The sequence below is a fragment of the Microcaecilia unicolor genome, chromosome 14, assembly GCF_901765095.1.
Source record: "Microcaecilia unicolor chromosome 14, aMicUni1.1, whole genome shotgun sequence".
Taxonomy (NCBI): domain Eukaryota; kingdom Metazoa; phylum Chordata; class Amphibia; order Gymnophiona; family Siphonopidae; genus Microcaecilia; species Microcaecilia unicolor.
Window position 1 is genome coordinate 14,688,178 of NC_044044.1, and position 144,179 is coordinate 14,832,356.

The window sequence follows — 144,179 nt, forward strand, 5'->3', positions numbered from 1 at the left end:
TAAAAACAATGCACAACCTAGCAATCTTCCGAAAACTACTGAAAACCAACCTGTTCAAAAAGGCATACCATAGCGATCCATCCTAAATACTAGACAACTAGACTTTACATGAACTAGACAAAACAGAACTCCTTACACTGATAACCTTCACTGCTACTAATGAAAGTTACGCAATACGCACTACCACTTTATTTCACACACCGGAAATGAACTTTCTATATTTGACTGTCCAACTTATTCTATAATTCACTTTATCATTTAGGAATGTCAATGTAATACCACTGTGAGGGGCATAAACGAACGAAAACGTCTATCTCCATGGGCGTTTGTCTCCGAGAACGGGTCCGTGAAGGGGCGGACCGAACCGTATTTTCGGAAAAAAATAGACGTCCATGTTTTATTCGACAATTTGTGAGCTGGGCGTTTTTGTTTTTCAGTGATAATGGAAAATGAAAGCGCCCAGCTCAAAAACGAATAAATCCAAGGCATTTGTTCGTGGGAGGGGCCAGGATTCGTAGTGCACTGGTCCCCCTCACATGCCAGGACACCAACCGGGCACCCTAGGGGGCACTTTTACAAAAACAAAAAAAAAGGTAAAAGAGCTCCCAGGTGCATAGCACCCTTCCCTTGTGTGTTGAGCCCCCCAAATCCCCCTCAAAACCCACTGCCCACAAGTCTACACCATTACTATAGCCCTAAGGGGTGAAGGGGGGCACCTACATGTGGGTACAGTGGGTTTGGGGGGGTTGGACGACTAATAAGCATTAAGCAGCACAATTGTAACAGGTAGGGGGGGATGGGCCTGGGTCCACCTGCCTGAAGTCCACTGCACCCCCTAACAACTGCTCCAGGGACCTGCATACTGCTGCCAGGGAGGTGGGTATGACATTTGAGGGTGACAATAAAAAGTTGTGAAACATCATTTTTTGTGGTGGGAGGGGGTTAGTGACCACTGGGGGAGTCAGGGGAGGTCATCCCCGATTCCCTCCGATGGTCATCTGGTCATTTAGAGCACTTTTTTGGGACCTGTTCGTGTGAAAAAAGGGTCCAACAAAAGTGTCCTAAATGTTCGCTAAAAACGCCTTTATTTTTTCGATTATCGCCCTAACGCGTACATCTCTCCTCGGCCGATAACCACGCCCCAGTTCCACCTTCGCCACACCTCTGACACGCCCCCGTCAACTTTGTCCACATCTGCGACGGAGTGCAGTTGAAAACGTCCAAAATCGGCTTTCCATTATACCGATTTATTCGTTTTTGTGAGATAAACGTCTATCTCCTGATTTGGGTCGAAATCTAGGCGTTTTTCTCTTTCGATTATAAAGTGGTGTGTATTCTACTTTACCATTTATACACCTTAATGTGATATCGCTTGTATTTCTCTATCCGGAAATGGCGATCGCCATCACGGCATAATGTAAGCCACATTGAGCCTGCAAATTGGTGGGAAAATGTGGGATACAAATGCAACAAACAAACAAATAAATTATCCAGGTGCAGCGGTTGCAGCCATATGATGCCACTGAAGTGGGAATTCCCTGTTTCCTGCACCCCCTAAAAATTAGCAGGCTCCACTGCAGTCTTCATCTATATGGGATGACCAGGGCTGCCACCATAGGAGCTAACTTTTCAAAATTATTGATAACCCTTCCCTGGACACATACAAGGAATTTTCTCAATATTAGGGGTGCTCAAGCACCCACAGAGTCGGCTCCTGGCCGCCACCACCCCTGCACCTTTACCTTCCGGCACCTTCTCTTCTTCTCCCTCTGTCACTCTCGCCGCTCCTGTGTGCAGGGCCCAGGTTATCACACTAACGCAATCACCCGGGTTCAAGCAGGAGAGAGACAGACCCCGGCGTCGATCTCCCCCGGGAGACTGGGCCTAGGGAATCTTGCCCCCCCCCTCTAGGCGGCCCTGGGGATGACCAGTACAGCTCTAACCTACCAGGAGCCACATGGGTGAGGACTGCAGAGGAGCTGCTTTTGTTTTTCGGCAGTGGGTCCCATACACGGCTTGTCTTGACTAGGTGGGAACAGTTCCCTCCTGATATGCCCAAGCTGCTGAAATCAGGCAGGCTGCCAAGTGTATTTTCAGGTAGTCTTGTCCAGATATACAGTATATGAAAGAAGAATCACATTACAATACAGAGTAAGAGGACAATCACCTTTAGTTTGGACCCAAATGGCTTTTGAAGTCTCAATCTGAGGCGGCCTGTTTTTGGTCCTCAAGCTCAAAAGGGCAAAAATAAGGGGGGGGGGGGGGGGGGGGAATGTGCTGTTCTCAGATCACATTTTCCCAGTGCAATATTCAACAGTTGGCTAGACCAGTTCAATATCCAAATGCTAAGTAGAAGTAGTAGTAGTAGCAGTAGAAGGGGAGAGACAGGATTTTTAAGCTGCAGGGAGAAGCAGTATATTTTGTTTTGTAATGATGCAGGGGAAAGCAGAGAGTCACGTGTTTGTATCTCACTTTTCTTTTTAAACATGCTGGCTTGGATTTTTATGGTGCAGGGGGCCTTAACGACAGGTCTGAGCACACGTAAAATTTCTGACGGTAAATGATTCGTTGCAATCATTGGTATGGTTAGTGCATTCCGAATTGTCCACATTTCAATGGTAGTTTCTCCTTTGCATTCCGTTTTCGTTAGCTGCTTGCTTCGTAGGAAAAAGGCCTTTAATGCATGCAAGGGTTAGGAATTTCCTTCCTTAAAGGGTTGTTAGAGGGTCGTTAAGGTTTAGTGCATCTAGCCCTCAGTCTCTTAATTTCCAGTTGTGTAATACAATCACTTTGAGGGGTTTTGATACATCTGTATTTTTCCTCTATCGGGAGATTTGAGGTTCCGTTTTGTTTGCGGGTGTCTCTCGTGATAACAAATATTTAAACAAAACGGAACCTCAAATCTCCCGATAGAGGAAAAATACAGATGTATCAAAACCCTTCAAAGTGATTGAGGGGTTTTGATACATCTGTATTTTTCCTGTATCGGGAGATTTGAGGTTCTGTTTTGTTTAAATATTTGTTATTTATTTATTTGCTACATTTGTACCCCACATTTTCCTACCTATTTGCAGGCTCAATGTGGCTTACATTATATTGCAAAAGATATAGTTATGAACAGAGTAAGAGGTTTGTTCTACATTAACATATAACTATATAAGAATTAAGGAAGATATGTCTGTGGAATAATTTACATAACACATAATGAAAAAGAAAAAACATATGATAATATGGCTAATATAATCAGTTTAGAGGGATTAGTAGGTGGTTGGTTTAGATATAGAATAATCAAGTTCTAAGGAGGATTCTTATTTGTAAGTTATTTCAAACAAGTGTGCTTTCAGTCATTTCCTGAAGTTTGTTGTTACGTGTTATTTTTATAGTGTTTGGTAGCTTGTTATTTATTCAAACTTTCCAAGTTAATGGAATTGTTATTCAATTAAAGTTTGAAATTTCCCTCGTGTGTTATAGAGATTACTGGTATCTCTCCTACATCTTCCTTGGTGATGACTGAAGCAAGGAATTCATTTAATCTCTACGCTATGCTCTTGTCTTCCTCAAGGACCCCTTTTAACCTTCAATCATCTAGCGGTCTAACTGATTCTTTTACTGGCATCTTTCTTCCAATATACCTAAAAAAAGATTTTACTATGTGTTTTTGCCTCCAATGCAATCTTCTTTCCCAAGTTTCCTTTTGCCTTCCTTATCAGCGCTTTCCATTTGATTTATCTTTCCTTATTCTGTTTCTTACTTTTTTTAGTCAGATCCTTCTTCCTTTTCCTAAATGATTTTTTTTTTTTCTTTTAGTTCTAACAGCTTCCTTCACCTCATTTTTCAACCATGCTGGCTGTTGTTTGCCCTTCCTTCCTCCTTTTTTAATACATGGAATATAACTAGTCTGGGCTTTCAGGACGGTATTTTTGAATAGCACCCATGCCTGATGGAAATTTTTGACCTTTGCAGCTGCTCCTCTAATTTCTTTTGTGGGTGTGTATGGGAGGGATTCATAAGGGGTATAAATTCTTTAAAAATGTCTATACTGTTTCTCATCTTTTCCCCCCAAACCCACCTCCCCACTCCCCCCATTTTCTATTTCTGTTGATGGCTCTCTCATTCTCCCTGTCTCCTCAGCTCGAAACCTTGGGGTCATCTTTGACTCTTCTCTCTCCTTCTCTGCTCATATCCAGCAGATCGCCAAGACCTGTCGTTTCTTTCTTTACAACATCCGTAAAATCTGCCCCTTTCTTTCTGAGCACTCTACCAAAACCCTCATCCACACCCTTGTCACCTCTCATTTAGACTACTGCAATCTGCTTCTTGCTGGCCTCCCACTTAGTCACCTCTCCCCTCTCCAATTGGTTCAAAACTCTGCTGCCCGTCTCGTCTTCTGCCAGGGTCACTTTACTCATACTACCCTCTCCTCAAGTCGCTTCACTGGCTCCCTATCCGTTTTCGCATCCTGTTCAAACTTCTTCTACTAACCTATAAATGTACTCACTCTGCTGCTCCCCAGTATCTCTCCACACTCGTCCTTCCCTACACCCCTTCCCGTGCACTCCGCTCCATAGATAAATCCTTGTTATCTGTTCCCTTCTCCACTACTGCCAACTCCAGACTTCGCGCCTTCTGTCTCGCTGCACCCTACGCCTGGAATAAACTTCCTGAGCCCCTACGTCTTGTCCCATCCTTGGCCACCTTTAAATCTAGACTGAAAGCCCACCTCTTTAACATTGCTTCTGACTCGTAACCACTTGTAACCACTCGCCTCCACCTACCCTCCTCTCCTCCTTCCTGTACACATTAATTGATTTGATTTGCTTACTTTATTTTTTGTCTATTAGATTGTAAGCTCTTTGAGCAGGGACTGTCTTTCTTCTATGTTTGTGCAGCGCTGCGTACGCCTTGTAGCGCTATAGAAATGCTAAATAGTAGTAGTAGTTATACTGGATTGCCTTATGATATTGTACTTCGAGGGTTTCATGGTATGTCATTTTGTGGCATAGATACTGTTTTCTGTTTTGTTTTTTTTGTTATGGTTTGGGGATTTTTTCCTTGGGGAGAAATTCAGACAGTATATTTCTAGACATTTAAACTAGAGGTTGGGGGTGACAAAAGGAAACAAGGGAATTCAGAAAGTTGCTCTCAGAAAAAACATGATGGCAGAGGGAAAGGTCATGTAAATACGATAATCGTTCTAACTCAATTAACACATGGAAAGCAATGAGCACAAATGCATGTAGCCTAAGTAGAAAGGTTATAGATCTGCAAGCCCTGATGTTTGAGGAAAACTTGGCTATTGCTGCTATTACTGAGACATGGTTCAATGATTCCCATGAATGGGATGTGACCATACTAGGTTGTATTCTTTTTAGAAAGGATAGGGAGGGCCGAATCTGTGGGGGAGTTGTGTTGTATGTGACAAATATCAGCAGGGCTGAAATGTGGGGTACCTGGGAAAAAGAAGAAGTAATATGGATCGTCCTGGACAGTGCGTTTTTTTTCTAGCAAAAAAGGTGCCAGTACGCAAATGTTAGGCCATCTTTTCAGGGGTGAGGTGATCACTGAGAGACCCACCCCACAATAGCCAGGCCCTCTGCAACTAGTCACACAGAATCTATGACAAGGCAGAAGTGGTGTATAGAGCCTGAGTTCTTTCATTAAAACTTGGGGTCCATGGGTCAATTTTAGCAGACAATGGAAAAGGTGCACGTACTCAGTACCCCCAAGTACCCCCTCAAAAAAAGCTCTGGTCCTGGAAAAAGAAGATGGAACCTGTATCCACACAGGTGTTACCTACAGACCTCCAACACAAATGGAGAAGCTAGACAAGGACCTGATAGAAGATAAAATGTGGGATACAACTGCAACAAATAAATAAATAAATATTCATAATCTTCGTATGAAAGGGGAGGTGCTATTGGGAGATTTCAACTTGCCTGATGTGGATTGGAGCGTCCCATCTGCAGAATCGGAAAGAAGTCGAGAGATCGTAGATGCTTGTCAAAAGTGCCTCGCTCAGGCAACTGGTGACAGAATCCACAAGAGAAGAGTTGACGTTAGATCTAGTGCTCATAAATGGAGGAAGTGTTTCCCATGTCCGTGTGGGTAGCCACCTAGGTAATAGTGATCATCACATGATATGGTTTGATGTAAGAGCAAAAGCGGACGCACAAAACTCTAAGTACTGGATTTCAAATGTACTGATTTTGGTAAAATAGGGGAATACTTGAAGAAGGAGCAGGTGGCAGGGGGTAGGAATTGGAGAAGTGGAAGTGCAGTGGTCCAAACTGAAAACCGCTATAAATATGGCAACCGATCTTTATGCAAGGAAAGTAAATAAAAACAAGAGAAACAGGAAGCCTATATGGTTCTCCAAATAAGTGGCTCAAAAAAAATAAGGCTTTGTTCAAAAAATACAGAATAACGCAATGAGAGGATCATGGAAAAGATTACTGAATTAAGCTCAAAGAAGTGAAGAGGGAAATATGGCTAGCGAAAGCCCGGGCAGAAGACAAAATGGCTAAGGATGTAAAGAGAGGTGACAAGACCTTTTTTAGGTATATTGGGGAAAGGAGAAAAAATAGGAATGGAATTGCGAGACTGAAAGATACTAAGAATAGCTATGTGGAGCGTGATGAGGATAAAGTGAACGTGCTAAATAAATACTTCTCTTTGGTGTTCACAGTAGAAAAACCTAGGGAAGGACCACGGTCGGTTACCAAGGAAATATCTAGGAATGGAGTGGATATTGTGCCGTTCACAGAAGAAAGCGTTTATAAACAGCTTGAAAATCTGAAAGTGGACAAAACTATGGGGCCAGATGGGATACATTCTAGGATACTGAGAGAGCGCAGAGAAGTCCTGGCGGGACTTCTTAAGGATTTATTTAATAGTTCTTTAGAGATGGGAGAGGTTCCGAGGGATTGTGGTCTCTCTTCACAAAAGTGTAGCCCAAGAAGAAGTGGGAAACTGCAGGCCGGTAAGCAAGCCTCACATCGGTGGTAGGAAAAATAATGGAATCACAGCTGAAGGAAAGGATAGTTGACTTTCTAGAAGCAAACGGGTTACAAGATCCAAGGCAACATGGGTTTACCAAAGGAAAATCCTGCCAAACGAATCTGATTGACTTTTTTTGACTGGGTGACTAAAAGAACTGGATGAAGGATGTGTGCTAGATGTAATCCTTTGATATGGTCCCTCACAGAATACTCGTGAATAAGCAGAAAGGGCAGAACTTAGGACCCAAAGTGGAGAACTGGATTGGAAACTGGTTGACCAACAGGTGACAGAGGTTGGTGGTAAATGGAATCGACTCTGAGGAAGGTGAGGAGTGCCTTAGGGGTTGGTGCTGGGGCTGATTCTGTTTAATATATTTGTGTGAGACATTGCTGAAGGGTTAGAAGGAAAGTTTGCCTTTTTGCAGATGACACGAAGATAGTCAATAGAGTGGATACCCTGGAGGGAATAGAAACCATAAAAAGGGATCTCCAAATGCTAGAAAAATGGTCAAAGGATCTGGCAGTCAAAATTAAATCCAATCATATCTATACTGGAAGAAATATCTATTGTATACTACTAAGTCTAAATTGCACATATCACCAATATACACTTAGTACTGAATACTTAAAAGTTTTTAAAGTTAATTGTTTTAATATGCTCAGTTCAGCCTTCTTACCATATTTTCCCCTAGTGGATAACTGGTAGAATCAATGGAACCATCACTTCACATTAGGTGTTCCTAATTTATTAATGTAGTATGTACATACTTGTATAGTGGATTCAGCCTCTAAAGATAACACTATATAAACATAGTAACATAGTAGATGACGGCAGAAAAAGACCTGCACGGTCCATCAAGTCTGCCCAACAAGATAACTCATATTTGCTGCTTTTTGTGTATACCCTACTTTGATTTGATTTGTACCTGTGCTCCTCAGGGCACAGACCGTATAAGTCTGCCCCGCACTATCCCCGCCTCCCAACCACCAGCCCCACCTCCCAACCACCGGCTCTGGCACAGGCACAGACCGTATAAGTCTGCCCAGCACTATCCTCACCTCCCCAGCCCTGCCTCCCAACCCCGCCTCCCAACCACCAGTCCCGCTTCCCACCACCGGCTCTGGCACAGACCGTATAAGTCTGCCCAGCCCTATCCCCACCTCCCAACCACCAGCCCCGCCTCCCGATCTTGACTAAGCTCCTGAGGATCCATTCCTTCGGCACAGGATTCCTTTATGCTTATCCCACGCATGTTTGAATTCCGTTACCGTTTTCATTTCCACCACCTCCCGCGGGAGGGCATTCCATAACCCTCACACAAACATGTTTTTAGACAACAGTATATACATACATAAAACTAATAATATATCAACTAATGTTAACCGCCCCCATGTAGCAGTAATGATGTATTGTTGATACTACATATCTTCTATGAAGGTTGAATATACCACCTTTCAATCATCATAATATCTCTTAATAACATTTATTAATTCCCACTTGCCTCTTAGGGGTCACCCATGATATGGTGATATAGTGAACAAATATCCAGATTCCCCTTTTGAAAAAGCAACAGCTAAACTCGGCCAGAGTTAGGGGGATAGTAAGAGATGAGCAGAGCGAGGTTTGTTCACAGGGAAGTTTAAGTATATTTCTACCTTTTGTAACTCCCTTATTTGTCCTGTTTGTCTGTCCTAGTTAGATTGTAAGCTCTTTCAAGCAGGGACTGTCTATGTCCAGTGTGCAGTGCTGTGTACATCTAGTAGCGCTATAGAAATGATTAGTAGTAGTAGTATCTACGTTTTAATATTTGTTCATTATACCACGGGTGGAGGAATCGGAGCGAAAGAATTGTCCCTATTGGGCCTTAGGCTCCATTTCTGGTTTGCTGCCAGTGTAAGCACTACACCTAGTCGGCCACTTTTCCTTTCTCTCTTATGGTTTCCCCTCAAAAGTCCCAAAAGGAGCAGCCAAAGGGACCAACTAGTAGCAACTATAACATTTTTTACATGAAGCAATCTTTGGTGGCAAGGTGTGATATATTTACAAATGTTTCTGCAGCTGTTTTAAAGCAACTCCTTGAGAAGCCCAGTGTAGGTAATCTTTACACATTGAGTATCTTCTTTCACGGTGTGTTTGTTCTTATTATAAAGACTGAATGTAGCCCTGATGCAGGCAGTCCTGCTGCCAAAACATGTTGGGCAATGATTGAAACAGCTCTGTGCTAGGACAGTATATAATCACACCTTGCCAAAGATTGAGGATAAACCAAACATGGCCGCCGACTACTACTACTACTACTAACATTTCTAAAGCACTACTAGGGTTACGCAGCGCTGTACAATTTAAACATAGAAGGACAGTCCCTGCTCAAAGAGCTTACAATCTAAAAGACAAGAGAACAATCTAAAGACAAGTGTACAATCTAGAGGACAAGTGAACAGTTAATCTGATAGGGTGGATAGATTGGGGCATTCTATATTTCTCAAGCGGTTAGGCGCCGAAGGCAGCATTGAAGAGGTGAGTTTTAAGCAGAGATTTGAAGATGGGTAGGGAGGGGGACAGGTTAGCTCCGTGGACCTGAAGACCCTGTGGGCAACCAACAGGGAATTGGCCCATTCGACCAAGCCGTCTGAACCAGGAGAGGACAAGGAGGCTGCACGGACCGTCCGGACGGGCAGTCTAGTCAAAAGGGTGAAGCAGAGAGCACTGGACCATCTCCTGATCATCCTGCCCAGGCAGGGATGGGAGTCAAAAGCGGCCTTCTCCCCCCGAATAGCGGCGCTATCCCGGCGTCGGGACCGTCTGTCGTCAGATCCACGTGAGAGGGGAGAGGTCCAGCAGGACAGTCTTGTCTGGGGGATGAAGTGGGAGGCACTGAAATAGGCCATTTGGTGCCGATACCCAGGCCTTCCTCTTGGACATCTCGTCCGGGCTGGGCCTGAAGTCGACGGCGGCCCCCCCGTCCCCGAGCCTGCGACGCTGCCCCGGTCCGATCCCTGGTGCCAGCCTACAATCCTGGCCTTCTTGTGAGCAAGGAGGTTCACCCGCTAGTGCCAGCAAGGAGGACCACCTGCTAGCGCCCATCCGAGGCTCCGACACTGCCAGCCAGCCAGCGACGCCCCCGGGCCTGCCGCAGGTCGGGAGGAGTGTCGAGCAGCTAGCCGCTGACCCGGGTCTGCAAGGGAGGAGCCGCACGCCACACTCAGGACTACCGGGTCGACAGAGGGCGGACTGGGAAGTGGTCCCCGCAGAGGCCATGGAGAGCCGGCATAGGGAATCTGCAAAATGCATGGTCAGCTGACCGCTCTGGACCCCGCGCACCGATAACCGCGGCGGAGGCAGCCTGCCAACATCCTCCTTGGTGGGCAGCCAGGAGGGCTGAGTGATCATGTCATCGACCGTCAAGTCGGGTCGACGAGGGCCACCGAGGGCCGGCCATGTCTTCCTCCTTGTTGCAGGAGCACAGCGCCACCCTGCCGGGCCTCAACACTCTCCAATCTCCCAGCCTGAGCGTTGACTAACTGTTCGACCATCCCCTCACCTCTACAACATAACAGCCTCTCCTCAGATTCCTACCTTCAACCACCAACACAGCTCTTAGAACTAAGGAGTCTCTACATCCTGAAGCAACACATTTGAATATTTAATGGTCTTCCCCAGACTCCTACCTTCAACCACCAACACAACTCTAAGAACCACCGAGTCTCTGCACCTTGGGGCAACACATCTGAATATCTAGCCGTGAGTAAATTATCTACACTTTATCAATAAATGAAATATCAGTTTAAAAAAGAGACCACTACATAGGTCCCTGAGCCACCATAGAAATCAACAACTCAAAGGCAAGCCGAAAACACATATAACACACAAGACCAGAACACAAGACTCCATCCCAAAGAACAAAATCCTACTACGCACCCTATCAAACACAGCCTACTAGCAGCCCAAGTGAATTGATACCATAATGAACACCGTCAAACTACTCCTTATCCCTGATCCAACTAACACTAACCACCCCACTCACAAAATTCAACATCATACCCATACTACACAATCACCAAAGACTGACCAGATACATCACACCTCATCAAACTGACAACAACCAAAACAAAGGAAGAACACCAACATGTGTACAACCTCAACAACAGGGAAAGAAAGGTCGTAAAAAACCCACACAAACTAAGAAACGACCACTGACAAAAGTCCACATAACACCAGACACAGAAGACCCATACCAAAAAGTTCAAGTAGGTTACGTTAATGCCAGATCCGTAGTAAACAAAACAACAATAATAATAGACTGGATCATGTCAGCAAAACTTGATCTACTCTTCATCACCGAAACCTGGATCCATGATCAGAAGGACCCTATCATCTCAAACCTATGCCCTCCAGGATATAAAATCACTCACTGGACCAGAAAGGAAAAGAGAGGAGGAGGAGGCATAGCGCTTATATACCGATCTCATCTCACCATCGAAACCACTGCCAAATCCATAACAACCCATCTCGAAATAGCCTCAATCATAATCCACCACAAAATCCTGCTGTACCACCTAAACTGTGTCCTGCTTTACAGACCACCATGCAACTGGAACGAAAGCCAGTCAAATTTCATGGACTTCATTTCAAATACTTGTGTATCCAACTCCAATATACTAGGTATTAGGAGACATTAACCTTCACCTAGAAGACCCAAACTCTACCAATGCACGAGAATGCAAGGACTTCCTTCATTTATGTGATCTTATATGGCCATACATGCAAACAACCCATGCAAAAGGGCACACACTCTACCTCATCTCACACAAAATGCCCACTGACCATAACCTAATAATAACAGAAACTAATTGGACAGAAACGCCATGGACCGACCATTACAAACTAAACCTATCCCTAAAATGGCGGAAAAGGAGTTCTCTCCATATACGAGAACATACAACCTACAACACGAGAGGCCAAATAGACTCGGATACATTCTGACAACAGATATACAATAACAATTGGACAGCACAACGGACTCCATATACTACCTCTCAGAATGGGACAAAAGATGTAGGCACATATTAGACGAAATAGCATCCTTACAAACAAGAACGTCACGCAGACACAACTCAATACTGTGGTTCAATGAAGAACTGAAAAAATTAAAAACACAATCCAGGAAACTGGAACGCGCATTGAAAAAAAAAGACGAACACACACTCAACGCATGGAAACAAATACAATGGAAATACAAATACGCGATAAGACAGACCAAAAGGTCATACTACAAAACTAAAATAAGGACGGATTACAAAAACACGAAGAAACTATACCATATCGTGAATAAACTACTAGACACAATGCCGGTCACCACAACCAACACTGACATCCTATCTGCAGAGAACCTTGCTAAATACTTCAACGAAAAAATTGCAAACCTATGCAAAACTGTACCTCAGGACAACACGGACATCGAAAACTTCATCAATGGACTAGACCCAACCCCTGGTGAATACCCGGCAGACCGAATCTGGTCAAATTTCACTCTCCTCACCGCCGATACAGTTACCCAGGCGATTAATAGGTACTCCAACAGTCACTGTCAATTGGATACCTGCCCCAGCCACCTAATAAACTGCGCCCCCCACCGCTTCATAACAGACCTCACATCCCACTTAAACTTCATGCTTCAACAAGGTATCTTCCCTAAAGAAAAAGGCAACATCCTACTCACCCCAATACCAAAAGACACGAAGAAAAAAAACAAATGACATCACCAACTACCGCCCAGTAGCATCTATCCCATTGGTAGTCAAACTACTGGAAGGCTTGGTAACCAAACAACTTAATGATTACATAAACAAGTTCACAATACTACACGATTCACAATCAGGATTTCGCCCCCTACACAGCACCGAGACAGTACTACTTACTCTCCTAACTAAATTCAAGCAGGAAATAGCAATAAGTAAAAGCATTCTTCTCCTCCAATTTGACATGTCCAGTGCGTTCGACATGGTCAACCATAATATACTACTAAGACTCCTAGATTACTTCGGAATCAGTGGAAACACTCTCAAATGGAACAAAGGTTTCCTAACCACAAGAACATATCAAGTGAAATCAAGTACAAACATATCATCACCTTGGAAACCAGACTGCGGAGTACCGCAAGGATCACCATTATCACCGATCCTTTTCAACCTCATGATGACCCCACTAGCCAAGGCCCTATCCATCCAAGGCCTTAACCCATTCATCTACGCTGATGACGTTACAATATACATCCTCTACAAACACGATCTGGCAGAAATCACCAATGAAATCAAGTTCAGCTTAAACATCATGAACTCATGGGCAAATGCATTCCAACTAAAACTCAACACAGAGAAAACACATTGTCTCATCATCTCATCCCAATACAATACATACAAACAAACCCACAAACATTACCACCCCAGGTTACACCCTCCCCATCTCAGACAGCCTGAAAATTCTCAGAGTAACAATCGACCATAACCTCTCACTAGAGAACCAAACAAAATCCACCATAAATAAAATGTTTTTCTCAATGTGGAAACTAACCATTCTTCCTGAGGGAAATATTTCGCAACCTGACACAATCAATGGTATTAAGCCACGCAGACTACTGCAATGGAATCTATGCAGGATGCAAAGAAGAAATCATAAAAAAACTTCAGACTGCCCAAAACACAGCAACCAGGCTTATATTTGGAAAAACGCGTTTTGAAAGCGTCAAACCCCTCCAAGAAAAACTGCACTTGCTCCCAATCAAAGAACATACTGCTTTCAAAATCTGCACAATAGTTCATAGAATTATTTACTGCGAAGCCCTGAGATACATGACAGACCTCATAGACCTGCCAACCAGAAACACTACAAGATCAGCACGATCATACCTAAATCTCCACTACCCAACTTGCAAAGGACTCAAATACAAATCAACTTAAGCATTCCAGCTTTTCCTATCTAAGCACACAACTATGGAACACACTGCCGAAAGCAGTACAAACTACGCTCGACCACCTAAATTTCCGAAAACAAATCTGTTCAAAAAGGCATAACCCACCGACCCAACATAAAAACCTGGACAGCTGTGACACAACGAAACCAAAGACCGAAATGGACATTTCTAACTCTTCTTCTTCCTTCTCTAAGTTCCCCCATTGTACTTACCATACATGAACCTTATTCTACCATAATACCACCTTGTATTTGTTCATACCAGAACTGGCAAACGCCGTTACGGTACTATGTAAGCCACATTGAGCCTGCAAACAGGTGGGAAAATGTGGGCTACAAATGTAACAAATAAATAAATGTTATATTTATTTGCCACTGGTTGGTTTCATTGGCTGCTTCTTTTGTGACATTCGGACCTTTGCTGCAGCTTTTTTGTGCCTCTTCTTTTTTCTGGATTCCCAGCTTTCCTACCCTGGGCTTGGTCAGTGTCATCCCCTACCCTGTGAGCACTTAAGATCAGTGGCGTAGCCACAGGTGGGCCTGGGTGGGCCGGGGCCCATCCACTTAGGGCTCAGGCCCACCCAACAGCTGCTTATATTTAGTGCTAGCTAGTGGGGATCCCAAGCTTCGCCAGCTGAAGACCTCCCCCTGATGGTGCTGAAAACACTGCTTTCCACTTCAGCAGGCTAAGCTTCCTAAGCTGCTGATACTGGCCTCATCGCTTTGGGGGGGGGGAGGACAACACTTGGTGCCCACCCACTTCTTGACTAGGCCCACCCAAAATCTGCTGTCTGGCTACGCCCCTGCTTAAGATCCTGTTTATTCAGGGAGAACAATAGGTGCTTAGAAAAGAAAAGAACAAGACCATTTCTGGCTTTGTAAAACCCCTTCCTCCCAGTCTGAACCTTCTCCAGCCCTGGACACTTCTTGTTCAGCTTGCTCTCCCTATTTGTACAGGCACCGATTTGCGAAGGGATCGTGCTTATCAACTTCACAATCATGCTACCCTCTTCAGTTTTAACTAGATGAAAAGAGGCCAAATGATTTTGTAGAAACATGAGGAATGGAACCTAGCTGTGCATATTTGACCGAGCTCCCATCTTGTGAATCAACACCAAGGAAAAGGAAGAGCGGGTTAAAATTAGACATCTATTTGCAAGATAGTAAATTCTTTTATCAAATAGTTTACTTCATTTCCCACAGTGATCACCGTTCCCATGGCCTTGTGCTGTCAAACCCAGTCATGCTCCCCATATGTCAGAGATACCACAGCTAACACCAATACAGAGAGTTCATATAGTGTTATTTTAGCGAGCAGAAAACTAAGTGGAAGTCCCAAAATACGCAATCCTATTCCAGGGCCAGATGAGTTATTACTGGAAGTGCAAAACCTTTGAGACAAATTACGTAAGTATAGTACTGAATCTTACCCCAAGACATGCACAATTTCAAGTACGCACAAAATGCACTTATTGCAAATCCGTATACAATGAATGTGATTTCAGATCCAAATACCAGAGAACCAGGCACCTAATACTGTCTGTATGGATCTCTAGCATACTAATGTTCACGCAACTGAAAAGGTGGTACTAAGAAAATCAGTTGGGGAATTTGTATGGGTGGGGTGGTGGGTTCTTTGGTTCCGAGACCCAGCATCAACAGGCCCAAACAACCTCAAATGATGCAAGTCAAAGAAAAACTTAACTAAACCATGTATCTGATATTCAGATATTAAGTTATTAGGAATAATATTAGATTCTTCAAATTTGAGAATAGCTCCTGAAGGCAAAGCTATATCTACTGTTGAAAACAGGATGGAATAAAAGTATGGGGCCCAATATTCAAAAGGGTTTAACCAGGCAGGAGAGACTTCTTCCTGGTTAAACCACACTGAGTGAGCAGACAGAGGATATTTAGTGGGTAGTGCCTGCTGAATCTCTCCTCTAACCCAGTGGCGTAGCCACAGGTGGGCCGGGGTGGGCCAGGGCCCACCCACTTAGGGCTCAGGCCCACCCAACAGTAGTGTTAGCGGTAGCTGGTGGAGATCCCAAGCTCTGCCAGCTGAAGACTTTCCCCTGATCGTAACAAAATTCTGCTCTCCACAATAACGGCACCTGCGCATGCTCAGTTTTCAGTGCATGCCTGCTGCAGACTGCCAAGGAGGAAAGAAGCATTTTCCTGCCAGCGGAGATATTTTTTTGGTGGTGGTGGTGGGGGAAGAACATTTGGTGCCCACCCAAAATCTGTTGTCTGGCTACGCCCCTGCTCTAACCACTTGTGGCATTATCTGGTTGATCCAGGGGCAGAGCCAGGATTCACTCTGTTAGTGGCTGTATTCGGTCCACTAACCAGGAAAGTAAGAGGATAATGTTAAGACAGCAAAAAGGCTGTTCTAACGTTATCCATTGAGCTACCAGGGGCACCGGTCTCAATGTCATTTGGTGCCTGGTTAACTTCCAGGAAGCCATACTGACCCGGACAGTTCAAGCTTCTCCTACTTACCTACAAATGCACTCGATCTGCAGCCCCTCATTACCTCTCTACCCTCATCTCCCCTTACGCTCCTACCTGTAACCTCCGCTCACAGGACAAATCCCTCCTCTCAGTACCCTTCTCCACCACTGCCAACTCCAGACTCCGCCCTTTCTGCCTCGCCTCACCCTATACGTGGAATAAACTCCCTGAGCCCATACGCCAAGTCCCCTCGCTGCACATCTTCAAATCCTTACTCAAAGCCCACCTCTTCAATGTCGCCTTTGGCACATAACCATTATACCTCCATTCAGGATATCTAGACTGCCCCAACTTTACATTTTGTCCTTTAGATTGTAAGCTTCTTTGAGCAGGGACTGTCCTTCTTTGTTAAACTGTACAGCGCTGCGTAACCCTAGTAGCGCTTTAGAAATGTTAAGTAGTAGTAGTAGTAGTTAGACACTGTCCTACTCTGAATAGCCAGGCTTAATTTATCTCAGGCCTGTCAGCAGCTTAAAAGCTGCTGACCATCATGGGCTGAATATTAGATCCATGGAGTATTTCTACTCAAAATATAACTTGACATGCACACATGAAGAGAATAGAGAGGGGTTACCTGCATGAAGCAGCAAAGGGAGAGGGTAACCTGTTTTCAGCCTGGCCACCTTGCTGGACAGACTAGATGGTAGTAAGGCTAAGAACATGGCAAGCACAAAGACCGTGACAGACACAGGACACCAGAGAAAGCTCTCGGCTTGCTACAGTTGCTAACTCGCCAACTCCTGCCCTTAACAAGTTGATGCCAGCAGAATGATCCAATCAGCAGGGAAAGGTGAGGAAATCATTTGTCCACTTTCTGCTGTGATAAGTAGAGGAGTGTGGTAGCCGTGTTAGTCCACTCTTTAGGTTATCAATAGAAATCAAACAAAATAAAACATGGAAAAGAAAATAATGATACCTTTTTTATTGGACATAACTTAATACAGTGGTGGAAATAAGTATTTGATCCCTTGCTGATTTTGTAAGTTTGCCCACTGACAAAGACATGAGCAGCCCATAATTGAAGGGTAGGTTATTGGTAACAGTGAGAGATAGCACATCACAAATTAAATCCGGAAAATCACATTGTGGAAAGTATATGAATTTATTTGCATTCTGCAGAGGGAAATAAGTATTTAATCCCTCTGGCAAACAAGACCTAATACTTGGTGGCAAAACCCTTGTTGGCAAGCACAGCGGTCAGACGTCTTCTGTAGTTGATGATGAGGTTTGCACACATGTCAGGAGGAATTTTGGTCCACTCCTCTTTGCAGATCATCTCTAAATCATTAAGAGTTCTGGGCTGTCGCTTGGCAACTCGCAGCTTCAGCTCCCTCCATAAGTTTTCAATGGGATTAAGGTCTGGTGACTGGCTAGGCCACTCCATGACCCTAATGTGCTTCTTCCTGAGCCACTCCTTTGTTGCCTTGGCTGTATGTTTTGGGTCATTGTCGTGCTGGAAGACCCAGCCACGACCCATTTTTAAGGCCCTGGCGGAGGGAAGGAGGTTGTCACTCAGAATTGTACGGTACATGGCCCCATCCATTCTCCCATTGATGCGGTGAAGTAGTCCTGTGCCCTTAGCAGAGAAACACCCCCAAAACATAACATTTCCACCTCCATGCTTGACAGTGGGGACGGTGTTCTTTGGGTCATAGGCAGCATTTCTCTTCCTCCAAACACGGCGAGTTGAGTTCATGCCAAAGAGCTCAATTTTTGTCTCATCTGACCACAGCACCTTCTCCCAATCACTCTCGGCATCATCCAGGTGTTCACTGGCAAACTTCAGACGGGCCGTCACATGTGCCTTCCGGAGCAGGGGGACCTTGCGGGCACTGCAGGATTGCAATCCGTTATGTCGTAATGTGTTACCAATGGTTTTCGTGGTGACAGTGGTCACAGCTGCCTTGAGATCATTGACAAGTTCCCCCCTTGTAGTTGTAGGCTGATTTCTAACCTTCCTCATGATCAAGGATACCCCACGAGGTGAGATTTTGCGTGGAGCCCCAGATCTTTGTCGATTGACAGTCATTTTGTACTTCTTCCATTTTCTTACTATGGCACCAACAGTTGTCTCCTTCTCGCCCAGCATCTTACTGATGGTTTTGTAGCCCATTCCAGCCTTGTGCAGGTGTATGATCTTGTCCCTGACATCCTTAGACAGCTCCTTGCTCTTGGCCATTTTGTAGAGGTTAGAGTCTGACTGATTCACTGAGTCTGTGGACAGGTGTCTTTCATACAGGTGACCATTGCCGACAGCTGTCTGTCATGCAGGTAACGAGTTGATTTGGAGCATCTACCTGGTCTGTAGGGGCCAGATCTCTTACTGGTTGGTGGGGGATCAAATACTTATTTCCCTCTGCAGAATGCAAATAAATTCATATACTTTCCACAATGTGATTTTCCGGATTTAATTTGTGATGTGCTATCTCTCACTGTTACCAATAACCTACCCTTCAATTAGGGGCTGCTCATGTCTTTGTCAGTGGGCAAACTTACAAAATCAGCAAGGGATCAAATACTTATTTCCACCACTGTACATTTCTTGATTAGCTTTCGAAGGTTGCCCTTCTTCGTCAGATCGGAAATAAGCAAATGTGCTAGCTGACAGTGTATATAAGTGAAAACATTCAAGCATTACTATGACAGTCTGACAGGGTGGGAGGATGGGGGTGGGTTGGAGGTATGCATGGGGACATCAAAGCTTATCATTGATATTCTAACAGGATGGGTGTGGATAGGTGAGGGGAGGGTGATCAACAGAGACATACAGCTTTATGGTTTATAATGGGCTAGGAACCCCCAGATCCTTGTTAAGTTCTTTCTGTTGGGTGTTAAAATATTCATACATAAGTACATAAGTAGTGCCATACTGGGAAAGACCAAAGGTCCATCTAGCCCAGCATCCTGTCACCGACAGTGGCCAATCCAGGTCAAGGGCACCTGGCACGCTCCCCAAACGTAAAAACATTCCAGACAAGTTATACCTAAAAATGCGGAATTTTTCCAAGTCCATTTAATAGCGGTCTATGGACTTGTCCTTTAGGAATCTATCTAACCCCTTTTTAAACTCCGTCAAGCTAACCGCCCGTACCACGTTCTCCGGCAACGAATTCCAGAGTCTAATTACACGTTGGGTGAAGAAAAATTTTCTCCGATTCGTTTTAAATTTACCACACTGTAGCTTCAACTCATGCCCTCTAGTCCTAGTATTTTTGGATAGCGTGAACAGTCGCTTCACATCCACCTGATCCATTCCACTCATTATTTTATACACTTCTATCATATCTCCCCTCAGCTGTCTCTTCTCCAAGCTGAAAAGCCCTAGTCTCTCTTCATAGGAAAGTCGTCCCATCCCCACTATCATTTTCGTCGCCCTTCGCTGTACCTTTTCCAATTCTACTATATCTTTTTTGAGATACGGAGACCAGTACTGAACACAATACTCCAGGTGCGGTCGCACCATGGAGCGATACAACGGCATTATAACATCCGCACACCTGGACTCCATACCCTTCCTAATAACACCCAACATTCTATTCGCTTTCCTAGCCGCAGCAGCACACTGAGCAGAAGGTTTCAGCGTATCATCGACGACGACACCCAGATCCCTTTCTTGATCCGTAACTCCTAACGCGGAACCTTGCAAGACGTAGCTATAATTCGGGTTCCTCTTACCCACATGCATCACTTTGCACTTGTCAACATTGAACTTCATCTGCCACTTGCACGCCCATTCTCCCAGTCTCGCAAGGTCCTCCTGTAATTGTTCACATTCCTCCTCATTCTGACTTCAAAGGTCTTACGTTCTTGTATGGTTTTAAAGTTACCTTTGAGGATTCTCACTGTGAAGTCACTGGTACAGTGTCCTGGTCCTGTAAAATGTTGACCAACAGGGGTGGGAGCCCTACTGGCACCAGTATTGTTCATGTGATGTCTATGTAAATTGAATCTTGTCTTAAGCATCTGGCCTGTGCTGTGATAAGGAGAGGCACAGAGAGGAGACTGCAAGAGACTAGGTGAGGAAGGGGCAGTAAGAAGAAAGAGCAACTGAATGGAGGCACAATCAGCTTTAAAACAGTGTGTGCCATGAACCGTAAGTCCAGGGCAGTCTTGTAGGAAACTGTGAAGATGTCTGAACTACAGCTGAGCAGGTTTGAGGAAGAGATCAGGCTTGTGAGTTTTTTTCCTTTGCTGCTTTTCCTCAGTCACAGCAGCAGAGGCTCAGAACTGAGGCCTCCCTCCCTCTCACTTGCAACCTGCGAGATAGTTCCTGAGCATTAGGTGTAGGTGTGTGGGGGGTTTTGGGGGGAGGGGGAGGGGGAAGGGGGCTGTCTCTGGAAATACCTAGGAAATCTAGTGCTCGTCTCTCCCTTTTCATTCCCTATAGTTGCCCAAAGGGCAGACACTAGAACGAGAAGACTGTTCTCTGCTAAGTGAATTAACTACCAAGGGAGACAATCTCAGGGTCAGTGGAGGAGTGGCCTAGTGGTTAGAGCACCAGTCTTGCAATCCAGAGGTGGCTGGTTCAAATCCCGCGGCTGCGCCGTGTGATCTTGGGCAAGTCACTTAACCCTCCATTGCCTCAGGTACAAACTTAGATTGTGAGCCCTCCTGGTACATAAGTATTGCCATACTGGGACAGACCAAAGGTCCATCAAGCCCAGCATCCTGTTTCCAACAGTGGCCAATCCAGGTCACAAATACCTGGCAAGATCCCAAGGTGGGAGTGGAAACAGAGAAAGAAATGTGTGCATTACCCCTCCACACCAAGTATCAGTGTCACCATGACTGAAAATTTCCAGTGATGTTCTTGGGGCCCACCCGTTGAAATTCCTGTCACATGAATACTACTGCTGTTTGTTTGGGCCCACCTAAGCAATCAAAGGAGGGACCAAGGGTGTGCCTGGCTGATCTGAGAACCACTTCTAATAAGAGAACTTGGGACTACTGAGTATTAAAGATGTGTTAGTTAGGGCTGGGGCTGGAGCTGGAGCTGAAGGGGACCATGCATAATTGTTCTATCGCACCATGGAAACATGAATTTTGCTACCTATTTAGACTTCATGGGAACTTAGTACCAACTCTGTCATCTTGCAGATATAATGAAGATGATCTTTGAAGGCCCTTTTTCTGCACTGTCTACCAGCTTCCCAAGACATTTGTAAAATTATTATAGTGTAGCTTAGATTTATTTTTATTAACCAAAAAACTCAATTTAAATTATGTTCATTGATGGTCTCAACATATTTAAAATAATGGATTTGCTATTTGTAGTACATTATCTTTTAATAGAGAAAGTAATTTTATACCTTGTTGGTACACTACAGATGTCTTGACCCCTTGTATGAATTCAATGTAGGTTTCTCAGTGTATTGCGATAAGTATGCTTTTGGAAATTAGGGCTATGTTTTATAAAGTACTTCAGTTTATTTATAAAAATGACCTCATGTAGTCATGAGGAACACACGATATCCAATTAATATTTTGTGTTCTAATACTATACTTGTGACCTGGATTGGCCACTGCCAGAAGCAGGATACTGGTCTAGATGGACCATTGATCTGGCCTAGTATGGCTGGTCTTATGTGAACTCTGGCCCATAGTGTAACATCCAGCGTAGTAGCCATTAAGCCTAAAACTTGCAGATAATCCCAAGCCTAAGAACAGGGTGAACCCAGGAACAAATCTGAGACTGAAGCTTCAGCACTTTGGATGGTCAGCAGAAAGACCCTTCCAACAAACATGTCAAAGCAGACTCCGAGATACTCCAGCATCCGATATGGAATCAGATAGCTCTTGGATCGGTTGATGATCCATCTCAAGGATTCCAGACACTGCATCACCTGAACTGTCACTATCTCGCGCTCTTGTGCTGGTGTTGCCTGAATCAACCAGTCATCCAAATACAGGTGCACTAAAATCCCCTCCTCATGTAAGGCTGCAGCCTCAGCCACGAACACCTCACTTTGGGAAAAAGTAAAGGGCGCTGTTGCCAGACCAAAGGGAAAAGCACAAAATTGATAGTGCTGACCCAAAAATCATGAAGCATATGAATCTCTGATGGCTCTGACAAATGGGAATATGAAGATAAGCCTCTGTCAAATCCAGGGAGGTGAGGAACTCTCTGGGTTGCACCACCACGATGACTGAGCATAGAGTCTTCATCTGAAAACTGAGAGGCTTGAGCACCCAATTCACACCCTTGAGATCTAAAATAGGGCAAAAGTCCCCTCCTTCTTTGGGACTACAAAATAGGTGGAGTACCAACCTGGAACTGAACAGGCAGCTTTAAGGTCCAATAACCTTTGCAGCATCTCCTGAGACCAACAGGGGGATTCCACAAAGGCATCCTACAATGGAAACAAAACTCCAAGGCATAACCATTGCAGATGACCTCAAGCACCCTCTGGTCTGAAGTAATCTTGGCCAACCTCAAGAACCCACTGGTCTGAAGTAATCTTGGCCAACCTCCAGTAAAATGCCCGCAACCAAGCTCCAACCAACACCAGGGGCTTGGCCTGGTGCAGGTCTTGACCTACATTGGAAGAGGCCGGACTGGAATTCCTACTTCTACATCGGTCCCCACGAAAGGACTAGGGCCTCAGGAAAAAAAAAAGCCCCATGAATGCTGGCCACCACCAATTCTTCCCTGACAATAACAGGCATCCCTAAAACATACCCTTGTTCCACATCTACATCTGAGAACCTACAGGCGATCATCCGGTAAGCAGGATACCTTGGATTCACCCACACCTCACACTAGCTTGTCCAATTCATCCTCTAAAAAAAGGATCTTACCATGAAAAGAAACCTGTTGAGCTTCTCTTTGGAGGCTGCATCCGCCACCCGATCACGAAGCCACAAGGCTCTTCTAGTGGCCACCCCCAATGTCATAGACTTTTCTGAGGCATGAAGCAAATCATACATGGCATCAATGAGAAAGCAGGCACCCATCTCAACCTTAGCTACTTCCTGATCCAAAAGTGAGAAGCGAAAACATGCTTGAGCCACCAAACCTCCATAGATTGCCGCCTGTACTGCAAGGGTAAAAAAAAAAAAAAAAAAAAAAATCAAACTTCTGCTTAAGAAGAGACTCAATTGTACAGTCCTGCTGATCGTTCAAGATCGTATTGCCATCCACAGGCACTGTAATTCCTCTTTGTAATCGCCAAAACAGCGGTATCCATTGCAGGGAGATGCAGAGTCCCAGTCCTTCTCAGGTATCAGGTAAAAGTACACCATGGACTGAGCTGATCGGAAAGGGGAGTCCGAAGTGTTTCACTGCATCTGAATGACATCACAGATGTCCCGATGCATCCAGAAGGGCCTGATGAGGTGCTGAGAGAGGACTTGCTGAGGGGAGGAAAACTTCACTGGTGTATCTTACCTGCTGGAAATTGCATTCAAACTTGGGAAAAGGTAAACTTGGGGTTGAATAGGTAGTTTCATTGACTTTTTTTTTTTTTTGTTAAATTACTCTACCTATTTAACAAAGTCAGTTTAGACAATAGTGTAGCCTTTTAAAGTCTCTGCTAGGGTTTTATATAGTGTTTTAGAATCTAGTTTAATATTTTAGTTTGCAGTTTAGAGCTTGGCATAATTTTTAGAGCACAGATACCAGTTTTTTTTTAAATCTTAGTAGAGAAGACAGTTAAAATTTCTCTTCAAGGAACTTCATTGCTTGCTTGCTCCAGGATTTCTTTACCTCCATTTTAACAGAAGTGACTTAAATAATCTCTTTTGAAGTCCCTGCACTTCCGAGGGTTAAACCTTACACAAAAGAAAACAGCTGCTACTTTTAGCCTACAGGACAGGTAAGAAAAAGTTAGGGGCTGTGTTAAGGCTTTTGATTTTTTTCTTTCTACAGGTGTAAATACTTCTGCAACTGCAGTATGGCTGGGAAACGATGCGTCACCAAAGTTGTTGCCCCAGTTACAGCTTTTTGTCTCTGCACAGACAGAAAATGTGATCCCAGGAGAAGGGCTGGCTCCAAGTGCAAGACGTCTCCAGCTTGAATCCCTCATGAAACAAGTGAAAGAGCTGAGAGAGGAGCTTGCAAGGTTGAGAAGCATCCAAAAAAAAAAAAGAACTACATTGATGAAATGCTTCATGAAAAATCAAAATTTTCCAACAGTGGGGAAGAAACAGCTGTGCTGAAAGGTGACAGCTGGACTCAGATCATGAGAATACTCACAGTGAACTAGATAGGCTCACTTCCACTCCAGTCTATCAAACCTATTAAGCCTACTTTAAGGCTCATCAAGAAAGAGGAAAATAGAGAACCGCAGCGCTGAATTATGACTATTGATCGCTACATACTGCAAACAGAGCTGGCCGTCAAAATAAAGAACCGCACGCTCTGTCATTGGGCTTTAGCACCTCGAGAACGCTAAATCCCGCTAAGTCACACCCTGTGACATAACATTACTGTCGCACGACGGAGGCCTCGCAACTTTTAAAAAGGACAAGACTGCTATGCAAATACGAGGGTCTGGGAGAATAATCTTCAACGTTGAACACAACAACAGCCTTCTGTTATAAATAATTGAATTGATACCATAATGAACACTGCAAAACTGCTCCTATCAATCTACTCCTTATCCCTGATCCACCTAACAATGACCACCCCGCTTGCAGAAATCAATATACTCATACTACTCCACAACCGAATACTGACCAGACACACCACATCACACCAAACCGACATTAACCAAAACAAAGGAGGAGGACCAACAGTCGTACAACCTCAACAAAATGATAAGGTCATAAAAAACCCACACAAACCAAGAATCGACAACTAACAAAAGTCCACATAACACCAAATGCAGAAGACCCACACCAAAAAATTCAAATAGGCTACGTCAACGCCAGATCCATAGTAAACAAAAACAACAATAATAACAGACTGGATCACATCAGCGAAACTTGATCTACTCTTCATCACTGAAACCTGGATCCATGATCAGAAGGACCCTATCATCTTAAACCTATGTCTTCCAGGATATAAAATCACCCACTGGACCAGAAAAGAGATGAGGGGGCATAGCGCTTATATATCAATCTCATCTCATGATCGAAATGACAGCGGAATCTATAACAACCCACCTCGAAATAGACTCGATCAGAATCCACCATAAAACCCTGCTTGACCACCTAAATTGCGTCCTATTCTACAGACCACCATGCAACTGGAACGAAAGCCAGACGGACTCCATGGACTTCGTTTCAAACATATGTGTATCCAACTCCAATACACTAGTATTAGGAGACATTAACCTTCACCTAGAAGACCCAAACTCTACCAACACACGTGATTGTAAGGACTTCCTTCATCTATGTGATCTTACATGGCCACACATACAAATAACCCACGCGAAAAGTCATACACTCGACCTCATCGCATACAAACGGTCCACTGATCAGAACCTAAACATAACACAAACTAGATGGACAGAAACACCATGGACCAACCATTACAAACTTAACCTATCCCTAAAATGGCAAAAAAGGGGTTCTCTTCACACACAAGAACACACAACTCACACCACGAGAGGCCAAATAGACCTGGACACTTTCTGGCAACAGATATACAATAACGATTGGTCAGCACAAACGGAATCCATATATTACCTCTCAGAATGGGACAAAAGATGCAGACACATACTAGATGAAATAGCACCCTTACAAACAAGAACTTCACATAGACACAACTTGATACCATGGTTCAACGAAGAATTGAAAAAATTAAAAACACAGTCCAGGAAACTAGAACGCGTATGGAAAAAAATAAAAGATGAACACACACTCAAAGCATGGAAACAACTACAAAGGAAATATAAATATGCAATAAGACAGACCAAAAGGTAGTACTACAAAACTAAAATTGGGCCGGATTATAAAAATACGAAGAAACTATACCATCTTGTGAACAAACTACTAGACACAACACCGGTCATCACAACCAACACTGACACCCCATCTGCAAACAACCTGGCTAAATATTTCAACGAAAAAATCACAAACTTACATAAAACCCTACCTCAGAACAATATGGACATAGAAAACTTCATTAATGGTCTAGATCCAACCCCTGGTGAATACCCTGCTGACCGAATATGGTCAAATTTCGCTCTCCTCAGCGCCCACACAGTTACCCAGGCAATTAAAAAATACTCCAACAGCCACTGTCAACTGGACACTTGCCCCCCAACGCTTCATAAAAGTTCTTACATCCCACCTAAACTTCAAGCTTCAACAGGGTATCTTCCCTGGAGAGAAAATCCAAGATGGTGTTTTGAAGTATACGCTTTAAAGCGGTTCTCTCCACCCGATTTGCCTTAAACAACGTTGATACCTGATTAAATGCCGAAGCAGAGAGGAAAGCAGCGAGTGATCTCCTCCACAGCTGCAAAGCCTTCGAGTCCGATGGACCGCTTTAAGGAGCCCAGAGGAAACTCAGGATGAATCCCTCGCTGCTGGAAGGGGCGATAGGAGGACCCTCGCCTCTCTAGCCAGAGGCTGATACCACCCTTAGCCCCGAGGAACGGAGACCTCTGTCGATGCCGGCGTGGGGGCGGCAGCAGGGGCGGGAAACGCTCAGCGTCTTAGACCCGAGAGTGAATCCCACAGAGGAGACGTCTGCCACCCAGATATCGCCGAGTTTTGCCGCCAGAGGAGAGATTGCAGAAGGAACAAAAGTGTTTGGAAGAAATATTTGCATCCCAGGAAGAGAAAGATCTTGAGAGAGTTCTGCCTGGACAATTACCAACTAGTAAGTCATCTTTACCTCTTAAACCAGCAATAATAACGCTGGACTCGATTTGGGAGGCCCTAGTAGGACTTGAAAACTCTTTCACACAGAGACTGTTAATGGTGTCCCCAAGCTAACAAATTACCACTGGAAAAGATTACTAATTTGGAAACAAGGATGATTAATAATGAGAAAACTTTAACATCAAATATTGAAACTTTAAAAACAGGTCAACAGTTACAAACTAATTTGATAAAGGAAATTACTTTACTACACCAAAAAGTTGAGAATTTAGAAAACCAATTAAGAATTGGCTCCACTAATAACATTTAAGAAATATCTTTCAGAAATTTTAAAAATTCCTGAACAAGCATATCCACCTGTTTCAAAAATGTATTACTTACCTCCATTTAAAAAAAGAAGAAAAAAAAGCAGGAATGGATCAGAATGAATGTGGAACAGAAACTTCCTTTGATGTTTTGAATTTGACACAAATGATTCAAGAAGAAGAGAAGGGGACACCAGCTACCTTGATAGTCTCTTGTGTTTTAGAACCTGATCGAGATTGGGTACTTAAGCAATTTTTTCGTCATAGAGATGAACTCTTTATGAAAAATAAAATCAGGATTTTTCCTGATATTGCGAGAATAACACAAAAGAGACGACAAGCTTTTTTAAAGCTTCGTGCTAGAGTTCTACAGTTGGGAGGACTATATTGGTTAAATTTTCCTTGTAAATGTGTCTTAAAAATTAACTCAGTCAAATATATCTATTTTATGATCCTTCCCACCTGAGTGCATTTCTAGATTCCAAGGTGTGTGTCACTTCTAAGCAACAACTAGTAGCTCCACCTACATCCACTCCGTAATAAGGAATTAGGCCCATTAGCGTATCTTCGTTTTCCAGATATGTTGGTAATATTTTCTTTAAAAAGTGTGTTTTAATTTATTGCCTGGATAATAATGTATAATTTGATTCTATGAAATTGTACCTTGTTTTTTTCTCCTTAATTGTGGACTGGAAATGGATATGATCAGAAACGTATTTTTTTCCTATTTTTTGATACGAGTTATAATATGTATAATCTGTTCCATTTTTTCATCACAAGAGATTTCTTGTAATTATTGTTAATACTTATAAATAAAGAAAAAGGCAACATCCTGCTCACCCCAATGCCAAAAGACACCAAGAAAAGAAACAAACGACATTACCAACTACCGCCCAGTAGCATCTATCCCATTAGTAGTCAAACTAATGGAAGGACTGGTGACCAAACAACTTAATGACTACATAAACAAAGTCACTATACTACATGAGTCACAATCAGGATTTTGACCCCTACACAGCACCAAAACAGTACTACTTACTCTCCTAACCAAATTCAAGCAGGAAATAGCAATTGGCAAGAGCATTATCCTCCTCCAATTTGACATGTCAAGTGCGTTCGACATGGTTAACCATAACCTAAGACTACTAGAATACTTCGGAATCGATGGTGGCACTCTCAATGGATTAAGGGTTTTCTAACCACAAGAACATATCAAGTGACATCAAAAACAAACATCGACACCGTGGAAACCAGACTGCGGAGTACCGCAAGGATCATCACTATCACCGATCCTTTTCAACCTCATGATGACTCCACTAGCCAAGACCTTCTCCACCCAAGGCCTAAACCCATTTATCTACGCTGATGACGTTACATTATACATCCCCTACAAACATGATTTGGCAGAAATCACCAACGAAATCAAGCTCAGCTTAAATATCATAAACTCATGGGCAAACACATTCCAACTAAAACTCAATACAGAAAAAACACACTGTCTCATCATCTTATCCCAATACAATACATACAAACCCACAAACATTAACACCCCAGGATAAAACCTCCCTATCTCAGACAGCCTGAAAATTCTCGGAGTAACAATCGACTGTAACCTCTCACTATAGACCCAAACAAATTCCATCATAAAGAAAATGTTTTTCTCAATGTGGAAACTCAAACGCGTGAAACCATTCTTCCTGAGGGAAATATTTCGCATCCTGATACAGTCAATGGTACTAAGCCACACAGACTACTGTAATGGAATTTACGCAGGATGCAAGGATCAAATCATAAAGAAACCTCAGACTGCCCAAAATACAGCAGCCAGGCTTATATTTGGAAAAACACGTTTTGACAGCGCCAAGCCACTCCGAAAAAAACTGCATTGTCTACCAATCAAAGAACATATCACTTTCAAAATCTGCACGACAGTTCATAAAATTATTTACGGCGAGGCACCGGGATACATGACAGACCTCATCGACCTGCCAACAAGGAACACCACAAAATCTGCACGATCATACCTAAACCTCTACTACCCAAACAACAAAGGACTCAAATACAAATCTACCTATGCATCCAGCTTTTCCTACTTAAGTGCACAACTTTGGAAAGCACTACCAAAAGCAGTAAAAACTAAGTTTGACCATCTAAATTTCCGGAAAGCACTAAAGACAGACCTGTTCAGAAGAGCATACCCCACTGACCCAACATAAAAATACCTGGATACCTACGACACAATTGTAACCAAAGACCATAATCGACACTACCTGACTCTTCCTCTCCAATTTCCCCACAAATTGTACCTACCTTACATGTACCTCACTCTATTACAATATCACCTTGTATTGTTCACACCTTGTTTCAGACCGGAATCGGTTAACGCCGTTAATAGTACTATGTAAGCCACATTTAGCCTGCAAAAACTTGGGAAAATGTGGGATACAAAAGCAACAAATAAAATAAAAAAGAATACGTATAAGCTAATTGCTTAACAAATATTTCTGTTCTGTGTTTACAGCTGAAGGGCCGGAAGCAGGACTGCAGAAGACAAACACAAATAGGAATGTTGGTGAAAAGCTGGCTAAACTAATATACAGCATTAACAGATTGCCTCTAGAATGCACAGCAGGGCCTAGTTCAGTCTTCATTTAAAAAAAAAAAAAGCAGCAAGCTTTATTAACTAGTTTCGATAGCGTACAACCCTTTTCCCCATAGTTTTAAAGTGAAACTTTCTTCTAGAGGCAGAAACTTAACAGCCAAGAGCGTTAAAAAGGATAGTAGCAGGGCACATAGGAGCCAACTTTTCAAAATGATTGGGGGTGCTGAAATTTTTTTTTAATTTTTTTACAGGTGGTGCATTTCCCCCTCTCCCCCCGCCATTCATATCCAGCAATTCTCCTCTCTCCCCACCCTCCCCTCTCATCCATGTCCAGCGAATTCTCCTCTCTCCCCTGCCCTCCATCCATGTCCAACAAGTCTCATCTCTCCCCTGCCCAGCAATTTCTCCTCTATCCCCTCCCCTCCATGTCCAGCGATTTCTCCTCTCCCCTCCCTCCATGTCCAGTAACTCGCCCCAAACACCACGTGCCCCTTTTCAGCCCCCCTCCTCCGAGTTCCAGTCCCAACCCCAGCAGCCTGACCTCTTCTCCCACAACAGTCCTCCGTCCTCGCCTTCCTGCCGCCCAGAATTTAAAACTTACCTCAGTCCCGGCAGCAGTGAAAGGTGAGCAGGCTCGGCTTCAGCCTTCCCTTCTCTCTCAGCTCTGGTCCCCCTGTCGCGGAAACAGGAAATGAGGACGGGACCAGAGCTGAGTGAGAAGGGAAGGCTGAAGCCAAGCCTGCTCGCCTTTCATGCTGCTGGGACCGAGGTAAGATGAATTTTAAATTCTCGGTGGCAGGAAGGCAAGGACGGAGGACTGTTGAGGGAGAAGAGGGTGGGCAGATTGGGCTGGCTGGGGTTGGAACCGGAACTTCCGACGGCGGGTTAAAATATTGGGGGTGCTCGAGCACCCACAGCGTCGGCGCCTATGGCACGGCATAAACTTTGTCTTGAAAGAAAGTTACTTTCTATTCTTGCCTGAAGTGAGGTAGCAGTGCTACTGACCTGAATTAGGTGTTAAGGTGTGAGGAAGGTAGAATAGCTGTAAAGGTTACTAGGGCAATCGGATTACTATGTTAGCTTCAAAGGGTCTATTTGAAGCAGTCCCTTTAGAATCAAAACTTGTAGAGGAAAGGTCCCAGGAAACTTTCTTTCTGAGAAGCTCTGAGAGATGAGGACGTTTCTCTGAATAAGTGAACATTTTTTGTACTCTGTGCTTTAGTGATTTAAAGGTTGGAATTTAAAAAAAGGTAAAGTGGGTTTATTGATAAAGACAGTTAGAATTTTAAAAAGCAAACTTTATTAACTGGTCTCTCTACTCTTTCCCCCATAGTTTCTAAAACTTGAACCACAGCATACAGCATTAACAGAAGGTACAGCAGGGCCTAGTTCAGCAAGTTCCAGAGCTTAACTATTCTTTGAGTGAAAAAAATATTTCCTCCTATTTGTTTTAAAAGTATTTCCATGTAATTTAATTGTCATCTGGTCTTTGTACTTTTTGAAAAAGTAAAAAAAAAAAATTGGTTCACTTCTACCCGTTCTACACCACTCAGGATTTTATAGACCTCAGTCATATCCCCCTCATCAGTCTCTTTTCCAAGATGTTTAGGGAGCAGAAGTCTGTGGCCTGGATAGAGTTTACTCTTTCCAAAAATACTAGGACTAGGGGATACACAATGAAGCTACAAAGCAGTAAATTTAAAACAAAGTGGAGAAAATATTTCTTCATTCAATGTGTAATTAAACTCTGGAATTTGTTGCCAGAAAATGTAATAAAAGCAGTTAGCTTAATGGGATTTAAAAAAAGTTTTGGCAAGCTTCCTAAAAGAAAAGTCCATAAGCCATTAATTTAGATGGACTTGGGGAAAATCCATTGCCTATTTCTAGGATAAGCAGCATAAAATGTATTGTACTGTTTGAGGATCTTGCTATATACTTGTAACCTAGATTGGCCACTGTTGGACACAGGATGCTGGGCTTGATGGACCTTCAGTCTGTCCCAGTATGGCAACATATGTTCTTATGGACATCTGCTAGATGCTCCTAGACAGCAGATTCAAGGTCGAAGACCCTGAGCCAGGAAAGACAGCACACTGCTACTCCTAAGACGGAAATGCGTGAAGAGACAAAAGCGTAAATGGCTTGCCTTGCCAGATATTTAAGACAATATAGAAGTTTCCTGTGAAGCTTATGGAACTCAGCCTTCTCAGGGGGAAGGAATTCTGCAAAGGATTGAGTACTCTGTTAGAGATTTCAAGTAAATTGTGGAATAAACCTGATACTCTAATATGCAACTGGTTAATATTGAAGCCTGGAATGTTTTTCTGCCAAAAAGAGTCCAATGTTCTAGCTTCTCTTCCTAGAGACGCATGAGATGTTATGAGATTTCACAACAAAACAATGATAGGGTAACTGCATTTTTTTTTTTCAAACCCAGTGCATTTCTGTACCCTGTACATTGTATCAATCTTCTTTGGACCAACTTGAACTGTCATTGGAATCTCCCAATTTTTGATCATTCTTCATAATTGTATGAAGTGGACCAGCGATTTCTTCTCTAGGAGAGTCATAGAACCTCAAATAGTTCTGAACAAGGTTCCTCCTGTCTCTAATTGGACTGGTATAGCTTGAGCCATAGATATACTTTCTAGAGGACATCTATGTTTCTCAGGTGGCAGAGAAGGATCAAGTGGGATGCCGTAAGACTCCTCAGCTGAGAGGTCCTGTGGGTCTTGATCCGTCTCCCAGGAGAGGTCTGAGTCAGACTCTTAAAAAGTACGTGGAAGTGTGTGTCAAGGTAGATGAGTCTGTGAGGTTGGAGAAAGCTCCTCTGCTAATGATGATGCATGTGGTGGTTGGGTTTGTGCTGCCCCCAACGTGTAGCATTCAGCCAGCATGTGGGACCTCTCCCATACTGTCTCTCTGATGTATCATTGGACAGAGGCTGGCACAAGCACCCTGTAAGCCTATATGTGAATTCAGTAGTCCTGAGAGCACCTCCTTGAGCACAGCCTGGATTGCCTCTTGTACAGTAGGCATTGGTATCGGCTGAAAAAGTGGTATGGATGCAGCCTGAGTTATAGCCTGTGCAGGCATAGGAGATTTCAAAGACCTCAAAGGCTCTCAATGAGAAATTATCTGGAGAGGAGAAGAGTGGTCACTGTGACATGGACATTTCCTGTGCATCAAGGATGTCGATACAGGCGAGGTGTTGGTAGTGTGCCTGGAGGGAGATCGATGGCGATGCTTCTCACAGTTTTTATGCTGCAGGTCCCTCTATGCACGAGGCACTGATGAAGAAGATGTCGAGTCCAATGTTGCGCCCCTGATGTCAAATGCAGATTCCGCATTGAGTGCCAAATTCCCTACCATGCTTGATGCAGATGTTAATGCAGGACCAAAACGTTTTTCATGTTGGACTCTGCAGGCTTTAAGGGTCCTCGCTTGCATGCACAGGTAGAGGCTACAATGTGTGCCCCGGGGCTTTGGACCCAAGCACTCAACACACCAGTTATGGGGGTCTGTGCCTGAGATGGTCCTATTGTAAACTTTTTTAAGCCACTCAGCACTCTGGTTGACATGGAGGGAAAAACAGCCAGAACAAAGTCGAAAGGCTCTATGGCTTGGGGAGCTCATGTAGTCGCATACCCGAAAATGATTGATTCTTCACAGGCAAAAGAAGTGCTCAGAGACCCCAAAAGGCCAAAAACTGAAAATAAAATTTGAAAATAATGTATAATTTGAACTTAAATATAGGAAAAAAGAATAAAAAGAAAAAATGTCCCAAAAAAACATAAGGTACCAAAAAGGCAAAAGTTCAACACGCTGAGAAACAAAAAACAAAACCCGCCACCTCTCTCACAGCAGAAAATGATAGACTGCTGGTCCTAAACTCGAGTGTCAAGCGACAAGGAACCCCCCACACACGTGTGGTGGGGGCACTGCCTCATAGAATTAAAGTGATGGTGCACTTGGCAGTGTTTGCATTAGGATCCGTGGATGACATCACTCACGTGAGATTATGCCCGCTTGTCCTTGGAGAATTTAAGTTACATGAATAAATCTATATTTATACTAGTAAAAAAGGCCCGTTTCTGACACAAATGAAACGGGCGCTAACAAGGTTTTCCTCGGAGTGTGTATGTTTGTGTGTGTGAGAGTGACTATGTGAGAGAGTGAATGTGCAAGTGTGTGTGTGTGACAGAGTGAGACTGAGTGTATGTCTGAGAGTGTGTGTGTGAGAATGAGTGTGTGCGCCATGGGCCCCCCCCTCCCTCCAAGTTCCAGGGTCATCCCCCTCCCTCCCTCCGACTTCCAGGGTTGTCCCCCCATCCCTTCGAGTTCCAGGGTCATCCCCTCTCTCCGAGTTTCAGGGGACCAAGTTTCAGGTTCCCCCCCCCTCTCCCTCCGAGTTTCAGGTTCCCCCCCTCGCTCCCAATTCCAGGGTCGTTGTCCCTCTCTTCCTTCCAGTTCCAGCACCCCTCTCCTTCCGAATTTTAGAAGTCATCTTCACTTACCAAGTCGGGGTTACAGCGGCCGTCAGCAGCGGTAAAAGGCGTGCAGGCTCGGCCCTTCTCTCTCTCTCAGCTCTGGTCCCGCCCTTGCGGAAACAGGAAATGAGGGCGGGACCAGAGTTGAGAGAGAAGGGTCAAGGCCTTTTACCGCTGCTGCCGGCCGCCGTAAACCCGACTTTGTAAGTGAAGATGACTTAAAATTTGGAGGAAGGGGGCCTGAACTGGGAGGGAGGGAGGGACGATGACACCCTCATGCGTGTGACGTCGCATTCCGTTGCCTGGCAACTCTGCAGCGTTCCCTTCCAGTGATTGGTCTTTGCTGTTTGTGACGAACACGGGAGTACGTGACGTCAATTCAGGAGACGGATACAGCAGGAGCACGAATGCTTCAAGGCTTCACTTTCACGGAGTCAGCTTCAGAACGTTGGAGGTGCTTTTTATTATATAGGATATGCAGCTCGAACCTTTTCAAGCAGTAGTTCGAGGTGAGTTACTTTCAGGTACAGGAGTTACAATTTAAGCTTGTATTGGAGAAGCAGCCTAATGCAGTGGCTCCCAAACTTGGTCCTGGAGGCACCCCAGTCAGGTTTTCAGGATACCCACAATGAATATTTATGAGAGAGATTTGCATGCACTGCCTCCACTGCATGCAAATCTCTCTCAAGAATATTCATTGTGGATATGCTGAAAGCCTGAGTGGCTGGGGTGCCTCCAGGACCAGGTTTGGGAACCACTGGAATAGTAGGCCGAGAAACAGGGAAAACAGTTCAATCCCACTGCAGCTGCTTGTGATCTTGGGCAAGTCACTTAACCCTGCACTGCCTCAGGCACAACTCGGACCGTAAAGCATTCCATGGTCAGGAAAATACATACTGAATGTAACTCATCTTGAGCTACAACTGAAAAAGGCATGAGCTAAGTCCAAAACCCCTTTCCTTTTCAGTTTGGAGGCCTTAAGAGATTTGCCCAAGCTTACAAGTATTAGTGGAATTTGAACCCTGGCTTTGTTTTGGTTTCCAGCTCACTGATGTAACCACTAAGCTATGCCAACTCCAAATTTAATAACACTATGAACCTTTGGTATGCTTTTTTTAAGCAGATGAAAATCCACTTAAGCACAGAACTTACACCAGTAATGCACTGTTACATATAGCAGTCTCAACTAATCTTTTCAAAATGTACTGCTTTATCTCTAACCCCTGGCTCCGTTACTGTGTATGAAATCTTAGGCAAGTCTGATGACTTCTTGTGCCTTAGGTCTAAATTGCCCATTCTCGTCCTCAGACTGTTTCCCCGTTTTGACCCAGCAGTTTTCCTCCTGTTTCTTAGTACCTGTAGCTCAATAAAAACACAAAGGTTTGGGATCTGGCACCATGAGTCCTCTTCATTTACAACTACTTAGGGATTTTTTCTTTAAATGCTCCTCCCCCACCTCTTAAAATGTACCTTATCAAGGTCATTGCAGTAATGGCTCTGGGCCAGGGGCCAGGGACCATGCACCATAGGGTTCCTTCTGAAACTGCAATCATGGGCCCAAAATCCAGCCTGAGACCATAACTACCTCCCCTCAGCAGATGTACATCCCCAGCTGACGAACCAGCAGACCCAACTCTGCGATCAAACTGGGTATGTTTTGCATGCCAACACACCACCACTGAACCACCAGGATGGCCCCATATAGTCACCTTCTTAAACTATCTGCCACTACAGCCGTCAGATCAATACTTCTTCCTTCACAGCTGTCACACATAAATCCTCCTTCCTCATCAGTGAAATTCACAAGCTGGAAGAATAGCAGCTATCAGTAAACAGGAAAATCTATTTTGCCTCTTCTATGGAAACTGTCATGCAGTCTGAGTGCCATAGACAACAAGCCTGAAGTATCAACTACAAAGCACCTTGGGAACGAGGCATGGATAAGAAAGGTTTACACAAAACCAAAGAGCCTAGGTGAGGCATAAAAAAACAAAAAACGAAAAACACAAGTTGTCTTTGTCCTGCTCATTTCACAGAATCCTGACCCACCAATTAAACAGGAGGGAAAGGAGGAGGATAATAAACAGACCACAACCTTGAGTTTTCCACTTTTGTAAAAGTTGGAAGAAACTGTTTATTGGAAACATGGCCAACATTTCAGAATAAGCACAGGCAATAAACAAAAAAAAAAAAATTCAGAAATGTACAAAATCAAGAATTGAACTCCAAATGTCTGACGTGTTTGCTGAAAGGTAGTAAGGGTAAAAAGTGTGCTCTTGGAGAAGCTCAACACAACAGTTTTTAAAAATGTACTGCACTCTTTCAGCGGTCTCTAAAAGAAGTCAACGTCCTCAGGTGCATCTAGGTCTCTGTATTCAATGATTGCTCGGGGGTCGCCTCTGATCATCCTGTAGTGTGGGTATGGAGGGGGGGGGGGGGGGGGGGGAGAGAGAGAGAGAAACAGGGGGTTAATGGAGGTCACGGGTAAAATGACAAATAGTACAATACAGCCACTGAATGGCCATTTTTGCAGCTTTGAAACATAGGTACACGGGTGCTTCAAGATATAAGCAGATAACAGCTGTTTGATCTGCCCATCAGTATCTTCTTACTATTCTGTCACAGATCTTTTTCGATTACTGATCCCCTTCCACTTCTGCCTCACAACTCGGGATGCTTTTCTCTATCCCCATGCATGCTTGAGTTCTGGCATTATTTTGGCTTTACTCAAATAAATATCTAGGCAAAAAACTTCAGCAAAAAAACAAAGATGTGTAAACAGTTTTAGAAGCGGAAGGTTTAACAATGTTCGTACATCTTATATTCTATATTATATATGGAGTGGAGGAATGGCCTAGTGGTTAGGGTGGTGGACTTTGGTCCTGGGGAACTGAGGAACTGAGTTCGATTCCCACTTCAGGCACAGGCAGCTCCTTGTGACTCTGGGCAAGTCACTTAACCCTCCATTGCCCCATGTAAGCCGCATTGAGCCTGCCACGAGTGGGAAAGTGCGGGGTACAAATATAACAAAAATAAAATAGATACTATTGGAGATTCTACATGGAATGTTGCTACTATTGGAGATTCTACATGGAATGTTGCTATTCCACTAGCAACATTCCATGTAGAAGGCTGCGCAGGCTTCTGTTTCTGTGAGTCTGACGTCCTGCACGTATGTGCAGGACGTCAGACTCACAGAAGCAGAAGCCTGCGCGGCCACATTGGTGATCTGCAAGGGCCGACTTCTACACCCTTGTCACCTCTCGTTTAGACTACTGCAATCTGCTTCTTGCTGGCCTCCCACTTAGTCACCTCTCCCCTCTCCAATTGGTTCAAAACTCTGCTGCCCGTCTCATCTTCCACCAGGGTCACTTTACTCATACTACCCCTCTCCTCAAGACCCTTCACTGACTCCCTATCCGTTTTCGCATCCTGTTCAAACTTCTTCTACTAACCTATAAATGTATTCACTCTGCTGCTCCCCAGTATCTCTCCACACTCGTCCTTCCCTACACCCCTTCCCGTGCACTCCGCTCCATGGATAAATCCTTCTTATCTGTTCCCTTCTCCACTACTGCCAACTCCAGACTTCGCGCCTTCTGTCTCGCTGCACCCTATGCCTGGAATAAACTTCCTGAGCCCCTACGTCTCGCCCCATCCTTGGCCACCTTTAAATCTAGACTGAAAGCCCACCTCTTTAACATTGCTTTTGACTCGTAACCACTTGTAACCACTCGCCTCCACCTACCCTCCTCTCTTCCTTCCCGTTCACATTAATTGATTTGATTTGCTTACTTTATTTATTTTTTGTCTATTAGATTGTAAGCTCTTTGAGCAGGGACTGTCTTTCTTCTATGTTTGTGCAGCGCTGCGTATGCCTTGTAGCGCTATAGAAATGCTAAATAGTAGTAGTAGTAGACTTCTACATGAGTGGAATAGCAACATTCCACGTAGAATCTCAAATAGTAGCAACAGTGGAGGAGTGGCCTAGTGGTTAGGGTCAGTGGAGGAGTGGCCTAGTGGTTAGGGTGGTGGACTTTGGTCCTGAGGAACTGAGTTCGATTCCCACTTCAGGCACAGGCAGCTCCTTGTGACTCTGGGCAAGTCACTTAACCCTCCCATTGCCCCATGTAAGCTGCATTGAGCCTGCCATGAGTGGGAAAGCGCAGGGTACAAATGTAACAAAAAAAAAAAAAATCTCATTATGTAAAAGTATAAAAAGAGGGAAAATAAAGACCTCAAATGTCCCAGCAAGCTATAAAATCTTTATGGCAGCATATGTCGGACGCCAATCATATCACTGATCTAAAAAAAAAAAACCTCCTTGCAAAATAATTTTCTATTATATATCGTGCACTCAATCTTCTTTAGTATTATACTTAGATTTACATATTTTAATAGTGAAGCACTAAGCTCTTCATTCTTTTGCCCAACAGAATGAAGAGCTAAGTGCTTCAGTATATTAAAGATACATTGCAAGATGACTGTAAGAAGACTGAGTGCACGATATATAATAGAATAAAAAAAAAATAAAATCACAAAAACATTGATAAGAAATTTGGCAAGGAGGTTTTTTTTTTTTTTTAGACCAATGATATGATTGGAGTCCGATATATGCTGGCATAAAGATTTTATAGCTGGAACATTTGAGGTCTTTTATCCTCCCTTTATAATTTTACATAATGAGAACTATAATATATAGAATACAAAATATACAAATATTGTTAAATCTTCGGCTTCTACGACTGTATACATATTATTTTGGCTCCCTCATTTGCTGAAGTCCTTTACAAGTGTACTCCAGCTTCTTTGAAAAAGTATCACATTTGTGACTCCAACTGACCTGTTGCGGGGTTTGCCTGGGTAGCCGCCTTGGCCCCGGAATGAGTCATAATTGCCACGGCCAGCTGCATACGGGGCAGGAGCATAGGCGGGTCCAGCTGCCACCAGATTGTCAGAGGGAGAAAAAAAGGAGGATAAAAAATGGTTAGCGGAGAACAAAATTCAGTTATAGGCTTCTTCATGTCCAAACTCAGCACATCTCACACTGCAGATAGCTGTCCTAAATGAGGATCCTGGATATATATCCTATTAAATTTAAAGATGCAGGCACATGTGTTTTTGCTATTGAAGTGCAAGCGTTTCTTCAGGGGTCTTTCCCTGAATCTCATCTGGCCTTTTCTATGAAGTATGTTATTTTTATTCAAGTTGTACAGTGGGGGAAATAAGTATTTGATCCCTTGCTGATTTTGTAAGTTTGCCCACTGACAAAGACATGAGCAGCCCATAATTGAAGGGTAGGTTATTGGTAACAGTGAGAGATAGCACATCACAAATTAAATCCGGAAAATCACATTGTGGAAAGTATATGAATTTATTTGCATTCTGCAGAGGGAAATAAGTATTTAATCCCTCTGGCAAACAAGACCTAATACTTGGTGGCAAAACCCTTGTTGGCAAGCACAGCGGTCAGACGTCTTCTGTAGTTGATGATGAGGTTTGCACACATGTCAGGAGGAATTTTGGTCCACTCCTCTTTGCAGATCATCTCTAAATCATTAAGAGTTCTGGGCTGTCGCTTGGCAACTCGCAGCTTCAGCTCCCTCCATAAGTTTTCAATGGGATTAAGGTCTGGTGACTGGCTAGGCCACTCCATGACCCTAATGTGCTTCTTCCTGAGCCACTCCTTTGTTGCCTTGGCTGTATGTTTTGGGTCATTGTCGTGCTGGAAGACCCAGCCACGACCCATTTTTAAGGCCCTGGCGGAGGGAAGGAGGTTGTCACTCAGAATTGTACGGTACATGGCCCCATCCATTCTCCCATTGATGCGGTGAAGTAGTCCTGTGCCCTTAGCAGAGAAACACCCCCAAAACATAACATTTCCACCTCCATGCTTGACAGTGGGGACGGTGTTCTTTGGGTCATAGGCAGCATTTCTCTTCCTCCAAACACGGCGAGTTGAGTTCATGCCAAAGAGCTCAATTTTTGTCTCATCTGACCACAGCACCTTCTCCCAATCACTCTCGGCATCATCCAGGTGTTCACTGGCAAACTTCAGACGGGCCGTCACATGTGCCTTCCGGAGCAGGGGGACCTTGCGGGCACTGCAGGATTGCAATCCGTTATGTCGTAATGTGTTACCAATGGTTTTCGTGGTGACAGTGGTCCCAGCTGCCTTGAGATCATTGACAAGTTCCCCCCTTGTAGTTGTAGGCTGATTTCTAACCTTCCTCATGATCAAGGATACCCCACGAGGTGAGATTTTGCGTGGAGCCCCAGATCTTTGTCGATTGACAGTCATTTTGTACTTCTTCCATTTTCTTACTATGGCACCAACAGTTGTCTCCTTCTCGCCCAGCGTCTTACTGATGGTTTTGTAGCCCATTCCAGCCTTGTGCAGGTGTATGATCTTGTCCCTGACATCCTTAGACAGCTCCTTGCTCTTGGCCATTTTGTAGAGGTTAGAGTCTGACTGATTCACTGAGTCTGTGGACAGGTGTCTTTCATACAGGTGACCATTGCCGACAGCTGTCTGTCATGCAGGTAACGAGTTGATTTGGAGCATCTACCTGGTCTGTAGGGGCCAGATCTCTTACTGGTTGGTGGGGGATCAAATACTTATTTCCCTCTGCAGAATGCAAATAAATTCATATACTTTCCACAATGTGATTTTCCGGATTTAATTTGTGATGTGCTATCTCTCACTGTTACCAATAACCTACCCTTCAATTATGGGCTGCTCATGTCTTTGTCAGTGGGCAAACTTACAAAATCAGCAAGGGATCAAATACTTATTTCCCCCACTGTACGAGCATTGTTTGCTGCATGCCTTTCATCCCTCTCACTCTACAGAAAAAATTTAAATCGCTCGCTGAGCAGCATACACCCATCTTCTTTACATAATTTTCTGCCCCTCCCTAAAACCTTATCTAAGCCAATAATTTATATCCCACCAAATCCAATAGGTCCAAGATGGTTTACAATCAAGAAACAGCTCTATGTAGCCCAAGGAAATAAGGGTTTCCTTTACAAGAATGCTCCTCTCCCATTTCCATATCCAGCTTGACAAATCATGGCAGGTCTCTTTTCACATTACAGACCCCCTTCCCCCAAATTCCACTTAAGGAGAAGATGCAAGTTTTCCTTTGCATCCTGCCCCTATCCTGGCAGCTATTTCCTTTACACACCTTCCCCATACCCCTCCTCCCCGAATCCAGTCCGAGACGTAGCCGGTCTCTCTTACAAACACAACCTTCTTTCCCAAATCCAGCCCGAGATGACAGACCTTCTTTTAGAGCAACTGTAACATGAGACCTACACTCACCTCCATAAGGTAGCATGGGTGGGCGGGGTTGACCAAAGGACAGGAGTGCCTGTGGGCTCTGGTTAGGGTACAGTATTCCAGGCGTCAAACCTGCAAGGGATACAATAAGAACAGGGGAAGTGAATTACTGCTAGCATAAGCCACCTTCAACTACTGAACATTTGTATAGGGTTACATACCCTTTTCCCCTTCCCATTTCTCCAGAAAGCAAAGACTGTGTCCCTTAAATATTCTGTAGGCCCAGAAATATTTTTGTCATCTCCTAACAAGAGGGGGAGGGGAGAAACACCTTGTTTCAAAGCCACAATAAAGCTTCAGGGCTCTAGTGACATGACTTGTGTTCAAAAAAATGACCACCTTACAATACACAGCTCTAGTATAAGTTCTGAGAAAAGCTGGCTGTCTCTTCTCCAAAACTTTGTGCACCGAATAACTACTCCTCATACTCTGGCTGCACCAGAATGGTGCCAGCGATGGCTTTTGGATTTTAGACGTAATTACTCATCTTTTCCAAATCCAAGCTCAAGGTCAATTAAACACAGGTAACTCCAAGTTATTTCCCTGTGCAAGTGGACTTGCAATTTAAGTTGTACCAGAGGCAACTGGAGAATGAAGTGACTTTTTCACGTCAAAAGAAGTGTCAGTAGGAGAAGAAGGATTTGAAACCTAGCTTCTCTTATTCTTAAGCCCACTGCTTTAGATTCCCAACATCCTAATTCTCAATATACTTAGCCTTAACCTGGTCCTGGAGGCACAGCAGCCAGTCAGATTTTCAAGATATCCACAATGAATATTCATGAGAGAGATCTGTATGCATTGCCTCCACTGAATGCAAATTCTCTCGAATATTCACTGTGGATATCCTGAAAACCTGACTAGCTGGGGTGCCTCCAGGACCAGGTTTGGAAACCACTGTTATTAATGGATACAGAAGTAGATTGGTGGTTAGAACAAAGGGTTTAAATCCCATTTTTCCCACCAACACTCCTTGTGATCTTGGGCAAAATGTATTTATTTCTTAGTGGTCGATATACTGCCGATATCATGTTAAGTGTAGCTCTGTGGTACACAATACTATAAACAAAACAGATTGGAAAAGAAAATACCCTCCAAAGCATCAGATACAAAATTTGGAGCCCAATTTAAGCATCGACAACTGCAGGCTGAATTTGACCTGGATATTCAATGCTGGGCTTAATCCGGGCACCAGAACCGATCCTCTGGGTCTTGCCTGGCCACCAGAAGTTATCTGGGTGCCAGCTGATATTCAGTGCTGGTACCCGGATAAGTAATTCCTAACTGTACTACTAATAATCATTTCTATAGTGCTGCTGCACCCAGCACTGTACATATTATATGAAGGTACTTTCTCTGTCCCTAGAGGGCTCACAAAGTATTTATCAGGACACTGGCACTGAATGTCTTTGGCACTAACCAGAGAGTGCCTCGGCGATCAGAGCAAATATCCAGCAGCACATTATGGCTCCATGCTGATGAATATCTGGCTCTAGGGTGGGTCACTCTCTCTTGCCGGGTTAAATAATTTTAAATACTGGACTAAGCCCTTTGGGGCAGGAAATACTTACTGTGCCTAACTCACCCTGAACTCTGGTTTGGAAAAGCGAGTAAAAGACACAACATCAACCCCTCTGTTCGCCAAAACGAGACACTCGGAGCTGGGAACCACTATGTGACGGCAGCACCCTACAGGCAATGCAAACCTTTGCTCCCATGCTTTGATTTCCTAAGTTAGCTAGGAGTTTGGGCCTTTAACCCTCCTCTCCTCCTTCCTGTACACATTAATTGATTTGATTACTTTATTTTTTGTCTATTAGATTGTAAGCTCTTTGAGCAGGGACTGTCTTTCTTCTATGTTTGTGCAGAGCTGCGTACACCTTGTAGCGCTATAGAAATGCTAAATAGTAGTAGTAGTAAGGCACGGGGGCTTCCAGCCACTCGTGTCACCTCAGGAATAGGCCAGAAGAATAAAGGTTAGATTTAAAATCTAAGTATTTTTCTTTCAGTGCATAATTAAACTGTGAAATATGTTACTAAAAAATTGTTTGTACAAGTTTCTAGAGGACAAGCCCATTAACTATTATTAGCCTAGTAGACAGAGATCACCACGGTTTATTTTTTTGAGATAACCAATATGGAATGATCTCCCCCATTAAGAGCTGCAAGATACTTCTAAAAAAACCCAAAAAACCCCAGGACTGGAAAACAGACAGGACGCTGGAATTGATGGCCTACTGGTTCAACTCACTGTGAAATAACTTATGTTTTGAAATCATCCCTGCAACTGTGTTCAAATTTTCTGCAATCAGAACAAACAGGTTCATTAATATCGTCTCTCCTCATCTGGGCCAAGTCTGAGGGTAGAGGGTTGGATGGCAGTGCTCGCAATAATAAATACAATAAGGTTTGCTTGATAAAAACAAACACTGACAGCTTCTGCTGGGAGGAAAATTAGCCCAGGAGCACAAAGCATTTCTTCTGTACCCAGTGTTATAAAATGAACTTCCAAAGTATCAGTGAGTCACTTTCTCTCTCTAAAGATCTAATCACCAAGCTCTCTACAGTGGGATCATCATGCAGACCTATGACAGTATCTTCAAAGATACATCACGAACTTTGGATATGGTTTTTTTTCTCAGCAGTTTACAAAAATAAATAAATACATAGAGCAACATATATTAAAATAAAAGGATACGAGTCCCTCCTAGATCAAACCTATTACTGCATTCCATGTCTTCCTCTTACTTTGTCCTGGCACCGGAGGCTGGTTAGGTTTTATCATCTCAGGCAGTGAAGGACGCTTGGCATCCATGAGAAAGTTGTTGAAGAAGGAGACCTCTTTCTTCACCTCCTCTATCTTCTCACTGTGCTTGTTGAAGATGTGCTTCCGAACAAACTCTGGGCCCTGCGAGTAGAGAGCGAGACAGATGAGTCACAAAGCTGGGATAAGGAGGGACCAACAGCTATACCCACAGCCCGAGAGAACGCAAGTAACTCTTTACGTGCATATACTCTGAGAAAGTGGCTTCTCTATGCATTAGCCACCCTTCTTTTAAACATCTACCACCCCAAAGAAATGGGCAGTATCGTTTACGAACTTGCCCACCCCAATAGCACCCCAAGCAGACAGCAAGTATCCTTATGCACTTAGCCACTTGGACACCACTTTGGGGAGACTGACTGTATCCTTTATGCATTTTCCCACCCTGATGCCAAACTGTGAACATGACAGTCTCCCTTTATACACTACCTATCCCAAGATTATCTGGGTCTCCTTTACGCATCTTCTCTTTTTTTTTTGCCCCTTTGTTCTGGAATGACTTGGGTAAACTCGAGACCTGAATATCAACTACTGAGGAGGGATTCATAGGAATGTCAGCAGATGCGGCAGCCCTGCAGGCCCTCGGAAATAATAAACAATCTGAAAATGGAAATAACGAGCGAGGTGAATAAATCTGCTGACGACAAAGTTATTCAATCACAAGAAAAACTGCAAGAGGACTGTACGAGATTAAGAGACTGGGCATCCAAACAGTAGATGACATTTAATATGAGCAAGTGTAAGAGGAACCCAAACTATAGCTACATAATGCAAGGCTCTACATTAAGAGCCACCGACCAGGAAAAGGATCTAGATATCATCACTGATACATTGAAACCCTCTGCTCAGTGTGCAGCAGCGGCTAAAAAAGCACAGAATATTAGGAATTAATATTAGGAATTATTAGGGTAAAAAATGGAGACCAAAACCGAGACTATAATAATACTTCTGTATCACTCCAAGATACAACCACAACTGAAATACTGTGCGCAATATTGGTCACTGCATCTCAAAAAAAAAAAAGACTTGAATGTTTCCTTCATGGACCAACACCAAAAGGACCCCTAGGGCCATCCTCCCCTCACAGGCCTTCCTGGTCTGTTGTGTGGCATCACATGACTGGCAGGGCCACAAAGAGACTGGGCCGGGCCCGGGGCAAGGCCGCCCCCGTGCCGCAGTCAACACCCGCTCCCCTCCGGGCCTCCTGCATTGAAATCATCACAGTGCATCACCTGTCGCGGAAGTTACATTCGACGAGGGCGGGACACAGGGAGGGAAGGCCTGAAGAGAGGTGAATCCGATCTGCTGCTGCTGGCTGCACTTTCGTCACGGAGCGAGGTGACAGGTGAGGCGCTGTGATGATTTCAATGCAGGGGGCCCGGTGGCGGACGATCGACGGAGCCGAGGGTGAGTGAGATCGGGGACTGCGGCGCGGGGCCTCAATTTTGTCGTCCCCCCCCCCCCCCCCCCCCGCAGCCCTGATGACTGGTTCCTGTAAACTTGCCATTATCCTCCTAAGTGATATCAGGTAAAATTGGGGTCCCAGCTCCAGTGCAGGACCCCCCCCCCCCCCAAGTTACCCGACATAGCCCCACCCCATAGCCTTCTTACCATGTGGCAGGCTGCCACTACAGCCCCAACATGGGTGCTATTCCCAAAAGATTCAACTCAGCTGAAGCTTGCACAGCTGAAAAATGAAGTAGTCTCCAGCACTGCCTCAGAAAGCAAAAATGGCTCCAGTTTCTCCATAACATTCAGGGTAGTAAAAGCCAGCAGCACTACTAACCTTCTGGCCCCAACGTACACCACAGCAACTGCCACATGGCATTTGACTATTCCAACTATGAGCACGGTGGAACTACGAATAGGGAGCTATTATAATCTAATCTTTTGAACGGTATCTACATGTGGGAAACAATCCATGAAACAGAACATAAACAACAAACTTGGTAAAAGTATTTTTCTCTCAAAATACATTTACACTGTGGAATTTGTTGCCAGAAGATGTGGTCAAAACATTCAACATAGCTGAACTTAAAAAGGGTTTGGACAGATCCTGAACAAAAAAAAAAAATTGTTAAACCCATGCAGATTTGGAAAAACCACCACTTATCCCTGGAGTGAGCAACAAGGAATGATTTACCCTTTGGCATGTGTTTACTTGTGACCAGGATTGGCCACTATTGGAGACCGGATGTCAGGCTCAACTGACCTTTGGTCTGAGCCAGCATAAACATCTTATGCAGGGCTTTTTTTTGAGGGGGTACTTGGGGGAACTAAGTACCGGCACCTTTTCTACTGTCTGCTAAAATTGACTCATGGTTCCCAAGTTTTAATGAAAGAGCTCAGGCTCTACACACCAATTCTGTCTTGTCATAGATTCTATAACTGGTTGCAGGGGGGCTGGCTATTGTGGGGTGGGTGGGTTCCTCAGTGATCACCCACACTCCTGGCACCTTTGAGTACTGGCACCTTTTTCACTACAAAAAATGCACTGATCTTATGTCAAATGATCATGTAAGTAACAAAGACTGTTTACTTTAGTGACAATGGAACTAGGTAACAATGGGAAGCAGTTCTGCAACCTTTGCTCTCTCAAACACACACTGTCCCAGGACAGAATAGGTAGACAGCAGCAATGGAAACGCACTGCTCAAAATAAGCACATACACGAGAGACTCCTCTGTGCATTCAATCCCTTCAGCCCAAATGAGGTTTTACCTTAAACTTCTTGCCACTGAGTGGACATAGCCACTTGTCCTTGCCTAGTTCCTGGGTATTGGCAGTGACAAACTTCTCCACCTCTTGTTCAGGATCCTTCCGGCCCATCTTTTGAGCCTCCTCTTCAGAGAGGGACTCTCGCACGCTGAAGAGCGGATTTAGCCTCTCCTCAAACGTCTTCTGCCATTCTGCCACTGCGGAAGACAAGAGATCACGAGAGAGAAAAAAGTATGAGCTTCCACAGTGCAAGACAAGACTATATGGGTACGCAGTGGTAGTTAATCCCATCCCTATATACCATACCTTCTCCGTGGCTGATCCTGTTGGGGGGCATGGGACCCCTCACGTGCATGATTCCACATCGGTTGGGCATGGCATCCTCATTCGGGTACTCACAGGTACTGTAGTAGTCAATGGAGTGCACAATACGCAAGTAAAGCAGCAGCTTGTCTACGACCTGGAGGAGACTATCATCAGTTTATTCCACCGCAGGCAGAGAGAAGACGGCACAGTAAAAATGCCATAGAAAAAGGGCAACGGGTGGTCACCTAGAACAGTATTTCTCTCTAGTCTGTCCTTGCCCTGGAATATACAGTGATGCGAAAAATTTGTTTATCCCGCTCCTGATTTCCCCTACTATTGTACAGATAAGAACATAAGCACTGCCATATTGGATACTGGGCTTGATGGACCTTCGGTCTGTCCTATGTCACATTGAATAGTTTCTGATCTTAGATAAAATGTAATATTAGACAAAAGGAGCTGCAGTAAACAACACAGTTTTTAAATTATTACTATTTAAGGAACAAAGTTATCCAACACGCATGTCACCCAGGTGACAAGAAACTGCCCCCTTAATCAACCAGTTGAACAAATGTAATTGGTAAGAGTTTCAGCTGACTGAACACAGCTAGGCTCGACTACAGCCAGCCCTGTTGAATGTAAATCTCATTGTATATCATACCATGAGAGTGAAGCAGTCACCAAAAGGTTTATACAAGAACGTAATACCATGAAGAGAATTTTCCAGATACACAATGGGGCATATTTTCAAAGCACTTTGGGAGGCTAAGTTCCATAGGTTTCTATGGAACTTTGGGAGGCTAAGTGCTTTGAAAATGAGCCCGAATATCAACCAGCTCACCGTTATCCACGTTTATTCACCCCTTCAAAGAAATGTAGCAGATTAGTGAGGCAAGATTTCCCTTGAATAAATCCAGGTTGGCTTTGCCCCATTAATCCATGCTCAATAATTTCCTTAGGGATATCCTTATAATTAAAGATATCCAAAATAGCAGCCCTGGGCTCATCCTTGATTTCTAAATGAAATGGAATGGTCCTAGCCATTTCCCATAAAACTCCTCTGGTGGGGTCCTTCTCCTTTCCTGCAGCAGAGAGAGACCTGGAGACTGGAGTGTGCACCCCCAAACAAGGCACAGGGGCCAAGAGCTCTAAAATTGCTCTTCTTTCCCTTCTGCTCCTTTATGTTCCTTTTGTACTTTTTTATTTAAGCACCGTCAAAAATCAAACCAAGAGCCCAGAGCATATCAAGAAAAGAATAAAAATTTAGAACCAGTGGCGTACCAAGGGGGGGGGGGGGGGGGGTTGCCACGGGTGCACGCCGTTGGGGGGGTGTCGCAGCGCGCGCCTGTCTGCTCCCAGTTCGCTACGCTCGCTAAATTCTCTCGTTCGCTGCAGCTCCCTCCTTCTGCCCCGGAACAGGTTACTTCCTATTCCGGGGCAGAGGGAGGGAGCTGCAGCGAACGAGAGAATTTAGCGAGCGTAGCGAACTGGGAGCAGACAGGCGCGCGCTGCGGCACCCCCCCCAGCGGCGCGCTGCACCCCGGGGGGGGGAGGCGCATCGACGATCCGCCCCGGGTGCCGTCGAGGCTAGGAACGCCACTGTTTAGAACTAAGCTAAATGGGGCCAAAAATCGGCGCACCCAACAAAATTAAAAAAGGCCTGGGTTGCACAGACTCATCTACCTCTGCTGGGAGACTGAGAAAAACTGAGCAGGTCATGATTGCACAGTCCCTTGCACAGTGTCACTAGTCAGTAGTTCTCAGTCTCCATCTGCTGGTAGGAGAGCATATTACTCACACGTCAGGAACAGTTTGGAGTAGACGATAAGGAAGGTAGATTTACATACAATGGAGGCAGTGCATGCAAATTTATTCCATGCATATTTATTGTGGGTATCCAGAAAACCTGATTAGCTAGGTGTGTCCCAAGGACTAGGTTGAGAACTCCTGTTCTATTATCAGATTCCTCCTTCCCCCGCTTTTTCTCTCTCAACTATACCTTGACAAGCTTCTCATCCCTTTCCACATTGATCTCAGCTGGATTTCCTTCTTTAGGCGGTTCATCAGGTGCCTCCCCGCTGTTGCCCAGCAGCTCTTCCTCCTCTGCATTCACCTCTTCAATCAGATAATCTGTGATGTTCTTCAGGAGTGGGTTCTGTGACAACAGAGAGCAAAAGGGTGAAGCAGAAGCACGCATGACAAACAAAAGTTCAGCCAGTACTGGATTAGTATCATAACAGCATTCAAATAAGAAACCACGCCACATTTTCTGGAGACTGCTTATAGCTGTTCTAATTTACAGGACTGACACTTTTGGTCATGTCTCAGTAAACTAACATCAATAATATATTGTATTTTTAAAAAATTTTAATTCATCTGGATTTAGCTCAAGTCTTTCCAGTGGTGGCTCAGACAGTTATATCCAGCAACAGCAGAATTTCCCTACTGTCAGAGAGTTTACAATTAGCAAAAAAGGTGTACTCAAATGCCAGGCCACCCTTCAGGGGTGGGGTGATCACTGAGGGACCCACCCCACAATAGCCAGGACCCCTACAACCAGTCACAGGATCTACGACAAGGTAGAATTAGTGTGTAGAGTCTGAGCTTTTTCATTAAAACTTGGGATCCATGGGTCAATTTCAGCAGACAATGGAAAAGGTGCCGGTACTAGAGCATGACACGGGAACGGGGAACCGCAGTATCATTTTCTACTTTGAAGCCTGTTAATGAACTGGACTGTTATTTATGTTTAAGTGATGCCTACAAAGATATTTTGATTTTTTGGAAAAACAAGCAAACATACTGGCTACAACTAGCAAAATTTGCATGGGAGATCCTGTACACCCTGCTAACAGCACATCTTCTAAGAAGACAACTTCTATTTTTATTTATTTATTTTTGTTACATTTGTACCCTGCGCTTTCCCAATCATGGCAGGCTCAATGCAGCAGGCAATGGAGGGTTAAGTGACTTGCCCCTTCCAGGAAGGGCTGTGGAAGACAGGAGAGCTAGACTGAATCCTGAGATTGTTGATTTCTTATTTATCCACAGATTAAAAAACCATAACAGTGCTTTATAGGGCATATTTTTCCCCTCTAGGGCATATAGAACGGGTTGTATTTTATACCCCTGGACATTTTAACAGTGTGAATTAGGATTCCTTGGTGTAGTTGGGGTTGGAAGGGTAGAGGGTGGTTGTGGGAAGGAGGGTTATTATAGCTGCTCATTATTATTATTGTTCTCCATTTGTAATTTATACGCAACAGTTGCATAGCATATTGTTCCTTTTTATATTTTAATATAAAGATTTAAATATAAAATCATAAGTGTTTAAGGCTTCTGCAGATGAGGATACAGCCCACGGGGACGAGGCGGGAACGGAAACAAACTTTGTCCCCGTGTCATTCTCTAGCCGGTACTCAGTACCCCCCCAAGTACCCTTGGTGTACTAAATCAGTGTACACCAATGCCATTAATACAAGTTATTTAACTGCAGGTCCCATTTTATGCAAGGGGATCTAGTTATTAATAGTGCATATTAGTAATTTTAGCAGTAAGTTTTTACCTGAGACAATGAAGGTGGGCATGATCCACCGAATATCACCAGTGAGGGATTTAACTCTAGCCTCTCTGGTTCTCAGCCGATTGTGCAAACCACTAGGCTATCCCTCCAAAATTCCTATCACTAGTAGGTTTTACCCATCTTTTGAATCTGGACATTTTGAGTGCTTAGTGCTCAGGAAAACTATGCTCCTCCATCGCACCACTGACCGCTCCATCCTTGATGGCCTCCTCTTCCCCAGTGGTATTCCAGATTTGGGTGCGGTCATCAAGGGTATGGATGAGCTTGGCAGCTAGTTTGATGTCATTCCGCACAATCTGCTTATGCTGTGTTATGCCGTTAACATGCCGCACACGGCGTGTCAGATCCCGGTTTACACCAGGACTCAGTTCACAGTCTCGCAACTACACAGGGAGAGGAGAAAACACAACAGAAGAAAGAAAATGTAGCGAAATAACGATGAAAAATAAAAGGAAAGGAATGAAAGAACCATGAATTAGTTTGCCTCTTTTCTACCCTTACCTCTTCTGGCTCCCATTTCTCTTCTCCCAGTTGCCTCCACATGCTCTCTGCAACCACTTCCTACACTCCCATCACAAACAGTAGATCAGGCTTGTCCAAGTTCAATCCTCAAGGACTACAAGCAGACCAGGATTTCAGGATATCCCTAATAAATATGCATACGAAAGATCTACATACAAATGATGTAGTGGGCATGCAACTCTCTCATATGCATATTAGGGATATCCTGAAAACCTGGCTTGTTTGCAGCCCCCAGGAATGAACTTGGTCAAAAGCCTGCAGCGGATGGTTTGCTGGGGTTATGACTCCAAAATAAATAATAATCCCATTCTGTCATTGATTGTGAACGCCATCCAGTGAAATCACCTGTCAGTCAGCTCATCAGCTTTAATTCCCAGCTCTGTTACCAACTCTGTGTGATCAGGAAAGTTACTTTATCTCACATCTAAACAGGCAGAGGGAGAATCCTGCCACCATCACCCCCCGCCACCACCACCCCAAATAGCTGCAAGTGAATGCTCATGGTGCAATGGGTTCCCAGCCCCAACTTAGCATGAATCCCAAAGGCAAATGGCAATGCTAGGCCAATAAAAAGGCAAAAAAAGAATGCCAGGAGCCAGGACAATATTTTGTTCCTACTTCCACTGCTAGTCCCAGAACACGTCAAAAAATGTATTAAGTTAGTCCAATAAAAATATGGTTTTTTTTGTTTTTGTTTGACTTCTATTTATTACCTTTAAAGGACTAATATGGCAACCACACTATTCCCAGAACACTCACCCGGATGTTTTGCAGATTCCAGCAAATCTCCTTGATATTCACACTCCGGTCATATGTAACCCAGGCTCTCCTAGAGAACCTGGAGAATCAAAATAATTAAAAAAAAAAAAAAAAGTCGGTCACAATTTCAACCACCAAGATGGTGCCTAAAAAGCTGTCCTCCTTCCACAGCTGGAGAGGAAAGACGACCTTCAGGCATACTGTTGCCAGATGATGCAAAAACAGAAGAAACAAAACTTCGCAAGGATATAAACAGTAGAACGAACAGTGAAGTGGACTTAAAAAATGGAGGACGCTCCAGGTCAAAAAAACTTCGAGTCGTGTTCATCAATCAAAGTTTTTTTTTTGACCTGGAGCGTCATCCATTTTTTAGTTCTCTTCGCTGTTTGTTATACTGTTGTCAGAAACATCCACTAATAAGGGTCTGTTCACACAACTACAGGCAAGACCACAATCAAGATATGAAAATTAAAGCATGAGACCAATACCTTCTGTCTGGCTGGGGGTCTGACAAAGCGACTCTCATGAAGCCAGGGTAGCGCTTACAGAGCTAGATGGGAGGAGAGAAAAGAAAAGAAAGGAAATGATGAGAAGGTAGAGAGATGCCTAATGCTAGCTTTTCTTGGAATTCTGTGCACTATAAACATCCTTGCTCATGCTCCATATAAGCCTATAAGCACACAAAAGTGGACCTGGGAAATGCTAGGTTTGTGCACCTCTCTACAGTAGCACATACAGAGCTGGATTAAAAAGGAACAGCATACCTGTGATGGATGCTCTCCATGGACAGTAAGATCCAACAGACACACAAATGGGCAACATTATTTGGACAGAGCCAAGTTGGGATCTCTCTCAGGGAACTCAAACTCTAGAAAAGTTTTCTGAGCCTGTGCATTTCTTTGCTCCTAAGAGATATCGTCTCTCCTCAGTCAGTTGTAAACAAGCTTCAACTTGGGAAGGAGAGAGGAAGTACCATATGTGGCTGCTGATCCTGCTTTCCAAGAACATGCATTACAGATATGCAACTATGCATTCTCCATGGACAAACAGGATCACAACAGCCAAAAAAAGAAAAAAAAGTGGAGTCTTTCAAGCTGAGGGTTGCGAACATTCTACTATGCATTCCTTCTTGCCTTGCAACCCATGCACATTAGGAGGTAGTGGCAGGTTGAAGCATTAGTTACAAATGCTGCTAAGAACAGCTTAGCCAAAAGAACTGTCCAAAATGTGGCGATTAACAAAGCATTACTGCTTGGAACAATGTATGCACTGACAACCACATCACCACCTTACAAATACCTTTTGTTCATGACGATTATAATCGTGCTATTGTGGTTCTAAGGTGGTACAAGGTTACTTTCTTAGGCAGCACAGAATCACTTCTTTGGTAACAGAATGCTATGCAGTTGGCTATCCAAACAGATAAGGTTTTTTCACATACTGGATGTCCTTTTTTGTTAAACTGTACTACAAAAAGAATTCAGAACACATATTTATGACTTTCTTTCAATGTATCTGGTATTTTTATTCCTGTGTATTTGCATGCTCTGGAGGGAAAAAAAACTGGCATTATAACTGGTCTCCCAGCAGTCAAAACCCAACTCCCGCATCGACCTTGGCAGTTCTGCAACCTGCGCCTCCACCGATACCCCAGTCTTTCTCAGTGTCGGCCCTCGATGAACGCACCTGGGGCTTGCTCCTTGAGCTGCTGGATAGCCTTCTGCAATGGTATGCATTAGCATCGGGGGGGGGGGGGGGGGGGGGGGTGCTTGCACCTACCCTGCCTCCTATTGCGGCCCTGCTTGGCCCTCAGCCTGAAGTGCAGCCTCAGACACCGACACCACATGCGACTCTGGTGTCGGCTGCTACCCAAGCCAGCACTCCCTTGACATCAGTGGAGGAAGCATCGTCCGAATTGAAGCGGGAACTGACTTCTCAATGCCATTCTCGAAGACATGGCTCTTCTACATCAAGGCAGGTTTGGTCTCAACATTCCCACCAGGAGGTATTGTCTGACAACTAATAGGAACACTCATGGGCTTCTGATGAGTCCTATGGAATTCCCTCTGAACCCTCCCCTCCACCTGAAAGGAGAAAGTTTCCTCTGGAGAGCCTTTCATTCCCTTCTTTTGTCAAGGAAATGGCCGAGGCCATTCCATTTCCTTTGGAAGTGGAGGACGAGCCCAGGGCCAAGATGCTCAAGGTCCTGGACTACAATGTCTCCTCATAGGGAGATTGTGACTGTCCCTCTCCACGAGGTACTCCAGAACTCATTAGGAATTGGGAGTCCCCTCTGTTGGTCCCAGTCATGCCCAAGAAGATCAATACCATATACCAGATCCACAGTACACCTGGTTTTGATGAGCCTCGGTTGCCTCACAATTCCATGGTGGTGGAATCCGCTCTCAAAAGAGCCAGGAGTTCCAGGGACTATGCTTCAGTGCCCCCAGGTAGAAAAGCTAGAACCCTGGATTCTTTTGAGAGAAAAGATGTTCCAGGCTTCAATGCTCATCTCCCGAATACAATCCTACCAGCTCTTCACGAGCGACTACTTGCGAAACTCGGTGCGCAAGTTGTCGGATCTGGCCGAGACTCTCTCTCCAGAGCAGACCAAGTCACTTAGTCAGTTGGTCAAGCAGCAGAAAGTATGTCGAAAGTTCTTGGCCAGGGGCACTTACGACACTTGACATGCCATCCAGGATCTCTGCCCAGAGTATAGCAACGAGCAGACTCTTGTCTGCATGTTTCTGACTTGGAACATTCTGTTCAGCAGAGGTTGGCGAATGCCCCATGCCAGGAGGATAACCTTTTTGGAGAGAAGGTTGCGGAGGACGCAGACCAAATCAAAAAACATACCAATACGGTCACGAAACGCCTAGCCACCTGGGGATACCTTGCAACCACTTAGAGGGTCTATCCCCAGCACAGCTCAGGTCCGCCTGCACCTGCTGCTTATGCTGTACACTAGCACCCTCCTCCCACAGACTGGGTCCCACTGCCTCTGGGCAAGTGATTTCCAGGTTACTGGGACCACACTCCCAGTGGTCCCACAGTTCCTAGGAAGCACTCACAGACCCAACACACAAAACACTTGCGCCCCGGAGCACTACGCATCAAGGGCGATCGATGTTTCTCAACATTGAATCCACATGTCACCTCGGGGTCGGGTCCAACAATGGACAGTCCTGGGGGCCCTGTACAGCAGGAGGTCTCAAGGCAGGTGGAGACTCACTTGATTCTCCACTACTCCAGGAACTGGACTTGGCTCCAAAAAGCGCACAGAACACAGTCAGGCTATGGCCAGGCCCAATACACTGAAGACACCAAGAATGAGTGACTTTCCCAGAGACTGTCCAATTGCACACCAGGTAAAGCGCTTAAAAGACACTGGGAACCTTTGTGGACATGGAAGGAAAAACTTCCTTGGCTAAATTAAATGAAGCGATGGTGCCTAAAAAAGGGGCAGGGAACATCAAAAAGGAAGGGAAAAATCCCGGCCAAAGTCAAGGCCTAAAATATCCTAATGACGACAGAAAAGAAAGTTAAAACTGGGCAAAAATCAAACCAAAAGATAAAGGAAAAAGGCAAAAAAAAAGGGGGTTCCACAAACGGGAACACAAAATCGCCGAAAGGCACAAAAAAAGCTCTTTGGACCGAGCAAATTGAGGAGACGGTAAAAACACACCCTCTCCTCACCGTGGTAGAAAAAAATACTGAGGAGACTGCGATCTCACTGCAGGCGGGAAGGCACTCACGCATGCGTGGTGGAGCGTGTCTTCCTCTCCACTTAAGCTAAGTCCCGGATTGGGCAACTGCGCAATGCGGGTTGGTGTCACCCACTTGTGAGAAAAGATAGGCTGGCTTGTCCTCGGAGAAAAAGGGTTATTCCCGCATCCATGGTGACTGTCGGTGCCCTCCAAAGGCCGGTGCCCCCTGCCACACTTACTGGGTTGCGCCAGCCCTGTGTGTGTGTGTATATGTATATATATATGTATATATATACATACACACACACACACATACATATACACACACACATACACATCAAATCCACAATAAACACAATTCAATTACATTTATAAGTACATGCACACAGAGTAAATCAAGTTGTATCTTTTTTCCCACAAGACACAGCACCCAGGTGTGGGCGAGTGTCTCAAGCTGCCAACAGTGGTATACATTAAATCTGATTGTCTCTTACATCTCATTCATTCTGACTACCAAATCAATAAGAAGTGCACTAGAAGATGAACAGTGCTGTTATAAGGTTAGTTGTTCGATTTGTGGGAGAGCTCTGGCCTGTACTCACTGCTATGATCTCAGCCCGTGAGATGTTTGGGGCAATGTTGCGCATGAAGAGGGAACAGGTCCTGTGCAAGGGGCGGGGTTTGACATCATCAGTCTTCTCCCGAATCGGCTTTTCTTCCTCCTTCTTCTCTTTTGAGTCCCCTGTGGTGACAAAAGGGCGTTATTAAGCTAAATGAATAAAAGGGTTTTACTCCAAGTACTTCATTGTTCCCAAAAAGTTGGGTGGTCCACAGCTGTTCAGGCTTTGAACAAATTCATCATGAAAGAGAAATCCAGAATGAATTCCTTAACAATTATCCTTACCCCTCATGGAAAAATTAGTTCTTACCTGATATTAGTCCCAACAGATCAATCCAGAGACTTGTGGGTTATGTCCCTCTACCAGCAGATGGAGATACAGAGAGAACCTCAGAGACAGCTATATGTGGTCATGTGCAGCCAGCTTCTCTTCAGTATGGTTGATACCAAAGCAGTGGAAATACAGAAACCCAAGAATACAACCACTTTCCTGCCCCTGTGAATCCAATTTGCAACCTCAACCGCCAAGGCGGGAGAGCAGTATACCACCAGAGTGGAGACTGAAATAATCTTGTGGGGTTTTTTTTTTTTGAAGGAAAGAAACCAAACGTAGGAACTCTTCCACTACGGATCCACTAAACTCAAAACACCTTTAAAAAAAAATGCAGAAATTGTCTCTGGATTGATCTGTTGGGACAAATGGAAAGAAAATAATCAGGTAAGAACTAATTTTTCCTTCCATAGCATCCCGCAGATCAATCCAGAGATTTGTGGGATGTACCAAAGCAGTCCTCAAGAAGAGTGGATTAAATCCACCCCAGAAGAAAGGGCTGCCACACCAAAACCCGCATCTTGACAAGCTGCCACATTCAAACTATGTTTGGTAAAGGAATGTACCAAAGCCCAAGTAGTGTCCCTGCAAATGTCCTCCAAAGAAACCAGACGAAACTTGGCATGGGAAGCTGCTTGCGCCCTTGTAGAGTGCGCCCGCACCTGAAAAGTAAGCCGACACTATCGTCTTCCACAACCAACACGTCACCGTGGCCCTGGACGCCATATCCCCTTTCTTGCACCCAGTATGGAGGACAGATGATCCGATTGGCAAAATTAATTGGTGACTTCCAAGCAGCACATAAGAATGCGTCGAACATCTAAGTACCGTAGTGTCTGGAACTCTGAGGGGTAGTCCTCATGTCGAAACACGGGTAACACCAACTCTTGGTTCAGATGAAAACGTAACACCACCTTGGGCAAGAAGGAGGGCACCGTCCGAAAGCATACTCCCACTTCCATGATGCGTAGGAAGGGGTCCCTGCAGGACAAGGCTTGCAGCTCCAACACGCATCTGGCTGAGGCGACAGCCACTAGGAAAACCATCTTCAAGGTGAGATCCTTCAAAGATAAGCTGTCCAAAGGCTCAAAGGGAGGATGCTGCATCGCCCATAGCACGAGGTTCAGATTCCACGTCGGAAGCACCAGTACCCTAAGTGGCCACAGATGGTTCACAGCCCGGAGGAAACAGACGTCAGCCCAGAGGAAAAGGATATCTAGCTGTGCAGCTAACAAAGTACCCTTAATGCGGCCCCTAAAGCAGGGGCCAAGAAAACAACAGGGCAACCGGTCTGCAAACTCCAAAATGGAAACACAAAAGAGCAGATCAATAAGAGAGAAATATCAATTTATTAAATAACAAAAATATTCAGAATCAGCCCGACACAAGCCGTGTTTCGCCCAGCAGGGCTGCGTCAAGGGCTATATAATATTCTTTTACTGTTGCTTCAAAGGGTTGTGCAAAAAAACAGCATACCAGATAAGTCATAAAAGGGAGCGACCTCCACCTCCTCCCAACAAGGTAGTTAGCTCGACCTCGCTCCGTGTAAAAGAAGCGCAGCAGTGGCACGCCAGACGAAGAACACCAAGCTTCAAACGTTCACCACACTGCGGTACGTGGTGGAAGTGGAACACTTCCTGGCCTGTAGCATGGTTGTAATAACCCTGTTCGGGTAACCCTTCGTCCTCAGATGTGCCCTCTCAAAGGCCAGTCTCTCTGAGACCAAAGTGGGAGAGATCCTTCATTCGAACAGGACCCTGAATCAGAAGTCCATCCTGTGCAGAGAGCCACAGAGGACGATTGGCTAAGAGGCGGATGAGGTCCACGCACTACGGGTGCAGAGACCAATCCAGAGCCACCAGGATCACCGTATTGGGATGTCTCGTAATCCAGCCCACCACATGCCCTACCATGGGCCATGGTGGGAAAACAAAGAAGATCCAAGGGCCATTTCTGCAGTACGGCATCGACTCCCTCTGCACCGGACTCCCTGCCCATGAAGAACCAGGCTACCTTCACTTTGGCCCTGGTGGCAATGAGGTCCATCTCCGGCCTTCCCCAGCGGTCTGTAATGTGCAAGAACGCCTGCAGCGACAGTTCCCTTTCATCCAGGTCCAACCAATTCCAACTGAGGAAGTCTGCCTGTACATCTGTCAATCCCACTATGTGCGCTTCCGACAGCAGGGTCATGTGTACTTCCGCCCAGTGGCGGAGGAACTCCGTCTCTTGTGCCAGGGATGCGCTCTTCACATATGCTACCACTGTAGCATACGTATAGCATGCTTATTCACGTATGCTACCACTGTAACATTGTCAGACAGCAACGGCACGGGCCAGGCGAGTCACCCTCAACTCTGACCAGTTGATGGACCATTACGCCTCCACCAGGGACCAAGCCCCCTGGGCCGTCCGACCTAGGCAATGAGACCTCCAACCGAATAGGGAAGCATACGTGGTCACTACCACCCAATCCGGCAACGCCAAGAGGCAACCCCGTTGAAGATGTTCCGCAGCCAGCCATCATTGCGTTGTTGACCTGGCTTGTGGCATCCACAGCGCCCAGACCTGATAATCCTCTGACAGTCAACCGACTGCCGAGGTGAGATAACTGAAGAGGTCACATGTGGCTCCTGGCTTACAATACCACATCCAAGATGGCTGCCATGGAGCCAGCACTTGAATGTAATCCCAGGCCCGTGGTGCCAGCTTCCGCAGGAGATTTTCCAGTTGCCACTGGAGCCTTGAACTGCGCGCTGCTGGTAGGGACATCATCACTGCCCACATGCTAAACTGAACCCAAGCACTCCAGCGACTGCAATGGCAAAAGATGGCATTTTGGCTAATTGATCATCCAGCCTAGGAAGCGGAAATCACTGTCTGTCAACTTGATACTCTCCTTGTAGGATGGTGCTCGAATGAGCCAATCGTCCTTCTGGAATGCTGCCACGACAACCAACATGACCTCTGAGAAAGTTCTGGGTGCTGTAGTGAGTCCGAATGGCATCGCCTGAAACTGCCAGTGCTGATCAAGCACCGCAAAGCGAAGAAAGCGTTGATGAGGGCCAAATGGGGATGTGCAGATATGCCTCTTTCAGGTCAAGTGGGGTCAAAAATTCCCCAGGTTGTACCGCGACAATGAACAAGTGCAAAGTTTCCATTCTGAAGTGCCAAATTCGTAAGGCTTTGTTTACCACCTTGCGGTCCAATATAGGGTGAGAGCGACGCCCTTTTTGAACACCATAAAGTAAATGGAGCAACTCTTCCGGTGGGTCGCACTACACTGAGGCGTAACAAATACGTCAGGGTCTCCCACAATATAGCCATCTTGGCCTCAGACTTGAAGGAAGAATCTAGGAAGAAGTCTGACAAAAGTCGGGCAAACTGGAGTTTGTATCCATTCCCAATTACCTCCAAGACCCATTCATCAGAAGTTACTCTGGCCCACTCCCCCGGAAAGTGGGACAGTCTTCCCCCAACAACTGGCAGGGAATGGGGCAGGGCCCCCTCATTGTGAGCCTCTTGCGTGAGGCTGTGCTCTAGAGGCAGAAACTGCCAATCGTAGCTCGCTACAAAAGGACTGCGACTTCTGCTGAAAACAAAGTTGCTGAAAGGCCTGGGCGGTAGCACTTAGCCTCTCGGAAGCGGGACAATGTGGAGCAGGTTCCCGCCTTTGATCTATCTTCGGGCAAGTGCTGAGCCTTAGAATTACTCAGCACTTTAACAATCTTTTCTAGATCTTCCCCAAAGAGAAATTTCCCCCAAAAGGCAACCTTGCTAATCTCAACTTAGAAGCCACATCTGCCGCCCAATGTCGCAACCAAATCTAGTGATGTGCTGAGACGGCCAATAACCCTCCTTGGCAGATGCCTGCAGCAAATCATAAAGAAGGTCCGCTAAGAAAGCTAGACTGGACTCCAGAGCTGGGAGGATAAGCTCCTCAGCCGATGAAGCCTTTTGAACCCAGGAAAAACATGCCCAGCCCGTGTAAGAGCCACACAGGGTTGCCTAAAGGCTGAGTGCCAACACCTGGAAGTTAAGTTTGAGAGAAGACTCCAGCTTATGATCCTGAGGATCCTTAAGGGTCATACCACCCTCAACCGGTAAAGTGGTCTTCTTCGTGACTGCCGTAATCAAAAAGTCGACCATAGGCAGCCGCAGGGACTCCAAATCTGATGCTGGCAGGGAATAAAGGCGAGCTATCACCTGCGTCACTCTCAGTCTGGCATATCCCATTGTGCCAAGATGAGGATTTTCATGGCCTCATGAATGTGGAATGATTTTGTGGGGCTCTTGGTACACGACATAATAGATGGAGTGGGCAGCGGGCCGGTTGTGCCCTCCAAAGATGAAAAATATTCAAAACCTCAAGCGTCCTAATAATCAGGGCCAGAAGCTCCTCTTTTCTAAATAAGCAGGACGCTGTGTTGTCAGGGGATCCGTGGCCCCTGGGGGGAGAGTCCCCTTAAAGGTGGGCATCGTCCCCATCCGACTCCGCTGAGGTGGCATCAAAATCCAAGGCAATAGAGGTTGTGATGAGTGGCAAGACTCGGGAGGAGAGGGAGAAGTATCTATCTAGGCCCTATGAAGCTCCTGACCACTTTAATAAGAACGCTTTGTGCAGGAGTAGCACAAACTCTGGCGAAAACGGGGCCCCCTCGTTTCCAGCAGCTTGTGCCGGGTCATTAACACGACTGGAATCTGCCCGCAGAAAAGCCTGCTCAGATTGAGGGTTTCCTGCCACCACATGCAACGTCGAGTGCAGCGGCACTGAGAAAGTGGTGCAAACATCAGGATCCGTCACGGACAGGCCGGCAGTTCCCGCCAAAATGGGAAGTCTCCTCCGCATCACCAAAAACCGGGCTGCCTGCTCCTGCTGGTCTCACTTTGGGCGTGCTACACCACGCACACGTATTGCACCTGCCGGCCAATGCTCGCCGGCTCCCAAACCAGAACAGCGCTTGGTGGCTTCTGACAGTACCGACACGGGGAGCACTGAGGGAAACACTGCGGCCCCTCCCGACCGAAAGTCAAGCGCTAGAAAGCGCTCCTGCGTCTGGCTCCCTTCGGGTCTTTTTTTATTTTTTGCTGCCCCTCCAGAGCTTACCTTAGTGGCCAGATGCTGCTTGTTTTATTATTTTCCAGGAGACAGTAAGTGCCAGAGCAAGCAGGGCACAGGAGGCTGGGAACAGGGGAGTATCTGGCACCACCAGGTATACCCCCGAAAACATCCACACGATCTGGGACCTCAACCCTAATCCAGGCTCAACAGGGATGAGGCTGGACGGGCTAGGAGCTGGATCAATCCAGAGCTGCACAGTTATGACTCTCCACCTGCTAGGTAGACAGAATACTGAAGAGAAGCTGGCTGCACATGACTACATATAGCTATCTCTGAAATTCTCTCTCTTATTTCCATCTGCTGGTAGAGGGACATAACCCTCACGTCTCTGGATTGATCTGTGGGATGCTATGGAAACAGTCCACTCTCCATGTAACCACAACCTTGTTATGGGCTCAGCACTGAAAGATCAGTTATTGCTAACAAATACTCAACCTCTTACCTTCTATATAACCAATGGTACAAATTCAGCACTGAGGGCAATTTTTCCTCATATAGACTCTCTCCCCTAACTCTCTATATAATAATCACAGGTCTGCTGCATGTTCATATCTTAGCACCAAGGGAACTTCCTTTCCTTTCACCCACCACACTATTAAAAGGTCAGGGTCCAGAAGGTAGGCAATACTTATTATCACTCCACAGCAATTGGCCATGTGAAGACTCAGGTTTTTTTTTTTTTTTTTTGTTTTGTTACATTTGTACCCCGCGCTTTCCCACTCATGGCAGGCTCAATGCGGCTTACATGGGGCAATGGAGGTTTAAGTGACTTGCCCAGAGTCACAAGGAGCTGCCTGTGCCTGAAGTGGGAATCGAACTCAGTTCCTCAGTTCCCCTGGACCAAAGTCCATCACCCTAACCACTAGGCCACTCCTCCACTCCACAAGGTTCCCTTCTAACATATACCAGCGGTGCTACAGAAGCAGCATTTATGACTCTTCATGGAAGACAATCTCAACCATCTCTCAACAAAAACAGCTAAATGCTCAACTTGGGGGATGGAGATAACTGCAATTTGCAATCAATGATTTTTTGCTTTGGATAGCTAGGCTAAGTTTCAGCAGTGGTGGTGGGGCCACGGAGATATAAAGGAGGAGAAAAAAATCCTGGGTAGTTGCAAAGAAAGACTCCGTGGAACTCAAAAGAGAAGGAGGAGGAGAAAACTGGCAGGCATAAAAAAATCTCTCTATATTGAAAATATCACCTGCAATTTCCTTCTCATCGGCCGGCTTCCCACTTTCTGACTCTGACTCAGACTCAGAGGCACTGCCTTCATCTTCACTGTCATCCCCACTTCGCTTTCTTTTCTTCTTTTTCTTTGCCTGCTTTGGGAGGAATAAGTGGTAACATAATATGAGAAATTCCCATACCCTCATCCCCAGGCACCTTGAACAAACATATATTGTTTCTCTAGGAAACAAGGCTGCTTTATCTGCAATATTTACGGGAGATTAAGAATTAGTTATGCATACGGCATCTTCATATGTAGATGTTTTGTCCCTGTTATACATTCTCTACACAATTATTTTGAAATAGATATACACATCTTTTTTTTTTTTTTTTTAAGTGGTCTCTATATGTTGCTTTTCAAATCACTGGTTTAATATACCCTGGTGCAGGCAGAAGCCGAAACAGTTTTATATAGCTCTTTCAATTTATTTTTCACAATAAAAACTATAAAACAATTCTGCATGTGCTCTGAGGTTTTACTCTCTTCTTTATCCTGTATTCTAGCTGTATAACATTGCCTCTTTTCTTCTACGGTCTGCCAATGCAGCCAATTATAGAAAAGTTACCTCATGTCATTTGGTATTGTTTTAAACTTGGACATCTACCTTCTTGGGTTCCTTGTCTGGCTCCTCTTTGGGGACTGTCTTCTTCTCCTTCTCCTCCTCCTCCTCCTGCTCCTCTGCCTTCTTCGGTTTCTCTTCTGGAGGTTCCTCACCCTCTGCCTGTGATTAAGGGGATGGGGCGAGGAAGAAAGACTGAAAATGTTTCTATTAAGTCACTATGTATGGATTCTGCCATCTTTCATGCCTTTAAAATGACTGGCCCCCTCCCCTCCACCCGAATATTTGATTTTTCATGCAGCCAGATACGGCAGTAAGAGAAAAGAAAATAGCAGGCACTCTCTTAAATAGCACCAATACTATCAAACATCAGTGGAAGATTGCTTTAAAATTCCCAATCTGTAGCAGCTTGAAGCTACAGATTGGTGGGAGGCAGGGATAGTGCTGGGCACACTTACACGGTCTGTGCCAGAGCTGGTGGTGGGAGGCGGGACTGGTAGTTGGGAGGCGGGGATAGTGCTGGGCAGACTTATAGGGTCTGTGCCAGAGCTGGTGGTTGGGAGGCGGGGATAGGGCTGGCCAGACTTATACGGTCTGTGCACTGAAGAGGACAGTACAAATAAAAAAGTAGCACATATGAATGTATCTTCTTGGGCAGACTGGATGGACCGTGCAGGTCTTTTTCTGCCGTCATCTACTATGTTTACTAAATCGTTTTTTACTTAAAACAAAAATTAGCAAGAAGCTCTAAGAAAAGCAATAGATCAGCTCAAACTTCATGGCACGAAGAGCCTGTAAACAAAATATAAGCCAAGTTGTCTGATGACACAAACTGAAGGGAAGTCCTTGATTCTTCCCAGTCTCCTCACCTTTTTGCTCTCCTCCTTTTCTTCCTTCTCTGCAGCTTTCTTTTCACCATCTGGTGGGCGCACCTCATCCTTCTTCCCCGCTTCAGCTTTCTCCTGCTTCTCCTCTTCTTCCTCCATGTCCAGGATCTTCATGTCATGCTCAGTTCCCCCTTCCATCTTTATCACAGCTGAAGCAAAGAAGGGCACCCCGTGCAGGGGCAGGAAGGGATCAAAGTTACTTACAACAGGGAAAAGTGCACATGATGAATGAATGTTCTCACTGGCCATAGTTACTGCAACAGAATTTTCTCTTTTCTCCCTGTCTCAAGAAAAAGGCAACAGAGAAAAGAAGTTGCCTGCTAGAAGTGGCATGCAGTTTTTTTTTTAATCTCCTTCAGACCTCATGTCCTCTGGCTCACAGGGAAAGAAGGATCCTTGAGAGAAATGGGGATGTCTACCCTCACATACCTGCATCAAACAGCTTGACAATTGCATTGGCTTTTTCGATGTCCAGTGTCAGTGTATCAAACCAGTTGTTATCCATCAGGTACATGTACACTCCCAGTCGGTTACGCAGGGCACTGTGGACTTCCTGCTTCCGCTTGCCCACCTCATCCGGGTGATATCGGGAGCGGAACCTTTAGGCCATGAAAACCAAGAGGGAAGGCCGCAAATCAAACCACAGAGAGGGAAAGAGGAATATACAGTAGCAACCAAAACAAAGAACGGCCCTTTTTAGTCCTGCCCCTCCTTTCCACTCTCCAAAGCAGCATGCAATCTACTCTGGGATCCTACTAGGTACTTGTGACCTGAACTAGCCATGGTTGGAAATACAATGATGGGCTTGAAGGACCTTTGGTCTGACCCAGATTTATGTTCTGAAATGTTCATATGTACAACATGATAAACAAAGCAGAGGCATACCAGATTAAAAGGAATGAGGCAAAAATCACTGAAGTAGCAGTAGGGTTTTCTTTTACTATCATCACAAGCTCAATGGTAACCTAAGCTATTATATAATAAAACAGGAACCCATGCAAGCTTAGACTGACTGCATTGAATATTCAAAGGGCAAAGTAGTACAAAAGCTTTTGAGACGGCAGCTCTCTAAATATCACTTAAAGTATCAATTCCACTGGTCTGATAAATAGTAAGTATTATGATCTCCCCACCCCAAAGAACCCCCAATGATAAAAGGATTCTTTGTTCTGGGCTTGTTTTATTATCTAAAGAATCATGTGCACCCACTAAGCAGCGAGGTTACTAACCTGTAGCAGGTATTCTCCGAGGACAGCAGGCTGATTGTTCTCACTGATGGGTGACATCCCCGGCAGCCCCAGGATCGGAAGATCTTCCTAGCAACAGAAGTTTGCTAGCTCTCGCGAGATCCGCATGCATCACGCATGCGCGACCGTCTTCCCGCCCGCTACAGCGTGTTCCTCAGTCCAGTATAAAGCAAAGACAAGGGAAGACACAACTCCAAAGGGAGGAGAATGGGATTGTGAGAACAATCAGCCTGCTGTCCTCAGAGAATACCTGCTACAGGTTAGTAACCTCGCTTTCTCCGAGGACAAGCAGGCTGCTTGTTCTCACTGATGGGGTATTCCTAGCCCCCAGGCTCACTCAAAACAAAAAACATTGGTCAATTGGGCCTCGCAACAGCGAGGACATAACTGAGATTGACCTAGAACCAGAACCAACTAACCGAGTGCAGCCTGGAACAGAATAAAAATGGGCCTAGGGGGGGTGGAGTTGGATTCAAACCCCAAACAGATTCTGCAGCACCGACTGCCCGAACCGACTGTCGCGTCAGGTATCCTGCTGTAGGCAGTAATGAGATGTGAATGTGTGGACTGATGACCACATCGCAGCCTTGCAAATCTCTTCAATAGTGGCTGACTTCAAGTGGGCCACTGACGCCGCCATGGCTCTAACACTGTGAGCCGTGACATGACAAGTGCAGAAGGTATTCAAGCAGGGTCTGTGTAGGACAAGAACGAGAATCTAGGGACTGGCTGTCACACCAGACGGCAAACTTCTTCCACTTGGAAGCATAACACCTTTTCGTGGAATCTTTCCTGAAAGCAAGACTCAGAAGACACCCTCAGAAAGACCCAAGGAGGCAAAGTCTACTCTATCAACATCCAGGCTGTGAGAGCCAGGGACTGGAGGCTGGGATGCAGAAGCGCCCCCTCGTTCTGAGGGTTGGAAAACCCTCCAATCTCCACGGTTCTTCGGAAGACAACTCCAGAAGAAGAGGGAACCAGATCTGTTGCGGCCAGAATGGAGCGATCAGAATCATGCTTCCATGGTCCTGCTTGAGTTTCAGCTAAGTCTTCCCTACCAAGGGTATGGGAGGATACGCATACAGGAGGCCCTTCCCCCAATGCAGGAGAAAGGCATCCGACGCTAGTCTGCCGTGGGCCTGAAGTCTGGAACAGAACTGAGGAACCTTGTGATTGGTCTGAGTGGCAAAAAGATCTACCAAGGGGGTACCCCACGCTTGAAAGATCTTGCGAACAACTCTCGAGTTGAGAGACCACTCGTGAGGTTGCCTTATCCTGCTCAACCTGTCGGTCAGACTGTTGTTTACGCCTGCCAGGTACGTGGCTTGAAGAAACATGCCATGACGGCGAGCCCAAAGCCACATCCTGATTGCTTCCTGACACAGGGGGCGAGATCCGGTGCCCCCCTGCTTGTTGATGTAATACATGGCAACCTGATTGTCTGTCTGAATTTGGATGATTTGGTTGGATAGCCGATCTCTGAAAGCCTTTAGCGCGTTCCAGACTGCTCTTAACTCCAGGAGATTGATCTGAAAACCTGTCTCCTGGAAGGACCAACATCCCTGGGTGTGAAGCCCATCGACATGAGCTCCCCACTCCAGGAGAGACGCATCCGTAGTCAGCACTTTTTGCGGCTGAGGAATTTGAAAGGGACGTCCCAAGGTCAAATTGGAGCGAATTGTCCACCAATGCAGGGTTTTGAGAAAGAGTGTGGACAGCTGGATAACGTCTTCTAGTTCCCCCACAGCTTGATACCACTGGGAAGCTAGAGTCCATTAAGCAGATCTCATGTGGAGATGGGCCATGGGAGTCATGTGGACTGTTGAGGTCATGTGGCCGAGCAATCTCAGCATCTGCCGAGCCGCTGAGACGCTTGTACCCAAGAGACCAGGGACAAAAGATTGTGGGAGTCCAGCAGAGCTCCTATGAATTCTAGTCTTTGAACTGGAAGAAGGTGGGACTTTGGATAATTTATCACAAACCCCAGTAGCTCCAGGAGTTGAATAGTCACCTGCATGGACTGTAGAGCTCCTGCCTCCGAGGTGTTCTTGACCAGCCAATCGTCGAGATAAGGGAACACATGCACTCCCAGTCTGTGTAGAGATGCCGCCACTACAGCCAGGCATTTCGTGAACACTCTGGGTGCAGAAGCGAGACCAAAGGGTAGCACACAGTACAGAAAATGCTATGTTCCCAGACGGAATCGAAGATACTGTCTGTGAGCTGGCAGTATCGGGATGTGAGTATAAGCATCCTTTAAGTCCAGAGAGCATAACTAATCGTTTTTCTGAATCATGGGAAGAAGGGTGCCCAGGGAAAGCATCCTGAACTTTTCTCGAACCAGATATTTGTTCAGGGCCCTTAGGTCGAGGATGGGACGCATCCCCCCTGTTTTCTTTTCCACAAGAAAGTACCTGGAATAGAATCCCAGCCCTTCCTGCCCCGGTGGCACGGGCTCAACCGCATTGGCGCTGAGAAGGGCGGAGAGTTCCTCTGCAAGTACCTGCTTGTGCTGGAAGCTGAAAGACTGAGCTCCTGGAGGACAATTTGGAGGTTTTGAGATCAAATTGAGGACGTATCCTAGCCGGACTATTTGGAGAACCCACTGGTTGGAGGTTATGAGAGACCACCTTTGGTGAAAAAACTTTAACCTCCCTCTGACCGGCAGATCGTCCGGCACAGACACTTATCTCGACTATGCTCACCTGGAGCCAGTCAAAAGCCCGTCTCTTGCTTTTGCTGGGGAGCTGCAGGGGCCTGAGGAGGCGCACGCTGTTGACGCGAACGAGCGCGCTGGGGCTTAGCCTGAGCAGGATGGTGGGCAGGGGGATTGTACCTACGCTTATTATAAGGAGCATTCCTCCGTCCCACATAAAACCGTCTACCTGTAGAGGTAGATGCTGAAGGCGTCCGGTGGGAGAGCTTGTCAAATGCGGTGTCCCGCTGGTGGAGCAGTTCTACTACCTGTTCAACGCGCTCACCAAAAATGTTATCCCCCCCGCAAGGAAGATCCGCAATCCGCTGCTGGACTCTATTCTCCAGGTCAGAGGCACGCAGCCATGAGAGTCTGCGCATCACTATACCCTGAGCAGCGGCCCTGGACGCTACATCAGAAGTGTCGTAGGCACCCCTGGACAGGAATTTCCTACACGCCTTCAGCTGCCTGACCACCTCCTGAAAAGGCTTGGCCTGCTCCGATGGGAGCTTATTGACCAAGTCCGCCAGCTGCCGCACACTGTTCCGCATGTGGATGCTCGTGTACAGCTGGTAGGATTGGATCTTGGACACGAGCATAGCAGAATGGTAGGCCTTCCTCCCAAAAGAGTCTAGAGTCTTAGATTCACGGCCCAGGGGCGCCGAGGCTTAATCTCTACTACTCTTGGCTTTCTTGAGAGCCGAGTCCACAACTCCAGAGTCATGAGACAACTGGGTCCTCATCAACTCCGGGTCCCCATGGACTCGATACTGGGACTCAATCTTCTTGGGAATGTGGGGGTTACTTAATGGTTTCGCCCAGTTCGCCATCAATGTCTGCTTCAGGACATTATGAAGGGGAACAGTGAACGACTCCTTAGGTGGTGAAGGATAGTCCAGGACCTCGAACATCTCAGCCCTGGGCTCATCCTCAGTAACCACTGGGAAGGGAATGGCCGTAGACATTTCCCGGACAAAGGAGGAGAAAGACAGACTCTAGGGGGAGAAAGCTTTCTCTCTGGCGAAGGGGTGGGATCGGAAGGTAGGCCAAAAGACTCCTCGTCAGAGAAATACCTGGTGTCTTCCTCCGCCTCCCACGAGGCCTCACCGTCTGTATTGGGCACAAGTTCAGGACTTCAGTCCGAAGCCGAGCCCGCCTCGACGTCGAGGAACCCGGTCCCCTACGGCGGTGCCAAGAAGACTCCCGTGCCGGCGGCGACGAAGCTCCCTCCAACAACATTGGCGGGGAGTCCTCCTGGGTGGCAGTGGACACCGATGCCGCAAGCAGTAACAGCGTCGCAGTCCGCACCATGGACGAAGAGCCAACTGCCACATGACTCGACGGTACCGCCAGCGCAGGCACCGGCGGTACCAGAGCAGGTCGCAGCAGCCCTTCCAGAATCTCTGGAAGTATGGCTCTGAGGCGCTCGTCCAGAGTGGCTGTCGAGCAAGGCAGTGGGGCCGGTACCGGCGACGAGCTGAGAACCTGTCTGGAGCGTGGAGGTAGTACCGGGCTGTCCGGAGCAGAGCGCATCAACACCTATTGTATGGACGGTGAGCGGTCCTCCTGGCGTCGACGCTTCGTGGGTACTGAATCCTTCGGTGTCCCGGAGCTCTCGGTACTATGACGGGAAGTTGACCGAAGCACCGCATCAGCGCCTCCTGGTACCGATGAGGAAGACGTGGAATCCAAATGTCTCCTCAGGGCCAGGTCCGAAGGTGGTCGGTCCCGGAGGGCCTGCACCGCAGGAGCCCTCGAGGCAAGTGGAGACCCACTCGATGGCTCACTGCTACCAGCGTGGTATCTCTGGACAGCCATCACCTGCACTTCTGACGTCGATGCTCCCTCCGATGCAGACATCGATACCGGCGATGACCTCGGTACCGCTGGCTCCGTTGACGCCGAAAGACCGGACGAGGCTCCGAACAGGATGTTCCACTGAGCCAATCTCGCCGCCTGGGTCCTCTTTTAGAGCTGGAGGCACAAAGTACAGGCGTCCGGGCGATGACCAGCCCTGAGACACTGAAGACACGATACATGTCTATCAGTTAGCGAGATCCTCTGGTGGCACCGTGTGCACTTGAAGCCACTGGCAGGCTTCAAGGACATGGGCGGAAAAATCGCGCCGGCGAGGTCAAACGCGATGATGCCGAAAAAAGGGGCACCAAAAAATGGAAAAGACCCTGATGGGCGGCAGAACAGGTCGCACACGGAAAAGAAAGGAAACTTCGAAGAAGTACCGGAAAACAAAACAAACTTTTTTTTTTCCTTAACCCATGAGAGGAGATACGAACAAGCCAAAAAGGCACAAAAACCGCTGCGAAGAATGCGATGGGGGCCTCTCTGGGGCCGTGAACGAGCGATACATGTCCGTTCTGACAGCGGAAAAAGAGAGACTGAGGAGCATGCTGTAGCGGGCGGGAAGACGGTCATGCATGCAGATCTCGCGAGAGCTAGCAAACTTCTGCTAGGAAGATCTTCCGATCCTGGGGCTGCCGTGGACGTCACCCATCAGTGAGAACAAGCAGCCTGCTTGCCCTCGGAGAAATAACAGTTTACAAGAAGGCCAGCCCATCACGGGGCATAATGCCCCAGCAGTACTCCCTTGGGGCTAAGTAGAATTGCAAAAGGAATAGTCCTTACCACTTCTGCAGGAAACCCCATATACCCACCCCCTTTACATACCAAAATACATACAAATCACAGCAAGTAATCAGCATCTCACAAGTGTCAACTTTTACAATTAAGCAGAGAGAGAAGAAATTAAAGTTCTCCAGAATTCCACATTTACCTTCAATATTCTGCGAATTTTAGGTGGTTTCAGATATATAACAAGTACAGTGCCTCTTACTTTAACACCTCCAGCCTCCAACTGGTGTTTCAGGATTTCTTCAGAAATTTTTTATGGGATTTTAAAACAAAAATCTGGACATTTGGTGCATTTTCATTTTTTTGGTGTATTTTCCAACCTGCCTGACTATGCCCTACAAACTTTTGTTCACTAAACACCGCATTGGGCGCGGCGTGTGTTCTGACTGAGCTAAAAAAAAAATGTACAAAACAAAACAAAAAAACAAAAACAAAATATTGGCACCAAAGTCACAGAAAGACAAGCGCTCCATGGCTTTCGTGGATGGCCAGAAAAAGGTGCTTCAAAGGGCACGGAGTCCTGAGTCTGGTTCTTGAGGGGAAAAGAGGGTTTTGGTTAAGAATCAGATATCCACAGAGCACATCACACAACGGCAGCAGCATACAGTAAGCTGACAGCAAGGTAGGGAGAGGGGCTTGAGGTCAAGCATACAGTATGCGAACAGGGTCTAAGGATTCCATACAAAGGATGCAGGAGCTGGTGGGAGAACCCAAGGATTTATCACAGAGGGTACAAGGAGATGAATGGGTTGCCTGAGGAATCAGAAGTGTGTGCAAGGATGGGAGAAGAGGAAAGATGGCAGGTGGCAGCCATTTGTGTGCAGGAACTGGGAGGGGGGTGGCCTGAGGATTCAGTACAGGTGGAATCGTAAGGGAAACCAGATGATGTAGGGGCCTGAGAATCCACCAGAGAGGGTGCAGAAGCAGGCCGAAGCCTGAGGATACAGCACACAGGATGAGGGAGAGGTCTAGAGATGCACCACAAAGGATGTGAGGTAAGGGAAGCCTGAAAACACAGCATAGAGTGTACAAGGAATGGAAGAGGGCCTGAGAAAATAGCACAGTTTTAGGGAGCTGGGGTGGAGATTAGGGATTTCCATCTAAGATAGCGAGGTTACTAACCTGTAGCGGGTATTCTCCAAGGACAGCAGGCTGATTGTTCTCACTGATGGGTGACGTCCACGGCAGCCCCAGGATCGGAAGATCTTCCTAGCAACGGAAGTTTGCTAGCTCTCGCGAGATCCGCATGCATCACACATGCGCGACCGTCTTCCCGCCCGCTTCAGCAAGCTCCTCAGTCCAGTATAAAGAAAATACAAGGGAAGACACAACTCCAAAGGGGAGGAGGGCGGGATTGTGAGAACAATCAGCCTGCTGTCCTCGGAGAATACCCGCTACAGGTTAGTAACCTCGCTTTCTCCGAGGACAAGCAGGCTGCTTGTTCTCACTGATGGGATATTCCTAGCCCCCAAGGCTCACTTAAAACAACAACCATTGGTCAATTGGGCCTCGCAACAGCGAGGACATAACTGAGATTGACCTAGAACCAGAACCAACTAACTGAGAGTGCAGCCTGGAACAGAATAAAAATGGGCCTAGGGGGGTGGAGTTGGATTCAAACCCCAAACAGATTCTGCAGCACCGACTGCCCGAACCGACTGTCGCGTCAGGTATCCTGCTGAAGACAGTAATAAGATGTGAATGTGTGGACAGATGACCATGTCACAGCCTTGCAAATCTCTTCAATAGTGGCTGACTTCAAGTAGGCCACTGATGCTGTCATGGCTCTAACATTATAAGCCGTGACATGACCCTCAAGAGTCAGCCCAGCCTGGGCATAAGTGAAGGAAATGCAATATGCTAGCCAACTGGATATGGTGCGTTTCCCGACAGCCACTCCCTTTCTGTTGGGATCAAAAGAAAAACAATTGGGAGGACTGTCTATGGGGCTTTGTCCGCTCCAGGTAGAAGGCCAATGCTCTCTTGCAGTGCAATGTGTGCAGCTGACGTTCAGCAGGGCGGGTATGGGGAAAGAATTTTGGCAAGACAATTGACTGATTAAGATGGAACTCGGCGCTGAGGGACGCTCGTAGAACTCGTCTCGGAGGAACAAACTCCCCAGCAAAATGCCCCACACAAAACGTAAGGGGTCGGCGAGATTGATCCCCCCACCAACCTCGACTTCCTCTCCAATCCAGACGGGCCTCGGGCGATTCTTCGTGCCTTCCCAGGCAGTACGAGACGGGGATCAAATTGAGGGGACTTCAAGGGAAGTTGAGCCCCTGCCGGGAGATGAAGTGTCTCTCTCTCCACCTTCGACACAGAGACCTCCGATCCCAGCGTCAGCGTCAATCCCAGTGGCTGAACTTTGCCCTGCAGGAAGTGTATTGGGTAAGCTCACCAGTGAGGTGTTGGAATCGTCGCAAAAGACGCTGAGGACTGAGACAGAAGTCTCAGAGAAAATGCAGGAGGAAATAAGCCTAGGAATGATCTGGAGGAAGCTGAATGAAATGGACATTACTCTACAACAGACATCAGGTGAAATTTCTACTTTTAAAATTAAGTTTGAAGAATTAAATTTGAAAATGGATAAGTTACAAGGTGAATTAGCTGGAAAAATTCAAAACATTCAGAAGGATGTGGAATCTATGCAAGAATTTAAGCAGGCTGTTGTTAAAGATAATATGGATCTCAGAAGAAAAGTGGAACACATTGAAAATTTCAATAGGAGATTAAATTTACGTCTGCTGAACTTTCCAAAAATATTTGGGATGAACCTGCATGATTTATTTAGAAGATATTTAAATGAAGTATTACAAATTCCCCAGGAATCGATGCCGCCAGTAAATAAAATATATTACATTACAAACATATTAAAGGAAGATGCGGGGGAACACCAAGAATGGGAAAGGTCTTGGGGACATTTCAGCTAAATTGGAACAAACCTTAGATGAAAATGCGGAAAGATCCACTTTGCTTGTATCTCTAATATTTGAGCAAGACCTTAATAATATAATGAGACTCTATTTTAAAAATTTGAAGACATGTTTTGGAGGTATAAAGGTATAAATATTCCCTGATGTGACGAAAACGACCCAACAAAGGAGAAAAGCTTTGTTGGCGTTAAAATCAAGGACAATAGAAATCGGTGGAACATTTTTCTTAGCGTATCCCTGTAAGCGTAATGTTAAGTTGGGTGAGGTGAAATATACCTTTTATTCACCTGACCACCTGAAATCATTTCTGGACTTGAAACAACTTAATTAGATAAAGCTCGGAATACCACGCCATTATTTTCTTCTTTTTTACTTTAATATGTAGAATCTTCCCTAACTCTTATTGCTCTCTTTCAAAATGTAAATGTGGGCTAACAAGCAAAAAGAAAATTTATTTTGTTGATGTGAATTGTGATAACGTTGATTTATGTCACTAATGTATCTTTATTTGAAACATTTACGGTTGTATTTCGAACAATAAGTTGTTCTTGTTAAAATTTTAAATCACAAATAAATAAATAAAAAGATGGAACTCCGACCCGGACGGGCGGCAAAACAGGCCGCGCACGGAAAAGAAAGGAAACTTACGTGGGAAACTTCAAAGAAGTACTGGAAAACAAAAAAACTCTAATTTTTTTTTTTAAAACACACGAGAGAGAACGACGAAACTAGCCGAAAAGGCACGAAAACCGCAGCGAAGAACGTGACAGGGGCCTCTCTGGGGCCGCGAATGAGCGATACACGTCCGTTCTGACAGCGGAAAAAGAGACACTGAGGAGCACGCTGAGGCGGGCGGGAAGACGGTCGCGCATGCATGATGCATGCGGATCTCGCAAGAGCAAGTGGAGGAGTGGGCCTACTGGTTAGGGTGGTGGACTTTGGTCCTGAGGAACTGAGTTCGATTCCCGGCATAGGCAGCTCCTTGTGACTCTGGGCAAGTCACTTAACCCTCCATTGCCCCATGTAAGCCACATTGAGCCTGCCATGAGTGGGAAAGCGCGGGGTACAAATGTAACAAAAATAAAAAAAAAATAAAATTCTGTTGCTAGGAAGATCTTCCGATCCTGGGGCTGCCGTGGACGTAACCCATCAGTGAGAACAATCAGCCTGCTTGACCTCGGAGAAAGGGTAGACTCACCCTTGCTAACCCCTCCTTTAAAAATTTGTAAGACACACAACTTCTGTAGATTACTCATGTGGTACAGACACTCTGGGACCACAAATTTATAAATTATAGCGGGACAGAACAGTGGATCAAAACTTTCCATTTAATAGAACACCACTGAGAAACCTGGTGTTCTGACAGGGCTTAGCTGCCTTAAGAAATCCCATCTTATTTCAGATTATATTTTTGGTGAGTTAGTATGTAAAAATCAATACAAAAAAAAAAAAAAAAAAAAAAAAAAAAAACTTATCTGCATGCAACATCTAGGACAGAAGGGTAGTCAAAATCTCTATGTATAAAGTCAAATCCTGACTATTATGCAGCCCTAGACAGGAATTCCCTAATCTCCGCAACCCTGCTCCCCATTTTGTACTGGAGAATCCTAATCGGAGTGCAAATGGAGGACAATGGGGAGGTGAAGGGCAAAGGATAAGAAAATGTTGGCAAGTGTAGCGAGAGACACACGTACCACTCTTCTTCCTTGTGGGCCAGAAAGAAGTCCTGCATCTGCTGGCGCCGAAAGTCCAATTTATAGTCATTGTACCGCTTCACTGCCTCTGTCTCATCCACCGAATCGTCCAAGGATAGCAGAAATTCCTTAAAGCTCTTCATCACAGGGGGCGGTGTGCCCATATCGATATCATGCAGGTTCCCAAGTCTGGCCAGGCACACAAAGAAGCACAATTTAAATGTGTGTAAGAGAGGCCTGCCCTGCTGCTACCCATGATGTACCAGTTCTCCACTGAAACACAGTGAGCGAGCGGTGCGTGGGTGTGTCAAGCTTGCTCTGCTGCTACCTGTGCTACATCTATGCTGTGGTGAGGCAGTGTGCATGCGTAGCATGCGAAGGAATGGGATGGGGGGAGCTTACATGTCTGCTGCCTGTGCTAATTTGTGGAAGTAGCAGTCGAACAAGTAGGTATAAATAAAATAAGGAATAGTTTAGTTGTTAGAAAAGTGGGCAGATAAAGGAAGACAAGATTCAAATATATCTTTTCTCACTTAAATTTCTTGTGCCCTCCACTGCCTCAGGCATAAAACAAATTATAGGTTGGGAAATAAACTGCAGTGCCTGAACTGTAACTTGCCAAGAATTTGGAGAAAGGGCGAGTACCATATATACTCGACTTAAGTTGAGACATTTAGGCCAAATTTTTACTTTTTGATAACAATCCTCACCCTTTAGTGCAACATATAATGGTGGACAAAACTAGGTATTCACTTTCTCTCTGTTATAAAGATACTGAGGGTTTATGTTGGCCAGAATTTCTCTCTTGACTCTCAACTCAATGCTCTAAGAGCTGTTTGTTTCTTTTGAGGAATTTAAGATACATAAGAGAGTATTTTTAATTTGAGCAGTTCAATTATTGGTATAGGCACCGCTTTTGTCCAAGTTGGACTACTGTAATCTTATTTGGGTGCGCCTATACAGGTTATCTGGCGACTGCAAACAATTCAGAACTCTGCAATCCAATTAATGTTTTCAATACAGAAACAGGATAAATCTTCATATTTTGTTGAATTAGATTGGTTGCCTATAGAGGCGAGGATTATGCTCAAATTCTTTTGCTTTCTCTATAAGATCCTAAACGGTGAATGCCCAATTTATATATTATCATTGTTATGATTCTGCTAAGACAGGCAGGGGAATGACTGGGACTCACTTCTGATTGGCCTGTTAGGGACTGAGCCCCCCCCCCACCCCCACCCACCAGCCATGTATATTCAGTTCTCAAATTATCTTCTATACAGCACTGGCACTGCAGCATACACTGCCCAAGTTCTGCTCCAGAGCATGCCCTCTGACTTGTCCCACCCCCTCTGACTCAACTTCCTGTTTCCACATGGGCAGGCAGGTCAGAAGACCTGCTCTGGAGTGCAAAACGGGCAGTATAGAAAACATTTCAGATATGGAGGGGGGGGGGGGGGGCAACAGAGAGGGCATGCTAGGTCTATGTGGTGGGGTGTGAGTGAGGCAGGGAGAAGTCTGTGGCAGGGAGAAAGACCTGCTAGCTGGTGGGGGGGGGGGGGGGGGGGGGCTCAAATTTGGCTACGTGTACGGCCTCAACTGTCCCAAAACTGTTCTTGACTTACACATGAGATTGACTTATGGTTGGGTATATACGGAAATCTAAAATCCAAACTGGAAGACTCCAGTGTCCAGTTCTGTGGATTTAAAACCTTTCACCAAGAACTTAAAATGGAGACATGTTTAAATTAAAAAAAAAAAAAAAAAAAAAAAAGTTTACCTGGCTTGGATGGGTATGCCATGTGGCTGCATTACGTGCATTTCAGGGTGTCCCCATGGCTGTGGAGGCCCATAGGTAGGTCCCCCACCTGCAGCTGCATAAGGCATCTCATAAGCTGTGTGATAGGGGTCTGCTCCATGCTCATCCCTGAACACAGAACAAAATGGGACATTTATTTATTTTTATATTTCAACACTTTATTGACGACATTCAATACAGAAATCTCATCCTACGTTCCAAATATCCAGAAATACAATCCAAAGCAGATAAATAAAACCGTGTACTACTGTCATCAAATTTTTCATGTTTTCTCCCTCCCACCCTCCCTCATGTGCATAAATTCGATCATCTTTATTCACACAATCTATGATCACCAGCAAATATCATTTGCAATGATAAACATTAGCCATTGCCCGTTTTCCATATATTATCTGACGATCTGAAGTATTAACTCCTTATATGTTCAATTCCTGCGCTAGCTAACAATTCACAAAGATGACCTTCTGCCATGTCTATTACCCCCCCCCCCTCTTCCACTCTCTCCCACGGGACATTTATTTTTAAACTTTCACTCATTTCTTTAATGGACAGCTTACAACAAGACTTCTACAGGACTACAGAATTTAATAGCAAAGGAGAGAAAGTTATGGTGAAACCAGTCCTCTCTGCATTTAATGAAATTCAAACGTTCTCTAGTATAGCATATTTAGTGGATGGCTAGGATCCAAACAGCCACACAATGATGTCACCACATGAGACCACCACGTTAAGTATAACCTTAAAAAAAAAAAAAAAAATCAGAGCTCTCAAGAGCATTCTTAGCTTGCTGCCAATGACAGTCAACGTCAATCTATTTCAACCAAGGTAGTCAGGTTTTGCCTTCCTTAAGTCAGACAACTTCAACCATGGTAGTGTTCAGTCAGGTTTTGCCTTCCTTAAGTCAGTCAACAATTGATATATTTATATAACTTTAATCTTTGAAGTGTGCTTCGAATTTCTGAAATTTCATTTAGCTTGCAGAGAACTCACCATGCGTGAAGTAAAGCCAGAATTTACGCAATGCCCCTTGTGTGATAGTGCCAACTTCTTTACTTTTCCTTCAGTTACGGGTAAGAGAAGAATGATAATTTTTGAGAAATCACTGTCTTTTCAGGCTGTCAGACACTGCTGGAATATTTTCATGCTCTTTTATTTAGAAAAAAAAGTTTTAAAAACTCTTCTTTTTAAGAAATATGTACTTTAGCTTTGATGTTACTTCTGTAATAATTAACGTTAATTCCCAGATGATTGTTAGCGACGTAGAACTGAAAGGTGGTAGCAGGATATAAGACATGATGTTAACGTTAATGTGTGACAAATAAATGTCCAATATGGGCACACACAATGTGTCGGTTGCATGGGGGAGAATCATCAATTGCCAAGATTGCTCTAAGCGTACCTGGATGTCACCCAGAACAAGATAGATAAGACAAAAACATAGTACTTAAAGATTGTCTAACCCCGTGATCCCGAAGGGAAAACCAGAGGGAACGACCAGTTTCGCATAAGTACATTATGCAAAGGAACCGTTGCAGCCTCTCTAGGTGGAGAAGGATAATCCAGGACCTCGAGCATCTCAGCCCTGGGCTCATCCTCAACCTCCATAGGGAAGGGAATAGCTGCAGTCATTTCCTGGACAAATGAGGTAAAGGGTAGACTCTCCGGTGGAGACAGTCTCCTTTCTGGTCAGAAGAAAAGTACCTGGGATCCTCCTCTTCCTCCAATGAGCGCTCATCTTCAGTATCGGACAAGACATCTCTTAGAGCAGTGCGAAACTGAGCCTGCCCCGATGCCGAGGAACGACGTCCTCCATGGCGGTGCCAAGAAGTCAACGCCCGCTGGGACTCCGGTGAAGCTTCCTCCACTGACATCGAAGGAGAGTCGACTTGGGTGGTAGGCGGCACCGAGGTCGGGGACCTCACCACAGGTGAAGGGCCAGAGACCGCTGTAGCCGACGGTACAGAAAGCGCAAGCACCCCCGAAACCGAAGCAGCCTGGCGCAGTAACCCTTCCAGAAACTCTAGAAGCAGGGCCCTGATGCGCTTGTCAAGAGCAGCCGTCGGACAAGGCTGCAGGGTCGGTAAAGGAGCCGGTGGCAGAATCTGTTGAGGCTCGGGAGCAGGTACCGGGCTGCCAGACTGACGCATTGGCACCTCCTGAATAGAGGGGGAGCGATCCTCTCGGCACAGACGCTTCTTGGGTGCCAAATCCCTCAATGCCCCAGAGATCCCGGCACCATGTGTCGAAGGAGAACGATGGTGGTACTTCTTCTACTTCGCTTAACGCCCGTCATCGAGACTCCTTGGTACCGATGAGGAAGACGTGGAATCCTCAAGTCTCCTTGGGGCGGTCCCAGGGGGCCTGCATAACAGGAGGCCTCGACACAGGGAAACCCACTCGATGCCTCACTGCTCCCAGCACGAGTTGGTCGTTCCACAGCCATTACCTTCGTTCCCGACGTCGATGCTGCCAACCTCAGTACCGATGTCGATGGACCGGACTGAGCCCCAAAAAGCTTCTCTTGTTGGGCCTCTTGAGACACTTGGGTCCGTTTCATCATACGAAGACACAGACTACAAGCGGCTGGGCTGTGGTCGGGCCCAAGGCACTGGATACACCAAGCGTGGGTATCGGTACCTGAGATAGTCTGGTTGCACCGAGTACAACGTTTGAAGTCGCTGGGTGTCTTCGATGACATGGAAGAAAAAATGGCTTCAGCGAAATCAAGAGATGCGATCGTGCCTGTTAAAAGAAAAAAGGGCACGAAAAGAAGGGAGCAACCCGGCCGCGTCAAAAAATGAAGGAAACTTAAAAATGGGCTAAAAAGTAAAGAAAAAACTATGACAGTTTTTTTTTAAACTGTAAATTCTAATAAAAAAAAAAAAAAAAAGACAACCAGAAAACTCTTTCCCGGCCTCAGAGGAGCAGTGAAAACTCGACCGCAACTCACCTCTGAGAAAAAATAACTGAGTGGGAACACTCACGTGACAGGCAGGAAGACTCTGGAAAATTTTTTTTATATTTTGCTGGCAAAATTACCTGTTTCCCAGACCAACGCGGACGTCGACCCACATGTGAGAACAAGCAGCCTGTTTGTCCACGGAGAAGAATATTTAGCGAACACTTGGCAGTTATGGCAACTGATCTTCACAGACAGTATTTGTATTCCCTTACCTGGATGATTAGCTACTTTCAGGGAATATGCCCCTGTTTGTTGCAAACTCATGGTCAACAGTTATTGGGTTCCTAATAAACCAGTCAAAAATCAATCCTTGCTCCTACTCAGATTTTGGAGTTCATTAGAGGGATAATTTACACACTGACCTGACAAATTCCTTATCTTGGCCCAGAGTCAAAATAATGGACTCGGTACACAACTTATTTTACAGGCCCTACGCACAGGCAAGACAGATCATGAAACCACTAAGACACATGGAAGCAACTGTGCATGTAGCACCGTCAGCATATCTCCATATGAGGGAGACAATTCATTCATTTTTAGTATTTCTATACTGCTTAGACCTAAGCAGTTTACAGTTTCATTTTACAGGTACTAGGTCTGTCCCTAGTGGGATTACAGACTAAGTAGTACATTCTACTACTGTTGTACCTGGGCCAATGGAATCAGCATATTCAATCCCACTCTTCCAGTATTCAAATTAAAATTCACTTGAGGAAGGCAATTCAATGGTAGGCCAAACCATCCAATTTCTTGCAAGGCAAATATGTGCGCTACCTGAAGTCCAAGTTGGTCCTAACTACCAACACTTCCAAAACAAGATGGAGAGCTCATTTGGGTCATATCCAATCTTCAAGTTAAGAGCAATCCATTATGCCATTCAGGGTTTTAGATTCACTAACTGGATTTATTCTCCAAGTTCAGACAGACAATGAGGTAGCAATATTTTATACCAACAACAGGGTAGCATGGGGTCCAACGTTATGTCAAGAAACACTAAAGATCTGAAACCTAGCAGTAAGGATCTGTCTCTAGTAGACTGCAGAACAGAATCAGATAGCCAACTCTCTCAATCTCAAACTGCATGAATGGACCTTGAACGATGGCATGGTCCGGGATCTCTTTTAGACATGGGGAATGCCACAGGTAAATCTCTTTGCAACTGAAAGCAACAGAGAATTTTGGATATTATGTTCTTATGTCCACGTCAACATTACATCACTTCAGATGCTTTTGCAATTTCCTGGGAAGGAAAGATACTGTATGTTTTTTTTCTTCAATACCAACAATATCCAAGACACTTCAAAAAGATATGCCAGGATTCAAGGCACTTAATACTAATCGGTCAAGACAGACTAGTTCCCATTTCTGGATATATGGCGCAGGAACCACTAATCATACATCCATGCATAATAGATTTACTCACTCAAAACGCAAGAACTATAGTGCATCCCAAACTTCAGTCTCTGGTAGTTTAATGCTGAATGATTTGACAATCTGCATATGTCAGAGAACTTGAGAAATTTTATTAGCCACAAGGTAGAAACTGACCAGGGATTCCTATGAGCTAAAATGGAGAAGATTCACAAATCTGATGTGTTCAATGTCTGGAAGATCCTAGTCTCCTCATCTGCATCATCTTTCAGATTCTGGTCTCAGTACATCTTCAACAGAAGTTCATTATAGAGCGCGAGTGGAATATAACGATACTGATATGAAATCTATATGCATTCACTTTTGGATTTATGACAGATCTGCCTGTCAAAAAGGCTATGTCAGCATGGGATTTAAATTTAGCTTTGCATCAATTGTCTCAGGCACCTTTATGCGCTAGGTTATTACCAGCAAGCAAATGAGTGAGGTATAGACAAATGTCCAAGGAGATCCGTCCAAAAGATAACACCGATGTGGTGCAACTGATGTGTAACAGGCCATGTTTCGGCAATACTGCCTGCGACAGGAACCCAATCCACTACATATTCATCAAAATTTAAAAAAAAAGAATGACGTACTGTAATATAAACAATTTTTAAAATGAAATAATTTAACATATACAGTAACAGAATTGTGGAATGCAGTATAAAATGAAATAAACATGGATGTAAAGAAATATGAAAAAAAAATGCTTTATAAAACAAATTTAAAAACAGCACAAACACAAAAATTAAAATGTAACATTTAATGAAATTAGATAGATACATATCCTTATTAACTAGAGTCAGGAAGAAATGACACTTAACTCCTATTTATACTACTGCCAATTAAACAGTAAAGATGAAATCTGATCCAATGAAGACATCACATACTTATAGCACTGTCATCGGAGGAATTATGGCAACAACAAAAACACAACTTCAAAAGTCATCCACTGGGAACATTTACAGAAAAGCTACATGGTGAATACAACCGTTTGGATCAACCACGATATTTGGACAAGGAGTTCTGAACGATCTTTATAATTAATGCTTTAACTAGACTCATCTTCTGAACATTGTTCTATTGCCCTATCATTTCATAAGTACATAAGTAGTGCCATACTGGGAAAGACCAAAGGTCCATCTAGCCCAGCATCCTGTCACCGACAGTGGCCAATCCAGGTCAAGGGCACCTGGCACGCTCCCCAAACGTAAAAACATTCCAGACAAGTTATACCTAAAAATGCGGAATTTTTCCAAGTCCATTTAATAGCGGTCTATGGACTTGTCCTTTAGGAATCTATCTAACCCCTTTTTAAACTCCGTCAAGCTAACCGCCCGTACCACGTTCTCCGGCAACGAATTCCAGAGTCTCATTGTTACACTCCATTGTTCTATTTCCCAAATGATATTTTGACTTTGTCTTCCCATAACTCTTCACAATGTAACCCATAATTGTACTGTAACAAACTGTATTTCCATCATTCACAATGTATTGTAAGCCACACTGAGCCCGCAAATAGGTGGGAAAATGTGGGATACAAATGTAATAAATAAACAAACATCTTGGGTTGCAATAAACAAGATGAACATATCTTATGACCTTCTCCAACCCTAAGCTACAAGATCAGCATCCGTGTGGCTGTTCACATCCTAGTTGTCCATGGAGAAAACAAACATTGCACATCTGTAACAGATGTTCCCCAAGGACAGCAGGATCCAACAGCCATAAATTCCTTCCCAATCCATCCCAGGTTGAAGTGTACTTTTGCAACAGACTGACATTAAACTGTCACTGGCAGCGGCAGTGTGGGAACATCCACACAAGGCTCAGAAAGCTCTCGGGGAGCGCTCTGACCTTTCAAGACTATAACAAATGTGTTGCCGCCATGCAGCGACATCACCATCCATGTGGTTGTTAGATCCTGTTATCCACGGAAAATATCCATTACAGATATGCAACTTCCTTTATGTGCGCACTCGCTCTTTTATTCTACCCCCCCTGGTGAAAGCTTCCTCTTCTGAAGGTTCACCACAGGGCGGGGGACTGAGGTGAGGATACATAAGAACATGATGTGTCATCTACACAAATGTTTTAAGAAGTGCAATGCATCAAGGTTCCATTTCAGCAGACCATAAGTACAGATTACTCCTCAAACTGCATTACTGGACCTGAGTAAATCTCCATGTCAGTCACCCTGCCTAAAAAGCACCTGATTGCTTTAAATCAAGAAGTCTTATTCCCATGCTTTTCACACCCAGCTGTCTGACCTTAGAGAAATATGCTGGGCACCAAAGGCATTGCGTATCCTTCATCACAACATACAATCAAGTAACTGATAACCAGAATAAAAGCTGGGATGGTGTGTATCTGCTTACCAGTCTCGCCTCAGGCGCTTCTGTGGGGGACTAAGCTCATGGCGAGGGGGTGAGAAGCGTTCTCGTCTGCTCCTGTCATAGTCCCGGTACTCTGCACGGCTGCGCCTCTCACGGCCCCGGTCCCATTCCCTGCAACGATGAAATTAAATAGCACCATAAGAATACTACACAAGAGAAATCAAATAAGGCTGGCCTGGTAACTCACTGGGCACACTGTGCATCAACACATGGAAGGTCCCTTGTTCAATCCCCATAATAAATTCTTCTGCTCCCAGGTTGGCTGGGAATGCTGCAGCGGGACCCACTCCCAGCCTTAAGTGGAAGGGAGTTGAGATTACTGCTTAAGAGTGACTCTTAGTGGTCAGATCCAAGCCCTGAACTGCCCCAAGCCCAGGACCATCACTACAGTGATCAGACTGATGTTGTGGGAGGCACTACATAACTGCAAAATCCTCGTGTAGTTGCAAATGAAAGCTAATGGTGTCAAGATCCCAACCATGATGCCAAGCAAGCTGGAAGTAGAAGGGAGCAGAAGAAATTACTGGGTCAAAAAATAAAAATTGTGTTGGCTTGAAGTGCTTTTTTTTTTTTTACATTACCCTTGTGTTTGGTGAAATATTTGAAAGCTCAGTACATATTATTTTTCCAGATCAATTACGTTTGTTTCTTGATTTAAAGGAATTGTCCGTAGCACCCACTTCTGCCTGTTGTTGAAGCTTAGTAAGAGATTTCTATGATGTAGGGAAGTAGTAAGCCGTTATGGCTTTTCTTTTTTTCCCTAATTATGTACTCCAATTTTTTTCTCTGCCCCCGATTCTATTGGGGGTTAAGTTGAAATATCAGGGGTTTTGTTATATATTTTCTTGTAATATTATTTCTTTTTTTATTTTTATTACTTCTGTTTCTGTAACCAAGGTTACTTATAATGATGTTAAAATTCTATAAATAAAATTTTTTTGTTAAAATGCTGAGCTCTAATAGAATGGGAAAGCTATGGCCAAACTTATTCGTAAAAGATCAAACAATGTATAAAGACAAACTGTCCGTAACATCGGTACGTAACTGGTATACTTCCCCTACTGAAGCTGTCATCATCTAAGCCTTTGACACAAAGAAGACATTTGATCAGGTTAATCAGGATTTTATGAAGACGGGATAGGATAAGATATAAATCAGGTTAAAATTTCATATATGAATTAGGAAAAATGTATTCCCATACGAAAACAAGGATTCTCCAAAATGTTTGACCTGGATAGGTATACAAGACTGGAATGTCCATTACCATCACACTCATTCATTCTATCAAAACACTAGACAAGGTTTCTAAAGTGTCAGTGGGTGCATACCTAAGCAACAATGATCATCAGATGATAGGGTCAGATATACAAAAAAAAAAAAAGAGTTAAGGAGGAGAGGATTCCCACAGAGTTCAAGATCCTGAATTTCAGGAATATTGGGTAATCAATAGAAATAAAACATGGAAAAGAAAATAAGATGATACCTTTTTTAATGGACATAACTTAATACATTTCTTGATTAGCTTTCGAAGGTTGCCTTTCGTCATCTGATCGGAAATAAGCAAATGTTGGTAGATGACAGCATATAAATTCTTGATATCCAGTCTAAATTCAGTTGTTGTTTTAATAAAACTCTTTACATATCAGATCATAGCTTAAGCTTTCAATTCTTAGATCAGATCATAAGATTCCCCAAGAACCTCAGTGATGTTAATCGCCAACAAATTTCAATGTTTAGCGATATATACAAACATCAACATCTTCACTGGTTCATTTATAAATAATCTTCTCTTGTTCATTCAAACCCATAATTTAAATTATTTTTGAACTTATCTTGTTTTCTTTAGTTTTGTCGGACCCAGAGGTTCTACTGCCCGACATGCATGTTTCGCCCAGAAGCGAGCTGTCTCAAGGACATCCCCCTGTAGTCGTTTCAGCGTTAGCTCAGCAAAAGTTATTCATAGGCCAAGAATCTGTATGATATGATCTAAGAATAGAAAGTTTTAAGCTATGATCTGATATGTAAAGAGTCTTTATTAAAACAACAACTGAATTTAGACTGGATATCAAGAATTGATATCTGTACTGTTCTTAGGTTCCAGCTTTAAAAAATATTACTCTGCCTTAATATTGAGTATATATAAGTGAAACATCAAAGCATTTCAGTGACAGTCTAACAGGTTGGGGTTGGATAGGTGAGAGACCGGGGAGATATGCATGGGAACATCAAAGCATTTCAGTGACAGTCTAACAGGTTGGGGTTGGATAGGTGAGAGACCGGGAGATATGCATGGGAACATCAAAGCATTTCAGTGACAGTCTAACAGGTTGGGGTTGGATAGGTGAGAGACCGGGAGATATGCATGGGAACATCAAAGCATTTCAGTGACAGTCTAACAGGTTGGGGTTGGATAGGTGAGAGACCGGGAGATATGCATGGGAACATCAAAGCATTTCAGTGACAGTCTAACAGGTTGGGGTGGATAGGTGAGAGACCGGGAGATATGCATGGGAACATCAAAGCATTTCAGTGACAGTCTAACAGGTTGGGGTTGGATAGGTGAGAGACCGGGAGATATGCATGGGAACATCAAAACATTTTAGTGACAGTCTAACAGGATGGGGTTGGATAGGTGAGAGACCGGGAGATATGCATGGGAACATCAAAGCTTTTCAGTGACAGTCTAACAGGATGGGGTTGGGTAGGTGAGAGACCGGGAGATATGCATGGGAACATCAAAGCATTTCAGTGACAGTCTAACAGGATGGGGTTGGATAGGTGAGAGACCGGGAGATATGCATGGGAACATCAAAGCTTTTCAGTGACAGTCTAACAGGATGGGGTTGGGTAGGTGAGAGACCGGGAGATATGCATGGGAACATCAAAGCATTTCAGTGACAGTCTAACAGGATGGGGTTGGATAGGTGAGAGACCGGGAGATATGCATGGGAACATCAAAGCTTTTCAGTGACAGTCTAACAGGTTGGGGGTGGATAGGCGAGATATGAATGGAGACAGGAGGGTGACAAACAGAGAAATACAACTTTATGGTTTATAATGGGCTGGAAAACCCAGATCTTTGTTAAGTCCTGTCTGGTGGGTGTCAAAATATTTAAAATAAGGAAATGCTGGCAGAGTGGAAGAAGTTGGTTGAATGGAATAGTAGGCTAAACTAAAATGAACTACAGAAAGGGTTAACAAATTTATGTCAGGAAAGTAAACAAGAGGAAAGGGAGACAATATAATTGCTTCCTTTTTTTTTTTTCTCTTTAAATTTTTTTTTTTATTAGCACAATTACATAACAGCCAACTTACACAAAGTAAACAACCATCCCCTTCAAGCCCACGCAGGGGCAGATACTGAAAAAACACATCATGAACATCCTGAATAGCAATACGAACTCCTCTGCCTCAAATCTATTTACAGTGGACCTGATAGCATTATCAGTGTCCCAAATGACCTTTGCGTTATCATTCTACGTTACCCCCTCCCCCAAACACCCATCCACATCAAACTCTTGCATGACTTGGGATTGCACCACGGTTCTTTGAGACAATCCTCCTCACCCCCACCCCCCCTCCATACTCACTTTTGTCCTCAAAATCACCCCCCCATCCTAAATGCGTGTTAACCACAGTTGGAATCGCACCCTCCCCCTTTACGTCGCAACTGCCCATCCCTGCGGTAAGCCGTAAGATGCTCCATTTGTATTAACTGACCTAGTTTACATTTCCAGTCACATGTCGGGGGTGGGGTCTGTTTTCTTCCAATGTTGTGCAATAAGGCACTTAGCTGCCGCCAGTCCCCACAACTCTCCACCCAGGAATCTCTCTCATTATGTAAGCCCAAGAGGGACACCAAGGGACGGCACACTAAAGATGTTTCCATCGAAGTTACCAATGCTTCCATAACAGCCTGCCAAAAGGGAACCACTCTGGGGCAGGTCCATCATATATGTAGAAATGAGCCCAATTGTGATTCACACCTCCAGCATAAATCTTGATGTGCCAGGGTACATCCGCTTTAGTCTCGCAGGTGTGTAATACCATCTGGTAAGGACCTTATATGCATTTTCCTGCACCAATACACATACTGAGGCTTTTTGAACCTTCCCACAAATTACTACCCACTCTTGAACGGAAAATCGACAGTTTAGATCAGCTTCCCACGCCCCCTGAAAACTAAAGGGCCTGGAATCCCAGCCCCCCAAAAATTTGTATATCACTGATATAGGTCTGGGCACCCTCCTCAACAAAAGCCACAGGTTTCCCAAACTTTCCATCTTTGGAGGGTTCTCCCCTCTTCAACCTGAAGCTCCTACAAAATGCCGGGACTTGTAAATAAGAAAAAATGTCCCACACCCCCCCCCCCAGGGAGGCCTTACATGAAGAACAGCGCATCAAAGCTCTTCACCTTCCCTCCCTGCAGAACATCTCGAAAACTCAATATTCCTACTTGTTCGCACCGCACAAATACAGCATTTTCTCTCCCAGCCCCTATCAGTCTGTCCCCATCTCCTCCGCACTTCACCACACAACCACATCAAATGCCTCACAAATGGGTTTTGCATCCCTGCCAATACCCCTCCCACTCCTTCAGTAGTCCACAAGTAAGAACTCATTGGTCGGAGAGGGCAATACGATTGCTCCACCTAACTAGCTGGCTTTGCTTTTTCCCCCCCTCTCCCAATCCATAATCATCCAAAGTTGAGCAGCAAAATAGTACCAATATAAGGCACAGCCCTACCTCCTCGCTGTGCTAACAATTTACTGGGGGAGGAGCGTTTCCCCCTTGGAAATGGTGCACGCTCAACCCGGAACTATTGCCAGCGGCAGCCTCAGAACTTTGGGCTTACCGCCGCTCTGTAAAAGGGCCCCTATTTGCCCTCTTATGAAAGGAGTTAGTGAAGGTGGTAGAAATGAGTTTGGTCTCTGTGGACAGTTTATTCTAGGACAGCTGTAAGAGTTAAACACAGGACACCACTTCAAAAGCAACATCCTGCAGCCTAATAGAACTGACCACTAAGAATGTGAGAATGTTTTAGCAGAAGGTCTGTTTTCCCTGACTTTTAGACCACCCAGAATAAATATAGGCTTCTTCAGAAAATGAGATCAAAGGTTTCCCTGCTAAGAGCTCTTTCTTTTGATAAGTTTCCAGCTAAAATGATGTTGGATCAAGTTTATTTTTCACTCCATCCCAGCCAATCTGTACATTTGAAATTTTTGTTGTTGTTGTTTTTTTTTTGTTACATTTGTACCCCGCGCTTTCCCACTCATGGCAGGCTCGATGCGGCTTACATGGGGCAATGGAGGGTTAAAGTGGGAATCGAACTCAGTTCCTCAGGACCAAAGTCCACCACCCTAACCACTAGGCCACTCCTCCACTGTTGCTACTATTTGAGATTCTACATGGAATGTTGCTATTCCACTAGAAGTCGGCCCTTGCAGATCACCAATGTGGCTGCGCAGGCTTCTGCTTCTGTGAGTCTGACGTCCTGCACGTACGTGATCTGCAAGGGCAGACTTCTACATGGAATGTTGCGTGGAGGAGTGGCCTAGTGGTTAGGGTGGTGGACTTTGGTCCTGAGGAACTGAGTTCGATTCCCACGTCAGGCACAGGCAGCTCCTTGTGACTCTGGGCAAGTCACTTAACCCTCCATTGCCCCATGTAAGCTGCATTGAGCCTGCCATGAGTGGGAAAGCGTGGGATACAAATGTAACAAAAAAACAAAAATAAAAATAAATAAAAGACCTTATTGAAGTCCACCTATCACCAAAGTTACCTCTTGTGTTCGAAAGCTTATGCTTCAACAAATTGGTCAATCTACAAAAGGTGCTACAAAGCCTTCAATATTTTTGCTACTTCAGACTAACATAACATAGTAACATAGTAGATGACGGCAGAAAAAGACTTGCACGGTCCATCCAGTCTGCCCAACAAGATAAACTCACATGTGCCACTTTTTGTGTAAACCTTACCTTGATTTGTACCTGCCTTTTTCAGGGCACAGACCGTATAAGTCTGCCCAGCACTATCCCCACCCCCCAACCACCCGCCCCACCTCTGGCACAGACCGTATAACTTTAAACAGGCAAGAAACCCATTTCAAGTGTCAGTTTTCCACAATAGCACTTATATGTTTTGTAGAGCTGAACTAAGATAAGGAGGAACAGGGGTGATATGATACAGATGTTCAAATATTTGAAAGGTATTAATCCGCAAACAAATATTTTCCGGAGATGGGAAGGCGGTAGAACGAGAAGACATGAAATGAGGTTGAAGGGGGGCAGCCTCAGGAAAGATGTCAGGAAGTATTTTTTCACGGAGAGGGTGGTGGATGCTTGGAATGCCCTCCCGCGGGAGGTGGTGGAGATGAAAACGGTAACGGAATTCAAACATGCGTGGGATATGCATAAAGAAATCCTGTGCAGAAGGAATGGATCCTCAGAGGTTTAGCCGAAATTGGGTGGCGGAGCAGGTGGGGGGAAGAGGGGTTGGTGGTTGGGAGGCGAGGATAGTGGAGAGCAGACTTATACGGTCTGTGCCAAAGCCGGTGATGGGAGGCGGGACTGGTGGTTGGGAGGCGGGAAGTACTGCTGGGCAGACTTGTACGGTCTGTGCCCTGAATAAGGCAGGTACAAATCAAGGTAAGGTTTACACATATGTTGTCTTGTTGGGCAGACTGGATGGACCGTGCAGGTCTTTTTCTGCCGTCATCTACTATGTTTAATGTATGCCTTTCACATTTTAATTTACATGGCAGCTGTGCTGCTGAATACTGACCCAATACTTTTAAGGAGAAATCAGATCTTACCTGAATTCTTTTTCCATTAGCCCTTCCCACTATTCCAGAACCTGTGGGATAGTTGTGTCCATCAACCAGCAGAAGGAAAATTAAGCCAAGACATCTCTCTCTTGGCATCCAGTCCAGCCCCTCAGTATTTACATAGACAAGCAGTATAGATAATACTCAGAATAAACACAACAACTTTAAACACACTAACCAGACAAGCAAACTTCTGTGGACCTCTCACCTCTGAACATCTTGTAGATAGCAAGAGATATGCAGGAAGCACCATGCAAGGTGACAGTCTAACGACTCATTACTTTGCACCAACTAAACATCTCTGAAACCTTGTGTGGACCTCTGGAATAGTGAGAAGGACCAATGGAATCACTACAAATTAAACCTATCCCTAAACTGGCAGAAGAAGGGATCATATCGTATACAAGAACATACCACCTACAGCACAAGAAGACAAATAGACCCAAAAGTATTTTGGCAACAGATATATGACAACGAATGGAAAGCACGAACGGACACTACACACTACCTCTCTCTGACTGGGACGAGAGATGTAGAAACGTACTAGACGACATAGCACCCTTAAGAATAAGACCTACTAGAAGACAAAACTCGATCCCATGGTTTAATGATGATCTAAAAAAAACCTCAAAACATAAACCGGGAAACTCAACCGAGCATGGAAAAAAAAAATCAAAACATAAACCGGGAAACTCAACCGAGCATGGAAAAAAAAAAATCAAAACATGAACATACACTCAACGCATGGAAAAAAACACAAAGAAAATACAAATATGCAATAATATGTGTTTTAGGCCTGTAGGCATCTTTGGTTCACGGGGGAGGATCCTTTCTTTGCGGGTTTGTGATTGATGCCTTCCGGGTTTTTTGGAACGGCAGTTTTTTCTTCATATTTTTTGGAGTTGTTTCCTGCTGTTTCTTTTTGCTGGAGTCAGGGAACAATGGTTGGGGCCTTTTGTGGGGAACTTGGGGCTGGTTGGGAGTAGCCCCTGGGCAGTTTAGGTTTTATTCATTTATTAATAATTTATTGACTCATAACCACTCGCCTCCACCTACCCTCCTCTCCTCCTTCCTGTACACATTAATTGATTTGCTTACTTTATTGTCTGTCTATTAGATTGTAAGCTCTTTGAGCAGGGACTGTCTTTCTTCTATGTTTGTGCAGCTCCGCGTACGCCTTGTAGCGCTATAGAAATGCTAAATAGTAGTAGTAGTAATAAGACAGACCAAAAGGTCTTCTTATAAAACTAAAATAGGACCAAATTACAAAGACATGAAGAAACTATTTCAAATTGTAAACCAGCTACTTGACACCACTCCAATCACCACAACCAACACAGGCAAGCCATCTGCAGACAAACTTGCTAATTACTGCCTCTAAAAACCAGGTGTGTGTTTTTTTTTTAAGATGCACAGGAATAAAACAAATAACCTTAAACACAAAGAGGAAAAATATGATAGAATAGAAAGAAAGGAATGAGACTGAAGGGCTCACCACCCTCCAGCTGCTGGAGACTGAGATTACTGGATCTTTCTCTGGATGGCAAGGGCTCTTATTGGCTCGCTAGAGTCAGCTTTTTTCTCAGTCTCCACCTGCTGGAAGGCGTGCACAACTTATCAGTCACATTCTGGGACGGGCCATAGGGACGCTAAGGAACGGAAGGATTCTACAAGAGAAACTTGGGTACTAAATAAATGCAGAGGGAGGGCCAGAGGTGGAAGATCACCTGAAAACCAACAAGCTATTGTTTTTGGTTTTGTTAAGAATAAGCTTACAGTCCCCCAAGCCAGTTGGAAACAGTGTTCAAGCAATCCTGGAAATGGGGAGATAGACGGCGAGTAAAGGACTTGTGGACCAGATCAACAGAATTTCGTCAGCATATATATGACAAGATACACCAAAGGATCGGTTAAGTGTACCAAGAGGACTCAAGAAAAGATTAAATAGAAGAGGAGAAAAAAAATAGAACACTGAGGAACCCCGAGGGTAAGAGAACAGGAAGCAGAAGAAGCAGTGATAACTTTGAAAGAGCATCCAGAAAGAAAGGAAGTAAACCATGCCAGGACTGATCCAGATATCCCCAAAGAGGAGAGACAAGACAGAAGGGAGGAGTGATCAACGAGATCAAAGGCAGCGAAGAAGTCAAGAGAGACAACCAAAACTATACCAAGAAAGCAGTATACCTGAATGTAACTCACCTTGAGCTACTACTGAAAAAGGTACGAGCAAAATCTAAATAAATAAATAAACAAAAACTGACCTGAATAAGAAAGGATATCCACAAAATGCAAGCTTTGTAACAAGTTCATGGAAGCAGTTTGCTTCACTTGGCAATAACTACTGATAAGTCAGCAGCAGTGGGTTTTGGGTTTTTGTTTTTTTTTTAATCTTAAACCAAATTCCCACAGATTTTATTTTCAAAATTTCCATTTTACTCAAAGTTCTCCTTTCACAAAGAAAAGGAAAATGACCTATTAAAGTGAGCCAAATACACTAATGTAATTGTGTCGGGTTTTTTTTTTTTTTGGTGAAACAGATCTCAATTAATTTATTATTTCAAAATACACCTTTGCAAAGATGGTTGTCTCTAGAAGCAAGAGGCACACCCCTCCTTAACGTTTAAAGGTTTTTTATGTTTCAACAATTTTTTATTGATGAGGTCACATGGTATACAATTCCATCTCAGTCAATATAAATCGTAAAACAGTGAAGTCTAGTACACATTACTAAACCTGAAATGTCCATCATCAATGTTTTCCAAACTTTTCTCCCCTATCCCTTCCTTCTTGTCTACTCCTATATCTATAATGTGTACATGTATAATTACTGTGCATTTGCATAACTATTAACAATAAACTTTTATATGAAACTCCAATATTTATAACTCGTGTTTTACTCAGTGTATTATCCCAACAATATTTACTGGTGGGTCCTCTTAATGTGCTCCTTCAAAGGATTGTTCTCCTATCTAATAATACACATGTCCCTCTATTATGCATTGAACATTACCCTTCCCACTCCTATATCCCCCTCCCCCCCTCTACTCGCTTAAAATGTTCTCTAAACATCATGGTTAATTACCTCTACCTCTGCACATGCTATTCCTACCAGAGTGTAAAATATTGGTCTTGCTTCTTTTGGCACTGTGCTCCTCTTATAATAGGGGCAGATTATTGAGCACTGCGCTTCTCGCTTTATGTGAGATACTGTGTAAATATCTGTTCCAAATTGAAATAAAGGCTTTTCTTTTCTTTGGGATGCCGCGTGCCGCTCTAGCCTCCCATAACATCAACTCATGAAATGTATTCCTCCAAAACCAGATGGTGGGTGGTTCCTCTTGCAACCAATGCATCAGTATACATTTTTTCCCCACTGCGTATGCCTTACCCAGTAATAGATCCATGTTCTTGTCTGATAGCTCATAGGCCCCCCTTTTGTTTAATAACACCCCTCTCCACGAGGGAATTAGTCAATTGTGTCGTATTTTAAGCTGACGGACATATGAGGTGACTATTTCTACAATATCTGGGAAGAGGGGTGAAGGAGAATGCATCAGGCCAGTGCAACAATCTTTGCTCAGACTGTGTCCTGTTCCAAGGCCCTACCTGTCATTCCAGTCATCCCTTCGTCGGTCTTCCCGTTCCCGGGACCTGTCGTAGTCACTGCGCTCCCGGCGAAATTTGTCCCTGCGCCGACGGTCGTATTCATCATCGCTATCTCCCATCTTGTTTTCCACTTCAGGGAGTAAACCTAAGGGATGGAAAACGTATAGGGTTATTTCAGATCTGAAAGCAGTTTCTTCATTTCTGGATCTCAGTACATCTGCTTATATCTTTCAGCCCTGTCAAAAACAAAGCCCCTATTCTCATTCCCACTGTTCGGCCAATAGCAACTCTGACAAAGGAGGAGGGGAGAAAGATATATAGATAGGAAGAAAACATGAGAGCTGCACCAACAGCCATATATAAAGCAGATCCTCCAAAAAATGAAAGGGAACTGATTGGGTAATAATTTTAGGTACCGACATGGAGGAGACCTAGGTTCAATCCCAGATGTGCTCTTCTGTTTGAGTCTTTTAGGGATGTGTGCATTAACCATTCAACGTTCATTTAGGAGGAAGTATCCCAGCCATTGCTTTCCTGTGACACCTACTGGCCTGAATTAGGAATATGATCGCAGGGCTATGGAGTGAGGCTGGGTGCATGTTCCCTAGCTGAGGACTGTCAGAGTGAAGAATAGGACAAGAATTTCAAAAGGAGTATTAAAAAAAAAAAAAAAAAAAATCTTGAATGACACCATAGCCCAAAGGCCAGTTTCAACTGAATCTCAGAGTTCCATACCAAAAAGAGGCCAAGTTCAACCAAATTTCAGATTTAGGAAGGTTAGTTACTGGCCATTAAGATAGAATTCCAACACTTGGGAAGGAACTTAAGATGGGTTTTTCTGTTGAAAAAAAATCTTACTGTAATGAATCTAGTTTATTCATTTTTGGTTCAGACGTGGTTTGAAAATGCTTAAGGTTAATAAGTATCTGGATCTTACAATACAAGTTGAAATTAAAAACTACATTTTTACTGTCCTATATAATTCTCACCTCCAACGTTCTGACCTGCCTGGGACCGTGGCTCCCTCGGAGTTGGTCAGGAAGGCTCCGTAGATCAGACTGATGTCACTGGCCGCATTATGAGGTGACCCTAGCAGACCAACTCCGAAGGGGGCGGGACCACAGGAACAGCTGAAACACAAGTGAAAGAAAAAGCTGTCGGAAGCGGCATCCCTGCGTGCAGGAGGTAAAAACTTTTAAGCAGACAGCTCTTACGAAGGGGAGGTCCAGACAGGTGGGGAGTGGGAGGGGGGTCCTGAAACAACACGGGGGGGGGGGGGGGGGGGGAGGGGATTACTGGAAATCCACTGGAAGGGGAGGGGCGGCCTGGAACTGGAAGGGGGTCCTGGAACTCGGGGGGGGGGGGGGGGGGGGGAGAGGCGGAGCGGGAAGAGGGGGGATGGGAAGAAGTGGGAGGGGGGAAGGGGAAGGGGGTTCTGCAAACTCTCAGTCTCACAAAGAGTCTGTGTATCGCAAACATACTCTCACACTCGCTCTCTCTCACACACACTGTATCTGTGTGAAACACACTCGCTCTCTCTCTCACAAAGTCACTCTCACACACACACACTCTCTAAAACATACACACTCCGAGGAAAACCTTGCTAGCGCCCATTTCATGTGTGTCAGAAACGGGCCTTTTTTACTAGTTTGATAATAATCCTGATCCGTTGACAGATCATGTAATGATAGATATGACCAGGTCAGTGGTTCCCAAACCTGGTCCTGGAGGTACCTCAGCCAATGAATATTCATGAGAGAGATTTACATCCACTGCCTCCACTGCATGCAACTCTCTCTCATGAATATTCATTGTGGATATCCTGAAAACCTGACTGGCTGGGGCACCTCTAGGGCCAGATTTGGGAACCACTGGACCAGGTACTCATCTGTGATCAAGATTTGGGGGGTTTACTTAGATCAAAGTGATCAAGATTTGGGGGGTTTACTTAGATCAAACTCTGAGTCATATTTTCAAAACACTTAGGGCCCTGTTTACTAAGCTGTGATATAGGTGCGTTAGTGTCTAACGTGCATTAACCATGTACATGCCTACAATGGGGCCCTGTTTACTAAGGTGCTTTAGCATTTTTAACACACCTACAATTAGCGTGTGCGCTAACCATGTAGGCGCCTATAGGAGTTCTGTAGGCACGTACACGGTTAACGTGTGTTAAAAACGCTAATGTGCCTAAAACACAGCTTGGTAAAGAGGGCCCTTAAAGACTACACAGAATACTACCTCTCTTTGATTAATTTTTTCTTAAAAGAACTTCAATTTTTTTCTTATTTCCATCCGCAAAAGGTAAGACAAGATCGAGAGTAATGGATGGCTTATTTGCATTTCAAGCTGCTAGGGAAGGAAATTTTGAACGTTCTGGCAAATTCTTCAAACTATAACATTTTTAGGAAATAAAACCTTTTTTCAAAAATATGTACTGCATAATAGATTGCAATGCATTAATTGGTATTTTTGATTACATTTCATAATTCCTGGTTATGTCCAGTTTTCTTTAATTGTAATCTGCTTAGATCTGTGAGGTTAATAGTGAACCATATATTCTGAATTATTATTAACTGTGAGACTAGCAGTTGCTACTGGAAACAGAAGAATCAGCAGCTGTGGGGTAAACTGGAAGCGGATGCACAGGCTGGGGGTGGAGCCAGCAGTGGCAGCAAAGATATACTCAGAAGAAGTCATGAAGCAGAAGCACCAGAACCAGCAGGGCCTGGGAATATAGTACAGCATCAATAAGCAAGGGGAGGGGAAGAATAATGGTAAATGGGGATTGTCTGGGCAGAGGGGTCAGAAAGAAAATGTGAGGCATGGATGGAAAGACATTTGTAGGGGGCACAGAACTGGGAGAAAGATTTGTGAGGCTGGGAAAAGGGTACATGAGGTTTGGGTGCCACTTATGGATGCAATAATTTTGGGCGCTGGACTGTTGGAGGCAAACAGCAGCCTCAGACTTGGGAGAAAGTTGTATTTTTGACAGCCCGAGGCTCCGTCGTGCCCCTGCCAGTCTCTCATGCTCCTGATACATTGCTTCTTCTATGGTAGGGGCGTGAGCTGGGACCACAAGTAGGAGCTGCACGTGAAGCCACCTGCTTTTCTTGCCCTTCCTGGAGCACCAGAAGCCGGCAGCTGCCTGCTCGGGTCCCCGCTGGATAAGTGTAAGTACTGGCTGAACCAGGTGACCCCCGAGTGGGAGCATCAGCAGCACGGGAGGACAGGATCCACCCGAGCCCAACTGAAGACTCCTCTCCTCTCTGACAGCCAGTCCGAACCCTGAGGAGAAGCAGCCACTACTGGACACAGAACGCAGGCTGGCGTCAGACTGGTTCAGTTGCGCACTGCACGAGCCGCAAAGTTTTATAGTAAGAGAAAATTATTCTGACGGCCTTTGTGGTAGTCTCATGCCTTAAAGCAATCCTTTTTGTGTACATCATTGAGGGACATTATATGCGTATCAAATGATGCTCTATGCATACATGAGGATTATTTATTGTTCCACTACGCTGCTATGTGCACAACACACACATTTTACATTTACTCACAGACAATACATGGACAAGACACAGATACTATTAAAAAAAAATGCAAGAACACTGCTTTTCAACTGGCGGAACACACACACATAAATAAATGACGACGACATTTCCCACACACATGAATGGAAACACTATTAAAAAATGCTAGCAGACTGCTCCACCGAGAAGTCGCCCTCATGCAACGACAGTTCAGACTTGCCAGAAAATTTTGACCATTACAGGTAGGCACTCATTTCTATACTTTGCTCAGAAACATCTATCATTTATTTGTAGCATTTGTATCCCACATTTTCCCACCTATTTGCAGGCTCAATGTGGCTTACATTATGCCGTGATGGCGATTGCCATTTCTGGGTACAGGATTTCAAATGGTATTACATTTAGGTGCATCCATACTTGGTAACGAAGAGTATATTGTGGTATTGCGTACAAATGGTTTTGCATTAAGATGCTTACATACATGGTACAGAGGAATGCATTGTGGCGTTGCATAGAGGTTTCTAAGTGATCAAGTGAATTTCTAAGTGATCAAGTGAATTTTAACATAAATTAGGTCATCGACTATAGAGATGTCATTTTTCAACTTAGGGAATAGATTGGTAGTGCGTATTGTATAGCTTTCTTTACTAGCAATGAGGTTAAACAGTCAAGCGGCAAGAGTTTGGAATGCTCATAATACAAATGAGCTGATTTTCATAGATCTGAATAGCATTTTCATCCACTGCTTCCATGAATGGTAAAAGCAGTGCAGAGACCTTTTGTACATTAGGCACACAATAACGTGCATGCTAAACCAGCTAAAAACAGTCTAAATAACCCAATTTAATCAATGGCATAACCTTCTTTCCAGTTCAAATCTCCTCATTCTATTTCCTCTAAGTACAGTATCTCAGAATAATCATTTACCTACATTGTGTGTGTCCATTTTAAATCATTGTAGTATTTCTTTATTAGGACGTACGATGTCAACACAATAGTATTAGCACATTTTATAAGTTGTATTTTATTATGTTTACAAATCTAAACTTGTACCATTTATGTACTGTTTTTTGTCATGCAAGCCACATTGAACCCGAATAATGTGGGATAAAAATGTCACTAAAATAAATAAATAAATGAAATGAAATGTTGCAAGCCCGGTTTGCTTTGAGCATCTCCCCCCCCCCCCCAAAAAAAAATCACTTCCTTTCCACTGCGAGGGCCATATTAGAAGCACTTTCGAAAGAATTTGCCTCAGTAATTAAAAGAGTCAAATGGGTACATTTCTTAGATGAAAAAAATTCCCTGCACACAATTTGAGGCATATTTTCAAAGCACTTAGCCTTCCAAAGTTCCACAGAAACTTATTTTATTTTTGTTACAGTTGTACCCCGCGCTTTCCCACTCATAGCAGGTTCAATGCGGCTTACATATTATATACAGGTACTTATTTGTACCTGGGGCAATGGAGGGTTAAGTGACTTGCCCAGAGTCACAAGGAGTTGCAGAATCGAACCCAGTTCCCCAGGATCACAGTCACACTAACCACTAGGCCACTCCTCCACTTTGGAAAGCTAAGTCCTACAAAGTTTACTTGTTATTTTACTATCATGTTTTATCATGATCATGTTACCCAAGATCCTTCTTTAATACCAAATGTCTGTTACATATTTCCACTATGCATGACATCAAACAAAATAAAACATGGAAAAGAAAATAAGATGATACCTTTTTTATTGGACATAACTTAATACATTTCTTGATTAGCTTTCGAAGGTTGCCCTTCTTCGTCAGATCAGAAATAAGCAAATGTGGTAGCAGATAGTATATATAAGAGAAACATCAAAGCATTACTTTGACAGTCTGACAGAGTGGGAGGGTGGGGGTATGCATGGGGACATCAAAGCATTTCATTGATATTCTAACAGAATGGGTGTTGGTAGGTGAGAGGAGGGTAATAAACAGAGAAATAAACAGAGAAATACAGCTTTATGTTTTATAATGAGTTAGAAAACCCAGATCCTTATTAAGTCCTGTTTGTTGGGTGTCAAAATATTCAATCATTCTTATTTCAAAGGTCTTACGTTCCTGTATTGTTTTAAAATTACCTTTCAGTATTCTTACTGTGAAATCACTGGTGCAGTGTTCTGGTCTTGTGAAGTGTTGGCCCACAGGGGTGGGGGCTTGACTGGCACCGGCTATTTTCATGTGATGTCTGTGCAGATTAAATCTTGTCTTAAGCATCTCACCTACCAACACCCATCCTGTTAGAATATCAATGAAATGCTTTGATGTCCCCATGCATACCCCCACCCTCCCACTCTGTCAAAGTAATGCTTTGATGTTTCTCTTATATATACTATCTGCTACCACATTTGCTTATTTCCGATCTGAGGAAGAAGGGCAACCTTCGAAAGCTAATCAAGAAATGTATTAAGTTATGTCCAATAAAAAAGGTATCAGCTTATTTTCTTTTCCATGTTTTATTTTGTGTGATTTCTATTGATAACCTTTAAGAGTGGACTAACACACCTCTCCACTATTCATGACATATTGTAAGCCTCATTGAGCCTGCAAAGAGGTGGGAAAATGTGGGATACAAACGTAATAAATAAATAAGTGCTTTGAAAATGAGCCCCAAGTGCACGTGTAACTCTGGATTTGCCCAGTCCAAACGTTGAAAGCAGAACTCTATTACCTGGCAAAAGCAATGCAGCAAAGAGGGACCCCGGAAAAGCCTTCCAAGGTTAGCAGCACAGCAAAGAAAGAAAGAAGGGGTGAAAGCAGGAAGAAGACACGCGGAGGGAGCAGGACCCTCCGAACAGAACGAGGCAGCAACACTGAGGCCCAACTGGACTCTCAGAGCGCGCCTCACCTCAGTCTTCACCGCCGTCCGCAGCCTCGTCTTCCTTTTTACCGTCTCTCACACACACACAAAGCGGGAGCCGGAGCCGACAAAGCGTGCGCGCGCCAGGCCCCAAAAGACAGAAGCAGCCCCGCCGGCGCCGTGCGATTACGTCAGCACGCTCGGCTCACGAGCGCCGGCGGGAAACGCCAACGGTTGGTCGGCGCTTGTACGCATGCGCCTCTCCCTCGAGGCGGCCTACTGCCTATGAAGGATGGGCGGCCTCAATTCTTAATTCTCGGAGAGTTTGTGCCTGTGTCGCCTGTGCCAACTCTTCGGTCGGCCGTTTTGGTTGTTTGTAATAAATTTGATTTTTCTTTTGTAATAAAGTATCGGCCATTTTTACCTGAGCGATGAGTGTCCTGGCCTAGAGCTTTATGTAGCATCACATGGACCACCAGCTGCTTGTTTGGGTTGATATGTAGCCATTATGTGCTGCATTTTCACGTATTGCCCACTAGATGGCAGCACTGAATCACAAAGATGTAAATCAAGCTTGTACCCTTATTTTGTACTACTGTACGTTTTTGGAAGCGGCACCTTGCAATGCCGACTTGTACCTTTTCTGTGGCGTAGCCAGAAAGTAATTTTTGGGTGGGCACCAGAGTTGCCAACTTTTTTGAAATTGAAAAACTTGCCACCTGATACCCGACCCCATGCTCCAGCTTTACTCCACTCCCAATAACTTCAATAAGGGTGGCAGTGCAGGCTTCAGGGGGAAGTACAAGAGATTGCACTCTTCCTTCCACCTCCATTGAGCCTCGGGTCCCTAACACACATACTTAGCCTGTATAGCAAGACCAAACACTTTTCAACATATCTTTCCAGTTACACGCTATAGAAATGATCCCAGAAAGTATAGTCTAGTATTAAAGGCAAATAAATTCTGCATCCACAGAACCCCCGGTCCCTCCCCCAATGGGTACAGAGCAGAGTTAGGACATTTCCCCATAAAACTCACCGTAATCTCAACAGCCGCCATATAGTAAATTAAACAATCTTTAAAACAAAATGGCACTCATAACCTAATGCAAATCTACAATGCCAGCACTAACTTCCAAAAGAAGGATCCTATCTATGAAAAAGGCATTGCCCTACATATTACAGTGGGGCCGTAAAATATCAATACATCTATTGGGAAAACTAAACAAACCAAACTTACTATAGAAGGCTACATAGAAAATTCATGCTAACAGAATACCTCGATCACACACACGGAATAAAAATGCCAAATATAGAATAATTGACTAAAATGTATAAACATAAATATAACCAAAACCCCAAAAAGCCAGACCTTGCATGTAATACAATACCAGAGATACAGAAAGAAATGCATTTCCTCCTGTGTAAAATATAAACATAGTACGTGCCAGGGATGGTGTTGGAGTGCAAATAGAGCAATTGCTCTTGGTCCCCTGGCGTCCTGGCCAGAGCCACAAGCATGATGAAAGCTGAAGGCAGTGCAGTCTGGTGATTGAGCTTTGGGGTTCCCTCCCAAACTTATGGCCTGGGCTCCAGCCATGTCTAACACCAGCTCTGGCAAGAGGTACATTCCAAATGTGACACATTTTAATCACAAAATTGAAAGAAAAAAAAAATATTTTCTTTCTACCTTTTGATGTCTGGTTATTTTATTTTTCAAATCAGCTTGGTTCTGGTCTCTGGTTTCTGCTTTCTTCTGTCTTAATTCACTTACCAGGGTCTCCTATTTCTCATTTCTTCTCTCTCCATGTCCACCATCCATCTCCCATCTCTGTGTCCCTATAGTTCCTTGTCCAGTATCTCCAGTATGTTCAAATTCCTGCATCCATCACCACCCTTCTATCCCCTACCCGTGTCCAGCATCACCCCTTGTGTCCCTATGCCCTCACATGCCCAGTATCTCCCTTTTGAGTTCCTATTGTCCCCTATGTCTAGTATCTCTCCCCTGTGACCATATACCCTTCCCTCCAAGTGTCCAGCATAGCCTCTCTATTCTCACATTCCCCCCTCTGTCAGGCATTACCCCTCTGTGTTCATGTTATTCCAATACAGCATCTCACGTCTGTTTCTGTATCTCCCCTTTCTTCCTCACTCACACCAATGTCTCTCTCTGCTCTCCGATCCCACCTATCCAGCTACTCTGCTTCTCTCTTCCAGCTTTTGGCTCTTTCTCCCACTGTGGGTTAAACTATTTGTCTCCCTCTTCCTTCATCCCCTTGATCTGCCATCTCTCTCTCCCTTCCCTCTAATCTCTCCTCCTGGTACAGCACCTCTCTCCCTTCCCTCAAGCCTCCCCTGCAGGCCTTCCCTCCAGCCCCCTCCCCACAGGTACAGCACCTCTCTCCCTTCCTTCCAGCCTGCCCCCCTTGCAGGTCTAACAACTCTCTTCCTTTCCTCCAGCCCCCAGCCTCTCTCCCTTGCAGGTCCAGCACCTCTCATCCTTCCCTCCATCTTCCTCCCCCCCTTTCAGGTCCAGCATCTCTCTCCCTTGCCTCCAGCCACCCCCCATTGCAGGTCCAGAACTTCCCTTCCTTCCAGCTAGCCACCGCCCCCCTTTGCAGATCCAAAACTCTCTCCCTACCCTCCAAGCAGCAACCTCTCCCCTTGCAGGTCCCAAACCTCTCTCCCTTCCCTTCAGCCAGCCATCCCCCCTTTTGCAGGTCCAGAATCTCTCTCCCTTTTCTCCAGCCAACCCCTCCCCTTTTGAAGGTCTAGAACCTCTCTCCAATCCCTTCCCTATGCCTCAAGCCCCCCCCCCACCTCCCACCCCCACGCAGGTGAAGCCACTGTCTCCCAGCCTGTCCCTCTCCCACCCTACAGGTACAGCCACTCACTCCGTTTTCCTCCCTCACTATCGCTGATAACAGATGAAGAGACCTGCTCCAGAGCCTTCCCTGTCACGATCAGCTCTCTTCAGCGCAACTTCCTGTTTCCCAGAGGGCAGATCGTGGCAGAGGGAAGGCTCTGGAGTGCTCAGCGAATCACTGCTGGCCCCGCCCTTAATTTAAACCGGATGCTATTGCTTACAACAGGGATGAGGGAGGGGAAAGAGAAAAGAAGACTCAAGTGAAACTGCGGTTGCGATCGCAGTTGCGGTTTTGATCCATTATTTTTGGGTGGGCCTTGGGTGGAAATGGGTGGGCCTGGGCCCACCCAGGCCTACGCCCCTGGCCCAAAGACTGGGCTGAGAACCCCTGCACTAAATGCCAGTGCAACACCAGACAAATAACTGGAAATTCTTTCCTGTTCTGTTGTACAACATCCATAAACAGAAGAGTTACATATTCTTTCCGAAGAGAGAGAGAGCGCAAAAAAAAGCCCTTCTCACAAAGGGAAAACAAGCAAAACAGCAGAAAAAATGTTATATTCCTGAGGCCAGGCCAGAAATCTAACATATCCAGAGAATATAAGGAGCCTTCACCACAGTGCTGGAATTGTCCTATATTTGTAACTTTATTTTACTAGTATCCATATGTACACACATACATATATAGTACTTTGGCAACATATAAATGGACAGTCCACCACACCCAGATGTTTCAAGCCCTTCTACCTCAGGTTTTGACATAATTGCAAGTTCTGTTCCTCTTCTTTCCATTATGCCCCTTTGTCCAAAGCAAATTCCAAAGACAATTGTGCAACGTTAGCCAATGTTGAGCAGGTGCTGGCTTTGCCAAACTTAGAAGGCTGAGCTGACCAGGGCGGCGATTAGAACTCTATGAAGGGGAAGCTTACAAAATGAAAAAAAGGTGGCTCACAGCACTCCTCTTCATGGCAGGAAGAAGAAAGCTCAAGCAGGATGCAACTTTAATCAGGGAGAGAGTCCATTGTGAGGTAGACATCACTGTGGAGAGGAAGCTTGACAGAAGCAAAAATCCAAATTTAATAACCCATTTTAACAGAGAGAAATTGCACAAAAAGGCACAGTTAAAAACCTAACAGTTTATTGTCCTGATTTCTTTTTTGGGGAGGGGGGCAGATGGGTAAAGGGATGTAAAGCCGAGCCCTTTCCAGGGGCACAGCATCGGCAGTTCATGTTCCATAATTCTGAATTCAATTTTCACAAGGCGCTCTGGTCTTTGGAAGAGGTAGATGTTCTTTCATATGGGACAAAGGAGCAAGAGAGACAGACAAATAAAAAAGGAGAACGGTTTGTGCAGGGCTGTGTTTTTACACGTGTATAAATATATATTTATAAGTGATTTTGATAGGCCAGAAGACAGTCTTCACAGGTGAAGGAAAGTCCCAGAATTCCCTGAGGTGTACTCCCCACACAGAAGAGCAAGGGGAAGATGGGCTGGAGTTATCCACCCATCCGGATGCTCTGGATCAGCTGGAAGATTGCTGCAGAGAGGAAAAAGAAGCAATTAAGACCAGAAGCATCAGCATTGTCCACCAATCCCAAGAGCAGCTATGCTCAGTCTTACTCCTAAGAGAAGAAAGGGAGTTCCCCTCATGCCTTTTTTATTTCTCTCCCTCCACTTGTAGCTCAAGGCATGTTACATTCAGATAACAGCAGGTATTTTTCTGTCCCGGGAGGGCTAACAAGCTAAGAGCTTCTTTTACAAAGCCGCACTAGCGATTCCGGCGTGGTAAATAAGAGGAAGCCCACAGGAATTGAATGGGTTTCCTCTCATTTGCCACTCAGGAATCGCTAGCGCAGCTTTGCAAAAGAAGCTCTAAGTTTGTACCTGGGGCAGTGGGGGGTTTAACTGACTCGCCCAAGATCACAAGGCACCACACAGTGGGATTTGAATCCTTGCTTCCCTGGTTCTCAGCCCACTGCACTAACTTCTGAATCAGTGCAATTTATTTTTTACTTTGTAAAGTCAAAGGAAAATGGTATTCATAAGAGAAGCCTACACAACAATGTCCATAATTGTATAAAGAACTTAACAGTCTCTTGTAAAAGTCTTCACATTACTGTACATTTTTCACATTCTGCTGTCTAAAAAATGCAAAAACAAGGTTGGAGTTTATTTCACTGATCTATATGAGTACATAAGTACTGTATGTAAGTGTTGCCATACTGGGACAGACCAAAGGTCCATCGAGTCCAGCATCCCGTTTCCAACACTGGCCAATCCAGGTTATAAGTACCTGGCAAGATCCCAAAACAATACATTTTATGCTGCTTATCCTAGAAATATAAAAAAAAAATCAAAAAAATGTTCACAGAGTGTGTGAATGCAAATATGATAGTCTTGGATACTTTTAGACTAAAGTGAAGGAGAGTCTCATATGTAATACACGGTGATATTACTTTCACTCAATAGGTGAATCCATTACACGTGTTAATATCTTAATCATTGACTCGACCTCCACCATCCCAATTATATTAACAAAAAAAGACTTGCACTGCTTTTTTTACTCATGTACTTATCAATAATGCACACTGCACTTATCTTAGGCAGATTGGTGCGCTCTTAAAACCCCGACAGGTTCCCGTTTCGTATTGACTTTGTCAAGGGGGAGTGACACCAGTTCCGATTACTGCCCCAGGCATTCGTGTGTGCTGGCTTATTCTCCTTCACTTTAGTCTAAAAGTATCCAAGACTATCATATTTGCATTCACACACTCTGTGAACATTTTTTTGATATTTCATTATATGGGACAGAGTGACGGTCTACAATTATTTATCCTAGAAATAAGCAGTGGATTTTCCCCAAGTCCATTTTAACAATGGCTTATGGACTTTTCTTTTAAGAAGTTATCCAAACCTTTTTTAAACCCCCACTAATCTAACTGCTTTACCACATTTTCTGGCAACTAATTCCGGAGTTTAATTACACATTGAGGGAAGAAATATTTTCTCTGATTTGTTTTAAATTTACTATTTAGTAGCTTCATTACGTGCCCCCTAGTTCTAGTATTTTTGGAAAGAGTAAACAAGCGATTCACATCTACCCGTTCCACTCCACTCATTATTTTATAGACCTCTATCATATTTCCCCTCAGCCGTCTGTTCTCCAAGCTTGACATACTCTCTACCAGAGGCATACAACCTCTGTCCTCAAGAGCTTCCGCCCAGTTAGGTTCTTGAAAACCTGCTGGGGTTGTGGCCCTGAAGGATTGAGGATTTGCATCGCTGCTCTACCCTTTCAATGTGAAAACAAGATTATATAAATATTCAAAACATATGGAATAAGAGATTTACAATTTCTTGATTACACAAGCCTTCACACCCAAATTAGCTCTAGTTCCAAAAATGTCCTTTAAGGCCAGTAATAAGCTACACAGAGTCCGCCTGTGCCCAGTCACAGTAAAAGAGCTGATTCAAATATTCCTCACTTAAGAATCAAACTAATTCTCTGAAATTCACTTCATACAAATCTAAATGTGCTGAGCACCATTACTGAAATAACTCCAGGAAAAAAAGTTATTCAAAAGGTACTGTTCTGTCCTCCGACAGCCTCGCACTAGTTTATAACGTGATCCTAAAATGTGTGTAATGATTTTACTGTTACAGTTCTAAGGACTATCATTGCTGCACTTTCTCACTGCAAAGATACATGAGCAATGCACTGTGGGTAATGTAGTTCCCAGGCAGTGCAACCACACTTGCTTGGCTGTGTAAGAACTGTTACCCACTGGTTGTGAGGCTGCCCAGACCTCCTCCCTCTCTCTGCCAAGCTTGGCTCTTTTGTCTTCCTGCTATCATTTCCTGGTCATTCTCACTATCTCTGTCCTGGGAGGTCAGCCAGGTATGACCTTTTCCCCCCAATCGAGAGCAGTCCTCTAGGGCCATCCCTTGCTACCCGATGGCAGGCTCTGTCCCCATTGGTCTCTATCTACTCCTCCCTGAAGCCTCAACACCTCTTTGTTCTTTCAGCCATGAGGCATTCCAACACTATCTAGCCAGAGACATGGAGCACGGATCATCTCATTCCAGACAGCTCTGTCCTGCTGAAACTCCCTGTAACGAACCTGTTTTTTTTTTACCTTGAAGATATCTCCTCCCTAATGAGATATTGCACATTCCAGTCACCCATTTCTACCAGTTCAACTATCCTTCCCCCCCTGTAATATATCTACCTCTCTTCACATCTTCACCCCCAACAGCTCTCAGATTAAGGAGTCTCTGTGTTCTGGAGCAGCACCTCAGAACATCCTATCTGTGAGTAAATTATCTGTGATTTATTCAATAAAAGAGACCATAAAAATAATAGAGACTTCGGGTGATTGGTGTGCCAAGGTTATATTCCAAGATATTGGGGCCGTAAGTCATCAAGCCTCAAAAGTCTTGATAGATACAGACTGGTGGAAAGCTATAAGAAAATGTCCATGTAATTGAATATCCCCCAGGGCACTATCAGCTCTATTACCACAAAGTAAAATCAGTTTAGCACCACTACGATACTGCCTTGATCCAGCAAGCCATCCCTCAAAGTTAGTAGCTGCAGGTTAAGGAAACTGATGAAAGGAGATCATTGTGAAGCCTAAAATTACATTAAAAGAACTATAGATGTCTCAGCCTACAAAAAATGTCACCTGCTCAGCAGTTTCAAGATCACTATCACAAACATGACCTGTGGGAGGGTGGCAAGAAGCCATGCTGAAGAAAAGCCATGCAAAATATGCTGCATAACATTTGCAAGGAAACACTTAGGGGACACAGCATACATATGGGAGAAGGATTTTGGTCTCAATGCTAACTGATATATGTAGTGTAAAACAGTACATCACCCTAACACTATTCTTATAGTAAACAATGGTGGTGGCAGCATTATGTTTGAAAGGATGCTCCAGCAGCTGAAGTGTCAGAGAAGCTTATGAAGATCAAGGGGAAAACAGTTAGTGCCAAGTAGACAGAGCACTTGGTAGAAAACGTAGTCCAGTCTGCCGCAGACTTTTCAGCAAAGCAAAAAGCAGCCAATTGAGTAGCTCAGTGAGAAGAAAATGAGTATCACAAGTTGTCCAGACCTAAATTCAATAGAAAATCTGTGGCAAGACAAAGACTGCAGTCTACAGATGACCACAGCCAGTATTTTAGCAAGAACAACTGGCAAATACTGCACCATCCAGCTCTGCAAAGTTGGAAGGCACTTATCCTTAATGATCCATGGTTCTTACTGTTGCAAAAGGGCTTCTACAAAGTATTGTGTAATTGGGTGTGAAGACTTAAGCAATCCAGACTTGTTTTCTGTATACTAAGTTAAGTAAATAAATGAAACAAATTCCTACTTTATTGTATCTGAATTTTAATGTTCAGATAACAGAATGCACAAAAAAAAATGGCCAAAGCTGAAGATGCTTCAAAAAGTCTGTTTCTCTTTTCCTCGGAAATCAGTCCTACCTGAACCACAGACCACAAAGACAAAAAGGGCCAATAGCCAGGGACCCACTGGGGCCTTTTCCTCTGGAGGGGCCTTCTGAAAGAGATAAGAGTGATAAAAGATAACTGCCTTCAAACTTCTATGGATCAAAATCGCTAATCTCTTAACCTGGATTTCTCTCTTAAGCATTAGACTGGAGACAGCAAGTAGTAGTAGAGGCCAAGCAGTGAGAATGCAGAATTAAAGGTCTTGAATCTGCTCCCATCTATTTCTTCCATATCCTCTCTTTTCTTCTCTCACCCCAGAATCGATCACCAAGTCCCTCACTTCCCCTCCCTTCCCCTCCCTTCAAGGCCTCTTCTCCAAATCTCCATCACTGCATATATCTTGGGCAGGTTGGTAGGTACAGATGTTGAGAAACACTTGGATGGATTGTTCTTTTTTTTTTCCCCACAATAGTAACTGATAACTGGTATTATGATGGTGGATTTTATGGGGTACTGGTTATTTGATGTAAACTGCATGACAGGGCCAAATATCAAATCGCAATCTCTTCTTTGGCTCTCCACGGCAATATCTTCATATCTGTTATTTTAGCACATACCCAGTGGCATAGGAAGGGGGGGGGGGGAAGGTGGGGCGGTCCGCCCCAGGTGCACGCCGTTGGGGGGGGGGGGTCGGCTCCGCTGGTTCCCTGCTCGCTCTGCCCCGGAACAGGTTACTTCCTGTTCCGGGGCAGAGAGAGCAGGGAACCAGCGGAGCCGACGCAGCTCCCAGCAACGTACAGTCGGGGCAGATCGGCCCTACCCCTGGCCCTCGCTGCTTTGCGATGTCGTGCTCCGGGGGGGGGGGGGGGGTGTGCGCCGTGCTGCACCCGGGGGGTGGGGTGCGCAGTTGCGACCTGCCCCGGGTGTCAGCTACCCTCGCTATGGCACTGCACATACCATCATGCCAAAAATGAATCTCACCCTAACAAAGGCAATGTGAAGAATATTTATGTAATATGCTAGTCCTTCTTTTTCCCATTGCATGTAAATCCCTCTCACGACTATTCATTGTGGATATCCTAAAAACCTGACTGGCTCAGATGCCTCCAGGGCTCATCGTTACCCAACCCTTCCTCACTTTTCTACCTTGCTTTCCAAGAAAGGAATCGCCCCGCCCCTCCTTATCCTAAACTCCTCCCCTACACACACACTCACTCCTGCTCCATTCACTTCTTCCCATTTATCTCCCCCTTTTACATCACGCTCTGACCACCAACCCCAATGCATACGGTCCCTGCCCGAAACTCACCGCCGCTCGGTGGTGCAGGTTCCCCCGCTGCGTGATGCTCTTGCTGTGTTTCTCATTCGCCACCTTCATACGCTGCACGCCCGCCATCCTCCTCCTACATCGGCCACTTCCGCCCCCGCGCCGGAAATCTCGTTGCGCCTGCGCGCCTCAGTCATCATCTGAGAAAATTGAGTGCAGTAAACGACATGACGTCAAGACGCTGAAGTAGTCTCCCCCCTTCTCGCCCGCGTTGCCGCCATCTTGGTACATCCAAGACCATGCAAACAAACCTATCAGCTGTTGCATCACGTTGTCGTTCTTTATTGTTGGTAGTAGTTTGTTTATTTGATTTCACTTAAATATTTTCAAACATGCCTGCTGGTGCAGCATATGGATGTACACAGAGGAAGTATCGGTTTCAGAGCTGCTAAGTTACCCATTCCAGGAGGGAGACATTTTGGCCGGTCCTGGATTTCTGCCAACCTCATCCTAGTGCATTATAGGACCTGCAACACAGGATTCAATGGATAGAATCGTGGACTACAAATCCCACACTGGTCTGGGATGTAAGTTTAAAACCAGGACCGGCCAAAAAGTCTCCCTCCTGGAATGGGTCACTTTCATCGGTTAGAGTAGTAATTTAGAACTTCTAAATCGTAATCATTGTGGGGTCCTTTTACTAAGCTGCAGTAAAAAGTGGCCAGTGGTAGTGTGAGCGTGACTTTTGGGTGTGCAGTGGGCCATTTTTTACCGCCTCTAGGAAAAGGACCCTTTATTAAGCGACAGGAAAATGGATGTGCCCAAAAATTGAAACCAGCGCACGTCCATTTTCGGCCTGAGACTTTACCACCACCCACGGTAAGCATGCTGCATGCAGCACGCACCAACTGTTTACTGCAGAGCTGCCAAGTTACCCATTCCAAGAGGGAGACTCTTTGGCCGGTCCTGGTTTTAAACTTACATCCCAAAGCAGTGTGGGACTTGTAGTCCATGATTCTATCCATTGAAATCAGTGCTGCAGGTACCATAATGCACCAGGATGAGGCTGGCAGAAATCCAGGACCGGCCAAACAGTCTCCCTCCTGGAATGGGTAACTTGGCAGCTCTGTTACCGCCGGGTAACACGCTAGCTGGGTGGTACTGCTGATTTGTCACACGCTGTATGCGCATAGGCCCTTACCTTTGTAAAAGAGCCCCTGTGTCTTTTGGAGGGGCTGGTTACAGGGACTTCCTAGCAGATGTTGTATTCATGCAGAGGAACAAGGTAAAAACTGGATTACCTGAATTTCACGGATGTCCATAGGAATACATTAAAATCTGTGTGGATTTTCTGGATTTTTCAGTTTTTTAAAATGCATTAATTAGGTTGAAACCTGGGAGCATTTAACATCTTTTTTTTTCCTGTGCGTACATCAAAAGAAAAAGATGGTATGTGGGAACTTGCTCATTTTGTTTTATGGAATGCAGTGGTATATTATAAAAATGCACTTCATTTTTTTTTTATTACTACTATTTTAAAGACAGGTATTGAATAATGAGGGAAGCGCTTCCTTCATGCAGAACTTCTGTCCAGAGTCTTTCTAGGGGCCCTGTTTGCTAAGCCTCGCTGTAGGCACGCTAGCATTTTTAGCTCGCTCCAACACTAGAGACCTGATAAGAATGAATATATGGGTACCTCTAGTGTTAGTGCGTGCTAAAATCACTAGCAAACCTTATTAAGCAGGGCCATCAATGTGCCAACATTGTCCAGTTCTGTTGTATATTTCTTTTTCAAATCTGTTTGGTTGTAAAAGGTCAAAACTATAAGCGGGAGCACATAAATAAAACACAAAACAAGCTCAACACTGTGAATGTCTCTTACAAAATATAATGCTATAATACTTTGTAAGAGTCATTCACAATTTTGAACTTGTTTTGTGTTTGGTTGTAAAAGGTTTTTTTTTGTTTGTTTGTTTGTTTTGGAATCTTTGTCTCCCGGCTGTGTGTTTGTATATAGATGAGTTTGATTTTATTAGGCAGGCAAACAATACACTTCCAAAATACACTACTACTACTACTACTTAACATTTCTAGAACGCTACTAGGGTTACGCAGCGCTGTACAAATTAATAACTAAGGACGGTCCCTGCTCAGAAGAGCTTACAATCTAAAGGACGAAATGTCAAGTTGGGGTAGTCTAGATTTCCTGAGTAGAGGTGTTGTGATTCGGTGCCGAAAGCGACATTGAAGAGGTGGGCTTTGAGCAATGATTTGAAAATGGGTAGGGAGGGGGCCTGGCGTATGGGCTCAGGGAGTTTGTTCCAAGCATGGGGTGAGGTGAGGCAGAAAGGGCGGAGCCTAGAGTTGGCGGTGGTGGAGAAGGGTACTGAAAGGAGGGATTTGTCTTGAGAGCGGAGGTTACGGGTAGGAACGTAAGGGGAGATGAGGGTTGAGAGGTAAGGAGGGGCTGCAGATCGACAGTAGCAAGCAGCACATTGTTAGCCACCAAGTTCATACAAAGTTAATTATATTCAGTGGAAAATAAATCTTTTGGCTCAGGCTGCTTGCTATGTGAATATTCCATTACTGTTTCTTTATTGCTACCAAGTATTATATATTATGGCATTAAACTTTGTTTTAATTTGTTTATCCAGACCTTACGTGCACATAGTATTACTTGTTAAATCCAAAGGCGATATCTAAAGGTGGTTAAACAATTTGGTCTAATCTGTGTTGTGCTGTAAAAGTTGTTTACTTTTGAAATGTGTGTATGGATGCCTGTTCCGGTGTGTGCATGTGATAATGTTTGAATAACTGTCTGTGCTTACGGCTATGATTTCTGAACATGCAGCATCATTAAAGACAGACTTGCAAATGCCCAGTTGGGTATATATGCTAATCTCATCTTTGTTGCATGTTTCAGGGGGCGTTTTATAAAGCTGTGCTAGCGTTTTTAGCTCACAGAAGATATCAGCTGGTGGTACATTCTGAGACACCCTTAGGAATATAATGGGCATCTCAGCGTTTACCACCAGCTGATTTTTACTGCAAGTTAAAAACACTACCGTGGTTTTGTAAAAGATCCCCTCAGGCATATCCATTGACTTGCTCCCGTGATGTCACTGAATTCTATTATTCTGTTTCACTGTATTTTCAAAGGTAAGCCACATTGAACCCAAGTTTGCTTGGGATAATATGGGATGTAAATGTCAAATTAAAAAAAAAAATTCTTTATCCTCCATCTTTTAAGTCACATGTATAGAATGTTTGTACGTTTGGGAAGCTCGCCAGGTGCCCTTGGCCTGGATTGGCTGCTGTCGTGGACAGGATGCTGGGCTCGATGGACCCTTGGTCTTTTCCCAGTGTGGCATTACTTATGTACTTATGTCCTCTACTTGGCTCACTTTTATTACATAGAGCAGTGATTTAACCTATTGTGATGTCATAGTGGCTCATTCCACCAATAAGAGCCAACCTCATTAGTGATGTCACAATGGCTTGATTGTATAGAATGTTTGTACGTTTGGGAAGCTCGCCAGGTGCCCTTGGCCTGGATTGGCCGCTGTCGTGGACAGGATGCTGGGCTCGATGGACCCTTGGTCTTTTCCCAGTGTGGCATTACTTATGAAGCTTTTTCCTCTCATTTCTCCTCCAAATATCAGCGATTTCTTTTCAGTGTGCTTTTTTTATAACTTTGTTTGGTGCACTTTGGAATTTGTACAATGCTTTCACAAACTAGGTTGGGACCTCAACAGCAGAGGACCGTGTATTACTACATAGGAGGAAACCAGCAGAAGGAGTAGTGGAGGTAGCAGAATAACAGAAGGACGACAAATGTAATAAAATCTTTATTCTTCAAGACCCGACACAGTACTGTGTTTCGACGTGAAGCCTACGTCAGGGGTCTAAAAATAATAGGACACGTTCCACTCAATGTGGAAGCTCAAACAAGTGAAACCTTTTTCCCCGAGAGAAATAGTCCACAACTTGGTACAGTCCATGGTACTAAGCCACCTAGACTACTGCAACGGCATCTATAAAAAAAACTCCAAACTGCTCAAAACACAGCAGCCAAGCTTATATTTGCAAAAGCGAGATTCAAAAGCGCCAAACCCCTAGGAGAAAAACTGCACTGGCTCCCAATCAAAGAGCGTATTGCGTTCAAAATCTGCACTCTGGTTCATAAAATCATCTACGGCGAAGCCCCGGGATACATGACAGACCTCATAGACCTACCAACTAGAAATACTTCACGATCAACACGAACATATCTAAATCTCCACTACCCAATCCGCAAAGGCCTCAAATACAAATCAACCTATGCGCCCAGCTTCTCCTATATAAGCACACAACTCTGGAACGCACTGAAAAGGACAGGTACAAATTCAAGGTAAGGTATACACATATGAGTTTGTCTTGGGCAGACTAGATGGACCATGCAGGTCTTTTTCTGCCGTCATCTACTATGTTACCAAACGCCGTGAAAGCAACATTTGACCATCTAAATTTCCGGAAACTACTAAAAACTAACCTGTTCAAAAAGGCGTATCCTAACGATCCAACTTAAATGTCTTAACTCTGCAACACAACGTAACCGAAGCTCGTGCAGGACATACCTTTTCTCTTCCTCCTTACGATTCCTCAATGTGTCTGTCACACATGAACTCTACTCTGCCAAACATCACTCTGTATTTGTTCATACCGATATTGGCGATCGCTTTTACGGTACCATGTAAGCTACATTGAGCCTGCAAATAGGTGGGAAAATGTGGGATACAAATGTAACAAATAAATAAATGTATAAAAACACAAATAGGAGTACAAATATAAAAAGATTACATCATATAAAATGCGTAAAAACTAAAATATAGTAATCAGATAATATAATAAAATATAATAAAGCAGATGTGTCGGGTCTTGAAGAATAAAGATTTTATTACATTTCTCATCCTGTTTGTCTTGTTGGGCAGACTGGATGGACCGTGCAGGTCTTTTTCTGCCGTCATCTACTATGTTCTGTTATTTTGTGGAAGAGCCCTGCACTACTCCTTCTGCTGGTTCAAATACTAAGTGGCATATGATTCGAACAAGTTTCTGTACCTGCTGAAAGGATCTACCTGGGTTCAATTAATGTGCTGAAATGAAAAGTATATGAGATGTCATAAAGACAACAGAGACAGAATGGTTTTTTATTATTATTTGTTACATTTGCATCCCACATTTTCCCACCTTTTGCAGGCTTAATGTGGCTTACATATAACCGTTAACGGCGTTAGCCGATTACGGTTTGAACAAATACATAGTATGAATGAATACAAAGTGATATTGTGGTATAATGAGGTATATATATGGTAGGAAAACAGTTGGGGGGAACTTAGAGAGGGAAAGGGGGAAGAAGAGTCAGGTAACGTCCGTTATGGTTTTTGGTTACATGTGTGTCGCAAGTGACCAGGTATTTTTATGTTGGGTCGGCGGGGTATGCTCTTCTGAACAAGTCTGTCTTTAGTGCTTTCCGAAAATTTAGGTGGTCGAGCGTAGTTTTTAACTGCTTTTGGCAATGCGTTCCATAGTTGTGCGCTTAGGTAGGAAAAGCTGGATGCATAGGTGGATTTGTGTTGAAGTCCTTTGCTGCTTGGGTAGTGGAGGTTTTAGATATGATATTATCAGGCTCATTTTCAAAGCACTTAGCCTCCCAAAGTTACATAGAAACCTATGGAACTTAGCCTCCCAAAGTGCTTTGAAAATATGCCTCTATGTGTGTTTTTTTTAGTTTATTATTTTTTTTAATTACATCAAATCAAAAAGGAAATTTCATAGAGAGAAATGCAGTGTTAGAAGGAAAAAAAATGTTATATGTCTCCATGTTGTCTGCTTTAGGAGGGGAAACAGGCTGGGACTGGGACAATACTGCTGCAGCACCTCTGAACTCCTATTGTTTCTGCTCAGCAGACAGGTCAACTTGGCGAATGGGGGAGGGATGCCTTTCTAGTGATATACATCCTCCTGGCCCAGTGCCCATCTCCTTCCTGGTTCTTCCCCTCCAGAGGCAGGGTGGTGAGTATCCTGTTTAGAATTGCTGCAGCAGGCCAAGGATGTAAACTTATCAGATAACCCGCAGTTGGAATTTACAAACACACACGAAGGCTCATTTTAGATGGGTTGATGAGGTAAGGATTAGGATGTCCAGGTTGGGACACGATCATTTCGTCCTGTCGAGTGTGGAGCCTTTTGTAAAATACTTAAGAAGAATTCTGGCAATTACATGATCTCATACATTCGTGTTGCTTCATCAGCCAGAAACATTACAGGCTGTAGAAACGCAGATAACAGGTCCCAGGTCGGGCCTGTTTTAAAGGTAAATCCCTCATCCATCACCCCAAGGCACAGGCTCACCCTGTCATCAGCAAGATGTCCTCTCACATCCCCAAACCCCCAATAAGAGTGTTTCCCTGATGGGTAGGCACGGGCTGGAGCAATCACTGGATTCTCCTGCCCGTCAGTGCACAGGTTGAAAATAGCACCTGACCCTCTAGCAGTAGTGAATGCCAAATAAGAGAGTGCACCTTTTATATTGATTTGTTACATTTGTATCCCACATTTTCCCACCTATTTGCAGGCTCAATGTGGCTTACATGCTACTACTACTTATCATTTCTATAGCGCTACAAGGCATACGCAGCGCTGTACACCAAACACAAAAAGACAGTCCCTGCCCAAAGAGTTTACAATCTACATAAGACATGCAGACAGACAGACAGAACAATTAAGGGTAAGGGAATAAAGAGGTGAGGATAAAGGGCAGGGCAAGTGAGTTAGGAGCAGGGCTTTTTCTGAGGGGGTACTGAGTACCGGCACCTTTTCCATTGACTGCTAAAATTGACCCATGGACCCCAAGTTTTAATGAAAGAGCTCAAGCTCTACACATCAATTCTGCCTTGTCGTAGATTCTGTGACTGGTTGCAGGGGTCCTGCCTATTGTAGGGTGGGTCCTTCAGTGATCACCCCACCCCTGAAAGGTGGCCTGGCATTTGAGTACCGGCACCTTTTCCATTGTCTGCTAAAATTGACCCATGGTCCCCAAGTTTTAATGAAAGAGCTCAGGCTCTACACACCAATTCTGCCTTGTCATAGATTCTGTGACAGGTTGCAGGGGACCTGGCTATTGTGGGGTGAATCCCCTCAGCGATCACCCCACCCCTGAAGGGTGGCCTGGCATTTGAGTACCGGCACCTTTTCCATTGTCTGCTAAAATTGACCCATGGACCCCAAGTTTTAATGAAAGAGCTCAGGCTCTACACATCAATTCTGCCTTGTCATAGATTCTGTGACTGGTTGCAGGGGGCCTGGCTATTGTGGGGTGGATCCCTCAGTGACCACCCCACTCCTGAAGGGTGGCCTGGCATTTGAGTACCGGCACCTTTTTTGCTAGAGAAAACGCACTGGTTAGGAGTCAAAAGCTGTGGTAAAGAGGTGGGCTTTAAGTTTGGGCTAAAATTTACCATAGGGAATGTATATACTTATATTTACATCTGCTCTTTAGCACACACAAATTTTGTTTTAAGTTACATGCATATGCTTGAATTCTCAGAAGTATGTGCTTAAACGCAAGCCCCCTCCCCGTTCCCAGCCCCAGGAATTCTTTTACTCAGTCTGGGTAAAGTTGCAGGTAGAGAATCTGTACATGCATAACCTTACCTTAATTTCTCCCTTCTCCTCTTTGCATCTTTACATAGTACCGTAAAGACGATCGCCAGTTCCGGTATGAACAGATACAAAGTGATGTTGTGGAAGAACGATAGTGCTGCTGGAAAATGTCTGCTTAGCGCTTAAGCCAGGCCGTAGGGTTACCGTATGACTCCAGAAAAAGGAGGAGAGATTGAGCCAGTTTGGATTTTACTTCTATTGCTTTTAATGGAAGCAAAACCCGGACTGGATCAATGTGTCCTCCTTTTTCTGGAGCCATATGGTAACCCAGGGGGCATTCCAAGGGTGTTGCTGGCATTTAGCCAGTTAAGTGCCTATATTCAGTGGAGGAGTGGCCTAGTGGTTAGGGTGGTGGACTTTGGTCCTGGGGAACTGAGGAACTGAGTTCAATTCCCGGCACAGGCAGCTCCTTGTGACTCTGGGCAAGTCACTTAACTCTCCATTGCCCCATGTAAGCAGCATTGAGCCTGCCATGAGTGGGAAAGCGCGGGGTACAAATGTAACAAAAAAAACCCCAGCTATGATAACTGAATAACTAGGATCGCATAAAAATCAGTCCTATATTTGTGCAGCTCCATACCTGGAAATGCAAAATTTGGGTGTGAAGGCTTGTGTAATCAAGAAATTTTAAATCTCTTATTCCATATGTTTTGAATATTTATATAATCTTGTTTTCACATTGAAAGGGTAGAGCAGTGATGCAAATCCTCAATCCTTGAGGGCCACAACCCCAGCAGGTTTTTCGGATTTCTACAATGAGTATGCATGAGATCTGTTTCATGCAGAGGGGACAGTGTATACAAATTGTCAAAATTTTGAAAAATTTCAAGAACCTAACTGGGCGGAAGCTCTTGAGGACAGAGGTTGTATGCCTCTGGTAGAGAGTATGTCAAGCTTGGAGAACAGACGGCTGAGGGGAAATATGATAGAGGTCTATAAAATAATGAGTGGAGTGGAACGGGTAGATGTGAATCGCTTGTTTACTCTTTCCAAAAATACTAGAACTAGGGGGCACGTAATGAAGCTACTAAGTAGTACATTTAAAACAAATCAGAGAAAATATTTCTTCCCTCAATGTGTAATTAAACTCCGGAATTAGTTGCCAGAAAATGTGGTAAAGCAGTTAGATTAGTGGGGGTTTAAAAAAGGTTTGGATAACTTCTTAAAAGAAAAGTCCATAAGCCATTATTAAAATGGACTTGGGGAAAATCCACTGCTTATTTCTAGGATAAGCAGCATAAAATGTATTGAACTGTTTTGGGATCTTGCCAGGTACTTATAACCTGGATTGGCCAGTGTTGGAAACGGGATGCTGGACTCGATGGACCTTTGGTCTGTCCCAGTATGGCAACACTTACATACAGTACTTATGTACTCATATAGATCAGTGAAATAAACTCCAACCTTGTTTTTGCATTTTTTAGACAGCAGAATGTGAAAAATGTACAGTAATGTGAAGACTTTTACAAGAGACTGTTAAGTTCTTTATACAATTATGGACATTGTTGTGTAGGCTTCTCTTATGAATACCATTTTCCTTTGACTTTACAAAGTAAAAAATAAATTGCACTGATTCAGAAGTTAGTGCAGTGGGCTGAGAACCAGGGAAGCAAGGATTCAAATCCCACTGTGTGGTGCCTTGTGATCTTGGGCGAGTCAGTTAAACCCCCCACTGCCCCAGGTACAAACTTAGAGCTTCTTTTGCAAAGCTGCGCTAGCGATTCCTGAGTGGCAAATGAGAGGAAACCCATTCAATTCCTGTGGGCTTCCTCTTATTTGCCACGCCGGAATCGTTTCCATGCTCCCTCTGCCCTGGAACAGGAAGTAACCTGTTCCGGGGCACAGGGAGCATGGAAATGATCGACGCTGACCGGTGCGCGGCACCCCCCCCCCCCCCAGCGGCGTGCACCCGGGGTGGACCGCCCCCACTGCCCCCCCCCTTGGTACGCCACTGCCTACAGTGCTTGTTGGTGCATAGCAAGTCTGAGAGTCATGGGTGTCTTTTGGCAAAGGAAAAGGGTAAGTCCATTGTGACCATGAATTGAGATGACACCAGGTTCTACATGTTCTGAAAAACCAACATGAGCAGAGAGAATCTCCATAAGAGCCAGGGAGAAAAGACCACCTACTCTTCATTTGATCAATCAAGAAGGCCCTGCTTCTTCTGAGGCAGAGCTCAACACCAGTGTGCCAGGGAGTAACAAACTGTTACTTGGAAAACCGAGCAAAATGGATTTTACCGGACCACCCAATGATTTGGATTGTCCAATATTCTGAATAACGCTGGTAGTGCTCGAAGGCTTTGACATTTTGAGTATTAGCAGTGCCTCCAATATCAATCTCCTGTCGTAGTTAAATTCTGAGGCTTCTTGTGCAATGAATGAACAAATGAGAGACAGAGAAGACTGCAGAGAAGGGGACTGGGGTCCATATCCCTCCCACTCTAAATTTTGTACTTGTGGTGGAAAGTGTGAACCCTCCAAAACCCACCGAAAACCTACTATACCCACATATAGGTGACTCTTGCAGACATAAGGGCTATTGTAGTGTACAGTAGGTTTTTGGAGGGATCACCATACAATATAAGAAGGTAACGGTGAGATGTGTACCTGGGACCTTTTATGTGAAGTCCACTGCAGTGCCCCCTAAGGTGCCCTCTTCTCTGCTGGGATGTCTGTGTGGCCAGTTTACTAATAATGCTGGCTCCTCCTACATCACAATGGCTTGTTTTTGTGCATTTTTCTCTTGGACTTATTTTTCCCCTGAAAATGATCACAAAAGAAAAACGCACTGAGCACAACATGTCTAGAAAACATCTAGAAAATGACCGTTTTCAAAACAAAAAGACAGATGTTTCTCAGGTTCAAAAATCACCACTTGATTTTTGTATGTTTTCAGCAAAATGTCCAAAGCTGGATTTAGACATCATATCGAAAATTTCCCTCCACGTATACCAGTGTTTATTCATGAAGCAGAACCTGTTCTCAATTCTGGCCACCTTGTCGGGCAGCGGGATAGACCATGCAGGTCCTTATCTGCTGACATTTGCTACGTTACTTATGTGTAATAAACAGTTGGAAATTAAGAAATGGAGTCTTATCCTTGATATTGAATCGGTCTAGTTCTTTGTTTTGTATTGCGATGGAGAATGTAGTATGCGAGCAGTATGGTTGCTGCCAGGGAGGGGAATTGAGGGGGGGGGAGGGAGTTGATTTACTTTTGCACCTGCTCCTTTGTTTAGGCTCCAGGTCTAAGCTGGTAACTGGCACTTTTGCATGCTTCTGGGCAAGTGTAAAATCCGATCAATTCCCATTGGAAGTTGGGAAGTAAACGTGTCTATTTTTGGTCAATGCTCAAACCATGCCTTCAGCACTCCCCCTTTAAATCTCTACCTCCAAGGGATGTACACACGAAAATGGCGGCTTTCTAAAATCGCTGTTTGCACATGTATACGATCTAGACATGCAAATGTTGGCCATTTAGCTTTGATGACAACGTCAGAAGTTGGAGATCAAGGACAGTGCTGGGCAGTCATCTACAATCTATGCCCTGAAAATGGCAAGGAGAAATTAAGATCAGGTATACATATGAAGTATCACATCATACATTATGTAATGAGTTTATCTTGTTGGGAAGACTGGATGGGCCGTACAGGTCTTTATCTGCCGTCATCTACTATGTATGCTTCTAAACTTTTCTCCCATGGCTTTAAGGATTTAGGTTCCCTTTCACCCCCCTCTGAGTAGCAGAACCACTTTCTCATGGGTCTGTGTTTCCTTCTATAGCTTTTGACTATCAGAAAGGCTCCGTCCTATGGCCTCCAATGCCGACATCTCCCTCCTACAGTCTCTAACCAATAGCAGAGCTCATCCGGATATGCTTCTTTCCATAGTCTCTGACCACAGATATGTGGAAATAATTAAGGTCACTGTTAGCTGCACCTAGGGAACTAGTTGTAGACAGGTTAATGTTCAGTTTTTCAGGAAGCTGCCTAAACACTATATCAAAGAGAGCAGACAGCTGGTTTTGAGAAGCCTGTTCCTCTGTAATAAAACGGGGCATGATGACAGGAACTATGGCACACTCAAGAGAGCTGAAACTCTGTGGGAAGCCCAGGCAATAGTTTGGAGATAGAAATGATTAGCTGGAAGAGGCAGCTCTCCTCATCATGACACAGGAAGTTGCAGAGCGGTGGGAGGGAAGGAGCTCAGGATGGTAGGGGAGAGGAGGGAGCAAGGTGCCTGACCTTCTCAGATAATTTTATGGTTACCCACCCTCGGGTGCCTAAACAGTAATGCACTTTAGAAACCTGGGCACACATTACAGACAAATAAACGAGTGGAATAATTTCCCTGTCACTTCCTCGTATTGTGTTGATTTATAAAGTGTGGAAGGCAGTGGCAAACAGACCCTGTCACTGGGCTTAACTTGAGAAAAACGGTTCTGAGGCCGTGTGCAAGGCAATACTTTTTTTTTTCTTCTGGAAGCTGTAAGAACATAAGATAAGCCATTCCGAGTCAGATCAAGGTCCTTGGACCCCTGCATCCTGTCTCCAGTAGAGGTCTGTCCAGATGACAAGTGTCTAGCAAGCCCCATAAAATAGATTCTGGTTTTTTTTTTTTCCAAGACTTTCTAGAAGTCTGTAGTAATAAAAATAGCATGGGGTGGTGGCACTTTATAGCAGAGCTTCTCAAGCCTCTCCTGGAGGTGCACCTAGGCCAGTCAGGTTTTCCAGATTACCACAATGAGAAGCATGACATAGATTTGCATGCTAAATCAAAAAATTCCCAAACTTGACTCTGGTAAAAAAATCACTAATAAACAAAAGCCAGAGTATAATTTGATAGAGGAAATACCGTGAGAGAATCGACCCAGACCTGTTCAACAATATATATGTATAAATGTGATAATATTTGAAAATGGTTGGGAAGTTCTCAGAGTATGAACTCACCCAAGCGAGACTACACCGAAGTGGGTTTACGTCTCTAAGGGTGACGGTGAAGTTCTATGATCGAGAAACTTGTCCACCCTTAGAGACGTAAACCCACATCGGAGTAGTCTCGCTTGGGTGAGTTCATACTCTGAGAACTTCCCAACCATTTTCAAATATTATCACATTTATACATATATATATTGTTGAACAGGTCTGGGTCAATTCTCTCATGGTATTTATTATATTATACTCTGGCTTTTGCTTATTATAGATTTGCATGCAACAGGAATCCAATAGATGCAGAATTAATCTCACGCATACATGAGATATCCTGAAAACTCGACTGGCTAGGTGTGTCTTCAGGAGAGGTGTGAGAAGCACTGCCTTATAGACTGGCAGGTCTGTAAGTTGCCAACATCCTCTATGTCAGTTTTTTTTCAATATTTGTTTTAATTCTCATGGCATCTGTGTGTAGAATAGAACAGCAGATTATTATTGCATCACAGGGGCAATCCCTATTACTATTATTATCGTGGTTTCACACAGCCTGCCAGATGCTTTTGGCTGGATTTGCCACTCTAAATATCGAGTTCTTCCCAAGAACCTAAGGAGTCCTTTTACTAAGCCATGTAAGAGTCTACGCGCACCCAACGCATGCCAAAATGGAGTTACTGCCTGGCTACCGTGTGGCTCTTCAGGGGAATGAAAATGATTGTAGAGTTCACCAGTGTTTGGGTAATAAGGTTATTTTATTATATTACATAAGTACATAAGTAATGCCATACTGGGAAAAGACCAAAGGTCCATCGAGCCCAGCATCCTGTCCCCGACAGCAGCCAATCCAGGCCAAGGGCACCTGGCAAGCTACCCAAACGTACAAACATTTCATACATGTTATTCCCAAAATTGTCCTTTAGGAAACCGTCCAACCCCTTTTTAAACTCTGCCAAGCTAACCGCCTTCACTACATTCTCTGGCAACAAATTCCAGAGTTTAATTATGCGTTGGGTGAAGAAATATTTTCTCCGATTTGTTTTAAATTTACTACACTGTAGTTTCATCGCATGCCCCCTAGTCCTAGTATTTTGGAAAGCGTGAACAGACGCTTCACATCCACCTGTTCCACTCCACTCATTATTTTATATACCTCTATCATGTCTCCCCTCAGCCATCTCTTCTCCAAGCTGAAAAGCCCTAGCCTCCTTAGTCTTCCTTCATAGGGAAGTCGTCCCATCCCCGCTATCATTTTTGTCGCCCTTCGCTGCACCTTTTCTAGTTCTACTATATCTTTCTTGAGAACTAGAAAAGGTGCAGCGAAGGGCGACAAAAATGATAGCGGGGATGGGACGACTTCCTTATGAAGAAAGATTGTTTTTCAATATTTGATTTAAATATAGTCAAGTCTTTATATTAATGTAAGTTTATTAACAATTGTAGACTTTTTATATACTTGAGTCCTCTGATATTATTTAGGTTACAAGAGCATTGATGAGCCATTTTTCATAGCAGCTGTGTTATAAAATATAGGTGCCGACATTTTAAAATGATTGGGGTTGCCAAACACAATACAAATGACCCCTCCATGGACACAAAGAAGGAGCTTGATCAGTATTGGGGTTCTGGCACCCATAGACCTGGCCCGTATGCTATTAAATAATCATAAGGAACCATTTTCTGTAGAATGAGAAGCTCAAGGCAAGGGGTCATCCTCCGAAGCTGAAGGAATGGAGCCTCCAAAAGAACACAGGGAAATCCTTTATCGCTAGGAGGATGGTTGGACTTTTGGAAGGGACATTCAATGGAGACACAGAAGCCAACCAGAGGCAGAATTCCAGGACAGACAAAATGGTCCTTAAAGACAGAGGGAGAGAGAAGATCCCATTTGGCCAAAAGTTCCGACTGTAGATTCAGCTACCTTGGTGTAATAATTGATTATCAATTGTTATTTGTTTTACAGATTTGTTCAGTAGTGAAAAAGAGAGGTTTCGTGGTCTTACATGGTAACATAGTAAATGGCGGCAGATAAAGACCTGAATGGTCCATCCAGTCTGCACAAGTCACACTCATTATCAATTCACGATTAAATCAAAAATGAACGTGGTATTATATACTTTATCATGAGTCTTTCTTTGGCGTTTTCTGGGACATAGACTGTAGAAGTCCGCCCGGCTCTGTTCTGAAGAAATAGCAGCACGGTTACGGCTCAAGGGATGTTTTAGAGGTGAAGGCTTGTTCAAGGTGAAGGCCGACCAAACTAACAGACATGACTGTAGCTGGAATGGTATGTGAACAGCAGTTCAGGAAACCGAATATGAGATAATAGAAATGTAGCAGGGAGTTTTTGGCTGAACAACACAAGAGAAAAGGATGCTGAGTGAGAAGAATGAACTAATGTTTTATGAAAGGGCTTTGTATGGAAACAGCATATAAGCAGCAGTCTGATGAGTAAATGTTTGAGACAATCTCAGCCAATACTTTTGTATAAACAGAACTGTACTCCTATGAGAAAATTTATTTCTAATTCTGTATACTCTGTTGGTAAGTTAATAAATTACTTTTCTCATACATGTGGCCTGGCCTTTTAATCATTCCAATCTTTGATATGTATGGTTATTGGGATGGTGGTAAAAAGACCTAAATCTCTTAATGACATTGGTGTCCCCGACATTGAAAGGAGGGATCGTCCGTTACAAGTCGCGCACGGACCCTCCGATTGACATGGATTTTGGGTCGGGGCGCAATGACAACCCCCCCCCCCCCCCCCACCAAAAATAAAAAAAAGACAGTTCTTACGTCAATTATGTGCAATACACAATTGAGCCACCTCTTTGCAGGCTCAATGTGGCTTACAATACATCATGGATAGTGGAAATATGTAAGAGAATAGACATTGAGTATAACAGAAGTATTTTGGGTAACATGATAATGATCAAGCATGATAGTAGTATAACAAGCAGATATTAGAAGACAATTCTGGATGTATGTGGAGGAGTTCATATGTGTTGATCTTTGTGTTATGCCTTGTTAAAGAGATGGGTCTTCAGTAGTTTGCGGAAGTTAGTAAGTTCATAGATCGTTTTTAAGTTGCGCGGCAGCACGTTTCAGAATTGTGTGCTCAAGAAGGAGAAGGTTGACGCATACGTTACTTTGTACTTTAGACCTTTGCAGTTGGGGAAGTGGAGATTGAGGTATGTGTGGGATGATTTTTTAGCATTCCTGGGTGGTAAGTCTATCAGGTCTGACATGTAGGCTGGGGCATCTCTGTGAATGATTTTGTGAACTAGGGTACATATTTTGAACTTGATGCATTCTTTGAGAGGGAGCCAGTGTAGTTTTTCCCGTAGGGGTTTAGCACTTTCATATTTTGTTTTTCCGAATATGAGTCTGGCTGCAGTGTTCTGGGCTGTCTGAAGTTTCTTAATTATTTGCTCTTTGCAGCCTGCGTAGAGTGCGTTGCAGTAGTCTAAATAACTGAGTACCATTGATTGTACCAGATTGCGGAAGACGGTCCTTGGGAAGAAAGGTCTTACTCTTTTTAGTTTCCACATTGAGTGGAACATCTTCTTGGTTGTGTTTTTCGCGTGGTTCTCGAGTGTTAGGTGTCATTTACTTCTAATTTCACAGATTGATTACTGTAATTTGGTTTATGCAGGGGTTTCTCAAGCAAGTATCTAAAGATTACAAACCCTTCCAAATGCTTTAATTTGCTTTTTATGTCATGCTAACTTCCAGTTCACTATCAAATTCAGTTTCAAATACTGTGGGGCCCTTTCACTAAGCCGCGTAAGCATCTGCTTGTACCCAACATGTGCCAAAATGGAGTTACCGCCTGGCTACCGCGTAGCCACAGATGGGCCTGGGTGGGCCAGGGCCCACCCACTTAGGGCTCAGGCCCACCCAACAGTAGCACACGCTTAGTGGTAGGTGTGGGATCCCAAGCTCGGCCAGCTGAAGACTTCCTCCAGATGGTAACGAAAACGCTACTCTCCATGATACCGGCACCTGCGTATGTTCAGTTTTCAGCGCATGCCTGCTGCAGACTGCGAAGGTGAAAAGAAGCGTTTTCTCACCAGCTGAGATATTTTTTGGGTGCTGGTTGGGGGGGGGGGGGGAGACCAATTGGTGCCCACCCACTCCTTACCTAGGCCCACCCCAAATCTTTTGTCTGGCTATGCCCCTGTGCGTGGCTCTTGCGGTAATTTCATTTTTGGCCCGTGTCTAATACACTCATCTGAAAAATATTTTGTTATTTTCGGACGTGCGTATTGGACACGCACTGTGATGCATGTTGGTCATTACCGCTCAGTTACCGTGTGAGTTTTACTGCTAGGTCAATGGCTGGTGGTAAGTCTCAGACCCAAAATGGACGCGCGGCAATTTAAATTTTGCTGTGTGTCCATTTTCGGCAAAATTTAAAAAAAAAAGGCATTTTGTACAGATGCACTGAAAAATGATTCTGTGTGTGCCCGGAACACATGTCTACACTACCGCAGGCCGTTTTTCAGCCCACCTTTGTAAAAGGATCCCTGTGTCTTTCATTTAAAGCATTTTGTTATGACTGTCTTACATCTTCAGTTCTTCCTTATATACCAGTGCGGCGTGTCCATTCTTTTAAATATCATCATTCAGTTTGTTTGCTCCTGCTCAAGCGTGCCTGGAAGCTACAATTCATATCTATGTTTGAAAGTTGCTGCCTATTATGGTATTGCATGTATTGTACTGACATATTTCTGTTATATGATGCTGCTTTTAACGCCTAACCCTTATTCACTTGTTCAGAACCCTTATTTTATCATTCTCACTTTAATATTCCCTTATTTATTTATTTAGTGCATTTTTACCCCACAGGATGCGGGCTCAAAGTGGCTTACATTAGACTGGAAAGGCGATCGCCAGACCAGCGGAATACAAATACAATATCTCTTGTTTGTCCTGTTTGTCTGTCCTAATTAGATTGTAAGCTCTGTTGAGCAGGGACTGTCTCTTCATGTCCAGTGTACAGCGCTGCATATGTCTAGTAGCGCTATAGAAATGATAAGTAGTAGTAGTAGTCTTTGGGATTCTGGAATCTTGCTACTCTTTGGGATTCCGCACAGAATCTTTCTACTGTGGGATTCTGGAATCTTGCTACTCTTTGGGATTCCGCACAGAATCTTGCTACTCTTTGGGATTCTGCATGGAGTCTTGCTACTCTTTGTCCTTATCCCTTACTTGTCCTGTTTGTCTGTCCTAATTAGATTGTAAGCTCTGTCGAGCAGGGACTGTCTCTTCATGTTCAAGTGTACAGCGCTGTGTACGTCTAGTGGCGCTATAGAAATGATAAGTAGTAGTAGTAGTAATAGTCTTTGAGATTCTGGAATCTTGCTACTCTTTGGGATTCTGCACGGAATCTTGCTACTGTGGGATTCCGGAATCTTGCTACTCTTTGGGATTTTGCATGGAATCTTGCTACTCTTTGTCCTTATCCCTTACTTGTCCTGTTTGTCTGTCCTAATTAGATTGTAAGCTCTGTCGAGCAGGGACTGTCTCTTCATGTTCAAGTGTACAGTGCAGCGTGCGTCTAGTAGCGCTATAGAAATGATAAGTAGTAGTATATGATTGTTCTGCAATGCAGTTAAATGTGTATATTTCCAGTACTGTATCATTACTCCTATTACTAGGTTTCAATTTCATTTCCAAGTTTACCTCATTGATTGTATTTATGCTTAGTTGATCATTTTACTTTTCTTAGGCTGTTAGGAAAATTGCAAGTTTTATGTTAAACTGTACCTGCTGTACATTGCCTTGGGTGGGAAGGAGGGCAGAAGTGCTAATCTCTGCACGCCTGCTATGCTACCACCAGATGGCACCCTGCCTCCATGTCATCCATGCCGAACCATAGAGAGCAAATTCCACCTAGCTTCACAAACTTGTTGAAAGAAGTAGAGTCGGCAGGTTTTGCATGAGCAAGAAGCGCACACCTGTTAGCACTAATAGGGTCACCACCTCACTTGAGTGTGCCCCCGAGATGTGCACGCAATTTAATTGGCTAATGAGCTCTTAACTATTAATATTTGGGTGCTAACAACCAATTACTGACACTAATTGGCACTGATTAAGATTTGTGCACGCATCTGGCTGTGAATTTACCTCATGGCCGTTTCATTTTTGGCCATTTTTACCTGCTGCAGTAAAAGTTGCACAGCATAAATGGCCGACACTGCTAGCGCAGGACCCCTTTAACCGCAGCTTAGTAAAAAAGGCCCCTTGGTTTTTAGTTGATAATTGAAGCAGATGTAAGATTTGGAGCACCTTCATGTTTATTTCAAAAATGTTGTAGTATTAATATTGATTTATGAATGTATGTTTTCTCCGTTATTTTGGTACAAGGTCAACTTTTGAGTGCCATGAATCAGGGGCGTAGCCAGACTTCGGCGGGAGGGGGTCCAGAGCCTGAGGTGAGGGGGCACATTTTAGCCTCCCCCGGCGGTGGCGCTGACCCCCCCCCGCCATTTTTTACCTCCCCGCCACCACCTTTGACCCCCACCCAGCACCAACCCTTTCGACTCCTTCTTCCCGCCGCCGCTGCCAACCCTCCCCCACCGTCGGGTACCTTTGCTGGCGGGGGTCCCCAACCCCCGCCAGCAGGGGTCCTTTTCTCCGGCGTGGCTGCGTTGCTGATCTGCAAAGGCAGGCTTCTGTTTCCCATGGCCCCACCTAGCTATGCCCTAATAGCTCCATCCCTAATAGTTCTAGCGCGTAACGGCAAAGGGGGTGTTCATATGGGAGAAGCATGGGAGGGTCATGGATGTTACAACTATTTCGGCGTGCACTTTGTGGAATGGTTGCATTTACTCACCCAACCGTTGACTTTAGGCACCAGCGTTTACACCATCCATAGAGACACGGCGTAAGCGGTCGCGCCTGTAGCTGCGGACTTATGCTAGTATTCTCTAACAGACTTGACCATTACGGAATTCAAGCTCAGTGCCCAGTTTTTTTGGCACCTGCCTTTAAGCGTCATTTCTAGACTTCCCCCCCTTAGGACTAGATTCAATAAACGGCACCTGAAAATCCACATGGAATAAATTTCCACCTAACCGTGTTTTGTAAGTGGTGCCTAGATTTAAGCACAGTATATGAAATACACTTATTTTATTTACTAGGATTTATTTACCGCCTTTTTGAAGGAATTCACTCAAGGTGGTGTACAGTAAGACTAGAACAAAAACAAAAAGGAGGTGAAACCCTCACGAAACCGTGGAATAGAAGAAAAAAAGTGAGGAGAATGGGTGAGGATACCAACGCTTGTATATTTTATTTAAAAATAAAAAATAAAAAATAACACTGTATAAAAACGACCCGACACGGCCGTGTTTCGGCCAAAAGGCCTGCCTCAGGGGTCTTTACAACCTTGGTAGATGTAAATCAGAAGGTATACTCCAAGGGAACTGTCAAGATATAATCCTCTTAGGTCTCCTCTCTTCAGAAAGGGATTTGTAAAATATATAATAAAAAGCCAAACGGACTTGTAACACTCCTCTCCGAGGAGATGTCTACAATTGCAAAATATGTTAAAAACAGGTACACACAAAAAGTAGCACATATGAGTTTATCTTGTTGGGCAGACTGGATGGACCGTGCAGGTCTTTTTCTGCCGTCATCTACTATGTTACTATCCTGCTTATTTTCGAAGGAGAAGGGCGTCCATCTTCCGACACAAATCGGGAGATGGGTGTCCTTCTCCTAAGGACGCCCAAATCAGCATAATCAAAAGCCGATTTTTGGGCATCCTCAACTGCTTTCCGTCAAAGGGACGGCCAAAGTTCAAGGGGGCATGTCGACAGTGTACCAAAGGCGGGACGGGGGCGTGGTTAAGAGATGCACGTGAGGTCAGAGAAATGGTTAAATATGATCTCAGCTAGGGTAGGAGTGGATATTAGTTGATATCTCAGTGCCTAGAACTAACACACAAGGAAAACCTGGCGTAAATACCACTGCATAGATTTAGGCGCAGGGGCTATATTACTACTACTACTACTATTTAGCATTTCTATAGCGCTACAAGGCATACGCAGCGCTGCACAAACATAGAAGAAAGACAGTCCCTGCTCAAAGAGCTTACAATCTAATAGACAAAAAATAAATAAAGTAAGCAAATCAAATCAATTAATGTGAACGGGAAGGAAGAGAGGAAGGCAGGTGGAGGCGAGTGGTTACAAGTGGTTACGAGTCAAAAGCAATGTTAAAGAGGTGGGCTTTCAGTCTAGATTTAAAGGTGGCCAAGGATGGGGCAAGACGTAGGGGCTCAGGAAGTTTATTCCAGGCGTAGGGTGCAGCGAGACAGAAGGCGCGAAGTCTGGAGTTGGCAGTAGTGGAGAAGGGAACAGATAAGAAGGATTTATCCATGGAGCGGAGTGCACGGGAAGGGGTGTAGGGAAGGACGAGTGTGGAGAGATACTGGGGAGCAGCAGAGTGAGTACATTTATAGGTTAGTAGAAGAAGTTTGAACAGGATGCGAAAACGGATAGGGAGCCAGTGAAGGGTCTTGAGGAGAGGGGTAGTATGAGTAAAGCGACCCTGGTGGAAGATGAGACGGGCAGCAGAGTTTTGAACCGACTGGAGAGGGGAGAGGTGATTAAGTGGGAGGCCAGCAAGAAGCAGATTGCAGTAGTCTAAACGAGAGGTGACAAGGGTGTGGATGAGAGTTTTGGTAGAGTGCTCGGAAAGAAAGGGGCGGATTTTACGGATGTTGTAAAGAAAGAAACGACAGGTCTTGGCAATCTGCTGGATATGAGCAGAGAAGGAGAGAGAAGAGTCAAAGATGACCCCAAGGTTTCGAGCTGAGGAGACAGGGAGAATGAGAGAGCCATCAACAGAAATAGAAAACGGGGGGAGGTGGGTTTGGGGGGGGAAAATGAGAAGCTCGGTTTTGGTCATATTTAATTTCAGGTGGCGTTGAGACATCCAGGCAGCAATGTCAGACAAGCACGCTGAAACTTTGGTTTGGATGCAAGGTGAGATATCAGGGGTAGAAAGGTAGATTTGGGAGTCATCAGCATAGAGATGGTAGGAAAAGCCATGGGATGAGATTAATGAACCAAGGGAAGAAGTGTAGATAGAAAAGAGGAGGGGACCAAGAACAGAACCCTGAGGTACGCCGACAGGCAGAGGGATAGAAGTAGAAGAGGATCCACCAGAGTGAACACTAAAGGTGCGGAGGGAGAGGTAGGAAGAGAACCAGGAAAGGACAGAGCCCGTAACAGTGCGCATAAACTTTGGCACACCCATGAAATGCCTATTTCCCTGCCAATAACCACACCCATTTTGGGCTCCATGCATTAGAATTTTGGTGCTGTGCATTACAGAATATGCTTAGCGATTTGTGCATGTAAATTCTAATTATTGCCAATTAGTGCTCATTATTGCTTGTTAAGTGCTGTTAAAAACACAGATTGGCTTATTAAGCCAATGAAGTTATTTATTTATTTATTAGGATTTATTTACTGCCTTTTTGAAGGAATTCACTCAAGGGGGTGTACAATAAGAATAAATCAAACATGAGCAATAGACAATTACAGCAGTAAAAATATTCAAACATCAAATACAAAGTATGGCATAGTAGACTACTTACAATGTCAACACAATACGTAATAGAACACTAATTGACAGTGAAGGGTAAAAGCAAAGATGGAACATATAGATAGGTAAGAGAGTAAGAAGAGTTAGAAAATAAGGTGACTAATTTAAAGAAAGTTGCACATGAGGCCAGAGAGATGGTTAAATTACTCAGCTAGGGTAGGAGTGGATAAACACGTCCTGCTGCAGTATGTGAAGCCCGAGTCACTCCTTGTGTGTGTGAGTGAGACTAACAAGTTAGTTACTTCTTCCATTGAAGGCCTGGTTGAAGAGTCAAGCTTCCACCTGCTTCCTGAAGTTATGAACGTTGTTATAGAATACGCTTGGATTTCGGCACGAAATACTAAGCGTGACATATAGAATCTGGCAGTCAATGTCAGCACGAAGGATTTTCTCTCAGGCGGACAGGCTAGATGAAGCAAGTTCCTTCTCAAAAGAGCTTAGTTTTAGGAGACTGTCTTCTCTCTCATCCGTGCTGTGCTTGAGACCTCAGTTTATAGCTGGGGGGGGGGGGGGGGGGGGGGAGGAAGAAGGCTTAGCCCCATCTTGCCAATGGTTCTCTGCCAGAGCCAGTGCAAGGATAGTGAGAGCCCTAGGCAAACCTATATGCCCCTAACCTACAGCCCCCCCCCCCAGCCCTCCAATATTTTGATAATTAAACTCATCAATCGTGATTACCACATCTAACTCCTGTAAAACTGCAGGTTAAACTATGTACTGATGATTCTTTGAGTTTGTGTGGCTATCAGGATCAATCCTTTTTGCTATGACTGCAGCTGTTCTTTATAGACCCCCCCCCCTGAAGCTGCTGACTACTAGTACTACTACTTAACATTTCTAAAGCGCTATTAGGGTTACGCAGCACTGTACAGTTTAACAAAGAAGGACAGTCCCTGCTCAAAGGAGCTTACAATCTAAAGGACAACATGTGTAGACAGTCAATTGGGGCAGTCTAGATTTCCTGGATAGAGGTAGAGGAGTGTGGTAGCCGTGTTAGTCCACTCTTAAGGTTATCAATAGAAATCAAACAAAATAAAACATGGAAAAGAAAATCAGATGATACCTTTTTTTATTGGACATAACTTAATACATTTCTTGATTAGCTTTCGAAGGTTGCCCTTCTTCCTCAGATCGGAAATAAGCAAATGTGCTAGCTGACAGTGTATATAAGTGAAAACATTCAAGCATTACTATGACAGTAAAATAGATACTATTGGAGATTCTACATGGAATGTTGCTACTATTGGAGATTCTACATGGAATGTTACTACTATTGGAGATTCTACATGGAATGTTGCTATTCCACTAGCAACATTCCATGTAGAAGCCTGCGCGGCCACATTGGTGATCTACAAGGGCCGACTTCTACATGGAATGTTGCTAGTGGAATAGCAACATTCCATGTAGAATCAATAGAAATCAAACAAAATAAAACATGGAAAAGAAAATAAGATGATACCTTTTTTATTGGACATAACTTAATACATTTCTTGATTAGCTTTCGAAGGTTGCCCTTCTTCCTCAGATCGGAAATAAGCAAATGTGCTAGCTGACAGTGTATATAAGTGAAAACATTCAAGCATTACTATGACAGTAAAATAGATACCATTGGAGATTCTACATGGAGTGTTGCTACTATTGGAGATTCTACATGGAATGTTACTACTATTGGAGATTCTACATGGAATGTTGCTATTCCACTAGCAACATTCCATGTAGAAGCCTGCGCGGCCACATTGGTGATCTACAAGGGCCGACTTCTACATGGAATGTTGCTAGTGGAATAGCAACATTCCATGTAGAATCAATAGAAATCAAACAAAATAAAACATGGAAAAGAAAATAAGATGATACCTTTTTTATTGGACATAACTTAATACATTTCTTGATTAGCTTTCGAAGGTTGCCCTTCTTCCTCAGATCGGAAATAAGCAAATGTGCTAGCTGACAGTGTATATAAGTGAAAACATTCAAGCATTACTATGACAGTAAAATAGATACCATTGGAGATTCTACATGGAGTGTTGCTACTATTGGAGATTCTACATGGAATGTTGCTATTCCACTAGCAACATTCCATGTAGAAGGCTGCGCAGGCTTCTGTTTCTGTGAGTCTGACGTCCTGCACGTACGTGCAGGACGTCAGACTCACAGAAGCAGAAGCCTGCGCGGCCACATTGCTGATCTACAAGGGCCGACTTCTACATGGAATGTTGCTAGTGGAATAGCAACATTCCATGTAGAATCTATAGAAATCAAACAAAATAAAACATGGAAAAGAAAATAAGATGATACCTTTTTTATTGGACATAACTTAATACATTTCTTGATTAGCTTTCGAAGGTTGCCCTTCTTCCTCAGATCGGAAATAAGCAAATGTGCTAGCTGACAGTGTATATAAGTGAAAACATTCAAGCATTACTATGACAGTCTGACAGGGTGGGAGGAGGGGGGTGGGTAGGAAGTATGCATGGGGACATCAAAGCAATTAGGTGGGGACATCAAAATGATTAGGTGCCGAAGGTGACATTGAAGAGATGGGCTTTGAGTAAGGATTTGAAGATGGGCAGGGAGGGGGCTCTGCGTATGGGCACAGGGAGTTTGTTCCAAGCATAGGGAGAGGCGAGGCAGAAAGGGCGGAGCCTGGAGTTGGCGATGGTGGAGAAGGGAGCAGAGAGGAGGGATTTGTCCTGTGAGCGGAGGTTTCGGGTGGGAGCGTAAGGGGAGATAAGGGTAGAGAGGTAGTGGGGGGCTGCAGATTGAGTGCATTTGTAGGTTAGTGGGAGAAGTTTGAACTGTATGTGGTACCTGATTGGAAGCCAGTGAAGTGACTCGAGGAGAGGGGTGATATGAGCATATCTGTCCAGGCGGAAGACCTAGGCTTCTGCATAGACGTGCATAATGAATGGGCTGTCCCTGTCCTGGAGCCTCCTTGCAAGGGTGGTGGGCTTCAGATATGGAAGACTTGACCCATACAGATGACCTGTACCTCTGCCACCTCCCCTCTGTTACCTGCCTGCTTTGCAGTGGCTGCCTTCACAAAGGTTGCCTTTGTTCAGTCCAGAGGTGAGGTGGTTCCCCTAAACCGGTCTGGGTGGGATGGACCAGTTGAGACCATAGCAGGACCCCATTAACACCCATAAGAATGGGAGGGGAGGGATGTTTCCTGCCTGGTAAGGGGCAGAGGAAGAAATAAAAAAAGAAATGAATTAAGGAGGGATATGAATGAGGCAAGACTCTTTTAACAGCTCTCCAAACCTCTAATCTGTCTCTCTTCCAGGGCTTCCCATGGCCACTTGGCCAGGTGATAACACGGGGACCTGATCAAAGCCCTGGCAACAATCACAGGGCAGGTTTATAGAGTTACCAGGGGAGGGGGACTTGGTAAATTGTGTGGGAGGCATAACTCAGGCCTCAGCTTCTCACAGTCAGCCAGGACCCTTCCCAGTTTTTACATCTGGCAATAAAAGGGTTGTTTCTTAGAAGGAAGGTATCTGTCTGTCTTGTGCAACCTTCCTTTCTATTGTTCTAATCTTGTGTGTGTGGCCATTGCAGTCCTTCCCAGCAGGAATCCAGGTCATTAGCTGCAAGAAAGCCTGAAGTTTACAAAATACCCGTGGAGAGTCACAGCAGGTGGCTCTGCACGCCATGTAAAGATCTCCCTTACAGGCCCATGCTCAGAACTCCCGCGGGAAGCCAACAGCACAGAAACCGTACTGCGGGAACAGCGCAGAAAACTTGCCAACGCTCAAAGGAACGTGCTCGGCACGTGCGCAGAAGAATTTTGCGGTAAGGCCAACTCCTGTGCACATGCGCCAGGCCAACTCAAACGTGAAGCACACATTGGTGTCTGTTTTCTGCGCCTTTAAATGTAAGCTTTTCAATTTTTTTCACTTGGAAGGCGTCTATTTAAATGCAGGAAATAGGCGTGAGAAATTCTCTCTTCAATCACCCTAACCGCCTGCTCCGAGCTGGCATTATTATTATTATTATTTTTTTACATTACATTAAGGAGCTCATTTTAAAAACAGAAAAGCACTAAAAAAACGGCCTAAAGTAGCATTTGAACATTTTGCTTGCCGAAATGTTCAAATTGCTATTTTCAAAACCTATTTTGCAGACGTTCATCTATACATGTCATCTGCAGTGCATCCAAATCACAAGGGGTGTGTGATGCAGGGGCGTATCTGCGTGGGGCCACAGGGGCCTGGGCCCCCGCAGATTTCGCCCTGGCCCCCCTCCCTGCTGTCAACCCTCCCCCGCTGCTTACTTTTGCTGGCGGGGGGCCCCAACCCCCACCAGCCGAGGTCCGACCCGAAGTCTTCATATTTTGTCTTCCTCCGTGGCCATGCTGCAAGGAAGTAACGCTGCAGTGCTGATTCGTTGAATCCAGTTCGGAGTCTGACGTCGCAGCACGTTGACGGCGGGGAGGGGGGTGGAGAGAGGAGGCGGCGGGGGGGGGGGGGGGGGGGGAAGGGAGGCAAAAATGTGCCCCCCCTCTCTGGCTCTGGCCCCCCCTACTGCCGGATTCCAGATACGCCCCTGGTGTGATGGGGCAAAATTAAGGCTTTCCTAACACTTGCCTAGAGAGGTGTGGTAGCCGTGTTAGTCCACTCTTAAAGGTTATCAATAGAAATCAAACAAAATAAAACATGGAAAAGAAAATAAGATGATACCTTTTTTTCTTTTTTAATTTATAGAAGTCTTTATTGAACTTATGTTGATACAAGACAGATTGTAGACATCATATAACACCTCAATAAGAAAACAGAAGTCTTAGTACAGAAATAAACAGTAGATCTGTCAGATCTGAGGAAGAAGGGCAACCTTCCAAAGCTAATCAAGAAATGTATTAAGTTATGTCCAATAAAAAATGTATCATCTTATTTTCTTTTCCATGTTTTATTTTGTTTGATTTCTAACACTTGGATGTATTTCTGCCGTAGTAGAACAAAACGAAAACATCCAGGACTAAAACAAAGATGTTCTGAGCTAGACCTGTTTTAATAACGACTAAGCCACAAAAAAGTGCCCTAAATGACCACTGGAGGATAGACCCCAATGGTCACTGACCCCCTCCCACCCCCCAAAAAATGTGAAAGAAAGAGTACATACCACTGATACCAGCTTTTATAACAGCCTCAGATGTCATGGCCAATCCTATTAGAACAGCAAGCAGGTCTCTGGATTCGCCTAGTTGTTGGTGCAGAGCTCTGTGGAGAAGGGGACCCAGGCCCATAATCCACTCTAACTATTCCACTTGTGGTGGAAAGTGTCAGCCCCTCAAAACCCACCAAACACCTACTGTACCCACATATAGGTGACACCTGCAGCCATAAGGGCTGTTGTACTGGTGTATAATTGGGTACAGTAAGTTTTTGGTGGGCTTTGAAGGGCTCACCATACAATATAAGGGGGTAAGGGTGAGATGTGTACCTGGGAGCTTTTATGTGAAGTCCACTATAGCGCCCCCTAGGGAGCCCTACTGCTCTGCTGGGATGGCTGTGTGGCCAATCTTCTAAGAATGCTGGCTCCTTCTACATTCCAATGGCTTGATTTTATGTGTTTTTCACGCTGACATTTTTTTTTTTTCAAAAGTGGACCAAAAAGATAAATGCACAGATCACAAAAACATCTAGCAATTAAAAAAAAAAAAAAAAAAAAGTAGACATTTTGATGCTTGGAAAATTGCTATTTTCGCTCTTCAGATTCTGGATGTTCTGAGCAAAACGCCCCTCCACCTCTTCTTTTCCGCAATAGTACTACTACTACTTAGCATTTTTATAGCGCTACAAGGCGTACGCCGCGCTGCACAAACATAGAAGAAAGACAGTCCCTGCTCAAAGAGCTTACAATCTAATAGACAAAAAATAAAGTAATCAAATCAATTAATGTGTACAGGAAGGAGGAGAGGAGGGTAGGTGGAGGCGATTGGTTACGAATCTTGCATGGAATCTTGTCACTCTTTACGTTTCCAGAATCTTGCTGTTTTTGGGGGTTCTACATGGAATGTTGCTACTCTTTGAGATTCTGCATGGAATCTTGTCACTCTTTAGGATTCCAGAATCTTGCTATTCTTTGGGGTTCTACATGGAATGTTGATACTCCTTGAGATTACTACTACTACTACGCATTTTTATAGCGCTACAAGGCGTACGCAGCGCTGCACAAACATAGAAGAAAGACAGTCCCTGCTCAAAGAGCTTACAATCTAATAGACAAAAAATAAAGTAATCAAATCAATTAATGTGTACAGGAAGGAGGAGAGGAGGGTAGGTGGAGGCGAGTAGTTACAAGTGGTTACGAGTCAAAAGCAATGTTAAAGAGGTGGGCTTTCAGTCTAGATTTAAAGGTGGCCAAGGATGGGGCAAGACGTAGGGGCTCAGGAAGTTTATTCCAGGCGTAGGGTGCAGCGAGACAGAAGGCCTTCAAGTTCAATGCTGATTACATAAAGAAAAAAGATGACCAGAACAGGCAACAATATGTACAAAATCAGGATTGCAGCATAAGGGAATCCGGCTTAGAAGGAATGGAATCTTAGCGGAGATTGGGTGGTGACGCCGGTAATTGGGGAAACAAAACAGGAGCTGGACAGACTTCTAAGGTCTACGCCCTGATCGTAACTGAATAGATAGGGATGGGCTGGAGTGTAAATTTTAAGGGGCTTCGACGTTAGCTTCAGAACTTAGTACAAGAACAGTACTGGGTAGACTTCTACAGTCTGTGTCCTGAGAAAGGCAAGGACAAATCAAACTCGGGTATAAAGTATCACATACCATGTGAAATGAGTTTATCTTGTTGGGCAGACTGGATGGACCGTACAGGTCTTTATCTGTCGCCATTTACTCATGTTATGTTATGCAATAATAGATTATTTCACATATTTCTTAAACAGGATAGTCTTAAATTGTTTATGAAACAATAAATAATGAATTAAAGAAGAATAAATGAGTTAAAGCGTATTCCATAATGAAGCGTCTTGATATGGAGAAGCTGAAAACTGTTTGAAATACTTAACCAACTTTACTATGGGAAATTAATAAAGAGATTTGTTCTCACTGCTCAGTAAAGGGGAAAAAAACCTACCCAGTAAGGAATATTTCCATGAGATCTTGCCATGACCGAGAGCCAATGTCATTTATAAAAATTAAGGAGTTACAGATTCATCTACTCTGAAAGAAAAAAAAAATCACCCTAATTGCCAAATTTTGAACTGTTTGTAACCTTTTCAATAAAAAAATTAATGCAACCCACATATACAGTGTTGCAATAATCCAGTTTAGGAAGTTGAAAAGGGAAACAGTTCAACGTTTCTACGAATAATTTTCTTAGGGCTTCTTTTACAAGGCCTCGCTAGCAATTCCCACGCGGCAAATGAGAGGAAGCCCGTAGGAATTGAATGGGCTTCCTCTCATTTACTGCGCATTAATCGCTAGCGTGGCTTTGTAAAAGAAGCCCTTAGTAACAAAAGGAACGTTTTGTTACCTTATTGAGTTGGTTAACTATGGTCAGCTGACTTGTCTATTTCTACTCCTAAAATCCGGGAGGAAAATTCAAATTTAAAATTCATATTCCCAGTCAGGGCCGCCGAGAGGGGGGGCAGGGGGGACTAAATTAACTGGGCCTGGGGCTCCAAGGGGGGCCCGGCGCCTGGGTCTCTCTCCTTCTCCTGCTCCCAGGCCGCCGGCGCTGCAGTCCCCGGTCTTACCTGCCTGCCCTCAGCTCCATCGATAGCCCCCCTCCGTCTGCCACCGTGACCGGGCCCTCTGCATTCAAGTCGGCAGTGCTTCAGTCACCTCCGTGTGAAAGCGGCAGATCGCCTCCCTCACTGTGCCCCGCCCTCGCAGAAACAGGAAGTGACGAGGGCGGGACACAGTGAGGGAGGGCCCGAAGGGAGGCGATCTGCCACTTTCACACAGAGGTGACTGAGGCACTGCCGATTTGAATGCAGGGGGCCCAGTCACGGTGGCAGGCGGAGGGGGGCCATCGACGGAGCCGAGGGCAGGCAGGGGAGACCAGTGACTGCAGCACCGGCAGCCTGAGAGCAGGGGGGGGGGGAGGCTGTCAGCAATCGTTGTCTAGGGTGGTCCCGGGGTCTAGTTCACAGAGGCAGTGTGGGGGGCAGTGGTGGCGGCCCCGGGAGCGGCCTTGCCCCAGGCCCGGCTCAGTTTCTCGGCGGCCCTGTTCCCAGTGGTAAAGTTGTCTCTACCCTTATTCTCTCTAGATGTCATATATAATATCAACATAGTCTTTAGAGGCTGGCAGAAGAATGGTAATATTATGAAAGAATTCCTTCAATTCCAGCGGTAAGGTGGCTGTGTTTTGTGCGCTGTTCTCTGAGCATTGGGAGGGAATAGGAAATGACCTCATTAACATCCGTTGACTGCATTAGCATGCTATTTACACTAATCTTTGGCACGCTTGTTGTCTCCCGTGCTAGAGCCTCTGAGCACTCTACGCTCACTAATGCAGACGCTAGTCCGGCGCTAATGGCCTCTAGCGCCCGTGTTTGGTTTTGAGCATTGGGGCATTAGAGCTTGTGCAAGAGTATTGGAAGCTCTAGGTGAATGTTCAGTCTTATACATACACTGAATAATGTGTGAGGGCAATTTCCAAAAGTAATTTAGCCAAGTCAGGGCCCCTTTTACTAAGCCGTGTAGGCGCCTACGCGTGGCCAACGTGCGGCAAATTGGAGTTGCCGTCCGGTTACCGCGTGGCCCTTGTGGTCATTTCAATTTTGGCGCGCATCTGAAAAATATTTGTTACTTTGTGGCGCGCGGAATGGACGCGCGCCCAAGTGGCATCTGATGCGCGTAGGTCATTACCGCGCAGATTCTTTACCGCTAGATCTATGGCTGGCGGTAAGGTCTCAGACCCAAAATGGACACGCGGCAATTTTGATTTTGCCACACGTCCATTTTTGGCAAAAAGAAAAAGGGGCTTTTTTTACCGGTGCACTGAAAAATGGATTGGTGCGTGACCAAAACCCATGCCTACACTACTGCAAGCCACTTTTCAGCTCGCCTTTGTAAAAGGAGCCCTCAATGCAGTGGCGTACCAAGGGGGGGGGGGGCGGTCCGCCCCGGGTGCACGCCGCTGGGGGGGTGCCGCGCGCCGGTCAGCGTCGTTCGTTTCCATGCTCCCTCTGCCCCGGAACAGGAAGTAACCTGTTCCGGGGCAGAGGGAGCATGGAAACAAATGACGTTGACTGGCGCGCAGCACCCCCCCAGCGGCGTGCACCCGGGGGTGAGGGGGTCCTTTCGCTGGGGGGGGGGGGTCGCGCTGCAGGGGGGGGTGCTGCACCCGGGGGGGAGGCGGGGTGCATCGGCGATCCGCCCCGGGTGTCAGCGCCCCTAGGAATGCCACTGCCTCAATGAGCTATTTGAAAATTGCCCAGTCTTTCTGATGTTTTTTTGACTTTGTGTGGAGGAGTAGCCTAATGGTTAGCAGCGGACCTTGATCCTGGGGAACTGGGTTCAATTCCCACTGCAGCTCCTTGCAACTCTGGGCAAATGACTTAACCCTCCATTGCCCCAGACACAAATAAGTACCTGAATATACTATGTAAACCACTTTGAATGTAGTTGCAAAAACCACAGAAGGCAGTATATCAAGTCTGATTTCTCTATTTGAGATTCTACGTGGAATGTTGCTAGTGGAGGAATAGCCTAGTGGTTAGCACAGCAGACTTTAATCCTGGGGAACAGGGTTCAGTTCCCACTGTAGTTCCTTATGACTCTGGGCAAGTCACCTAACCCTCCATTGCCCCAGGCACAAATAAGTACCTGTATATACTATGTAAACCGCTTTGAATGTGGTTGCAAAAACCACAGAAAGACAGGATATCGTCTGATTTCCCTATTTGAGATTCTACGTGGAATGTTGCTACTATTTGAGATTCTGTTGCTACTATTTGAGATTCTACAGGGTATGTTGCTAGTGGAGGAGTAGCCTAGTGGTTAGTGCAGCGGACTTCAATCCTGGGGAATTGAGTTCCATTCCCACTGCAGCTCCTTGTGACTCTGGGCAAGTCACCTAACCCTGGCTCTTTGCCCCAGGCACAAATAAGTACCTGTATATACTATGTAAACCGCTTTGAATGTAGTTGCAAAAAACACAGAAAGGCAGTATATCAAGTGCCATTTCCCTTTCCCTATCAGAATCTATTGTTTTGCTTTTCCTACAGCTGCTCTTGGCATCCACCTAATATCACCTAAGGGCTGGGCCAGCCCTGATCTCCCTGCATCAGAAGATCAGAGTTCAGTTTTTCTAGATTTCAGTCTAATTTGGTTAATGAATATTTGTTTTACAGACAGAGCAAACTCTCTGGAACGTGAGTGGGCTTGTACAAAGAGCAGAATTTGGAATTTGGGATCTTCTTTTTCGAAGGCACATAGATACGCGCTAATATAGGTGCATTAAAAAAAAAAAACCAAATTGTATAGGCACCCTGTTCTAAAGTTACCTTCCACATAATCAAAAAACGGTCTGTTGCAGAATCTCCTGTAGGTACTCAACATGCGAAAAAGTATTTTTGTCAGACTATGCAGGGAAGGGCCCTGGACAGTAGGCCAAA

At 44.6% G+C, this 144,179-nt stretch overlaps 2 protein-coding genes across 8 annotated transcripts; both read right to left on the minus strand.

Annotated features, from left to right (window-relative positions):
• Positions 1-36,763: 36,763 nt before the first annotated feature.
• Positions 36,764-101,919, minus strand: LOC115457644 (serrate RNA effector molecule homolog). Of its 7 annotated transcripts, none has more exons than XM_030187163.1 (21): positions 101,806-101,919; positions 95,401-95,545; positions 84,950-85,078; positions 78,158-78,304; positions 76,378-76,566; positions 65,586-65,755; positions 65,139-65,305; positions 64,315-64,431; positions 63,684-63,801; positions 57,013-57,152; positions 53,192-53,253; positions 52,704-52,782; positions 51,611-51,805; positions 49,839-49,994; positions 47,840-47,993; positions 47,537-47,730; positions 44,740-44,899; positions 44,243-44,293; positions 41,977-42,078; positions 39,496-39,592; positions 36,764-37,060 (listed from the first exon to the last, which is right to left on the minus strand). In XM_030187163.1, the coding sequence occupies exons 2-21, from the start codon at positions 95,517-95,519 to the stop codon at positions 36,985-36,987; spliced, it is 2,622 nt and encodes an 873-aa protein (XP_030043023.1). In that variant the 5' UTR covers positions 95,520-95,545; positions 101,806-101,919; the 3' UTR covers positions 36,764-36,984. The 7 variants fall into 7 exon arrangements, with proteins under 7 accessions (XP_030043023.1, XP_030043024.1, XP_030043020.1 ...); XM_030187164.1 differs by having other exon boundaries at positions 41,977-42,066; positions 63,684-63,804; XM_030187160.1 differs by having other exon boundaries at positions 63,684-63,804.
• Positions 101,920-105,246: 3,327 nt separating this feature from the next.
• Positions 105,247-111,516, minus strand: LOC115457731 (stress-associated endoplasmic reticulum protein 1-like). Its single transcript, XM_030187297.1, has 3 exons — positions 111,391-111,516; positions 110,115-110,187; positions 105,247-106,161 (listed from the first exon to the last, which is right to left on the minus strand). The coding sequence occupies exons 1-3, from the start codon at positions 111,475-111,477 to the stop codon at positions 106,121-106,123; spliced, it is 201 nt and encodes a 66-aa protein (XP_030043157.1). The 5' UTR covers positions 111,478-111,516; the 3' UTR covers positions 105,247-106,120.
• Between the last annotated feature and the right edge of the window lie 32,663 nt (positions 111,517-144,179).

Coding starts and splice junctions, on each gene's coding strand:
- LOC115457731 (XM_030187297.1), bottom strand. CDS start 111,477: ATGGCGGGCGTGCAGCGTATGAAGGTGGCGAATGAGAAACACAGCAAG. Junction 110,188..111,390: donor ACCTGCACCACCGAGCGGCG/GTGAGTTTCGGG, acceptor CTCTTTCAGAAG/GCCCCTCCAGAGGAAAAGGC. Junction 106,162..110,114: donor CTTTGTGGTCTGTGGTTCAG/GTAGGACTGATT, acceptor TCCTCTCTGCAG/CAATCTTCCAGCTGATCCAG.
- LOC115457644 (XM_030187160.1), bottom strand. CDS start 95,519: ATGGGAGATAGCGATGATGAATACGACCGTCGGCGCAGGGACAAATTT. Junction 57,153..63,683: donor CGATGAGAAGGAAATTGCAG/GTGATATTTTCA, acceptor TTGTCACCACAG/GGGACTCAAAAGAGAAGAAG. Junction 52,783..53,191: donor GACCCCCAGCCAGACAGAAG/GTATTGGTCTCA, acceptor TTGATTCTCCAG/GTTCTCTAGGAGAGCCTGGG.